The 142,809-nt window shown below is 41.2% G+C and overlaps 4 protein-coding genes and 1 long non-coding RNA gene across 26 annotated transcripts; 4 read left to right on the top strand and 1 right to left on the bottom strand.

The window, feature by feature from the left end:
• Positions 1-21,954: 21,954 nt before the first annotated feature.
• On the top strand, positions 21,955-103,235 carry OTUD7B (OTU deubiquitinase 7B). 17 transcript variants are annotated; one of them, XM_074188679.1, is made up of 14 exons: positions 22,564-22,715; positions 31,969-32,120; positions 40,995-41,110; positions 66,425-66,575; positions 75,946-76,134; positions 77,564-77,791; positions 78,863-78,964; positions 79,954-80,081; positions 87,890-88,002; positions 98,809-98,936; positions 99,203-99,352; positions 99,861-99,975; positions 100,814-100,898; positions 101,388-103,235. In XM_074188679.1, the coding sequence occupies exons 4-14, from the start codon at positions 66,491-66,493 to the stop codon at positions 102,603-102,605; spliced, it is 2,541 nt and encodes an 846-aa protein (XP_074044780.1). In that variant the 5' UTR covers positions 22,564-22,715; positions 31,969-32,120; positions 40,995-41,110; positions 66,425-66,490; the 3' UTR covers positions 102,606-103,235. The 17 variants fall into 17 exon arrangements, with proteins under 17 accessions (XP_074044791.1, XP_074044783.1, XP_074044780.1 ...); XM_074188684.1 differs by lacking the exon at positions 22,564-22,715 and adding an exon at positions 42,297-42,379 and having other exon boundaries at positions 28,239-32,120; XM_074188683.1 differs by lacking the exon at positions 22,564-22,715 and adding an exon at positions 42,297-42,390 and having other exon boundaries at positions 28,239-32,120.
• A 3,150-nt stretch (positions 103,236-106,385) lies between these two features.
• MTMR11 (myotubularin related protein 11) lies at positions 106,386-117,081 on the top strand. 3 transcript variants are annotated; one of them, XM_074188673.1, is made up of 18 exons: positions 106,388-106,808; positions 107,172-107,262; positions 107,389-107,447; positions 107,640-107,761; positions 108,005-108,065; positions 108,258-108,400; positions 109,390-109,468; positions 109,636-109,771; positions 109,997-110,084; positions 110,175-110,263; positions 110,366-110,490; positions 110,764-110,824; positions 111,102-111,172; positions 111,801-111,967; positions 112,244-112,417; positions 112,715-112,897; positions 113,187-113,480; positions 113,849-117,081. In XM_074188673.1, the coding sequence occupies exons 3-18, from the start codon at positions 107,435-107,437 to the stop codon at positions 113,966-113,968; spliced, it is 1,926 nt and encodes a 641-aa protein (XP_074044774.1). In that variant the 5' UTR covers positions 106,388-106,808; positions 107,172-107,262; positions 107,389-107,434; the 3' UTR covers positions 113,969-117,081. The 3 variants fall into 3 exon arrangements, with proteins under 3 accessions (XP_074044775.1, XP_074044774.1, XP_074044773.1); XM_074188674.1 differs by lacking the exon at positions 107,389-107,447 and having other exon boundaries at positions 106,386-106,808; positions 113,401-113,480; positions 113,849-113,934; XM_074188672.1 differs by lacking the exon at positions 107,389-107,447 and having other exon boundaries at positions 106,389-106,808.
• Positions 117,082-117,117: 36 nt separating this feature from the next.
• Positions 117,118-120,771, top strand: SF3B4 (splicing factor 3b subunit 4). Of its 2 annotated transcripts, none has more exons than XM_074188676.1 (6): positions 117,118-117,242; positions 117,319-117,447; positions 118,006-118,548; positions 118,800-118,988; positions 119,416-119,589; positions 120,370-120,771. In XM_074188676.1, exons 1-6 carry the CDS (start codon positions 117,209-117,211, stop codon positions 120,555-120,557), a joined length of 1,257 nt encoding a protein of 418 aa, XP_074044777.1. In that variant the 5' UTR covers positions 117,118-117,208; the 3' UTR covers positions 120,558-120,771. The 2 variants fall into 2 exon arrangements, with proteins under 2 accessions (XP_074044777.1, XP_074044776.1); XM_074188675.1 differs by having other exon boundaries at positions 117,119-117,242; positions 118,800-119,006.
• Positions 120,772-124,190: 3,419 nt separating this feature from the next.
• On the bottom strand, positions 124,191-129,135 carry LOC141488554 (uncharacterized). The gene is made up of 2 exons (XR_012468727.1): positions 128,979-129,135; positions 124,191-124,657 (listed from the first exon to the last, which is right to left on the bottom strand). It is a non-coding gene; the product is annotated as an uncharacterized LOC141488554 (long non-coding RNA).
• SV2A (synaptic vesicle glycoprotein 2A) lies at positions 125,967-141,097 on the top strand. 3 transcript variants are annotated; one of them, XM_074188669.1, is made up of 14 exons: positions 125,967-126,055; positions 127,672-127,743; positions 129,566-130,587; positions 131,832-132,012; positions 132,665-132,816; positions 133,033-133,166; positions 136,342-136,431; positions 136,917-137,027; positions 137,185-137,273; positions 138,276-138,440; positions 138,850-138,983; positions 139,242-139,448; positions 140,157-140,316; positions 140,812-141,097. In XM_074188669.1, the coding sequence occupies exons 3-14, from the start codon at positions 129,966-129,968 to the stop codon at positions 140,993-140,995; spliced, it is 2,229 nt and encodes a 742-aa protein (XP_074044770.1). In that variant the 5' UTR covers positions 125,967-126,055; positions 127,672-127,743; positions 129,566-129,965; the 3' UTR covers positions 140,996-141,097. The 3 variants fall into 3 exon arrangements, with proteins under 3 accessions (XP_074044770.1, XP_074044771.1, XP_074044772.1); XM_074188670.1 differs by lacking the exon at positions 127,672-127,743; XM_074188671.1 differs by lacking the exons at positions 125,967-126,055; positions 127,672-127,743 and adding an exon at positions 127,757-127,923.
• Positions 141,098-142,809: the final 1,712 nt, after the last annotated feature.

Raw genomic sequence — 142,809 nt, 5'->3', positions numbered from 1 at the left:
GTTGGTAGCAGGGCAGTCTCAGTATAAGGTCTCCTTACAGAAAACAGCAAATAGTGGTGGTGGGGTTGGGGTATGATAATCTATGTTCCAGTCAAAATCTCTCAGGGCTCTAAATTATATAGAATTTTAGACAAAGGGTGGTATGATAGCAATGGAGGAGTGTCCTGTAATCCATAGGACAATAATGTGAGATTATTTTTATAAAATAACTGCTCAGGAGGGAAGAATGAGGGATAAGGACATAGACAATTTAACCTTAATTATACCGATCTAGCAAAAGGCTGAAGGGAGTTAATATCCAATCTTAGCTTATTGGCCTTGGCACACCTGCATCCTGGGGGCTTGGATGCCTACTAGTCAAACCAGTTTTCCCTGGTTAAAGTTACTTATCTAGCATAGTGGTAGCCAAGTACTTTGCTAAGGCCATTGAGGCTGCCCCTGTCCTTTACCTACCTGAAAGGTTTTCCCAAATTCAGTTTAGGAATTTGACCACTCAGAGAATTAGGCTTACATTCTGAAGTTTTTTAATCCCCACCCCTACACATAAGAGTCTACTCCACACAATGCTCCCCACTACTCTCATTACCCCATATGCTTCCTTCAAGAACCTGTGCCTCCATCCCTGGAACCACTTTAGAATATGGTGGTCAATACCAGATAGGCATTTTCTGGGCAAGACTGCTTCCAATGCTATTACTGCTTACTGCTCTGGTGGTCACTACCTTGTTGCTTAGGTGACCAGGAAGGGGACAATACCATCCACCTTTCAAGTTTCGAAAGGCCTTGTTTCAAAAAGAAAGAAGACACAGATAGGAGGAGTATTTTCATTCCAAGAATAGATTTTTCCTAGGAGGTCATAAGCTCATAGTTTAAGAGTGAGTAAATAACCCAAAGAGAGAGAAAGAGTTAGTAGTCATGTCAAATGTCTTAGCTTCTATAAGGCCACAGATACAAGTATGAAAGAACACAATTCACACACAGAAACACACACACACACACACACACACACACACACACCCAGTCTCAACTATGTCCATATATTTTATGTGTGTAAGTATATATATATATATATATATATATATATATATATATATATATACCTTTCTCTCTCATATAAAAATGCCAACATAATTTTACTAGTAAAGAGTAAGAGAGGAGCTAACTATCCTGTTTGGAGTTCAAGTCATGAGGCTCCTATGAACAACAGTGTCAGAGAATTGAAAGAACTGGGCCACTGACATGTGATCTTTGAAAGAATAAGTCCAGTATTGCAGTGTCAAGTTAGCTGAAACTTGAAGAATTCAGAAAATGGAGGAGTATAGCTGTCTAGCTGAATCCATGAGTAGGAGCTTCCTGGGGTAGAAGGGGAGGTTTCAGACTTACCCCTGCCCACCCATTCTCCCCTAACCCCTCCATCTTTCTGGCTAAATGAGAATCTTGGCAATCTTTGAAGGGTCTGCTGAGTTTTGCATTTCCCTTTTTCTCATCAGCACTCTAGTGGTAGCTGGTGACTGTTTGCATTAGCAGCCGATGACAAATAGATAGAAATTCGTGAGGTATAAGGGGGAACTTCTTGAGCACCCTCTGAATGAGAAAAAAGAATTTCTGGCAGCTAGGACCTGTGAATTAACCTTACAGGTGCTTTCTAATCTTGAAGTCATTTCCCCCTGGATTCTGTAGTACTCATAGGAGAGTCTCACAGACTTGTGGTAGAATGTTGTGTAACTGTTGCTGATACCATACTAATTTTGTAAATGCCCCTTCTTAAAGATGTATAAAATTGGTTTACTAAAGTGATTCTCAGTTAATAATCTGTAGAAACAAATTTTATGGTGCCTGTAAATTAGGCTATTTTCTGATTAAAATGTATCCCAGGGGTGACTAGGTGGCACAGTGGATAGAGCACCAGCCCTGGAGTCAGGAGTACCTGAGTTCAAATTCAGCCTCAGACACTTAATAATTGCCTAGCTGTGTGGCCTTGGGCAAGCCACTTAACTCCATTGCCTTGCAAAAAAACCTAAAAAAAAAGTATCCTGTATTTCTATTCTTTTGTCAGTCAGATTTTTAAAATAATTGGCTGGCAATACTGATCAGCAATTTAATTGTCTGTGAAAGTGTAGTTACCAATATGGGGGAGTGTCCTGTAATCCCTAAAACCAATGATGTGAGATTATTTCATAAAATACCTGCTCAGGAGGGAAGAGAAAAGAAAATCATGTCAGAAGAGACTACTTACCACGGTTGGTTTGCAGTTAAACATTGTTAAAAAAAAATCATGATGATATCTCCAAGCAATCAGTACAAGGTACTAGTCTATAGTCATCTCACATCATCAAAGGTCTTTCAAAGACAGTTTAAGCCTAAAACCTGTGATTCAAATTGGTTGGTTGAATATCTTGTCTTTTACAGAAAGAGGGGTGAGGTAATTTGCTTATGTAACTATAAATCCTACCTACCCTGATTGATGGGTTGTCCTTTGTGCTCAAAGAAGACCAAAATGACATCACTGTGTTGGGGTCAAGGTACAGTGTGTCCCACTGTTGCTGATCAGAACAATATGAGCTTGGAAGGCTCTACCATAAGTTGGGCACAAATAGTCCATATAAACATTCAGAATGATATCTCTAAATTTGCACATCTCATGTTTCTTTTAGCTATTGCAATTTTGCTTTGCTCATAGAGCACAGCACCTTCTTTGATGTTGTATGCCTATGTAGTACACCAGCACCATGCCAGAAAACCTCTCACTGATACTATATAGGTATATTTAAGGGAGCAGTCATTGAAAATCCAAGATCTAAACAAATAAAAGAAGCCAACAATGAGGAGAAATGTTCATCAACTGGCTGATGAGAACACAATTCTAATTTTATCATGAACTTAAAAGATGTGGTTTTAGCATGGGGACCTGGGACAAATGAAGTACAGATAGAAACAACTGCCATGAAGAAAAAATTGACAACACTGGGAATAAGGCTACTTGGACTGATGGAGCATGAGGTATGTCAGAACAGAACTTAGGTTGCTGAAATGCTCTACACTGAGATCTCAGAGTGATAATCCTGAATATCCTTTCTCTCTTTAGTTCCTGGAAACTGAAGTCTTGTTTCATGGACATGAAGTAAGTCTGTAGAGCTTTCAATATTTCAAATGTTTCCTTTGTCTTTAAAAAGAATTGATCACTGTAAGTACCAACTATGTTATTGGGAATATAGTTAGAAAGGCTCAGTTGAGGGAGGAAATATCCTCACAGAACAGATAGAGATAGATGCAACACAATTGTTCTGTTATAAAAGCATGTCTGGCTGGGGGCCTGGAATTTCAAAATGATAAAGAAAATGATCCTTTGCTATTACCTCCCCAAGTGGAAGAAAAACATTCATAACTGGAAAGTCTATTAAGAGTCAATAAGGTCAGAGGAAAATAGGAGTCATTGAAAAACTTCATCATACTATCTACTTTATCCTGCTTTGTACATATCTTTATGGCCTGGCCAGATTATAAACCACTCAAGGGCAGGGACTGTTTTTTTTTTTGTCTTTGTATTCCCAGTATCCATTACTATGCTTAACACATAGTAGGTACTTAATAAATGTTCATCAACTGATTGGCTGATGAGAACACAATTCTAATTTTATCATGAACATCAATGTAAAAATAGATTTGATTTGTTTTACTAAAATTTACTCAACATAATATTCCATCATTTGGAGTCTCTGTACCCACACACATTTATATATACATATATATAAATGTGTGTGTGTGTGTGTATACATATATATGTATACATATATATATATATATTCCCCCCCATGGGAGTAAATGAATGATTACCACTATTTCCTTCTACTAATTTAGACCCTTATTTCCAAGCAACTTTTTGTTGGTCCTCTGAAAGATCAACTGTATCCTTTGATACAGACTAAGCTAAAAGAACTTTGAAATTATTCACTCTTAACAAAACACTCAAGAATTGTTTCTCTGACTTGCATGACTTTCCTAAGAAAAGCAGACAAACTTCTTCAACCCTTCTTAGCCTCCTGCATGTACACCATCTGTTCTTAGTCCTTATCTCTTTGTACTATAATCCCTTATCCTCTTAATTACACTATTATTATTTATTCTAATGTCCCCAAATAGATCCTCTAGTTCTCCAGAGGCCAGAGATAAGATGCATTTGGGTAAACCCTGCCCCCCCAAAACTGTTAACTTGTCATTTCTATCTTTGTGGCCTAATTTTTAAAGAACAAATGTCAATAGAGAAATATTTTTGAAAGGCCTTAGGTAACACAAAGTATCATCCAAAATAGTAAGTAGGATCCTATAAATCTACATTAAGGGCTATATTTAACTTGCTATTTTGTACATCTCAGTCAATACTGCATTGTTAAAGCAAATTAAACATTAAATGCTTAATAAATACTTTTGATGATGAAGAGAAGCATGAATATGCATAATTGGTTCTCTAAGAATAGGAACCTGCCCTTCTTGGCATTAATCATTCTGTTAATGTTAAAGAGAATACTGAAAGAAATAGTATTGCTCTAGGTTAAAAATTATCTACTATAATCACTTGTCACTATATTTTGTGAATGTTATGACCCAGAGGAGGAACTAGGAAATATTGATGTCATCATGTGATTTTGTTCCACTTGTGCATATGAAATCATCACTTCCTGAATCTTTCCCCCAGAGCATAATCAGGTAAAGGGAGTTTCCCTGACCTTATGGCACCCTAGTCTACCCTCTTGGTCCATTTGGTATACTACTTATTAAAAGTGTAGCAAAAATCAGCAAAGTCCTATTAGACTCTATAACTCAAAACAGATAGTGATAATGATGAAGATAAACTGGATCTCCTATAGTCTATGAAGGTGACATTGCCATATGTGCTGTAGGGCACATTGATTTTTTTCCCCTTAATTACCTTAAAAATACATGCCTGTGGGGTGGCTAGGTAATGCAGTGGATAGAGCACTGGCCCTGGAGTCAGGATGACCTGAGTTTAAATCCAGCCTCAGACACTTAATAATCACCTAGCTGTGTGACCTTGGGCAAGTCACTTAACACTCTTACCTTATAAAAACCAAAAAAAAAACCCAAACACATGCCTGTATATCAAAAGGTAAGAGAAAATCAGTGTTCATAAAGGATATAGGTTATGGGGAAAGGAAGTGAACCAGTGTACTGAAAACAAGAGATGACAGATAATAGGCACAGCAGGTACTCCAAAAAAATGTAAAAAAAGACTTAGAAGAAAACTCTTATGTGTTGGGTAGATTTATGGGAGAACATGAACAAAAATGGCTCAAATAAATTATGATTTGCAATGATGGAATGAGTATCCATATTAACAGAATCATAGTTTTGTTGAAGTATGAATTCTAGAATTATTATGGAACAAATAGAGATTAACTCCTAACTGATTCACGTGGAAGATATATTCTACTCTGTTATTAGTGATTTGCTAAAGCCTGCCTAGAGGCATTATGATGGACTGCTTTTAGTGAGTTATTTAGGACCTTTCTGAACCTTCATTCTGCAGCCCAAGGCATAAGGGAAGACAAATGCAAACTCTGAATCATTATGCATTTCTACTGTATGTTATAAAGCATTAGAGTTGGAGAGAAGGTAAACAAATATAAGTGTAAGATTCTGTAGCATTTACCCTGCAAAAATGAGAAAGATTTTTATTCTTCTGACACTCTCTTAGATAGTATTCTATTAATGACAAGAAGACCCAATATGGTCATTAAACGTATCTAGACATCACTGATAAATGTTTTTTTACATATTCATAGACATATCTTTCCAGCCTTCTCATCTCCTTTTTTTTGAGAGTTAGCTCAGTAAAACACACAGTTTAGAAAACTTTGTGTTTCCCCATTCATCTATTGCAGTACTGGGTGCATAGTGAATGCTCAGCAAATGCTGACTGCCTGCCTGCCTGGCTTCATCATTTCATAATTGGAGTAGTATTTATTGGGCATTTGGATATGGCCCACCTTGTCCTAGCTTCTATTTAGCCTCTTTCTAGCAAGAGGCAATCCTTGTACTCACAAAAATTATATGTGCTATTTAAATCAGTTATGGAGAGCATTTTGGCCACTTACCTAAGGGAAAAAAATTCAGCCTAGAATTATATATGTTAACAGCTCCCAGAATTCCCACAAGTTGAGATGGGTTTGATTATTTGCTTGTTATTGGTGCTGTTTTTAGAGAAATAAAGCTCGAAGACTTGAGTCCAAACCATGAATCATTATACATTTCTACTGAATGTTATAAAACACCTGATATTAGTCTGGAGATTGAGTTATATAATGAAAATCTAGATGGTGATAGTGGTATTTTTTTTCCCCACAATTTCCCCCATTAGATCTCTCTATTCTTTTGCAAGTCATGCAATAGGTCATGGTGATTGGGGAAAATTGCTTGCTGAACAAGCAAAGAATTATAAACATCTGCTTTTCTCTCAGCATAATTTCTGATTGGGAGCCTGAAAAGGAGAGACAAAGGTGGGTGGCAACACATCTTGGGAGAGCACAAATTTTGTATTTAATTATGAAGACCCTTCAAAATGCGATTTATGTTTTCTTACAGGGTACTACAAATCATGCATCACTGGTAGGAGAAGGGCATCGCTAGCATTCATCTTAGCAAATAAGATAAATTGTTTGCTGACCCAGAAAAGGAAGTACAAGAAACATGTGATTGACTAGACTTCTTTTTTTTGTACTTAAAGATTTTATTTATTTTGAGTTTTACAATTTCCCCCCCAGTCTTACTTCCCTCCCCCCCCCCACAGAAGGCAATTTGCCAGTCTTTACATTGTTTCCATGGTATACATTGTTCCAAATTGAATGGGATAAGACAGAAATCATATTCTTAAGGAAGAAACATAAAGTATAAGAGATAACAAGACCTGACAATAAGATAATCAGTTTCTTTATTAAAGATTTTATTTGTTTTACAATTTTTCCCTAATCTTATTTCTCTCCCCCCACCCCCCCCCCCAAGGAAAGCAATCTGTCAGTCATTACTTTGTTTCCATGTTGTACATCGATCCAAATTGAGTGTGATGAGAGAGAAATCATATCCTTAAGGAAGAATCAGGTTTTTTTTTCTAAATTAAAGGTAATAGTCCTTGGTCTTTGTTCAAACTCCACAGTTCTTTCTCTGGATACAGATGGTATTCTCCATTGCAGATGCCCCAAATTGTTCCTGATTGTTGCACTGATGGAATGAGCGAGTCCATCAAGGTTGAACATCACCTCCATGTTGCTGTTAGGGTGTACAATGTTCTTCTGGTTCAGCTCCTCTCACTCAGCATCAGTTCATGCAAATCCCACCAGGCTTCCCTGAATGATTGACTAGACTTCTGAGTAAACTTCATATAAGGAAAAGAGAGTGGAAGACAACTACTATTATCCTCATCATATAAATATTTATTGCAAATCTATTTTGCATTAGACACCACATATAGGGCAAGGAGTATACAAAAGAGTATACAAAAAGTATTTTCGTTGCTTAGTGATCTAAGGCAACTATTCCAAATCCATCTTGCACTGAGGAGGTAAGGTGTCCAGAGTACCTCTGGAATCTAAGGGTAGCTCTGACATGTAGGAAGTTGTCTTTTTAATGCTATAATAGCTCATGAACCCCCACTAATGTGTTTCCATCCATGATTATCCTTTATCGATGAGAATCATTTAATCATCCAGACTTGAAATAGCTTTTAAGAAGGGATATTTAAGGATAAGTTTAACCCTAGTTGGTTCAAAAACACTCTACCAAAGTCTGTAATATGCTCTTCCACAGTAGAGTACAAGGGAAAATGGACTTTTGGAACTCAAAGATTTAAAAATGAATGTTAAAAATTATTTTTATTTGTAACTGTGGAAAAATAAAATACTAAATAAAACTAAAAGAAAAAAGAAATTCTGTGACACATAGAAATAATATAATATACTGTTGTGTCCTTTTATTCATGATATACAACGATGTACATTTCCTGGGCCTTATGTGATCATACACAAAATATCTATGGGTGGAGAGACAGGACAATTTTGACCTTCCCACATTTGTCTTTCTAGACTTCCTTCTTAGGTAATATCTCTGCTCCTCACTTTTCAGTTTCTCTTTTGGGCTTCTCAGTTAGTGGGAGGCAAGTTGGGTGGGGAAGAAGATGTATTCTTGCTTCTTGCTGCTCTATCTTAACAGGGCTGTTAATTGGTCATGCATGGCCTTCCTTGTAGAATGGCCTCTTGCTATATAGCTCTGACTCACATAGCCTTGGAAAAAAAGCTTGTCTGATACAGCATGAGGTCATCGTAGAAACAGATCAGGAATACTAGCAAGCAACTGAAAGCTTTACAGATAGATAAACATATGGAAGTGTTTATAAGAATCTTAAAAGGTTGGAAATAGTTGCTTTAGTGGGGTACTCACCTAGAGGTCTAGGTGAGCTTTTCGAATTTTTCGTGGCCTAGGAACAATCTAATTGTTATCTTTTGGGCCTTAACTATTCATCTCTATACACTGATCCAACAAAGTAATTGAATCTTCTCACTTATTCAGAGATGTGCACACATTTTAGTATTATCACTGTCTTTTTAAGGACCTCAGAATCACTCTCTAGCTTTAAAAATATATATCCATAATAAAAAAATTCAGTTTATTCTATTTTACCTTTCCATTTATATTTTTGATGTTGAGTTGTTTCTGTCATTTATGGCTCTTTGCAACCCTATTTGGGGTTTTCTTGGTAAAGACACTAGAGAGGTTTGCCATTTCTTTCTTTGGTTCATTTTGTAAATGGGGAAACTGAGGTAAACAGTGTTAAATGACTGACCCAGGGTCAAAAAGCTAGTAAGTGAGGCTGGAGGTTAAACTCCAGAAGATGTCTTCCAGAAGGCCAGCCCAGTGCTTTATTCACTGCTCCAACTAAATGCCCTTCTCTTATATATTTAGTTATATTAATCTATTTTTATTATACTCTTTTGGATTATGCAAAACAATTCACCTTCCTTTTAGAACAAGTTACATTGTGAAAGGTTTTCAGATCCTTTATAGCTCTCTTCTTCAGAGTAAATAATACCTGCCCCAATAGTCATTTTTTTCTTGAGTTTTATTTTCTATACTTAAGACTGGTTTTTCATTTTTTTTCATAAAATTATCAACATTGTTTTTTTTTTTTTTAGGTTTTTGTAAGGCAAATGGGGTTAAGTAGCTTGCCCAAGGCCACACAGCTAGGTAATTATTAAGTGTCTGAAACTGGATTTGAACCCAGGTACTCCTGACTCCAGGACTGGTGCTTTATCCACTGTGCCACCTAGCCACCCTTAATGATCAACATTCTTAAAACTTAAGTTATGGAAGTACAAATTAGATTTTATAGTCTAATAACAACATTGCTGGATAATAGATTTAGAGTCTGGATTTAGAGTCTCAGGGGAACTGAATTCAAATCTTGGCTTTGTTACTTATTCTCTGGATATCTTTGGGTAAATTACCTGACTTTACCTGGAAAAAGGAGAGGTTAATAAAATAAATATCATCATATAATTGAACAATATAATATTGTATTATATAATACAACAATGTCATTTAATTTTTTTCCCCTTCATATGAGAAAAACTGTGAAGATGAGCTGTGATTTCTTTGATATTCCTCAGAGTTTGGAACCCACACTTTCTCATTCTGAGTTTCCTATCATGTCCCCTTTACCATACTGCATTTTTGAGTTGTGATCATTCATGTTTAGGGGGAAAAACCAGTCCTAAACCCAAACCACTGGTGTGGGGATGCTTGCTGATGCATCTTGGTTCTCAAATATAGTAAATATAAATGTCCAATGCCTGATGATTTTCACAGGGAAGAGTCCCAGTTGCTTAGTTAGTGACCCCGCCTTGTGTCTGGAAGGGTTGAGGTTAAAAGAGTGGGTTCTCTGCTCTCCAGCTCTCTTGTCCCAGAGCTGTTTACTTCAAAAAGGTCCTGGAAATGCTATTCATCTAGAGAAAGGAGGAGGGGAGGAGGAGTCCAAAGATCAAAAGAGAAACTTTGTAGGAAGTAAGAAGGGCATGACAGAATGTACTGTATGTACGGTAAGAATCAGCCCTTTCAGTTCCTTTCAAGAATCAGTGTCCAGAGTCAAAGGCAGCATTGTTTTTGCCTGGCCTTGGTCATCTTTCCTCCAGTGTCCTGGGTGAGGTGGAGGGCATGTGTTGAATAGAGCAATCAGAGACTTTGAGGTATTGATACTTAGCCTAAATTTGTAGTTCCAGAATACAGGATTAAAACTTAAGAGTCCTGGGTTCAAATTCTACCTTTATTACTCATATAACTTAGCCAAATTGCAACTTCTCTGGGCCTCTGTTCTTCATAAAATGAGACATTTGGACTGGACGATCTCTCCAATCCTTTTCCTGCTCTAAAGCTTTGATCTTATGATCTACTTTCCTGGACCTCTGTTGCTCATGAGGTGGGGCACAGGTTTGGAGGTGAAATCATGTCAATTGTTCCTGTTTGTGGGAATGCAAAAAGGCCCAGAGAAAAAGCAGAATAGCACTGCTTGGGGGATACCCAAGGGATATTGCGAGCCACTTTAGGAACTGTGGCAGGGTGTGTTTAACTGATTGAGGCTGTAACCTCTTTCTATCTGTTCTCATTATTAGAGCTTTCATTTTCTCTTCTCACCCCTCCCATCTTATCTATTTATTTTCAAAAAATTTTTCAATTTTTGCACATTTGTTTTCAGATTGTCCCCAAGACGACTTTACTACCCCGCCCCTTCCCTGTCCCTGACCATCTTTAATCGATGTTTTCTGGCCTCAGGGACCTTACTTGCACAATGGAGGTCACCTACTTAAGAAAAATGTTATCTAACTCTGGATTTGTTCTCAAACTAAAAAAAAGGGGGGGGGTTGCTATTTTATTCGTTTTTTTCTTTGGTTGCTGACATCTCTAAACATTCTCTGGGAGCATGTGACATATGTGTTTTGGGGATGTACATCTATCCTGTCAAGTGGAAAGCACCGGCCAGAGGACACATCACAAAGAAGATGTATGGGGGTCAGGCGGCAGCAAGTATTTATGTTCCAGAGATCAATTGCAAGACTAACAATAATAGCATTTTTATATTATTAGAAGGCTTGCCAAAGGTTTTATGTGTACTATCTCATTTGATCCTAGGACCATAGTATTTAGACATTGTAGGGACCTTAGAGATCTATTAGTTTGAGCCTTCATTGTACAGAAGAGGAAACTGAGACCCAAAGAGATGAAATTCAATTGAAATTGAAGTTGAAATTCAAAGTCAAGGCCACTGACTCCAAATCCAGGGCCTTGGTCTGTGTCTCTTGTCCCACAAATGCCCGACTTGTTAGTCTGGGCCTGCTGGGCACTGCCTACCCCTTCCAGTGTTCTGTGGATTTTGGTTGTTTTCCAACACTTGCCCTTGTTTATTCAGCTGACAGTGTAACTTACCCATCCCAGTCCCCGGCTCCTCCCATTCTGCTTTGGCCTATGTGTTGGCAAGGTTAATGACTTGTTTCCTCTGGGCCTTGGGATGAATCATAACATTGCTTAGGTATCTCCCAACATTCCAGTCAAGTTAGTCTCTGCTCTCCTCTCTGTTCGGGGGACTGACTTCTGGCTCTGATTTGTTTGGTTCCTAGGCCTGAGAATCCTGTCTGGACAATTCCTGTATGTGTGAGTTGTTTTTCAGGAGTGAAATACTTCCCATCTAGCCAAAAACCTACCTTAAAAATTAGTCCTTTAGTTAAGTTCTCCAAAACAAATGTTTTGGGCCACAGCCAAAGGTTGAAACTAGCACATATGATCTTATGGTATTCCACCCAGGATTTCCTTCTGGGTGTTTATAGACAAGTAAGAGGGAAAAAGATAGACAAGGCAAGACAGATGTTTTTAGCATTTCTGCTAGCAGATACAGGATTAGATTAGTATCACTGGGCAGTTTTCTTCTTTGCTGTTTCAATGATGACCATGTTTTTCTAATGGTCCAAAGACCCCCTCCCCACAAGGGCCTATTTCTTTATATTTACATGGAGCCTGGATTCATCTTGAGGAAGGAAATTAGTCCCAAAGAGGGCAGTTGAATTTTGCTCATATCTCTAGCTAGTTGCTCACATTTCAGAGTTCTGGATAAATTTCTTTAATAAAAACCTAAATGTGGCTCATGTCTAAGGGTTCTCCATTCATCTTCTTGACATAAGTTCCTATGTGCTGTTGCTTACTCAGGAACATGGAGTTTTGTCATCTACCCTGCCGCTATAGCCTTTGAATCACAGACCAAGCTCTGGGGGGACTTAATGCTTTCATCTTTTGAACTATAGAATGTAGTGTGTATGTAATGTGAGTGCATTACACAGCCCACTCTAACAGACCCCATTCATGCTTCACATTCCTTTCCCAGTCCCTCCTTATTGCCACCTCCCTTGCTTCCTCTCCACCCATATGCATATCTCCCCATAAAAATCTCTATAGCAAACCTCCTCAACATGGTCAAGGCTTCCCTCCCATTCCTTTATTATCTCAGGGTTAACAGTGTAACAGTCAGTCTGTCTATTTGTTGATTTGCATTCTTACTGCATGACTGGCCCATGTTTTTTGTCTATACATATCCTTGATAATACCTTTTAAATCTTTTTCAGTATTAGTAACATGCTAAAATCAGAGTAATCCAATCCAGCAAATATTTATTACATGCTAATTACATGCAAGGCATCATACTAGGTTTTGAAGATTCAGAGACAAAATATGAAAAAGCTCCTGCCCTCAAGGATCTTACATTATAAGGAGGATTGAATAAAAAAAAGCTTTTATCAAATGCTTACTATATGCTACACATTGTGCTAAGTGCTAGAGACAAAAATACAAAAGGTAGCTTTTGCCTTCAAGGAGCTTATATTCTAAAAAGTACATATATTTGTATATATACGTATATATATGTATTTTATTTGACTATAATGGGGTCTCATCATCATCACAAGATGGTTCCAGATCAGGAGTTTCAAAGCTTAGGGAGATCTTTGGAGATCTCTCAAGATCTTTGGAGGGTAAAGTTAAAAAAAACACCAGGAAGATGGTCCAGGGTGAGGCATGGTTGTGACTAATCAATATGTACTGTATCTAGGGAGATGTGACATAACAAGACAAATATGAATGTAAACTTGGATTAAAATTCAACTAGGGATACCATAGTCCCCAAAGTGCTGAGCCTGGAGTCAGGAAGACCTGAATTCAAATGCTGTCTCTGACACATATCAGCTAGGTGACCCTGGGCAAGTCACTTAACCTGTGTTTGCCCTAGTTTCCTCAACTAAAAAATAGGGACAATAATAAAACTTACCTCTTAGGAGATGTTGCAAGGATCAACTAAGATGAGATAGTATTTATAAAGAACTTAGCACAGTGTCTGCTAAAGAGTTGGGACTTAAGAAATATTTGTTCCCTTCCTGCCTTCCCAAGCTCCCTACCTAGATAATAGTGTTGCTATGGAGATGAAATTCTCAATTAGTACCTGCTCCTCTCTTACACTCTAGCCCAAGAGATGCGTCTCCTATCTTTCTAAAGGGATCAAAACCTTTTTTGCAAATTTTTTTTTCCTGTGGCAGCATTAATCATACGAGACAAGATTTAGCTTGTCACCAGTTTTCTTTGTTTATAATCATACAGATGATACATGAAAATACAAATAGGGCAGGGAAACCAGAAGAGGAAGTAAACAATCTATAGAATTGTGGGTCATTTTGAGTGAGGGAGGGAGGAGGAAGATTACTCTATTTCTTCTTCATCTAGTTGAATAGGATATAAAGTAGGGCCCATTGCAATCAATCTCATTAATTATGAATCTTCTGCCACCATCCAGGTACCCATATCCAGTCAGGGTCATGATGAGAATGGGGTGATGAGCAGGGGAGCTGGTATTTAAAAATTAGACATTGCTAGTAGCATATTTCTGCCTGAATGGACTAAGATGGACTTTCTAATTAATCTCTTCTAGCTTCTCCCTCCTCCCAGAGATCTCCAAAGCCAAGTTCAAAGAAATGTCATCAAGTGGGTAAAGTCTAGGATAGTATATCCTTGAATTTCTTATTTCCTTAGCAATACCATTGGGGTGAAGAGCCTAAGGACCCAGGGTTGTATATAAATAATGGTTTAAGGGGGCAGCTAGGTGGCGAGGTGGATAGAGCACTGACTCTGGAATCAGGAGTACCTGAGTTCAAATCTGATCTCAAACACTTAATACTTACCTAGCTGTGTGGCCTTGGGCAAGTCACTTAACCCCACTGCTTTGCAAAACAAAAATAAAAACAAACAAATAAATAAATAACAGCTTTAGGAAGAAAAGTACTAACAACATAGGGGGTGGACCATGAATTGAATGCTGAAGGGAACTAGGGACTTTAACAGTCTAAGGTAAAGAGTGAACTCTAGTCTGTGGATCTTGAGATTTTAGGGAACAGTATGTAGGCCAGTTTGGCTATGAAGCAGTGTGAGTAAAGGGAAGTCATGTGAAATAAGCTTGGAAGGTAGGTTTGAAGACATTACGTGTCCAATATAAGGACTGTATTTTCTCCTAGGTGTAATAGGGAACCTCAAGAGGTTCCTCAGCAAGGAAGTGGCCTGGTAATATTTGTATATCAGAAATATTATTTTGGTAACTATGTAGAAAACAGTTTAGAGACAAAGAGACTAAGTGGTGGGAACCTAATTAGGAGGATGTTTCAATAGTCTAGGCAAAAAGCAATAAGGGACTAAAAGAAAATGCCCTGGCTATATCAGTTGGGCTGAAGTTTGTAAAATGTGGAAAAAGAACTGATAAGACTAGATGATTTATTGGATAGGTGGGGTGTGAAGAGGAGAAGGGAAGTCCCAAGGATGACTAAGATTGTATAGCTGGGTGGTTATTAGGCTTGTGGTCTCAATAGAAATAGGAAAGTCTGGAGGAGGGAATGCAAATTTTTTTCAGGTTTTTGCAAGACATTGGGGTTAAGTGGCTTGCCCAAGGCCACACAGCTAGGTAATTATTAAGTGTTTGAGGCCAGATTTGAACTCAGGTACTCCTGACTCCAGGGCTGGTGTTCTATCCACTGCACCACCTAGCTTCCCCAAGGGATGCCATTTTGAACATTAAGTTTATGATGCCTACAGTACATGCCCCAGGTGGAGGTTTCCCCCTTGATAATGCAAGACAAGGGCTCAAGAGAGAAATTAGAGTTGGATATATGAATCTGGGAGTCATCTGCATAGAGAAAATAATTTAATGTATTAGATGATGATGATGAAGATGATGATGATGATGATTGGAATTAATTAGATTGCTAAAGGAAAGACTGTAAAAATGAAAAGAAAGGGGCCTAGACAACTTTTGGAAATGGTTGTTTGGTTGTTGTCTTCTGGTATTGAAGAAAACCAAAATGACATCACTATGTTTGAGACAAATTGCAGTGTGTCTGTCTGTGGCTGATCAGACCAATATAAACTCGGAATGCTTTGCCATAGGTTGGGCACAAATAGTCCATGTGAATACCTGGGGTGCTTACTCTAAACTTATGCCATATTTCTTTTGAGTTGCTTCACTTCTGCCTTCCTCATAGAATGCAACCCCCTCACTAATATGGACATATGCTGGACTGTCCTGTGCCAGTGTCTCCCATGCTGTGAAATCAGTTCTAAAGCTCTTGAGACTTTCAGGGAGTCCCAGTATTGCTCCTTCTGACCCCTTGTGAATGCTTACCCTGTGTGAGTTCCCCATAGAATAGTTTTTTTGACAAACCTACTTCTGGCATTCTAACAATGTACTCAGCCATTGTAGTTGTACTCTCTGTAGTAATATTAGAATGCTTGAATGACCAAGAGGTGATATGCTCAGTTTACAAATTGAGACTTTTTTTGAGACATGATCAATGTAGGAATTTGTTTTGTATATCCATTATAAGAGGTTTTTTTTTTTTGTTTTATTCAAAGGGAAAGGGAGATAGGAAAGTGTGTGTGTGAGAGAGAGAAGATAGATTTTTGTTAATTAAAAAATGATATTGTTTCCTAAAAAACAGTATAGGTATGAAAGCATCTAAGTTTAAAAAATAATCTTTACATCAAGATACCATTTCTAAGATATTTGAAGAACTGTTTAAAATTTAAAATGATAAAAGCTACTTCTCAATTTATAAATCGTTAAAAGATATGAAGAAATCCGAGTTATGAATAATCATGTGAAAAAATGTTCCAAATTTGGAACTTTGCCCAAAGGACTATAAAACTGTGCATACCTTTTGATCTAGCAATACCACTATTAGGTCTGCATTGCAAAGAGATCATAAAAAAGGTTAAAAGGCCCACATGGTACAAAATTACTTATATCAACTCCTTTTGTAGTGGCAAAGAACTGGAAACTGAGGGAGGATGCCCAACAATTGGGGTATGGCTAACAAATTGTAGTATATGAATGTGATGGAATACTATTTGTTCATGAAATTATGAGCAGGTGAATTTCAGAAAAACCTGGAAAGACTTGTATGAACTGATGTAAATGAAGTGAGCAGAACCTGGAGAACATTATACATATTAACAGCAACATTGTGTGATGCTCAACTATGATAGACTTAGCTCTAAAAGATTTGTGATAGAAAATGTTATCTACATCCAGAAAAATAACTATGAAGTCTGAATGCAAACCAAAGCATACTATTTTCACTTTTAAAAATTTGTTTTGTGTTTTTTCTTTCTTGGGGTTTTTTCTTTGTTCTGTTTCTTCTTTCACATTATGACCAATATGGAAATATGCTAAACATGGTTGTACATATATATCAGATTGCCTGCTGTCAAGAGGGGGTGAGGGAGGGCAAGGAGGGAGGCAGAGAAATGTGGAAATCAAAATCTAATCAAAATGAATGTTAAAACTATCTTTACATGTAAACGGAAAAAATAAAAGAAAAAATGCTCAAAGTTAATATAATTAGAAAAATTCAAATTTACAAAAAAGATGTTCTACCCTATACTCATGGCAAAGTTGACCCCTCAAAAAAGGAAAATGATAAATGTTTGCAGGGTTGTAGGGAAACAGGCACATTAATGCACTGTTAGTAGAGTTATAAATTGATCTAGTTATTGTGGAAGAAATTTGGAATTATGCCTCAAAATGACTTAAAGGCACATATAGCCTTTGACACAGTATTAGTACTAGTAGGCTTAAACTCCAAAGAGATCAAAGAAAGAGGAAAAAAAAACCTCTATAGACTAAATTATTTAGAGTGGCTCTGTAGCATCAAAGAACTGAAAACAAAGACTTTGCCAATTAGTTAATGGCTGAACAAATGATGTCATATGAATGTATTGTAACATTGAAGCATAAGAAATCATGAAAAGGATGGTTTCAGAGAAATCTTGCAAGAAATGATAAAGTGGGCAGAACCAGGAGAGTAACAATCTATGCAGTAACAACATTGTAAAGACAAAGAATGCAAGTGGAAGGAAAGAGAAAATAAATGCTTGTGAATTGAAAAAAAATTAAACAAAACAAAGCTTTTTCATAATCTACTCCTGTCCTACCTTTTCAATCTTCTTACACTTAAATCTCACTTTATTATTCTATGATCCAGTGATTCTGGCCTCTTTGTTTCTTCTAAAAGGCACTCTGTTTCGAAATTCTACACATTTTCACTAACTTTTCTCCATGCCTGGAATTCTCTGACTCCTCATTTGCCTTGGTCTTTCCCTTTTTTCCTCAAGTCTTAGCTAAAATTCTACTATCTGCTTAAGAAGTCTTTCCGGATCACTTTTTTATTTTTTTGCAAGGCAATGGGGTTAAGTGGCTTGCTCAAGGCCACACAACTAGGTAATTATTAAGTGTCTGAGGCTGGATATGAACTCGGGTCCTCCTGACTCCAGGGCCAGTGCTCTATCCACTGTGCAATTTAGCCACCCCCTCTGGATTACTCTTGATACCTTCCCTGGAAATTATCTCCAGCTTATCCTGAATGTATCTTATTGGTACATAGTTGTTTTTTTTTAAATAGTCTTCTTTAGACTATGAGCTCCTTGAGAGCAGGGACAAATAGTCCAAAAATAGGTGAAAACAGGCTAAAATATGGCCTTTTTAAATCTTGTATCTCAAATCCTTAGCATAGTTTCTGATATATAGCAGGCACTTAATATTTGTCCACTTTAAATCCTTGAGCACCCCACTAAACTATGTATTTCCTTCACTACTATGACAATGATTTGTAGCAATGTACATGGATAAATGGGTGTGCTGGGAAATGTTTATCAACTGGCTCTTTAAATGATGTATCTACAATGAGTTTCATCTGCATTGTTGGTGCCTTATCTAGCACTTTCTTAAGTTTGGATAATTAACAAAACACTAAACTGAGTCCTGATTTGGGCATTTCCCAATTTCACCACTGAAAGTTTAGAACACTGGATTCTCTCAAGTTAGTTTGAGCTGGTTCCTTTTGGTCATAAATGGACTATAGCTATACATGTTGAAAAAAGAATGCCAAGAGGAAGAGATCATTTTTATCATGGGTGGTTAGGAAAGCTTCGAGCAGGTGGTGAGAGACACAATTCTGACAGATTCAAAGGAATTGTAGCAAAGTAGATGATTGCCAAATTTTATGATGTGCTTGTGTAAAAAGGAAAATTGAGTTGAATTTTGAGAAGAGTTAAACCATGTGTCTGATCAGAAGAGAAAATTATAAGATGGCTTTTCAAAGCTAGGAAAAGAGGTTTGGGTTTTATTCTGTAGGTAATTGTGAATGATTAAACATTTGTGAAGAATAGAGTAATATGATGAAAATAGCATCTTAGATAAAACTGTATAGGATAAAATGGAAGGGAAAGAGACGAGTTAGGAGTAACAGTAAGGTTGCTATAGTAACAATCTAGGTAGTAAATAATAGGAGCCCAATTTTGGAAGAGGAAAGCAAATTAAGTTTGAATTATCCCCATGGAAAGGCACAAAAATTCTTGGGTATTAACAGAATTCTCTCCAGTTGTCTGGCATCCGCCTTTCCTTTACTGCCTCTTCTATGCCTCAGCTTGAAGAATGATGCTCAGGTTTTCCAGTAAAATACAAAGCCCTACTTTTGGACTTTTCTCTGGGTTCTTTGGAAGCACAGAATGTTTCTGTACTTTCCAAAGGGAGTCCTTGGTGTTTTTTTATAATGAATCATCAAGAAGAGTCTCTCTTGGAGAGAGGCAGAGGCTTTTGTGCCACATAGCAAAAAAGGTGTGTGACCTTAAGAATCTAGTAGCATTTCCCTGATGTCTTTATAGTCTTTCCTTGCTCTTTTCCTGTCTGGGAGAAAAAAAAAACTATTCACCTGTTGTGTTCTCTTATGTTTGAATAGCAGGTGTCTGGACATAGAGTCTGTGGACTGCATGCACATCCCTACAATAGGCTTTTTCCTACTTTGGTTCTAAAGGGAAACTGAGACTGCAGAATGAGAAGAGACTCACTCACTGCATTAAGAAGTGAGTTGGGACTAGAACCCAGGTGGCTTGGCTGGAAGCCTATTTGACCACACTGCTGTCCACATAGCCTGGGTCAACCAACAACAAGCAATTCATTGAGCAACTGCACAAATAACAATGAGTGATCATAGTGTTGTCGATTTTTAGAGATTTAGAGATTGAAGACAAGATTTAAGGCCACTGAAAAAGCAAGGGATTAGCAGTTTTCTGGAATGTTACAACTGCTCAGGATTTTATTATGGCAAAATGTTGTTAAAAAGTATATTGGCCAAAATTAGTAAGAAAAGTAGTAAGCACCCTGAGGACAGACCAGGTGGAGTGAGAGAGAGAGAGAGAGAGAGAAGGGTAGGTAGACATGAGGCTTGGTTTAAGCAGGCCATATGGTGAGGCCCACCATACTTCGAGGGGATTAAGGAAGAGTCAGAGAAAGCCCCATCCTTCTGGATGGGAGGCTGGAAGAAGCAAGAGAACTTGAAGATGGAGCTTCCTATTAAATGCCCCTTTATGGTAGGTGGTGTTTGGGAACTGGTTTTACACCTTTGGACCAGGTCTCTGAATGGCAAGCCAGGTACTGGTCCTTCCTGTCTCAAGGTGCTCCATCTCCAAGTTCAGTATGTCATTTCTTGCCTCACCTGTCCAGGGCAGGGGTAGATGAAAGAGGACAAGATACAAACAACAGTGTCCAGGGAGGCAGGATCTCAAGAGCAGGGAACCTCCACTCATTTAAGAAGATTTAACAGCATCTAAGATAACAGATTCTGTTTCTGCTACATTCATAATTCTGTACATTATTTCCCCACATCAGTAGGAAGAAATAATCACAAAGCAATCACAATCCTCATCCTTCCCTAACCTCCAGATTGCCAAGGAATCTTCTGAAAGTGTGACATCTCCAAAGTGTTTCACTGGAAGCTTGATCTAGTTTTAAGTCTGGGTCAGCATACCTTTTGGACACATGTTCCCCAATCTGGGCATACATTGGCACACCAAGATCCATCAGGATTCCGGGGGAAATCCTGCAGATTCCCGAAGTTTCTGCTATACTTAGGAGTCTTAATCTGCTTGCTCCTTAATGATTATCAGCTTGATTTAATTGACTTTTAGAAAGGGTATTTACTAAGAAAGTGTAACCAGGGCATTTGTGATAGTAGCATTCCCCAAACCGGGGTACATCCTCTTGAGTCCCTCTATATGGGAGATGTGTTTATCAGATCCTGCAAAATATATCCCATGCCAACCACTGGCAGCCACCCAATTACCATTATCTATGCATGGATCAATAATCAATTAAGAAACATTAAATGCCTACTATATGCCAGGCACCATTCCAAGCACCAGAGTCATGGAATAACACCGACATATGTGATATCTCAGTTTCTAAGTTTTTACATCAGTCTGCTTTTTGGAGTTATCTGCCTCCCTGTTTCCCAGTCTTGCTTGGAATTCTTACCATTTTCACTGGTAAGGAACCAATGTATTATTTGTTGTCTCTAGTTCTCAGATCCTTGCCTTGGATCTTTGAAGATGAGCAGATGAAGAAGGGAATAAAGGACATGGTAAGAACATGCTTATTATATATTGCTCAGGGTGGGTGGGTGGGTCGGGGCAGGCTGCTGCTGCTTGCATGTCCAGGAAGTCCAGTGTCCCAACGACCTAGACTCCTTTGGAGTGATGGCAAACCGCTCATAGTTTAGAAATATAAAGAGGGATCAGCGGCTTCCCCCTCCCCACTGCACTCCCAACCCAAGAGGCTCAGTCAGTTTCTTAACTCTCGAGCCAGTCTCCAAATTTTCAACCTGAACTTATCAAGCAGTGAATGTGCTCAGAGCGTTACCAATGTCATGTTATTGGAGCCTCACAAAACCCTAGGAGGTAGGTGCTGTTTCACAGTCGAGGACCCGGAGGCAGACCGCTGTGCTACACAGCCAGTTTGCCCGGGGATGTCTCCAGCCACTGGAATGCTTTGCATCGTAAGGCACCGAAGGAAGCTGGAACAAAGTGCCTGTGTGACTCCTGCAGACTAGCGAGGCCCCCTAGGAAGCGGCCCGGGACCTGGGAGGTGGCCTCCCCGAGTCCTGGCTCCTCCTTCGGAAGGAGGCCCCCCCAGGCAGGTTTAAGGTTTCCTAGTCTGACCTGGCTCCCCAGTGTGTCCCGACACCTTTACTGCCCCGTAAAAAGCGAGAGGCACAATAAATGCTTGGGGACTGGCTGCGGACGGGACCGGGGGCCTCCGGGGGTGCAGGGCGCACGGGTGCATGCGGGCTCACTCCAACACCGGGCAGGCCAGCCGACAGGAGCTCAGCGTAAAACGCCGATGCCAGCAAGTTGGCACCCCGGGACGGCCTTGGCATTCCCTCCGGCGCGAGGCGTCACCACAAAGTCTTCCTGAGATGGCCGTCGGGGCGCTGCCCCCCGGGGGTCCCAGCCCACGCCCCCCACGCTGCGGGAGCTAACTCCCGGACCGGGCCTCGCTTCCTTCGGTGCGTGGGACCAGGAAAGGCTTGGGGGGGGGGGGTCCCGGCCCTGGAGGCTGGCACGGAGAACCGGACGGGGCGCTTGTCGAGCCCCCCGAGCTCCGGCGCGGGCTGGCCCCGAGGGGACAAACGGGCACCGAGGGGTCACCCCACTCGCGAGAAACGGGGTCACGGGCGGGTGAAGAGCGAGGCGGGGCCGCGGCGGAGAACGCGGGGCGGGGCGGGGCCGCGGGCGGGGCGGGGCGGCTCCGGCCGCGGCCGCGGCGGCCTCCGCGGCTGGAGGTGTCGCTCCCAACCCGCTCCGGCCGGAAACAGGCGCCAGTTTCCGGCCGGACGGGTGAGGAGCGGCCGCTCCGGGGCAGCGGCTGGAGGCCGAGCGGGTACCGGGCGCGGAGCGCGCGGGGCGGAGCGGGCAGCGCGAGCCGGGCCGGCCCGGGAGGGGCCCGCGCCGGGGGGAGGGGACGGGCCGAGCCGAGGCGGCCTCGGGTCGCGGAGCCCCCGCCCCGTCCCTCGTGCGCCCCGCGGACCCCTTGGTGGGGGCGGCTTCCGGGGGTCCGCCCCGACCTTCGCCGGGGCCCGAGCCCCCCGTTTGCGGAGCGCCCCCCGCCGCGGCGGACCCCCGCCCGGCGCTCCTGGCAACCAGCGGCCGGCGCGGGGACACCCGGCGCGGCGGCCGCGGGCCCCGGGGCCGCCCCGGACTGAGGGCGAAGTTGCGGGAGGAGGCGAGAAACTTGAGCGGCGCGGGTGAGTGAGGAGCGGCGGGCCCGGCCCGGCCCGGCCCGGCCCGGCCCGGCGTGTCTGCCGGCCCGCGGTATTTGTAGCCCGGCCCGGCCCGGCCCGCCGCGCCGCTCCCCCTCCGCCGAAGCCCGGCGCCGGCGGCGGCTCGCCCGAGCCGCGGAAGGGCGGCTGCCCCGCGCGTCTTTCTGGGGAGCTTGTCCGCAGCCCGGGGCCGGGCCGGGCCGGGCCGGCGGCCTCTCCGAGGCTGGGAGAGCCCGAACCGCGGCCTGACAGCCCTCCACCCAGGGCAGCTGGGGTCTAGACGAGTCCGGATGTTAACTCTCGATTTGTTGCTTTTTGTTTGGGAACTTTGTAGATTTTCTTTCCTAACGTTATGCTTCGTTTTAATGAGAAAGTGCATGTTTCATTATTGATTAAAGGCTCAAATATTGATGAAGCTGGGAAAGAAGGCAACTGGGGTGGCTGCAGAGAGCGTGCCCGCGGCTTCAACATGTCCCTGGGCATAAAGCCATACTTTTAACACCAACAAATTACTGAGTTAACCCGTGCGTCCTCCTGGTTCTCCAGTAGCTGCTAACCCAAGTTCAGGAGCCACTTTCCCTCTGGCTTTGTTTGTTATGTCCAGTGGAGGACTGAGAGCAACAAAGTCACTCAGTCTGATGAGTGGTAACAGCAGAACTAAAATTGACAGGGAAACGAGACAGTCCTAGGGCTATCGCAACTGTTTATCTTGCCTCTTGGTCCCCTCCCCGCCTAATGAAACAATTGATACGTTATTATTTGTACTCACAATGAAAAGAGAAAGATCGAAAATAACACTATTTTACCATTCCGGACTATCTCGCCCAATAACATTATTTACCATTCGGGACTATCTCGCCCTTCATTAGTCTGAATGTTCCAGAGTTGACTATTCTGACTGATTTAGGGGCTACTCCGAGCTGGAGTGGCAAAGGATATATCAGACTGTTCCAGAGATGCATTTGTTACTCACGTTTCTGCCCAATTAAGCCTGTCCCTTTGGTTTAATGCTCTGAGAAAACGTAGATTCTAATGCTTTTTCCACTATTACATATTGTCACTCAGTCCTTTCCTGTCTCTGAAAATTAATCCCTCAGACCCAGAACATTTGGGCACTGGTCTGTTTCAAATCCTGGAATTAAAGTACACAGTGAATGAAAGCTTTAGAAAACGCTTCCCTACCCTCTTAACAGAATTATGGCTTAGGGTAATCATTGTTGAGTTTAGTTGGATTTTGGAGGTGTGATCTGTTGTAGTCATAGGTGTTATTTGGGTGAGGTTAGAGTGCACGGACATCCTAAAAATTATTCTGAAAACTCCATTTTTTTCTCTCTTATTTCTCTAACGATGTTTTGAGAAACATAATATGGGAAGTGGAATCTGATTTTTTTTGAGGTCCCAAAAGGATTAGTAGTAGTACACTCAGATGCCTCATTTTTGTCTGCGTGTTAAGAGTTAGCTCAATGATTACTGACATGCTCCATGACCTATTTATAATTGTGGCAGGAACAAATCCCCTGGTTGAAATGCCTGTAGTTTGAGTAAACCTCAAAGGACCAGGGAAAGAATTGGGATGAGGCTGGACATATTTGTTATGAAGCTAATTCTGAGGCATATTGTTGAATTCTTCAGAATCCAAACACAATAGAAAGGAATACCTACCCTCATCAGCCCTTTGGGTTATTTGAAAAGAGAGTATGACTCAATACTTATGAAACAGCATATGAACTTGATTCAGTTTAATGCAGTGGAAAGTGCTGTGTGAAACTTAGAATCTAGGAGCAATGAGAAGCGGTTAACTTCTTGGATAAGATAGATTTTTACCTGGGTTTTGGAAGACAACAGAAATTGATAAAGACATTCCAGGTGAGGAAATGGTATGTGTAAAATTGGTGTGGGTGGGAATGAGCAAGGCTATGGGAGGAATGGGGGAAAAAGTGAGATTGACTAGAATGAAGAGTCCTATAGTATAGGTCATGGTAAGTGATGATGAAATAGAGTTGTGAGGAGAGGGGGGGTTTGGAAGCCAGACTGAGTGGAAGAATGATGTACTAAGAATTTTGGTTCAGAGAGAAGGGATGCAGATCTTTTTCTCTCCTGAACCAGTTTAAATGCAGAGAGTCTTGGCTGGAGCTTCAGTTTCCACTGTGGAAGAAGTTCTGTTTCAAACAGCCTAATTTTACAAAGATCTCTCTATACTCCCCTCAAGAGTGGTTTAGTATATGGGAGGATCCCAAAATCTGTAACTAAAAGTTATCTACTTTCTTGTGGTAAGCCAAAAAAAAGGGGGGGGGGGCATCCATTCAATGCTCAGTCGTCTGTTAAGATTGTAGGGGATCAGTGGTATAGGCAATCCAGAAATGAACAGTGCAAAATTTGATTTGGAAACCAACATAATTAAAAACCCTAACAAGTTTATCCTTTGTTTATGTTGCTATTAAAATTTGAATTAAATGAACATTATCTAATATTGGGATCTGTCTTTGCATCACCACCTAGAGGAATTACTTTTCTCTACCAGTCTATGTCTTCTAGAACCCTGGCTAAAGTTTATCTTATTCAGAAAATCATCCTTTTCTATTGCTCCTTAAAAATCCTCTTAACATGGAATGTGCTATATAGCCGCATAGAGGCAACCTATGGTTATAATGGTATAAAATAAACAACCTAACTTGTGGATAATTGAAATTTAACTATACTAAGAATGTTGGTGAGAGACATGTCTTTTTAAATTTTATTTCTGGTCTGTCCTATTCTTTGTGGCTCTTATTTGAGTATTCTTGGCAAAGATACTGGAATTGTTTGCCATTTTTTCTATGTTTATTTTACAGATGAGGAAACTGAGGCAAACAGGGTTAAATGACTTGCTCAGGATCACACAGCTAGTAAGTTCTCTGAGGTCACATTTGAACTTAGGAAGATGAGTCTGCCTCCAGGCCTAGCACTGTGTACCATCTAACTGCCCCATATGTCTTGTGGTAAACCCTTTTGGGGCTATACTGGCCTCCTAGCCCTTCCCACATGTCTTGTAGCAAACCCTTTTAGGGGCTATACTGACCTCCTAGCTAGCCCTTTAGGCCTGTGAGTTTTTCATGTATATAACTAGAGAGTGAGTTAATCACAAGATCTCCTGAATTGTGCATTAATATGAGGAGAATTGAACTATTTTTCTCCCCCTCAAAGATTAGTAACTAAAAGACAGAATTAGAACTAACCATATTCAATCAAAATTTATCAAGACCTTTCCTCCTGAAGTAAATTTATTTCAAAATTTGACCAATTTTTTTAAAAGGGAAAATTAACCCCTTAAAGTTAATTACCCCTCTTTCACATACAGTAGTTGATCTGAATTCACCTGACCTCATAATTGTTACCAAAGCTTTGTGCTTCTGATGTCATTGGTAAAAGATTATGATTTAACTCTAGGATGAGAAGATTGTCATTTCCTTTGGACTCTGGAAATCAGAGATTGAAAAAGACTGGGTTCTAGTCCTACAACCTACTCAGGATCATTCTTAACAGTGTGTGTTCTAGGGTTCTGTCTCATCCCTTTATTTTCTCTAGGAAATATCGGTGCTAATGGTGGAGAACAATCAATCAACAAATATTAAGGACCTGCTATGCACTCCTTAAGTGGTGGGATAGGAAAACAAGTAGAGGAAACTTGTAAAAGATAAAGTCCCTAATTTCAAAGAACTTGATATCGAGTTAGGGAGACAAGACAAATATACAAGAAACTATCAAATATAGCAAAAGTATACAATTAAGTGTTTGTTTGGCATACACTATAAGTATTGGAGGAGTTTAGAGAGGGGAGAAATCAGTGAAAGCTTCCTGAAGAAAGTGATATTTGAGCTAGACCCTGAAGAATAAATAGAATTTGGATTCCAAGAAGGGTGAGCGAAGTGGATAATTTAGAGATAAGGAGTTTATAAGATGACAGAGACTATGAAGGGAATATGTGGAAGCAGAAATTTGCCTTGTACTTAAAGAAATTGACACCAACTTAGGCTTTCATTTGGAGAACTTAGAGAAATAAATTTGACTAACTGTATTGGGACTTTATTATTGGTAGGGGTTGGTGAATGATGAGAAGGCTGAAAGCCAGGCAGAAATTTAAGACTCTTATGATAGGAAAGAGGAGAGCTTGTGTAGGAGGGAAATCAGATCAGTTTTGAATGTGTTGAGTTTGAAATAAAAGTATGAAACTTACAGGGAAATGTCAGTGGTTGGAAATCTATGACTGAACTAACAAAGTACAGAGCCGTTCTTTTGAGGTGTTGGTTGAAGCCATGAAAATAGAAAGAGGATAATCTTAAGCATTGTGTTGATTTTGTGATGCATTTTGTGCTTTTTAAAAAATAGGTAATTGTTTTCATAGAAAATTTCCTTCTAATATTTGGCTCAGACTAATACCACCTAAGATTTGTTAAGCACTTATATACCAGGAGCTGTGCTGGTCTTGGGATACAAAATAATAAAGTATGTTTGCATTTTAGCACATGCTAAGTGTTTTAGTGGTCTGGGGCAACATTAGGATTACCAGGGAGGGATCAAAGTTTGGCAACAATTGAATGTTTGTTGATAAAGAGTTGGAAACTTTTTTCAGTGTGGCTTCACTTTCAGGACTAATAGTCCATGATTCCTCTGGGGTTTTGCAGGCCCTAATCATCTTTTGTATAGACAATTATAATCAGTTTTTAATTGGTCTTCTGCTCCCAGTCTCTTCCCTCTCCTAAGTAATAAGCTTAGGCACTAGTATGACTGACCAAGTTGCTTCCCTGCTCAATAACCATCTGTGGCTTCCTCTTGCCTCAGGGACATGATACAAATCCCTCAGCCTGGCATTTAAGGGCCTATAAAATTTGATTCCTGTTTACCTTTCCACCCTTATTCTGTACTATTTCTCTTTATGCATTGTACTTATTAGTCAAACTGAACTCCTAGCTGTTCCTGAACTAGACTTGCCATCTCTAGCCTGGTTCTTTTATGCAAACTCTTCACCATTCCCAGAAAACACTCTCACTTCATTCTAGCTTCCCAAATCTTAATTCCCAAGGACTGTGTCCTGCACAGAACCTTCCTAGAACCTTTTGGTTGAGAGTGCCCTCTTCCTTTTCTGATGATCTTGTGTGATTTCTCTGTGTATTTCTATTCCCCAGTAGAATGTGAGGTCTTTGAAGACAGGGGTGGTTTTGTTTGTCATTGTATTCCTAGGGCCTAAAACAGTTCCTCAAGTAGAATAATAATTGAATTTTCTGTGCCAGTTTAAATCAGTCTCCCCATCCTTCTTTATGAAAACAACCTTAAAAATGCTTTTATTTGGGAATAATCTTCCCATCTATTTTAGGTGAACCAATAGAGGGTAATGAGTTACTCCTAATTTGGTTTAAAATTCAATTCAGCAAATGTCTGAATGCCTTATGTGTGCAGTAATAACTCACTTATACAGCATTTTCAGGGTAACAAAGCATATATATATATATATATATATATATATATATATATATATATATATATGTCCTGTGAGGTAGGTGGTGTAAGAATTCTTACAATCTTACAGGAGGCACTGAGAAGTTAAGTGATTTGTTAGTGTTCATGTGGCTAAAAAAGTGACTGACTTGGGAATCAAACTTTGGTTTTATGCCTCTAAATTGAATGCTCTTTCCACAATGCCAGTGCTGCCTCTTCACAGAACTCTGTCCTCTACCCAGATGAACTAGACGGAAATATGCTCTTAAAGTACCTGTTTTCTAATAGGTGAGATAATAAATGAATTGGTAATCAGAACTGCTGAATGTGATGATGGAGCTAGAGATGTCCAAGTGAAAGTACTTTGGAAGTAGAGGAGGGAGAGATGACTTCCTTCTGGAGGAATCCAGGATGGTTTCAATGGATGAAGTGTCATTCAAGCTGAGCCTTGAATGCTGGTTAAGATATTAGTAATAAGTATAGGGCAGGATGCTGGAGAGGGTGGAGAATGTTGAACTATTCCAGACACAGTAGAGATGTGTCTGGGATCAGTAAAGGCCCAGAGTACAGAACTACAAGGGATGTTTGGGGAACAACTTATTTTGGTTTTGCTGGAGCAGAGGGCCCTTAAAAAGGGAAAGTTGAGAGAGAAAACTAACTTGGGTGCAGAACCTTTTGGGGCTATCTGTCTAAGAAATTTAGACCTTATTATGTAGGTAATAAATAAGGCATGGAATGTTTTTGAGAAGGTAAATAATAAAATCAGTGGTTTTCTTGAGGATGAGTATTCTGACAGTTGTATCCAGACTGGATTAAAGTCGGGAGTTCTATTACGAGACAACTGTCATAGTCCTCAAGGTAGAAATTCATTAATTTATTAAGCCCTTGCTCTGTACTAGAATATGAGTTCTTACAAGTAAATACCACATTTGGTTAAGAACTCCCCAAGACCCAATTGCAGCTAATCATAATAGAATATTAAATCGGTGCTTTAGGGGCCTACAGAAGGGGAAGGAGACCTTGGGAAGGTGGGGATAATAATTGACATGACAATTTAAGAGTCGAAAAGTGTTTTACATACATGCCCATGAAGTCATTTCCATGACTTCAATACCCATTTATGTATGGATGACTCCCAAATCTTTTATCTCCAGCCCTGACCTCTTTATCTGAGCTTTCATCTCTAATCACTTAGATTGATGTTTTCACTCTTATTTCTCACCAGTGGGCCCCTCCCCCCATTTTGGATATCTAATCAATGTCCATTCACCATTTGTCCCACATTAGAAATCTTGGAATGAATGTTGACTCTTCTCTCTTCTTTTTCTTATATATCTAATTTGTTATCAAGTTTTCTTAGGTTCACTTTCACAATATTGTTTCCACCTTTTCTGTTCCCATTGACACTCTCTAGTACTGCAGTAGTTTCTTTTCAGGAATTACAGGTATCAACCCATCGTTTGTACTGCTGTCAGATGAATCTTCTTTAGGTAGGCATTTCTTGATTCTGTTCCATGATCTTCAGTCATTCTGTATTATTTACCACCATTTTGCCTTTCCTATTTCATCTCATTTATATAAGATTATCAAAGAGAGCAGAGAGGAAACAGTCTGATACAGACTCTTGGGGAGCACACATGTTAAGTTGTCAGGAAGAGGATGAACAGCTAGAGAGAACACCCGGAAGGGTAGTTTGAGAAGTAGGAAAATCACTAGTAAAGTGGTGTCTCAGAACACAAGTGCAGAGGAGAGTGATTAGTAGGGTCACATATGATAGAGGGGCAAGTAATAAGAAAAAAAAGTCAAATATAGGATTGGATGATTGCCAACCCAATATGAGTGGCCTTTGAGAGATCAAGTTTGTCATGATGGTGGAAGCTAGAAATTGATAAGAGTACATTGAAAGACAGACCTTGTTCATAAACAATTTTTGAGAGGTATAGATAGCAGTGAAGGTTTTAGGAGAGATAGAATGATAGCTGGAAGAGGTGGAAGGGTCTGGGAAAGGTCTTTTGGTATAGGAGAGACCTTGAATATACTTGGAGGGAGAAAAAAGGAGCCATTGGGGGGATACTGGAAAGGGAATTGACATGGAATTAAGGTCCTGAAATAATAGCCTTCATTTTTGTGGAATTTTAATGTTTCTAAAGTGCTTTTATATATATATATAAAATTTGATCCTCACAATCACAATGTTAGGCGCTATTTCCTCATTCTACAGATGAGGAAAGTGAAGCATGGAAAGGATAAGTGATTTACCCAGGATCACATAGCTAGTAAGTAGTTGGGATTTCAATGCTGACTCTCAGACCAACACTTTGTCTATCAGACCATGTTATCCTTGAAAAGGAATCAAAAATCTAGACAGAGTGTCAATAGTGAGGATCTAGGGGCAGTTAGGTGGTACAGTAGATAGAGCACCAACCCTGGAATCAGGAGGACCTCCCCCCAAAAAAAGTCAGGCGTCCAGGAATTCCTCTTCTTCTGGAGCCAGAGAAAAGGAAGAGAGAGTGGGAGTGTGGTGTTATTGAAAAACTTTTGGGAATAGTGGAAGGCAGTTAAGGAAGCTCAAATTTGATGGACTTAATCTCATAGTAAGTTAGAAGGCTAGGTAGGTAATCTGTTGTGAATGTACATGGACTCATGATTTAGGGCTTGAAATGAGAAAAAAACAATTTGAAACAGATTATTTGGGGAATGAGATAAAGGTGAAGAGGGTTTAATAAACTTGCTTGGGAATTGAAAGGTGAAGATCAAATTGAGAGATATTTAAGAGTTTGCTATTTGCCTTCTCATTAACCCTAAATACTCAAATAAATTTCCCTTATGTGGCCTTGTCAATATAGGGAATAGGTGCTATTCTGAAGCTTTATGACTGATTGGTGCTTGGGGCTGGGCAAGAGGGTAGGGAGAGTTCTAAAGTTAAAGTCAGTTTGGCTTAAATGTTTTGTTAAGTGATAGAACTGATCATAGACTGACAGCTTACACCTTTCATCTGTTTGTTTTTGGAGAATATTTTTGGAGTTGACCTGGTTCATCTTACAGTAAAAGAAACTGGGCATAATAAATTGGACTGTGAATAAAAAGATTTGTTTATGTTTGCCTAGAAACAATGTCTGCCTCAGTACCCAGTCTGCATTTCACTTCCCTGAGGTTGGAAGTTTCATTAATTTATATGTTGGGAAGGACAGTTTTGATTTTGATGTGCTGGTTGAATTGCAAGTATATGTTTGGATTATATGCCTCAATTTCTGACACTTGAAGTGCAGAATAATGGAGTTCATGTCTTTAGGCTTCTTTGGAAAGACTTGGTCACATCTAATAGCGTGGGAGGGTTGATGCCTTGTATATACATCTTTTAGAAGAATATCATTCTTAGTGGCATATACCTAAGCTCTGATTAATGTTTCTTCTGGAGTCTGTTAAAATTCTCCTTGGAGAAGGGCTTTATTTTGGAAACCATTCCTTTTGGCTGAGCTACCAAATCCTAATTCTTTCTTAAGTGGGCAAGGGTACATTTTGTTTTTGAATGTGTATATGTATGTGTGGGGGTGGGGGGGAGTGGGTTCCAGGGAATGGAGAATAATTACTCATAATGAGTCATTCTTATTTCTAGAAGGTTAGACATCATGGTCTTTGTTTTTGAGTACCCTGTCTATATCTCCTGATACATAGAAATGACAATGTGCATTCTGCTGAGATCTGAGTTGAGGTGGAAACTGGAATTCCTATATTTTCATTTTGGTCACTCTCCTCTTCTGTATAGATATGTATACTGGATATTAGGGAAATTCAGAGGAAAGAGGAAGAAAGACATGGTTTCTGCCTCAGAATTCACAGACTAATAAAGGAAGTCACAGCCCCTACTCTTGAGGAGATGCATGCCATCAAGAAAAAGAATACTGGAAAAGCAACACAGTAAGTGCAAGTGATTGTAGGAGAGTTATGTATCTGAGCTGAAGAAGTACTGAATAAAGGTGTGATCAAGGAAAACTTCCTGGAGGAGGTGAGACCAAACATTTCTTGGGGGGGGGGGGATGAGTGAAAGAAGCAAGACTGGTAATGGAATTAGCAAGTGAAGCTGATAGTTGACATTCCATTTTAAGGTAAGAAGAACAGTCTCAGAATCCAGGTTATCTAGAAAATGATTGGCTACATATTTCTGCCTGCTTTTTTTTCATTAGGGAATTATTTAGGTTGTCACTCAGCAAAGGAATTATGAGGATTTAAATTCTGGTGTATTGTGTCCCTAATATTGCTTCATGTTTTAGGGAACCTTTTGGAAGAATATCTCTCGAAGCTGTCCTGGAGAAAGTAGAATTAGATGACTCATTCGAAAGACCAGAGGGGAATAATATGATCATTTTTTTTTTTTATAATTTTATTTAGTCTTTCCTTGATGATTTGTATTTTTAGGTTTTTGCAAGGCAAATGGGGTTAAGTGGCTTGCCCAAGGCCACACAGCTAGGTAATTATTAAGTGTCTGAGACAGGATTTGAACCCAGGTACTCCTGACTCCAAGGCCGGTGCTTTATCCATTGTACCACCTAGCCGCCCCGATAATTTTTTAAAAAGCAAACAGTCTCAATTTCATTTATACTTACAATTTGGATATATCTTATTAAAAAAACAGTAAATTTCCTTTTCTAATTGGTCAAAACTACTAAAATTGGGTTATTTGTTAACCATGTATGGACTGATAGTTTGGGTGTAATATGTAGACCTAGGTAGTATCCCATTTTATACTGAGTTGGCAGGGGAAAGTAAATATGGGATTGAACATGTATTGAGAGTTAATACTCAACAGAAGTTAAGAACTGACTAATGATTTTTCAGTTTCTAATGAACTGACTTGCCTGTTTTCTCATACCAACCTTTACTCTCCTCCCTACTATTGATAGGCTAAGGTTATACAAATCATAAAGAATCTTGAGTTTCTGGTAACTTTTTGGAGGGAGTATCTCAGGAAAGAGAGCCTAGGAGTCTTCACTCCTTGTCCTGGACTAGAGATTTTGGGGGTAGTCTCCAAATCTGATTTGAAATCCTATAATCACAGTCAGAGTGAGAAGACAGGGATCAGAGACTGAAGGGACTGAAGAGGAGAAGGGAGGTTTTGGTGGGGGGGAGAAAGATATTTGGAGGGGAGTATTGATGGGTGGAGGGCCTGGGTGTGGAGTTGGGTCATGCTTTGAGTAGATTTAGCATAAGAATGAAAGAGTTTCATGCAGGCTAGTTAATCCTGCTTTCCAAAATTGACAAGTTCTACTTTGATTCTGTAGCCCCTCTTTATGGTCGCACCAAGTCACTTGTGAAATCTATCGGACAGAATCCTGATTCTTTTATAAAAGAATCTTTGCTTTGGAATGATGGGGTTCTCTTGGGGGGAAAAGTGCTACCCCTGACTGGGACAATTTATACTGATAATTAACTATTTACAGAAGAGGCCACATTGAGTGCTTAAAAGCTAAGGGGTTAGCAACCTTTGCCAGTTTGAAGGACTGTGCCATATATAATCCTTCTAAAAGCTTTCCTGTCCTGTTCAGAGCAACTTTTCTCCTTTTCTTCCTGAAAGTACTTGACCACAAAGCTATCACATTCATCTAACCTGCTGAACTTTTGTTCTTGGCCTACTGTATGCAAAGTATTGTGGGGTAGGGTCTAAGAATAAAAACCAAATTAAATGATAGTTCCTTCCCTTAAGGGGTGTAAAATATATTGTGCAATGGTTAACGAGTTGATGAAGCTGTGTGCCAACTCTGTGATAAGAACAAAGAATGAAACAATCCCTGTTAATAGATGTGTATATTCAGGATAGAGAGAGTACAGATGTGAGAAAGTTAGTCAATTCAGCTGTGGGGAGGTGGGTGATAGAACATCATATTTGAGGAATAGCTAGTCAGCTTAATGGATGGGACACAGGGTGTATATGTGTGGGAGTGGGGGATGAAATAAATCATAAGTAGTAGACTGGAGTTGGGTGGTGAAGGACTTTAAATGCCAGACAGAGGAGTTTGTATTGGATCCCAAAGAATATGGATGCTAGTTAAGGCTCTTGATCAGGGGTGTGACAGTCACCCCTGTGCTTTTGTAGGAAGATTATTTTGGCAGCTTGTGTGGAGGGTAGTTTAGAGAGGGGAAGGCCTGGAAATTGAAAATTATGTTGGGATGTTGCAGTTAAGTTTAGGTGGGGGGTGATTAGGACATTAATTGGGGTGAAGGTGAAGTGAGTGGGGGAAAAGGGGATAGATATGAAGTTGTATTGCAGAGATAGAAATGATGTGTGTGCTAGATCTTCCTTTCTATTTCTGGACATTGTGTGGCTGGCAGTAAGGAGCACCTGGGGAGATAACTCTTTCCCCTTATCTAGTCCTCTTGTCACTATAATGATACCATTTCCACTATTTCTCTCATAGAAATCTTTTTTACTCATTCCTTTCATATGCCTCCACTGTCCTTTGAGTGACTTAAAACTCTTTATTTCTTCAGGGAATGGGATGTGGGGAACTCAGCGTCATAGGAAAATTTTAGAGAGATGGGTCTTTGTTTCAGGGAGAACTTTGTGGGGCATGGGGGGTTGGGGGAAGGAGGCAAGCCAGTCTACTCTCCTATTAAGTTCTAGGTACTTGCATGCACATTCATGCATGCATACAAACACACACACACAGACATACACAAACACACATAATCTGTGTCCAATTGAGATTCAATAGTTTGATAAGGTTTGACTTCTTGAGGTTTTTAAGGGCCTTCTGTGATGGGGCTACTCACAAAAAAGAAAACTAGCCCCTCTCCTTAAGGACTTGAACATTGTTTTAGATGGGGATGTTATATAAAGGGCTAAATATTTTAGTTTATGATTATTTGTAGAAAGGTCCTAACAAATACTTTTGTGTTCTTTCCTTTCTTTGGCAATCTAGTGAAGTCTACTCTCTCTTAAAATAATATTTTTAAATACATAAGATTACAAAGGAAACCAATGTTGTAATTATGGTTACCTCTTTATCTATATCTATTTGTCTGTCTTTCTGTCTATCTAATCCATGGCTATCTCCACTATTCCTAATTCCTATATGGCCAATTTTGTGAGATTTATTGTAGCTGCTGATTTGTTTCTTGGGTTCAGTTCTGCCCCGCAAAGAATTGTGACTCAGACTCAGGAATGAAGGTTTTGGAAAGAGAATAGAGATTTATTAAAGGAAGTTGCAGCATAATAAGAAAGGGATAGAAAAGCTAGAAAAAGAAGACCATGAGGATCGATGATTGAATTGGCCAGGCCAATTGGCCAGGGTTCAGCAGGAGAATGGAAGGTCAAAAGGCTCGAGCCCCTCCCTCCTCCCAGAGTCCATGGGAGGAGGTGGTGACCTGAGAATGACCCAAGTCCCTCATTGGAGATTTTGCCTTTTGTGGAGGGGTCTCTTTTGGGTGGTCTTCCAGGACCTGTGCTCCCTGGAGCACCCAAACCCACCCAAAACCCACCCACCCCACCCAAAAAACAATGCAATCCAAATCAGGTTGAAGGTCAGGCACTTAGGTGTGGAAGGACAAGAAAGATTCCCTTTACAATGCAAACAAAAGATTTACAGAGTTTGTCTCCAACTGATCTCATCACTCCCATGCCCAGTTTTCTTGGCATCATATTATCACAGCCCCGCCCCCATCCAGTTCTTGTGTTTGTCATGTCATCACCTCCCTTAACATTATGATCTTCTTCAAGAAGGAAGAATAAGGGCGGCTAGGTGGCATAGTGGATAAAGCACTGGCCCTGGAGTCAGGAGTACCTGGGTTCAAATCCGGTCTCAGACACTTGATAATTACCTAGCTGTGTGGCCTTGGGCAAGCCACTTAACACTTAATTTATTTTGCTTGCTGATTACACAGAATGCAAAAATATAAATATATGAAAACAAAAAAGAAACATTTTCTCTATATCTTTAAACATACACGAATTAGATTTTACGTAGAAACTAGCAAATATTAGAACTCAAAATTTGCAGATAGAATGAAACTTTTTATTTCAACTTTTTTTTTAAAAAAACAGATTAAGAAATTGACCTTTTCCATGCCCTTCCTATTTACTTATTATCTTTAGGGTTTTAAAAAATGATATTTTTTGTTTTCTATTAATAAACATTTATTTCTTTTCCTCATTTAAACAATTGAAGAGGAAAAATCCTTAAAAAATATTCAGTTAAATAAATTTCAACATTAGCCATGTCGAAAAATACATGTTTTATTCTGAATCCTTAGTCTATTACTTTTCTGTCAGATGATAGGTATTCTTTGTTGCTGGTCTTAAGTAGTGATTGGCCATTAAATTCATAAAATAGAAGTCCTAAATCTTTCAGAGTTGTTTGTTTTTACCATATAAAAATTTTTGTTCTTTCTAGTTTTGACCACTTTGTTCTGTATCATTTCTTTTTTTTTTTTTTTAATTTTTTTGCAAGACAGTAGGGTTAACTGGCTTGCCCAAGGCCACACGGCTAAGTGTCTGAGGTCGGATTTGAATTCAGGTTCTCCTGACTCCAAGGCCAGTGCTCTATCTACTGCACCACCTAGCCACCCCTTCTGTATTATTTCTTGCAAATTTTAATCACTCTTCTCTAAAACCATTCCTTTCGTCATTTCTTAAAGTACAATAATATTCCATCACAGTCATATGCCACAATTTGTTCAGCCATTCTCTAGATACCCGCTTAGTTTCCAGTTCTTTGCCACTATGAAAAGCATTTCTATCATTGGTTTTGTATAGAGGGTCCTTTTATTCTTTCTTTGATCTCTTTGGGGTATAGGCCTGCTAGTAGTAAACTGTGTGCAGTTTAGTAACTTTTGGGCATGGTTCCAAATTTCTTTCTTGTATGCAAGGACTAATTCCTAGTTCTACTAGCAGTGCATTGGTGTGTCTGTTTTCCAAAGCCACTCCAACATTTGTCATTTTCCTTTTTGTTAACTTTGCCCAATCCAGATGTCAGTTGAATCTTAGAGATGTTTTAATTTGTGTTTCTTCAATTATTATTAGAATATTTTTTCATATGAGGAACAATATTATTGTGTTTCACTTAAAATCAAAGGACGTTAAAGCTATAAACAATATCTCCTTTTGTTGGTGCTTACCTTCCCTAAAGCATTGTGCTAGGTGCTGGGAGGTATAAGAAGCTTGTAACCTATTTAAGAAAACATGGAACATATTAGTGTGTTTGTGTGTGTGTGTGTGTGTGTATGTGTGTATACAAAGATAATGCATTTTATTTGTATTAAATGAATACCCCATTGACAGTAATGTCATAACAGTTCAGGGAAGGAAAGGTTTTGTAGAGGGTGATTCATTTTTGTTAAAAATTGACATTACTAATGGGTAAGAGACCAGTGGAACCCTTGGGATTAGTCACAAATAGAGATTATAAATTCCTTGAGGGTAGGGGCAATTTCTTATACTTTCTTGCCTAATATAGTGTTCTGCACACACTAAGTATCATATGTTATAGTAACCTTGAAAAGGTAAAACTGGAATATATGCCCCCCACACATCAAGAACTAGATTTGACATAAAATAATTACTTGTGCATAATATAGGATTTTTTAAGAGCCAGGGAATTTTAGAGATTGTCAAATTTTATTCTTCCATATAATATAGAAATCCTACTTATAGGATGTTAATATCTTTTGAATGGTAGCATTATTGTCTGAAATGAGAGAAATACTTAGAGGGAAAGATAAATTCAATCTAGTTAATCTGGTTTTGAGATTACTGCCTTTTGGGGCATATCAAGGTTGGAGAGGTAATACAACTACTCAGTGGGAGAGTCCAGACAAGAACTAGAACATCTTATACCAAGACCAATATATTTTCAGCTCTACTATGTTGACAGTAACATGAGTCAAAAACTCAATACAGCTGAAGAGAAAGATGTGTACTTACTGCTAAGAGTAAAGAAGTAAGCACATCAATTTAGAAAATAAATTGAGAAGACCACCACATTGTTGTTTCCAAGGTATTACTACCTCTCATAAGCTTCCCCCCCACCATTTTACTGTTTTTCTATATACTTAGATGATATCTATATTTATGTCTATTTTTTAATATAAAAAAAAAAGCCTGGTAAGAAGAATAGTTGTTCAGCAGGACACTTTTTTTAGTTCCTAAGGGTGTTCTCTCTCAGAGTTTCACTTCTAGAAATAGTTAGCTCCCTTGTAACTACATGTTTTTGCATTGTCCTTCTCTTCCGGATCTTTTATCTCTCCCCTGTCCCCCTTCCAATTCTGGGGCACAACACTATTTTTTTCCTTTCTCTGTATAGTTTTCTTTCAGTTAAGTTATTAAAGTTGTTACTGGCAGCAGGAATCCCTTTAAAGCTTGGTAAAAGCATTTCAGACATGAATGACTATTGGAAATTAAAAGGAAGGTTGCTTATTTGACTGTTCATACCTCTTCCACTGTTCTTATTAAGCCTTGGAAGATGGGATGTCCCTCACATTTACTTTCAACAGCACAGCAAACTAACAACTGTTTGCACCAACCTACTTTTTTCAGCCTTCTTTGACTATCCTTATTCATATATTCTAATATGACTATTGGCCATTAAACATGACCCTGGTTTCCTGTCTTCATGTCAGTGCTTTGACTGAAATGCCTTTTTCCTACCAGCTCCACTGGCGTTTTCCTAGCCTTTATTCTCATCTTTTTTTTGGGGGGGGGGCGATAGATGACATTTATTAAGCATGCCCTTTTTTTTCCCTTGAAAATTTATTTTCCTTTGACTTTCATGGTACTTTAACCAAGAAGGAGACTGAAATTAAAAGATCCTTGTTCCTGGAAGGAAAGTATGAAAAATTGAAATCTAAGGATAACTTACTAAAAAGCAGAGAAATCATTTTGCTGACAAAGGTCCGCATAAGTCTAAGCTTTTCAGCGACAATGTATGGTTGTCAGAATTAGACTGTAAGGAAAGAATTGACACTTAAGAATTGTAGTACTAGAGAGGACTTTTGAGAGTCCCACGGATGGGAAGGGGGTCAAAATTTCTTAAAGAAATTAATTCAGACTATTCACAGGAAGGTTAACTACTTTGAAGCTTTAAATACTTTGACTATGTGATGAGAAAATGGGACTCATTAGAAAAGACTGACATTGGGAAAGTGAAGACAAAAGGAAAAGGGAATGACAGAAGATAAAATGGAGAGGTAGTAATGCCTCAGAAACAACAAACATGAACTTGGACAGACTTTGAGAGATAGTGGAGGATAGAAGGACCTGGTGTCCATGGTGTAACAAAGATGCAGACACAATTGAGTGACTGAACAACAAACAATAAATAATCTTAGCCACATTTCCTGCTATTGTCTTTCACACATCTTACCTACATTCTCAGAGCATGTATCATACTTTCCAACCTCTGTAATTTTGTTCTCGCTTTTATTTGTCTATAATGTCCTCTTTGTGCCTTCACAGCATTATTGATACAATTCCTACCACTTGGATTCCACTTCCTTTGTAAAATTTTTTCTTAATTCTCCTCAGTCATAAGAATAATTCTCCTTCTTTAAAAAATTTATTTATTTATTTTGAATTTTACAATTTTCCCCCAATTTCACTTCCCTCCCCCACCCTCCACAGAAGGTAGTCTGTTAGTCTTTACATTGTTTCCATGGTATACACTGATCTAAGTTGAATGTGATGAGAGAGAAATCATATTCTTATGGGAAAAAAAGTATAAGAGATATCAAAATTACATAATAAGATAACTTTTTTTTATATTAAAGGTAATAGTCTTTGGTCTTTGTTCAAACTCCACAATTCTTTCTCTGGATACAGATGGTATTCTCAATTGCAGATAGACCAAAATTGTCCCTGGTTGTTGCACTGATGGAATGAGCAAGTCCATCAAGGTTGATCATCACTGCCATCTTGCTGTTAGGGTATACAGTGTTTTTCTGGTTCTGCTCATCTCACTCAGCATCAGTTCATGCAAATCCCTCCAGGCCATACTGTGTTAGACTATATATAATAATTTACACTTAACAGATGAGAAAATGGAGGTATGTAACATGTCGTTATTAGAGGCAGTACTCAAATCCAGGCCTTCTCGTTACCTAGTTCTGAATTCTTTCCTTTATTCTAACTTCACTTTCTGGGAAATATGATGACTTTGCCATGTGGTGACACAGCTTTTAGTAACACAAAAGTTATTTGTGTTTGACTTTGAAATAGTTAGGCTCCCACGGGAATTATTGATCTAGGCCCTAATGGCTCTCAGCAGTTTGGACAGTGGAAGGAAGGAGGCTTCAAATAATTTACAATGCTGATAATCCACTCACAGATATATCCTAATTTTGGTTTTTATTGTTCAGTTGTGTCTGATTTTTTTTTTTTTGACCCCATGGCCTTTTATCTTTTACTATGTCTTGAAATCTGTTTAAGGTCATGTTTATTGTTTCCATGTTGCTGTCCATCCAGCTTATCCTCTACCATCTCCTTTTCCTTTTGCCTTTAGTCTTTGAACCCACATCCATACAGATTCATCTACACCTATACCACATGCACACATACACATACACTCATAGCCTACACTCCCACACTCGTACTTGTACACAGTTAGGATGATCAACTTTGGCACATCAATGACTTTGTGTTTATAGAGCAAAGAGACTTTTATTTTTTCTTTGACTTCCTGAGCCTTCCTTGCCCACTTGCAAGTTGTTTGGGGTAGGGCATTGGTGACTAATATGTGTCATTAACACTGTAAATATTATGATGCCAATTGAAGTATTTCATTTTGCTCTTTCTTTTCCCCTTAGTTCTCTCTGTTTTGATTGTGAGCATATGTGTGGCCTCTGACCAGATATACTGGCTTATTGCTGCTCATCCAGATCAAGGTGGATGGCTCAGTCTCCTCCTGGTATTCTGTATTCAGGTAAATGGATAATAATTTCAGGGACTAGAGCAGGGGTGGAGAACCTTTTTTTCTGTTGAAGGCCATTTGGATAGTCATGAGATCATTCGCGGATTATACAAAATTATTGTTATTGTTTCAAAGTTGCCATTTTTATAAATTAGCTTGTGGGAACCAAGAGAGAAGGTGCTTGTTAGGACTGTGCTGAAGGAAGCAGGACCTCTGTGGTTATGGGTGCCAGCCCCTGCAGGGAGAGTCTTTGAATGTGTGCAAGACCCACTTATTTACCTTGTAGAAAGCATTTTGCATTAGCCAAGTTCAATAGTGGGGGATGTGGCAACTTAGGAGTCTTACATTGTCTTACTCATAGCCTTTGGATGTTGTCATTGGATTTCCTTAGGACAGTCTTTTTAAAGTTATATGACAAATATTTACTAATAACTTATTATGTATAAGGTACTACTATAGGTGCTATGGGAATAAAAAAAAAAACCAAAACATGGTTTAGAACTAGAGTATCACTTTAACCTGTTGAGCTAATCTAGCCTAACCCTCATACTCTGAGAATAGACTACTTTTAGAAAGAATCTGTGATTTTTGTTTTGCTAGAATGAATTTCCTTCCCATCACTTTGATAAGATCAAATTCTTGATCTCTACTGGTAATGATGGCTCAGCCTGCCTATAACTTCTGCTCAATCAAATTGCCCTTACTTTCTGACCCTCAGGTAGCATAAAATAGCCTAGTGATCTGGGTAAATAGGAATTTTCAGTGTATGTTTTGTTGCATTATTTATGTTAGAAAATTTGAAAACCATCATATTTTTTCCCTTGGAAGCTCAGTGTTTTAAATTAAAAATACCTGTCTGGGGTGTTAGTTTGTGTGATATCATTTTAATCTCTTGGGAGGAAATAGCCCCTTCTAGTCTGTTGTCTAGATCTGTAAATATCTAATATGAAGGAGTAGAATCTTAGACTGTTAGATTTTGAAGGACCTTAAAAAATCTAATTCTGCTCCTTATTTTATATTTGAAGAACCTGAGAACCCAGGAAGGCTTCCAAGAAAACGTAACTTAGTGGGGTCAGAACCGGTAGAGTACATCTTATAACTAGAATGCTACACCTGCAGGTACAGGCTTTGCCCAGCGATAAAGCAACAATGCACCATCTATAACCCTGTTTGCTCCATTTTCTCATGCAATATACAGGAAAAGAGTGTGATTGAACTGTGTGACTAGGCTGCAGATCTAATTTCATCAGAACCCCTTATTCCTGATTACCATTCAGCACAGTGAGTAACAGGTACATAGTAACCTGCATAGGGTGCTTAATAACTGCTTTTCTTCTCTCCTCTCCCTTCCCTCTTCTCTCCCCTTCTGTTCTCTTCTCTTCCCTGTCCTGCCCTTTCTTTTGCCTGCCCTCCCTTTCTCACTCTCCCTCATGGAAGAGAACTAATAACATGTTTTAAAAGTCTTGAATTAATTAAAAAAATACATTAGACAAGAACTTTCATCCCTACAGAGTTTGATCCCAGTGGTGTGTTTTCTCTAATTCCTCCTTAGGGGTAAACAGAATTCTGCTATAGGTCCTTCTCTAGAAGTTGTAGATTTGGTATTAACAGAATATTCACGGGAAGGAAAGCTGTATCTAGGTCATTGTAACCTTGTATTTGGGTTGTAAGTTTCCTTTGGGTAAAGGAAATAAGGGCTTAGTAAACCTTAAAGTACCATGTACTTGTGAGTTGTTTAATGTTTATAGTTGCTCTCCATTCCAGTAAACAGATTCTGGGAATGTGGTGGCAAAAACATTTGCCCCTTCAGAGTCTTGGTCATTATTTTGATCAAGAAGAAATACATTTTTTTTTTTTTTTGGCAAGGCAAATGGGGTTAAGTGGCTTGCTTAAGGCCACACAGCTAGGTAATTATTATTAAGTGTCTGAGACCAGATTTGAACCCAGGTACTCCTGACTCCAGGGCTGGTGCTTTATCCACTGCACCACCTAGCCACCCCCAAGAAATACATTTTTAAAGTTGGTATTTCCTTTCAATTTTTTCTGTATAGCATATAGTGAATTTGATGGTGATTTGAAAGTGCTAGTAGAAAAGAAAAATTTAAAATTGACTAATATATCTTGTAGTTTTGTTCAACTTTCTCTACTTAAAAACAAGAAAGCACACAAATTTCACATCACTTGTCTTTGGGAATACATTTAATAATTTTTCTTGGCAACAGATTTTCCTTCATATACCTTGTTACTGCTGTTAAAATGGATTTCATTTGTTTCAAATACATTAACTGATATCCATGAAAGAAACTGATAAGTTTTGAGGTGGGGGAAGAAAAGTCAAACTGAGATTAGAAATGACACATAGACTATAGGGAAAAGAATGCTGGCATCCATATCTAGAGAAAAAAAAAACTATGGAGTCTGAATGCAGAGCAAAGCATATTATGTTCACTTTTGAAAACTTCTTTTAAGGGGCAGCTAGGTGGTGCAGCCGATAGAGTACTGGCTCTGGAATTGGGAGCACCTGAGTTCAAATCCGGCCTCAGACAGTTAATAGTTACCTAGCTGTGTGACCCTGGGCAAGTCACTTAATCTCATTACTTTGCAAAAACCAAAAAAAAAAACCCCAGCTTCTTTTATTTTTCTTTCTTATGGGTTCCCCCCCAGTTCTAAATCTTCTTTCACATTTTGATGAATATGGAAACATGTTAAACATGGTTGTCTATGTTAAACATGATTGTCTTTATTCAACTTTTACCAAATTGTTTATCACTATGGGGATGAGGGAAGGGAGAGTGGTAGAAAATTATGGAACTCAAACTTGCAAATGGATGAATGTAATTGGAAAAATAAAGTAAAATTATAGTAAAATAAGGGGAAAAAAAGAGAAGAATGCTGAACTAAGACTTGGGAGTTTTGGCTTTGCTCCTCACAAGAGATGTTAGAGTTTTGTCCTATTACTTAATTTTGGGGGATCTTGGTTTTTCCTTTGTTAAATTGAAAGGTACAAAACTATTAGGATCAACAACCTTTTAAGAAAGAAAATCTATTTTTTGATAATATAGTCTTAGAATGTAATTTTTTTGCAGCTAAGTTATATACACACAACTCCTTTTAATTGATGTGAGAGGCAACCACTAAAGGAGAGAAAGAGCAAATGAATTAGCCTAATTAGGACTCTCTCTGTATCTTAGTATTAAAGGCAAGATGAGACAAGAAATATGAGAGATCTAGGCTAGTCCCTTATTCCCTGCAGATTAACATTCAGGTACAAATTAATTGATTTCCATGGACTAAAAGAAACCAGAGTATAAATGTAGTTACTGAGCCTTTTGCAGCTGAGGATTTCCAGGATCTCTCCAGCTCTTTGGGGCAGCTAGGGACTTCCACAGTGTTGGGAAGGCTGGAGCTCAAACCCTGCCTCACATACTTATTATCTGTGTGACCCTGAGCAAGTCACTTGACCTCTTTCTGCCTCAGTTTCTTTCTCTGTAAAATAGGGTTAATGACTACTTCCAGGCTTGTGAGGAGCAGAGTGCTGAGACACAGTACCTGATGCATGGTATGAGTGCTGCAGAAATATATTTGTCCCCTTCTTCTTTCCCAATTGTGGAGACCTGCATTATGTGATATTTTTAGGACACCTTGCTGTTACAAAATTCTCTGCTTCCTGGACAGACTGACTTCCTGCTAGGGTCTGGAACATGGTAGGCATTTCATAAATGCTTGCTGATTAATTCATTTTCCACAATTCTGTCACATAAATAATGATACACTGTTCATTTTTATTGTTCTTTATAATTTCACAAGTCCTATTGTTTTCACTGTTGATGAACCAGTAAACATTTATTTTTATTTATTTTTTTTTATTTTTGCAAAGCTTTGGGGATAAGTGACTTGCCTAAGGTTACACAGCTAAGTTAATAAGTGTCTGAGGTCGAATTTGAACTCAGGTCCTCCTGCCTCCAGGGCTGATGCTCTATCCACTGTGCCATCTAATTGCCCTCCCAGTAAGCATTTATTAAACTTCTCATTAGGTCCTGCTCTCAGTCTCACAAAGTACTTGGAAAGAGCTTAGATTCTAATAGGAGTGGCAACAAGTACATATGTAAATATATACAATAGAAATAGAAAATGGGTGCAACTATGTACAGAGTGGTTACATAACCTGGTATCTCATACCAACCTTGGGAGGAGATAGGACTGACATTAAGATTTAGGTGACTGCTTATAATTTGGTGAGTGTCATAATTACCACCCAACTCAATTGTCTTCTTCTGGTGCCTCTTAGTATTGTTAAACTGGGAAGGATATCTAATGAATCTGTACAAATAAGAGCATTTTTTAAAAAGTCTAGCATGTTATTGGGTAGGAACTTTCTGCCTATCTATCGCAACCTAAGAAAAGGGGAAAGGTGAAGGCAATAAGAATAGATCTTTTTTTTCATTGAAATTTTTTTTTATTAAAATATTTTAACAAAATGGCACACTTTTTTATGGCACACTTCTTAAGACGGGAGAGAGGGGCAGGGAAGTCCTCAAATGCAAGATCTTTTATGCAGTTTGAAAGGCTTTGTTCCTGCCCCTTCATGCCAATCATAGGCTGGGGTCACAATTTAATTGCTTCTCATATGGTTCCCCTAACCTGCTCATTATACTCATAAGCAAGAACAGCTAGATCTCCATGAGCATGTGCAAAGGACAAGGTCAAGATTCTAGGTTAACTTAAAAACAGGTGGGGAAATTTTTGATCAAATGGAAGCTAAATCTTTTATCTTATACATAGTTCTTTTAAAAAGAAATTTGGGGGCAGTTGGGGGGGGGCGGCTAGGTGGTGCAGTGGATAGAGCACTGGCCCTGGAGTCAGGAGGACCTGAGTTTGAATCTGACCTCAGACACTTAATAATTACCTAGCTATGTGGCCTTGGGCAAGCCACTTAACCCAATTGTCTTGCCCCCCCAAAAAAAACCCCAAAAAGAAATTTGGGATTCCTGAAGGGGCTGACTTGATTGTGCTAAATGATATCCAGTTCACCTTGATTATTCATACTGGTTGGGCTAATTGAGAGTAAGTGAAGCCCACAAATAGCCTATAAACTGTTTCTGATATAATCTCTTGTTATTCTCATCATGGAAAGACAACAACATAATGAGTACATATTTGTGAGGACTTTAGGGACTTAGGTGTGGTCCCTTTTTCCTGCTCTCAAGTAGCTGATAATTTAATTGGAAAAGATTTAATACTCATAGGATGACAGCTATCAGTAATTCTGAGTAATAATTGATCAATTCTAACAGTTCAGAGGATGGAGCATTCAACTGAGATTACAGACTCATAAATTCAGGGCTAGAAGAGACCCTAGAGATCATGTACTCTAACTTTCTTATTTTATAGATTGTGAAACTGAGGCCCAGAGAAGTAAGTGGGTTTTCCAAGGTTTCACAGTTTACAAGAGGGAGAACTATGATTTGGATCCAAGCCCTTGGATTTAAGATCCAGTCTTTCCAATGTTTTGTGCTGATGATTGGAGAAAGTAAGAAAAAAATAATAGAACTTGAACAATGAATAAGAAAATAAATAAATAAATATATATATATATATATATATATATGTGTGTGTGTGTGTGTATGTATGTATATTTGGTTTTGAATTGCATTAGAGAATTTTTGTGGAATATGTACCTCTTTATTTTAGACTGCTGTGAAAATTGGTTTATATCCTTTGATTATATCAGCCATCAATGTGGGGTAATAGTGAGGAGGAAATGGTTTAGATGTTTGTTAGATGTTTGTAGGGATTTGATCTTCAAGAGATGAGAAGAAAATGATCACAGAAGACATATAATAAGCATATATAGATAGTGAAGAGTTGATCACCAGTTGATTTCAATCAGTCAAATAGAACATAAGCTCTCTGAGGATGAGGGCTGTCCATCTCCCTAGCACCCAGTATGGTGCCTAATGCATGTTTGTTGTTTTGAATTGAATTTCTCCTCCATCCTTCTTTTCATCCTTTATGGTGATGTGGTGTTGGAATGTCCCAAAGAATAGGGACTGTGGAGATAGAAGAGAATCAGGGGAACTAGATAATCTTGTGATTGAATTTTAATTCCCTGAATTAAGTTATTATATGGCAATAGTAGGTTTATTAGAAGTTAGTTCAGCATTTATTGAGCACCTAATATCTCAAAGACATTGCACCAGTGGCTAGTATAAAAACCCCAGTTCACTTTTCGAAGCTCATAGTCTACTTGGTGTATATGGCATGTTCACAATATAATACAAAATGTAATAAGTTGTCAAGGGACTTAATGAACTCTAGGGAAATTTGAGTAGAAACCATATTCAGCTATAGCTTCAAGGAAGGTCTCCAGAAGAAAGTGTCACCTGATCTGTGTCTTGAAAGAAGAAGTAGATTTCCATAAGCATTGATGAAGAAGGATGACCTGCCATTTTCAGATGATAAAATACACTTTAGCTTTATTTATGTAGTGTTTAATAGCATACAAAGGTTTTTTGGGTTTTTTTTTTTTTGCAAGGCAATGGGATTAAGTGGCTTGCCCAAGGCCACACCTAGGTAATTATTAAGTGTCTAATGCTGGATTTGAACTCAGGTCCTCCTGACTCCAGGGCTGATGCTCTATCCACTGCGCCACCTAGCCACCCCCATACAAAATCTTTTTAAGAACATTATTTCATTTGAGGGATAGCTAAGTGTCATAGTGAATAGAGCCCTGGCCCTGGAGTCAGAAGGAAGTTCAAATTTGATCTTGGACACTTACTAGTTGGATGACCCTAGGTAAGTCACTTAACCCCAATTGTCTCTCAGAACAAAACAAAACAAAAATATTATTTCATTTGATCTCTTCAATACCACTGTGAGTTTTTGTGGGGGATAGTGTGATGTTATTCCCATTTTACAGGTGAGACTGAGATACTTTAGTGATAGAACTAGAATTTGAACTCTGATTTTCAGGCTCAGAAGTTCTTTCTAGCCTATCTATCTGGTAGTCCTGTTCCCTGAGGAAAAGAGAATAAAAATGTATTGTATCTGATAAGCTGGCACATTGGGCTAGACCCCAAAATAAACATTAATCCAATATCTGTTTCTATCCAGTATATTGTTGTGCCAACACCATAATAACAAACTTTCCCTCTGGCTTCCACCACACTGAAACTTCTGAAGGTCAAACCCATTGTGCAACCCATCCAAATTATTAAAATTTCCCAAATAACTGTAATCCAAGGAACCTTCTATCAGCAGTTTTGAAAACACAGTTGCCAGTACAAAGAGCTTTCTGTCTCCCACTCCCTTTCCCATTCACCACCCCCAGACCTCTTGTATTCACTTTAGACTCTTGATGACAAATGGATATTTGCCATTTATGGAGCTGAAATAAGCCTAGAAACTCTTAAAAAACACTACCTCTTTCCCTCCCTTTATTTGTTTAATCAATGTAGTACTAATGGAATATTGAGTATAATTAAGAGACTCACAGAACTTGAGAATTAAAAGGGACCCCAGCAACCATCTAGGCTAACCCAGGTTTTGGGATAAGGTTAGAAATATATAGGGTTGTCTGTATATCCAATCTAAAAGACAAATCAGCTTCCCATTGACTCTCTTCTTGCTTTTTCAGTGACCTTCTTTTTGATGAGGCTAGGTGGTCCAGTGGATAGTTCCAGGCCTGGAGTCAGGAAGACTTGAATTCAGATCTGGCCTCAGACACTTACTAGCTCAGGTGAACCTGGGCAAATCACTCTACTCTGTTTGTCTCTGTGTCTTCATCTGTAAAATGAGTTGGGGAAGGAAATGACAAACAATCCAGTATTTTTGCCAAGGAAGCCCTAATTTACAGGACTAAAATGAGCGACCACTGCCATAAAAGAATGTTATTTCATTTGAGGGACAGCTAAGTGACATAGTGGATAGAACCCTGGCCCTGGAGTCAGAAGGAAGTTCAAATTTGATCTTGGAGACTTAGTAGTTGGTTAGTGTTAGTGTTGTCATTACCCTCACTCTCCAAATGAGGAAACAGGTTAAGTTGTTCTCGGGGTTCCATACCTACTTAGTGTCACAATCAGGATTTGAACCTACTATGTCTTCTGACTCCTAGCCCAGAACTTTCTGGACCATCTCATGTTATCACTCATCTTCCTGGGAAAAAAATGACTTTGTTGCTCTTCCTTGATGATGTTTTATTTTGTTTCTATGATTTATAAGGTCTGGATAGATGTGTTTCCTACTCACTTGCAAGTAGATGAAGCATAGTTTGAAATCTCCTAGAGCTCCTCCATCTCCCTTGTCACTCCCAGCATGGATGTTGTGGCTTTGGCTTCTGGTGCCAGAGTTCCTGAGCTTTGGGAGAGTCTTCCCTGAGTTCTTGAGGGCAGCTCAGCAAGCATAAATACAGTATGTCTGAATCAAGGGAAGTCAAGGGTTGATGGCAAGTGTGGAAGGCACACAGCACAGGGGGTTTCCGTGCTTGTTGCATTTGATAAAGTTGGTTCAAAATGACCAACATTGTGAACTGTTCATAATTATTTTTAAATCTCAACTCGTCTTTGTGCACTCATTGTTTACAGAGTGATTTTATTATTAGTTAGAGTCCTTCCAGAGGTGGCTTTGCCATTGTTTAATGTTTGTTAATGGGAATGGGCAGAGTACTCTGAGCAAAGTTTAGTAGTAGGTACTCTGGGTTAAGCTGGGCATACAGAAGGAAAAGTAGCCCCTGCCCTTAAATCAGCACAGCCCAGGTAGCCCAGGTTGCTCCATTGTTCCATTGAGGCTTTTTCAGGGTCTGGTGGGATCTTGAGTAGTTGTTAAACTTGTTGGTCCTTTTTGCTAGTATTAAGTGAGAGTGGAAGCTCAGAAGCATTAACTAATTTGTTCATAATCTAGCTGTAAGGATAGCTCTCATATACATGGAAAAGGTCCTTGCAGTATATCATTAATTATAACTAGATTCAGATAGTAGGAGAGGGATTGTGACTTAGGTCAGTAGAAAACTGTCAGACTCTCTCTGAGATGTTGGATAAACAAAATAGAAACTCTGCCAAAGGCCAGGCCAGAGCTCTCATTGTATCTGCTTGGTTCTGGGGGATACAAAGAAAGACCAAAAAGCATCCATATTCCAGTGGGGGAGAAAACATACAAACCACTCTAGCAAGCACAATGATACAGGATCAATTGGAAGTAATCTCAGTAGGGCTATGGAGATCTGGGAAAGGTTTTGTGCAAAAGGTGGAATTTTAGCTTGGACATGAAGAAAGTCAAGGAGTCCCAGGTGAAGAGGGAGAGCATTTCAACCATGGAGGATGACCATGTCAGGAGGGAGGAGGACTTTGTTCAAAGAACAGCAAGAAGGGCAGTGTCACAGGCTGGTAGAGTACTTCATGGGGGAGGGGGGGGTGGACTTCATTGGAGAGGTAGAAAAGGGGTCAGGGCATGAAGAGATTTAAAAGCCAGAGAGGATTTGATATTTGGTCATGAGGTAATAGGGAGCCACTGGAGATTATTTCAGAGTGGGAGTTACAATTTTAGATTTGTACTATAGGAAAATCACTTTGATAGCTGACTGGAAAGCATAGGTCAGAGAGATTGGGAGATAGCCAGAAAACACTTGGAGTGTGAGGTGATGAGGGTGGTACCAGTGTCAAGAGGTGAAAAGGGAGCATATATGGGAGAGATGCTGTGATGAGGCAGCAGCTTGAATGAGAGAGTGTTGAGAATGTGAACCTGGGCGATTGGGAGGATGGTGATAGTAATCAGGATGTCACTATGCATGGAGTGGAGAGGTTAGGGAGAAATAGAAGTTCTATTATGAAAGTTGAGTTTAAGATCTCTGAGTCATCCTGTTTGAGCTGTTTGGTGTAGGCCCTAAGAGATGTGAGATCATATTAAAGAGAAGAGAAATGGGCCTAAGACAGAGCCAGGCCTAGTTAAAGAAGACAGAGAAAGAGCTGGCAGGTAGGAGAACCAGGAAAGAGCAGCTTCAAGAAAACTTGAGAAGACAGTTTTAAGGAGGTGATCAACAGTGTAAAAAACCACAAAGGGATCAATTGAGATGGGGATCAAGAAAAGATTTGGCAGTTGAGAGATCAGTGGTAACTTCAGAGAAAGCAGTTTCAGTTGAATGGTGAAGACAGAAAAGAGACGGTCCAGAGTTGAGAAGAAAATGACAGGTAAGAATGGAAAGAAACTGATTGTTTGATTCCTTGAGAAAGCTGCTACTACAAAGGAGACATTTCCTGGCAGCACACACCATTTAAAAAGGATTCTGCATGTTAGAGCCATTTGGATTTTTAGGGTCTAAAGTAACAATGTTTTCTGAATTGATTAGAATTCTTTATAAGAAATAATACTGTGAAATACTTCCTCTGGTTATTGTCCAGGTTTTTTTCAACAATAGCATCTCTAGGCTGAATGCTATTTGGACATGGGAGGAACTATAGGAAGAAATTGATTTTCCTAGGTTTTATTCTTGCAAGAAGTAGTGATTTCATTTCATTTCCCTTCATTATGCTGATCCACAAATAACCAATAACTTTCATCACAAAAACAAAAACTAAATTCACTATTTCTTCCCCTCTAATAACCCACAAAATTTCACATGACTAGAAGAAGGAAAGCGTAACAGTGATAAAAATATATGATTGTGGTGTCGGCTACTATACTTTAAAAATTTTATGATTAAGAAACACTTGGCTGTGCTATGGATTATGTGTTAAAAGGGATTTTACCATCATTAGTTTAGGCCATTAGAAGGCCCTTCTCCCTTCTTTTAACATGGGGAACATTTGAGATCTCTCTTGAATACAGTAATGATATGTTTTAGATAATTGATTATGGGGAGATTTTCTATACCATATTTGACAAGTGAGGTCAACCAACCTTGCTTTTTTTTTTCCTTAATTTTATTTAAAACAATGCATTAAGACTTGCCCAAGGTCACACACTAGGCAGTTATTAAGTGTCTGAAGTCAGATTTGAATTCAGGTCCTCCTGACTGCAGAGCTAGTGCTCTATCCACTGTACCACCTAGCTGCCCCAATCTTTGCTTAGCAATCTCTCAATTCACAGTGTCCACATTGCTTCTCCTTGTTCAATATATCCTTCCAGTGTGCCAAGTAAATTTTTCATTACTATTGAAGAACCTCCTAGAGTTTTTTTTTTTTGTTCTGATTCAGAACCTGTCCAGAATCAAGAGAAACTTATGAGGCTGTAGCAATAATCTAGAGGAAAGGTGATTATGTCCCAAACTAAAGTCATATGGAGATTGAGTGAAGAATAGAAATCCTATTTGCAAAGTGTTGTGAAGATAGAAGATTTAGCAATTGGTTGGCTCAGTGGAGTGAGAAAGAGTGGGGAATTGAAGCTAATGACAAGATTATGAATCTAAGGCCCTGAAAGGATGTAAGTGTTCTTCAAATGAATTATGGAAATTTGGGGTGGGGGGAGAAAATAAATTCAGTTTTAGACATATTGAGTTTAAAATGTTTGTGACAGCCACTTTGAAATGTCCATATCAGTAATAAGACACTGAAGCTCAAGCTTTGGCAGTTACCTATGTAGAGCTAGATATTAGTAAAACTAATGGGAGCTGATTAGATTACCAAGAGAATATAGACAGAGAATAGTTAAATTTGAGATCTTTTTGTTTTCCCTTCTAAATTTTGTCCAACTTGTTAATGCTCTTTTAAAAATGTAGAACCGAAGGGGCAGCTAGATGATGCAGTGGATAGAGCACCAGCCCTGGACTCAGGAGGACCTGAGTTCAAATACAGCCTCAGACACTTATTTGCCTATCTGTATGACCTTGAGCAAGTCACTCAAATCCCATTGCCTTAAATAAAAAAAATTATTTTAAAAGTGACACCCAACTCTAAAAACAATACTGGAGATGTGGTCTGAGTAGGAGATAGCAAACTATAGGACTTAATTTTTATATCTTTTTTAATTAACCTAACCATGCTTTCCTGTCTTATACTTGTGAACTTGATTTTAATCCTAATGGATGATTCTGTCTGAGAGAGACCACAATTATGATATTCATCATTATTAAATTTTACCTAATTAGAGAAACACCAGTTTTCTGTCCTTTCAGAATGTTTTCATACTATTGTCATTTGTTGTGTTAGTTAATTTGAGGGAGACCTATTAATAAGGAGGATATATCTGTAGTCCAGGTAAGAATTGATGAGTGCCTCAGCTAGGGAAGAGGTTGGTTGAGGGAGGAAAAGGGGACAGATATGAAAGATATTGTTGAGGAAGAATCAACAAGACTTGGACACTAAGAATATAAGTGGTGAGGGCTAGTTCAGTGGATAGAGCACCAGCCCTGGAGTCAGGAGGACCCCAGTTCAAATTTGACTTCAGACACTTAATACTTACTTAGCTGTGTGATCTTGGGCAAGTTACTTGCAAAAATAAAAAAAAAGAATATAAGTGGTGAGGGAGAGGGAAGAATCAGTGACTTTGAAGTTGTGAAGCTGGATTACTGAAGAGATACTAATGCCATCAGCAAAAAATAGAGAAGTGAGGGGATGTTCTATATAGTCAAATAGTAGTATGGGACTGAAGTTCACAAGAGTATAAGACTGAACTTATATGTGGGAAAGGTATCTGCGTAGAAGGATAATTAAACCACTTTCTTTTCTAGAGGCTGTCAGACAGTCCCTTTAATGTCATATTTAGTCATTTTCTCAGGACTGGGAAGTGTGAAACTCTCTGACCCTTGGGCAGACTTTTACTATATACACCATTCCCTTTTTCTTTTTTAAAAAACATGGTCAGCATTTGTTTTTGTCAAGTGCTCTGGTACTTCTCCCATTTTTAACAGTCTTTGAAAAATCACTGATAGTAACACAGTTGTCACATTAGTCAATTATTTCAGTACCCTGGAATCTAGTTCATTTGGGTCTGGTACTTTGAATCAGTGGGTAGCACTTTTATTCTCTTGATATATAGCTGAAAAGCTAGCATTATCTCTAATTCTCCATAGAGGCATCCGAGATTTAATAAATGTAAATTCTATACTTTGGCCCCAAGTCCAAAAATACATATAAAGATGGAGATATGTGGCTATAGTTCTTGGGGAAGAAACCTGGACTCTGAGGTAGAGCCAATATAGTGGAGTGGAATGACAGCGCTGCAATGAACTTTCTTCTACAGCTTTTCCAAACATTTAGAAAATCCAAACAAAATCCTGTTGAGAAAATACAGAAAAAGTCACATTGAGTCATTTGTCCAGCCCAATCCAGCACAGGGAGATATAAGTCTGCAGACATTGGAGACAGAATCAGGAGCATATGGAGAGAGGCTGAGGGAGACCACAGACCTATAACAGATTCAGGTGAAAACTAACAACTTTGTTGCACACGGACTAGCCAGCAGCAGCAGTTACGTGGGTCACACCTCAGGCTTAGAGCGGATCTCACTTCTAGCATCTTGCCCAGCCTGCAGGAATAACCAAGGCAGGAATCCCAGACCAACAGAATAGTCTGTTCTTGCTCAGAGCCAAAGTTGGGTCAGGAACTTGGAGAACTCAAACTGGCAGCAAACAGCTATACCTTGGGATCAGATCTCTTTGGGAGCACTGAAAACTTGTAAACTGCCCCCCCCCCCCATCCTGTCCTTAAGATTTAGAAATAGCACAATAAGAGCGGGGGGTGGGGGGAGGGGATGGCAACAAGAGAGGATCCTGTCTTAGGTGCTCTCTCATAAAACTTCTAAACTAAGGACTCTAACTAAACTTTCGAGAGACAGAACCCACAGAGGGACCCAGGGAGGCAGTTCTCCTACTCAATGTAACCTGGAAAAGAGCAGAAAGGCTCTGCTCCCCAGGGTCGGAGGGGCGGCCTGCCAGAGCGGAAGAACTTCATCCTTCCAGAGGCAGTCCCAGAGTGCTGGGAGCCACAGCTCACAGCAGCGGGGGAGTTTCCTGACCTATGTACTGGGGAGTACCAGGCACAAATTGGGGGAACAGCAGGGGGACCTCTGCCTGAGTGAGCACATGAAGCCCAGCCCTCAGGGCACACAGTGAGCAACTGGCCAAAGCAGTCCAGATCCAGGAAACAGAAGCAGGTGGCCCCCAGGGCATGAGCCCATCGAACCTAGGGAGGAAAGTAAAGAGAGAGACTGCTGAGCTTTGTCCTCTGCCCCTGGAACAGGACTCTGGGGTTCTCACCACATTCAGATCCTGATTGCAGTCTAGGCCCCAACCCCCATAGACTAGCAGGGGCCCCTCCACCTCAGCCCTGTGGCATTCACAGACCAGGAGGGAGGACAGAGCCTCACACACTGAGACCCTTGTGGGAGTGCCCCAAAAGCTCAGGAAGCACCCCCAAAACAGGTTAAGGCTGGGAAAAATGAGCAAGCAGAGAAAAAAGAGGAACACCATTGAGAAATATTTTGCATATGAGCCCAAGAAGGATCAAAGCACTCAGTCTGAAGATGAGGAAGCACAAGCTCCTGCATCTAAAGACTCCAAGAAAAACAGAAATTGGGCTCAGGCTATGACAGAGCTCAAAAAAGACTTTGAAAATTAAATGAGGGAGTTAGAAGAAAAACTGGGAAAAGAAATAAGAGAGATGCAGGAAAAACATGAAAATGAAGTCAGCAGCTTAGTCAAGGAAATCCAAAAAAATGCTGAAGAAAATAGCATGCTAAAAACCAGCTTAGGTCAAATGGATAGAATAGTTCAAAAAGTTATTGAGGAGAAGAATGCTTTAAAAAGAAGAATTGGCCAGATGGAAGAAGAGATAAGAAAGCTCTCTGAGGAGAACAAATCCTTCAGACAAAGAATAGAATTCAGGGAGATTGAATTTACCAGAAATCAGGAATCAATACTTCAAAACCAAAAAAATGAAAAATTAGAAGAAAATGTGAAACATCTCATTGAAAAAACAACTGATATGGAAAACAGATTTAGGAAAGATAATTTAAAAATTATTGGAGTACCTGAAAGTCATGATCAGGAAAAGAGCCTTGACATAATTTTCAAAGAATTACTACAGGAAAATTGCCCTGATATCCTAGAAGCAGAGGGCAAAATAGAAATGGAGAGGATACACTGATCCCCCCCAAGAAAGAGATCCCAAAAAATCAACCCCTAGGAATATTATAGCCACGTTCCAGAACTCCCAAGTCAAAGAGGAAAATGTTACAAGCAGCCAGAAGAACACAATTCAAATACTGTGGAGCTGCAATCAGGATCTCACAGGACTTTGCAGCAACTACATTAAAAGCTCGTAGGGTTTGGAATATAATATACCGGAAGGCAAAAGAGCTTAGAATGCAACCGAGAATCAACTACCCAGCAAAACTGAATGTCCTCTTCCAGGGAAAAAGATGGACTTTCAATGAACCAGGGGAATTTCAAATGTTCCTGTTGGAATGGCCAGAGCTGAACAGAAGGTTTGATCTTCAAATACAGGATTCAGGAGAAGCATAGAGATTGGAGGAGAAGAGGAAAATATGAGGGACTTAATGATGATGAACTGCATGTATTCCTGCATAGAAAAATGACACTGAAAATACTCATATGAACCTTCTCGGTTAATAGAGCAGGTAGAAGGAGCTTTTATAGATGAAGCACAGGAGAAAGCTGAATTTGAAGATAAAATATGGTGTAAAAATGGAGTCAATAGAAAAAAGGGAAATGTAATAGGAGAATGAAAAAGGAGAGGGGGGGATAGGGCAAAATATTTCATATAATAAGATTTTTCTTTATTATAATGAGCTATTGCAATGATATGGAAGGGGGCAGGCAAGGGGGGAATGAGAGAATCTTCGCTCTCATCAGAGGTGGCTAGGAGAGGAAACAGCATATGTACTCAATGGGGTATAGGCATCTGGAGTAAGAAGTGGGGGCAGGGGGAAGGGGTGGGGATGTGAATGAAGGAGGAGAGGATGGGCCATGGGGGTAGAGTGGTAAGATATAATACATTTTCTTTTTTACTTCTTGCAAGGGGCTGGGATTGGAAGGCCTGTCTGGGACCACAGGGCCAGGTGGATGCTGGGCCTAAGGGGTGGTATAGGGGCTCAGGGCCTCTTGGCCCCAGAGCCAGGGATCTGTCTGCTGCGCCACTCAGATACCCTACAGCAGAGTCAGAGTGAAAGGAGAGAGAAAATATAGTACGTGGTAGTGCAGAAATACGAAAGGAGGGAGTTGTGATCAACATTGGCAATGGTGGAAAAATATGGAAGTAACTTTTGCGATGAACTTATAAAGAATGTGATCCACCCGTGACAGAGTTGTTGGTGTTGGAACAAAGACAGAAGCGCATTTTTTATTATTATTATTTTTGGGGGTACAGGGCAAATGGGGCTGGGTGGCCTGCCTGGGGCCACATAGCAGGGTGATCATTGGGTGTCTGAGGCCGGATTCGGACCCGGGTGCTCCTGGCTCAAGGGCCAGTGCTCTGTCTGCTACCCAGCCACCCCTACCATTATTACTATTTTATTTTATTTTATTTTAGGTCTTTTTTTTCCTTTTTTTTTGGTTTTTGCAGGGCAGTGGGGTTGGGGTGGCTTGTATGTCACACAGCTGGGTGATTGTTGGGTGTATGGAGCCGGATATGGGCTTGCGTGCTCCTAGCTCCAGGGCTGGTGCTCCATCCACTGTGCCACCTGGCCATACCTACAATTATTACTATTATTTTTTTAATTTTAATTTTTTTCTCTCCCCTTTACTTTATTGCTTAAGTGAGTCTATATTTTTTTGGGGGGAGAGGGTGTTTTGTTTACTCTTAAACAAGAATATTTTATTAATGTATAAAAAAACATTGTACAAAATGAGAATAAATATTAAATAAAACAAAAAAACTCAAAATAAAAAAGAAATAGCACAATAATCAATTATCTAAGGAAACAATAAGACCAGACCAGCTCTTCTCTTTCTCTAGAAGGTACCACAGAGCCTAATCTTAATATCAAATAGGAAGTCAAGAAGGAGGCTAGAAGAATGGACAAACAAAAAACCTTCAACCACACTATAATGAGCTATTATGGTGGGACACATAAAACAAATGGAAAAGAAGAGAATGATTCCAAAATATCTTCAAGCAAAGCCTCAGAGCAAAATAGAGTTTGGGCTCAAATTGAACTAGAGTTCTTAGAAGTGAAGCAAGAAGGGCAATTAGGTGGTGCAGTGGATAGAGCACCGTCCCCGGAGTCAGGACCTGAATTCAAATCTGGTCTCAGACACTTAATAATTACCTAGTTGTGTGGCCTTGGCCAAGCCACTTAACCCCATTGCCTTGCAAAAACCTAAGAAAAAAATTAGTTTAAAAAGCAAGTTAAAAATGTTTTGTTGTAAATGATGAAAGCATTTAAGGAAAAAGTTGGGGGAAAATGAGAGCTATGCAAGAAAGAACTGGAAAGGAAATTAGAAACTTGGCACAAGAGAAATAAAACCTTGCCCAAGCACCAAACTCTGGGAAATTAGAAAGGACCAGTTAGAAGCCATGAGGCAACAAAAAATATTAAAACAAAATCAAAAAGTTCAGAAAAGGGAAGAAAATGTAAGGTTATCTCATAACAAAAACAATTGGAAAACACTGAGGAGAAAAATTTAAGAATCACTGGATTATCTGAATTCTATGACCTAGGCATCATATTTTAAGAAATCTTAAAAAAAAATTGCTTGCATCCCTTAGGACCAGAGGGCAAAGTGGAAATCAGAAGAATTCATTGGTCACCTCTTGAAAGAAAACCTTAAATGAAAACTCTCAGGGATTGCTTCAAACAGCCACAAACAAGTCAAGGACTAAGAGTCATAGTCATGAATTACATATGATTTAGCTACAGGGTGACTCTGGGCAAATCACTTGATCCTGTTTGTCTTAGTTTCCTGACTTGTCTAATAAACCTGAGAAAAAGATGGCAAATCACTTCATTTTCTTTGCCAAGAAAATTTCAAATGGGACTGAAACAATTGGATAGCAACAATTATTTAGTGTTAGTGGAAACACAAAATTGGGCCAAGATATTGAGTAGTTACTGATCTAATCCACCCTCCATTCTAATAAAGTGGAGGTAAACACACTTGTAGATGATTCCAGTACGTGATCTCAGCCTAGCTCAAGTGTAACTAGATGTGGCACAGAACAAAATAGTATGTGAAGTCTTAATGAGAAAATTATCCCTTCAAATTAAATTTGAATTTTGTCATTCTGAAAGCTGATGTTTATCAATCAGTAAATAGCTTTTAAAGAGTGCCTTTTGTGTATAGTATTAGATATTTTATTAACTAAAAATCAATACTGACAGTTTTATATGCAAGGCAGATTCCAGATGAGATTGTTGCTTCAACTAGTATCTTAGTCATTGAATTAGAAATTGCTCTTTGGAATTTGAGAAGTTCTGACCAGGTGTTGTGGTGATGTAATAAGAGCTGCCGTTTATTTTCACCTGTTGAGTGGGATGGGGGTTGGGGTGTGATTCTTAATATATAACTATAGCTGAGGGTTAGGGAGGGGAAGAGACACACACACAGATTTGGGTCTTAGAATATGTACTAATTTGTGTCTTCTGCCCTGTGGTGATGAAAAAGTTCTAGCAAGAAGTGGAGTCTGGAAATTAACTGGGTGGGTGGAGGGGGAGCAGGAAAGGTATTGACGTGCCTGTGGAGATGGTCGAGTACATGAGCCCTCTTCTTAACTGATTCTTATATGCCATACCAGGCTGTTACCTATAGGGTTTTAAATTTTTTTTTTTTATTTCTAATATGGGGGGAAGCTAGATGGTGCAGTGGATAGAGCACTGACCCTAGAGTCAAGAGAGTTCAAATTTGACCTCAGACACCTGATATTTACTTAGCTGCATGATCTTGGACCAGTCACTTAACCCCCAAAAATAAAACAAAGAAAATGGAAAATAACCAGAAGACTGAACTAGCAATTAAAGATGATCAAAAGCAGATTTAGGCTTGAAGTAAGGAAAATCTTTCTAATGGACAACTATGTCAAAGTTGAATAAGGTTACCTCTGAATATCATCCTCTCCCTGACAGCCATAAAGCAAATTCGAGGTGATCCCTTATTGGACTTGTGGTTAGGGGCCTCCTTGGATTACATATAGGGTCAGATTGACATCCAAGGACCTTTCCATGTAGAAACTGATTCTGAGTGGTGATATTTAGTCAATTAAAATCTCTGATGTTATTACAATATGTTTTCTGTTTGGCTGACTGCTAGTTTTTATGAGCAATAGCTAGTTGATGGATTATCTAACCTTACTCTAACCTTCCCCTAGTTTCTTCCCCACCTTTTTGCTGCTTAATTTATGACTTTACCAGAGGAAAGAAAATAGTGAATTTCTTTTTTCAGTGAGATGAAAAACTCAGTTTTTAATTACCTATGCATTTCATTTTATCTTTGCAACTTCCATCTCTTATGGCAGGAATAATTGGAGAGTTCTGGTTTAGTTTTTCTTTAGCTAGCTTTCTAAGAAAAGCTTGAAGGGTGGCTAGGTGGCATAGTGGACAGAGCATCAGCCCTGGAGTCAGGAGTACCTGAGTTCAAATCCGACCTCAGACACAATAATTTCCTAGCTGTGTGGCCTTGGGCAAGCCACATAACCCCATTTGCCTTGCAAAAATGTTAAAAATACAAACAAACAAACAAGCAAAGCTTGAACTTAAAAGAATTGAGAGTAAGGTTCAAATTCAGCTTACATAATTTGAAACTTTAAATTTAAGGATTTTTAAATTTAAGCTACATTTTGCATTGTTTACTTTTTCAGATTATTAAAACAAACATTTAGTAGGCACCTCCAGTATGCCAGTCAGGTCTGACTCTTCATGGCCCCAATTAGGCTTTTCTTGGCAAAGATACTGGACTGAGGTTTACCATTTCTTTCTCCAGCTGATTTTACAGATGAGATACTGAGGCAATTAAGGTAGTGACTTGCCCACAGTCACATAGCTGGTAAGGGGCCCAGGCCAGATTTGTACTCTGACTCCAGGCTGAGCTTGCCCACGAAGTGTCAGGTACCTCCTAACAAGTGTGATATTGTAACTGACATTATAAATATCCACTTGGAAGTAGAGCTTTATCATAATTATTATTTTTTTTTTAGGTTTTTGCAAGGCAAATGGGGTTGAGTGGCTTGCCCAAGGCCACACAGCTAGGTAATTATTAAGTATCTGAGACCGGATTTGAACCCAGGTACTCCTGACTCCAGGGCCAGTGCTTTATCCACTGTGCCACCTAGCTGCCCCATCATAATTATTTTTAAGATGAAAAGAACCATGTTATCTAATTCTTCATCCCCCTCCCCTCCCAATTTTATAGATAAGGGAACAGACTTGGTGAGGGTTGAATAAGGTGGTTAATATCAAAGGGTGAATTTTTTTACCTTTGTATTTTGCTATCGTTTGCATTCCTTTTTTATCACTGCTCAGTAAACTATCTGGCATATAATAAACACTTAATAAATGTTTGTTAGTTTGATTCTAGATGTAGTTGAGACTAGGGCAGGTTAATGGAATCTGGCCAACATTTATGGGACTCCTGGAGTTTGTAATCTGCTTTTTTAGAGCCTAGACTGGTTTTGTTTGGTTACCAGATTGTTAAGAAAGCCACAGGATCCTCTACTGAATTTGTATTTATGTGCATGGTTACAAAGAATCTATTTTTGTTTATTGAAATAGAAAATAGATGTTGTGCTGTAGTTAGGCATTAGCTTTGTTAACTGTATCTTTTGAATTGATTATATCAGTAATAACTCTGATCTGGACTGGCTGAAAAAAAGACATGCCCTAAGCAGGCATTTCATAGTGGAAGTTACCTGGACATCAGGTTAGAAATAATGAGTTTTTTGGTCTAACACTATGATCTTGGATAAATCGGTTTCATTTCCTTATCCTTGAAATTGAAGGGCCTGGGCTAGATAAGTTCCTTCCAGCTCTGACATACAAGTCTAAACTGAAAAAAGTTCTGAAAGGACTTTAAAAGAAGTGGAGAGTTTACTTGAAGGCTACCACTTATAAATATAACACTGCTATTTTTGCTGCAATGCCCAGGATTCCCTAAAGCCAGTCACCACCATGTTTCCAAACTAATCTTTAGGCTATATCATGAATTGATTTATAAGTATGTGTATATGAATATATACATATACACATACCATTGTAAACAGCATCTTTTGGCAATTTACTAGAATGGGATTATTCCACATGCATTTTCAGTTCAGAAAAATTTGCAGGAATGGATGGAGAGGGGGAAGGAATGGTATCTAGCCATTCTTATGTAACTATCTTTGTTTTTAACATGATCCTTTCTCCTCTCTGTTACATCTGGTACATTACTGCCCCTTCTCTAGAAGTCCCTGAATATGTGGTATCTTCCTTGTAAACTTCCAACTCCCTACTAATTGACACTCACCCTTAATATCTTCTAATCAGATCTGAACAAGACCCTGCCTTTCCCTATATAATACCTGACCTTTTTCCACATTAGGAAGTGATATAGTTGTGTGGGAGAGAACCTAGGCATGCCCAACCACATTTAGAGGAGCAGAGGAAGCTTGGCATAACCTCCATGTTAGCTTAAATTAAGAGGATCATCTCTCACATGGTCATTGATCTCTTTAGATGATCTCATCTAGGCCTGGATTCCCCCTTCATGCCGCAGATATATGATACTCCTCTAGAAAACTAATTGTGAATGTAATCCACAAGTGTCCTTTCTTTCCATAGTTGTCTCAAATTAAGTGCCTCCCTTGGGTGAATGAAAATGCGCCACATAAAGGACTGTTGACCAGTCTGCTGTTGCTTTTGAAATCCTGAAGTCCTAGAAAAGCAGCTGTAGCAGAACTGAATCACCATATTTATGGAGGGAATGCATAAACTAATGTAGTTATATTAAAAAAACACATCTCCAAGAAATTGAGAAGTGGTTGGTTGGAAAGGAGGCAGCAAGTACATTCTAGTTAGGATAGTAGTGAGTACAAAATAGAAGAGACGTAAACTAAGAAATAAAGGTAGGAAGATAAGGAAAGTACTAGAACTTGATGCTAGAGGTGACTGGAGTCATTAGGCTGTCTCTTGTGATCAGTATTGTGGGTAGTAAAGCTGGGGGAAACTGGGCTCACTGACGATTCTGCAGACCTTCCAAGCTAAGACTTAGGAATTAAAGCAACAAGCCTTTTAGGATGATATACCCATGGCTCCTAATTGCCTTTGACTTTGATTTTATTTATTTATTTATTTATTTATTCTTTTGGTTTTTGCAAGGCAGTAGGGTTAAATGACTTGCCCAAGGTCACACAGCTAGGTAATTATTAAGTATCTGAGGCCAGATTTGAACTCAGGTTGTTCTGACTCCAGGGCAGTTGCCCCACCTTTGACTTTTAATAGAAATTATATTTGTATTCTTTCCTTTCTCCTTCCCCCACACCCTCCCCATTGAAAAAGCAAAACAAAATCCCAAAACATGTTGGTTGTGAACATGTATAGTCAAGTAAAACAAATTCCTGTATTTACCATGTCCAAAAAAAAATTCACTGAGTATATATTAGTAGAAAAACTATTTCATCATGAATCTTTCCAGAATTGTACTTGATTATTGTGTTGATCAAAGTTCCTAAGTCTTTCAAAATTTGCTTTATAATGTTATTGTCACATAAATTGTTCTTTTGGTTCTGCTCACTTCACTTTGATTCATTTTTAGAGACCTTTCCAGATTTCTCTGAAGCTATCTTCTTGATTATAGTTAGTATTCCTTCACATTCATTTACCATAACTTGTTTAGTCATTCTCCACCTGATGAGTAACCCCTCACTTTCTAGTTCTTTATCACCATAGAAAAGCTACTCTGTATTTTTGTTCATATGGATCCTTTCCCTCTTTTTTTGGTCTTTTTTATAAGAGTTTTGGCTTAGTAGTGTGGTATCTCTGGGTCAGAGGTTATATGCAGTTTAATAGCTTTTTGGAGCTTAATTCCAAATTGCTTTGCAGAAAGACTGAACTGATTGACAGTTCTATCAGCAATATGTTTAAGCACCTTATTTTTCCACAACCTCTCCAACATCTGTCATTTTCCTTGTCAATTTTGGCAATCTGATGGATATGAATTGTTTTAATTTGCATGGCTCCTCCTCCCCTCATTCTCTCAGCTGAGAACTTGCCTCATATTTTACAGAAAAAAATTGAGGTCATTTATTGTGAACTTCCTCTTTTCCCCCCTCTTCTTTGTTACCTATCACTCAGCACTGGGTTCCATGTATTGGCTTGCAGCAGAACCTGGTCTTTTAACTATCAGTAACTTCTGAAGTAAACATATGTCTTTTCTTTTTAATTTCCTTAAAAAAAATTTATTCTTTAAAACTACTGGAAATCCTTTAAGAAGAGGTGCATTTTAAGAGGAAAGTTAGAAAGTAATATAATTCTTTTCACTTAGACCTGGTTTTCCATGCAAATGAGCAGAGAAAAGGAGATGGTTATTTCATATATTGTCCTCTCTCTTGATCAGATTCAACCATTATGCAATCCAATACTACATGCTCTCATTTACTGTTTAAGCCTCTTCCTTGGTGGTCTCATCAGCTACTTTTCTTGGCCTTCCTGTTCCTAATAGATCTGGAGTATTAGGAATATCCTAGACTTAGTTATCAGTAATTATCTTTCATTTGCTCATCATGCTCATCATCTCCAGCTTTAGGTCTCTACATGTCTCAGGTGTGTGGGAAGCATAATCGGAGAGGAAGGAGATTATTTTAAAAATAACAGGTCATATAATAAACAATATAAAATATTAATCTACAATATATAATTGTAAACACCTTAACCTTCCTCTGTTAATTAGGAGGAGATAAAATTGTCACAAAATGACTTTTAGATTTTCTTTTTTTTGAAATTCTAGTAGCGCAATTTATTTCCCCTCTGTTGGTATGGATCCTCCAGAGTTGCTTTAATTAGCATTGGGAATGGGAAAATCATGCCAAAGCATGTGGTTAAATGGAAATCTCTTTAATTGGAATTCAGCCTTTTGGGTTCCTATCTCCTATCTTTTATTTACAGGACTATCGTAATTGGTCTTCTCTTCCCCCCCCCCCAATGTTTGATAACCAAGTGATCAAACCCCTCCTTTGAAAAAAGCAGTTGTATTCCATTGACCTGTCTTTGCCATACATTTGACCTCATATTCCTCAGAAGAGAAGAAATGTGAAACAATAGCTAGCAAGATGACCTAGGAATCAGGAAGACCTGAATTCAAGTCCTCTTCTGACCACATACTATCTTTGCAACTTTGAGCAGGTCATGTTACAGAGCAGGTACTGAAATGTGTTGGTAGAAGTTTCTCACCAGATGCTTACCCTATACTGATGAAATCACAGGAATGTGGAAATTCAAGATTTTAGGGCAGAGTCCTAAACAGGCAGCAAGGGGGTAGGAAGAATGGTAGAGTGGTAACAAGGAAGCTGCCCATGGAAAGGATTAGTTCCAAGTCAATGCACTTCTGTCCTCCAGGGATTCTGAGATGTGGGACGTGTTTTTCTGAAAGGAGTCTCACCTTTTACCTTTGAGGATTTTTATTTTGACTTTCTCCAAACAGGAGATGAGGGTCACCCTCAATCTCCATCTCCTGTTTGGAGAAAGTCAAAATAAAAATGAGCTAGGTACCTTCTACAAAGCCATTGGCAAAGATGCTAGAGGTGATAGGAGTGGATCTTGGCTTCTTACTGAAGTACTGTTGCCTTCATGGGACAGCTATTAACCTTGAAGGAATGTTGGATTGAAGCCAGAAGCCAGGTCAGAGACAATAGTTTTTACAGAAAACTGGTCTGTTATAAAAGGAATCTTTTCAGGTGAATTTATTTGAATGAACAGTGTAGAAATTACTTTCACAGAGTAACTAATAGACTGAAGCCCTTTTATCATAAACATTTTGACTCCTTACCATCAGCTTTGTAAAGGTGCTCATTAAGTTTTCTTTAAGTAATTTAAAAATCAATTCTTCATATCCTTTGCTTTCATTAAACCTAAAGACTAATGAAGACCTGCTTTTAGAGGTAGAACTAAGATCTGTCTATCTCTCAAGTTTTCTAGGATTGTGCCATCATATATTTTGTGCCAATGTGTCACTTCCTTAACTCAAGAATTGTCAGAATAAGTTTTGATGGAAATAAAAGACAAAGTATTTTTCATATATTAAAGATGAGTTAGCAAAATTTATATTATAAATTAAATTTTAAACTTTTACTTTTGAAGTCTATGGGTTGTGAATGAATGGGCTGTGGTAGTTTTCCCATTTGCAAAATTTCTTAGATTGGGCTAATTGTCTTAAAGTGAAATTTGAAATATATGCTTTTATTTCTTTGTTAGGTAGAAGCCTGAGTTTTGATCTATGTTCCACCTTTATCCAACTGCCTGAGAGGATTTCATGATCACATGACCCTGGATATGGACGCTGTCTTGTCAGATTTTGTCCGTTCCACAGGAGCAGAACCAGGGCTGGCCCGTGATCTTTTGGAAGGTAAGGAATTGGGAAAGTATTTTTTTATTGCTGTACTGGTTTATGAAATTTGAAGATGGCAGGATTGGCATATTATAGTTTAATGTTAATAAGATCATCTTCAAATTCTTCCTATTGATTATGAACCATTATTTTAAAAAGAAAAGTTGCTTTCCCAGTATTACTACTGCTTCAAGTCACTATGTGTTCAGAGACTGCAAACTAACTTTCATTTTAGCTTGAGACTAACAATTAAAGAAGGCATATCTGAGAAAAATGGATTTACTAGTATCTTGAAATATAATTTTTTTTATTCCTTCTTTGGCATTTTTCATGCCATTATGCCTCACTTTCCTCCTCTGTCTTAATTAGTTTGGATAATTGTTGAATGTGGTGGCTTATAGTTTTTATTTTGTTGTCTGTATGCCCATGTGACTGTACGCAATTATAAGATCCTGTGGGGCAGAAATCATGATGTTCTTTATTCTAGTCCCTACATTACACTCACACAGCTACTATTTTAGTCTGAACTGCTTAATACTTCTTGTTTGGACTAGTTCAAGATCTTCCTAATTGGTCTCCTTGTTGAAAGTCTCTTCCCTTTCCAGTCCTTTTCTACAAAACTGCCACAGTAATTTTCCTGACGTACATACACTTCTGATTATGGTAGCCCTCTACTCAAGGAGCCCCAGTGACTTTCTTTTGCATTCAGAATCCAAATAGAAATTCCTTGGTTTAGTCCTTCACAACTTGTCCTCAGGCAGCCTTTCCAACTTCCTTCACCCTCGAACCCGGCCAAACTGGGCTCCTTGCCATTCCTCACATACATTTCCCTATCTCTTATTTGTGAGTATTTGCACTGGCACTCCAGGATGTCTGAAGTGTTCACTGCCCCTTGGAGACCCTTGTGTCCTGCAGAACTTTGCTCAAAGGATACCTAATCATAGCCTTTCTTGATTTAGCTGCCAGTGTTCTCTTCAACCCTTTAAAAAAATCTTGTATTTTTTTTGTTTAGACTTATTAATAAACATGTATCTTCCAGTGGACTCCAAACTCCTTGAGGCTAAGAGCTGTTTCATTTTTGTCTTTATATTTGCAGCATCTAGTACAGTGCTTGGCACATAATCAGGTGCCTGTGTAATTGCTTGGTCGTTGATTTATGACTAGAGAGTTCTTTGTGTGATTCTCTGATTTGCAAAATAAATGCCTTTTGATGATCATGGTGAGACATAAAAAAGCAAAACAGTTGAAGAGTATCTGAAGCAGAACTCATTATTTTTTTCCCAACTTTTCTCTTTTTCTCTAACTTCCCTATTTGAGAAATTCCTAGTACTTTTTTACTGACTTAAGTCTTTGATTTGATTAGAATTTTAGATTTTTGCTGGAGTAGGCATGGAAAAACTAGGCAACCTGTCTGTACAGGCAGCTGTATTGGGCAAAAAATTTTTATTAACAGATTATTCCATAACAATTTACTAGATCACTAAGAAGGATAGGATTAGCTCCATGAGACAATTTAATATTTGTCCAGTGACCTCTGAGAGAAGTTATTTGTTGAGTTCCAAAGAGAGGCTTAGGTATAGGATTTTCCATAGGTTAATCTCTACCTGTTTCAGTCTCCTCAGCTCAGTCAAAAGAATAAGAAAAAGGTGAGCTAGCCAAAGGCACATTCACCCCTCCTGAATTTAATTTTGTATTGCCGTTCTTTGACATTCCTTTAGCTTTGGTGGACCTACCTAGTGACTCATACTTGAATGGAGAATGTGTCCTGTATCTCCCAAATAGCTTTGGGGTGTACCATTGAGAATCCTTTTCCCACCTGGTCTACTAAGGTACTCTGAGGGATAGAGTTCATTTGTGGGAATTCATTAAGAACTTTCTTTGAAGGTATTTTTCCATATCCTAGGGCCTTTGAATTTGTTTGACCTTCAATTCTATTATATTTGTTTGAAATCAAATTATAGATTAATATAGTCTATGTTAGAGAGACTATAAATTGTGGTCCCTTCTTAGCCATTATGGAGTGGTCTCTTTTTTTTTAACCTTTACCTTTCTGCAAGGAACCTGTAGGTACTTTGGGCTGCCGGACAAAGCCTGACTATGACCAAATCAGGTACCAGCAGGTTTGAATAACTTATAAGGATAAAGGACTTTTCTTGCTGAGAAACTCAGAATACTCTTTAGTCTGATGAGCAATAAGCTTTGCAGGTACTCGAACTGATCCATGCCCACATGAACACAGCATCACTTCATTTTAGGGCAGTTAAATCTTTTAGCAATGATGCATGCCTTATTCTAAAGTACCTCAGTTTCTAAAAAATGAATTTCGGTACATTTTGTCCAAAATCCTATCAACTTTCCTTGCTCTTGTGGCAAAGTAAGCAATGAAAGATCTTTCCCAAGATAAAGGACCATAGATTTTATGGATCACATCAATTATTTTGGTGATGGACTTTGAAATTATTTTCAGTTTTATGCCCCATTTTCATTCTTTCCAGTCCTTGGCTGTTATCAGATACTATTCTGTATGATAACTCTTGTCACTGTTTCCTTCTCTGTGCTCACAAGACTATCTCCTAGTTTCATGCTCTGTTTCTTGAAGTAAGTGGATGCTGTAATAGCCTCCTAATTAGCTTCTTGTCTTCAGTCTTTCCTTCTACTTATTCTCCATTGCTACCAAAAATGATACTCCTTTATAAATTTTTTTTAAATAGCATTTTGTTCTCCCTCCAATTCACCCCCAAAACAATTTTTAACATCCTTGTTTTTTAAAGTTTGAGTTCCAAATACTATTCTTTCCTTCCTCTTGTCTCCCTCCTGAGATAATGAATAATCTGATACAGGTTATATATGTGCAATCATGTATAACATATTTCTGTACTGTCATTTTGTAGAAGAAAACTCTAACCAAAAAAAAAATGAAAGAAGAAAGAGGAAAATAGAATGTCATTTTGTTCAGATGTCATCAGTTCTTTCTCTGGAAGCAGATAATATATTTCATCATGTGTCCTTTAGAAAGGTCTTATATTGCTGAGAATAGCTAAATCACTAACACTTCTTCATCAAACAATATTGCTATTTACTGTGTACAGTGCTTTCCTGATTCTGCTCATTTCACTCTGCATCAGTTCATGCAAGTTTTTCTGAAAGCATCCTATGAGAAAAAGAACTGCTATAAATATTTTTGAACGAATAAATCATTTTCTCTCTCTTTTTTAAAATCTCTTTGAGACACAGACATCGTAGTGATATTACTAAATCCAAAACCAAGACACATCCCCACCAAATTGTAGTCTGAAATGGTTAGATCACTTCACAGTTTTACCAGCACTACATTAGGGTACCGTTTTCCTCTTCCTCTCCAAAATTAATCATTTTTCTTTTCTGTCATATTAGCTAATCTGATAGGTGTGAAGTGGTACCTCAGAGTTATTTGAATTTGTATTTCTCTAATCAATAGTGATTCAGAGCACCAAACTTAATATTCCTGTCATGTTACATCCCTGCTCAAAAAACTTCAGTGACTTTGTTTTCTCTAGGATTTCTCAGACACTTAATGATTACCTAGCTGTGTGGCCTTGGGCAAGCCACTTAACCCCATTTGCCTTGCAAAAAAAAAACAAACCTAAAAAAAAAGACTACTGAGAAGTTTGAGATCATTGTGTAAGTACTTGGTGAGTTGTTGACTTATTGATTATGTAAATGGAAAGAATAACAACCACAAAGCAAATTAAACCCTTCCAATGTAATGACCAACTTTGGGCCAAGGAAGAGCTTAATGGAAAATACTTCTCACTTCTTTGTAGGTGTGAAACTCTTCATGTAATTTCAGACTTTTTTTGATGTATTCTTTAGTTTTGCTGAACTGTTTTTGAAAATCTTTTTTCTTCTTAGTCCTTTAGTGACAATCTCTCCCTTGTTATTGCCCTTCCCCAAATTACTTTGATATTACTGGTGTGTTACAGAGCTATGTAAGTAGATCTAGAAAACTCACTGAAGACCAAATAGGAAATTCAAGGGAAAAAAAAAAAATCACAGTGAGTTATTTTTCTTAACCAGATCAGCAAAGACAGACAGTTAGGTTTGTGAGCACTGGGAATAGGGTTTGGCCTTCAGTACTCAGTACAGAACATTCCACTACAGAGAGAGGCTGTACCCCAATCAAGAAGATGTTCCTTTCTAATATAGAGGGTCTTAAACTTAAGGTTCAGGAATAGGTACCAACTGAAAACTTTATTGCAAACTACCCAGTTCTAGGTCATGGATCCAGGGGACTTGAGCCCAAGAATAGTGTTTCAAGGTGAGGAGCAGTAGTAGGCCAAAGGCTGTGCACCCACTATGGAGCAGGTGAAGAAGCAAGTCAGAGCTGGGTGGCTTGGCCCTTGTAGAGGCTAGAGGCCTCAGAGCAGCTTCTAGCCCAAGTTGAAGCCTCTCTAGGAGGGACTTCAACTGGAACCTTGGATTAACAGAGCTTTCTGATAGGCTGGCTAATGAAATCCCCAGGAGGGCAGCCCATAGGCCTACTGGGAAGTTCAGAGCAGGGATCAAGGATTGGACTGTATCCTGGATCGGAACATTTGGGCAACACTGAACATGGAAGCTTGCCTTCTCAGCCCAATAAGTATTCTTGAGATCCTGAAATTAGATAGTCTCGTAAGAAAGCCACAATAGGAACAACTCAGACATTTCCTCCAGGAAGGTTAAGAGCCTTTAATAGCTGTCTGAAGGCAGGAAGCAGCCTCTGTTATTGTGGCAAAAATGCTTAAGACACAAATCCTAATGAAGAGAATGACTTCAAAAACTTAACCTACAAGCAAGGCCTTTAAACACAACTTGAGTACAAATTTAAATAGAATTCCTGGAAGAGAATTTTTTTAGTAATTAAAATATTTTTATTAATTAAATAAGAAGTTTGTAAACTATATAGAGAATTGAGTTAAATTTATAGGAATACAAACCATTCCCCAAATGATAAATGGTCATAGGATATGAACAGGCGGTTTTGAGATGAAGAAATTTAAAAAACTATAGTCACATGAAAAAATGCTCTTAAGTCACTGTTAATTAGGGAAATGCAAATTAAAACAACTCTGAAGTACCCCTCCCACCAGTCATGGCTAATATAATAGCAAAGGGAAAGGATAGATATTAGAGGGGATGTGGGAAAACTGGGACACCAATACACTGTTGTTGGAATTGTAAACTGATCCAATCATTCTGGAGAGCAATTTGGAACTATGTCCAAAGGGCAACAAAACTGTTCATAGCTTTTGACACAGCAATACCATTACTAGGTCTGTATCCCAAAGAGATCATAAAAATGGGGGGGGGGGGACACTCACATGTCCTTAATATTCATAGCAGTTCTTTTTTAAAAGTCTTGTGTTGGAAAATGCCATCCACATCCAGAGAAAGAACTATAGTGTTTGAATGCATCCTCACGTTTTTAATTTTTTTTGCTATTATCCTCTCGTGGTTTTTATCTTTTTACTTTGATTTATGAATCACAATGATTGTACATGTATACATCAGTTTGGGAAGGAGAATATAACAATTGAGTGTTGGAAATTAACTTTACAAATAAATTTAAAAATAAGTGGGGGGGCAGCTAGGTGGTACAGCAAATAGAGCACCAGCCCTGGAGTCAGGAGGACTCGAGTTCAAATCGAGACTTGGACACTGCATACTTACTTAGCTGCGTGACCTTAGGCAAGTCACTTAACCCCACTGCCTTACCAAAAAAAAATAACCCTAAAAAATTAAAAAAAATGCATGAGAGGACTAGAGTTAAAAATGGAAAGGAAAGTTAAGAAAGAAAGAATTGGAAAGGAAATCTATAGCTTGGTTCAAGAAGTTCAACAACCTGTCCAGGCAATGAAACATCTAAAAATTTGAATGGTCAAAATAGAAGCTAATGATACCATGAGAAAAAAGGAAATATTTAAAACAAAGTCAAAAGACAGAGGAAAAATAAAAGAAAATGTCATCCATTGCAAAAAAAAAAATACTGGCATGTAAAACAGATTGAGAAGATGTAATTTAAAAATTATTGAACTCCCTGAAAGCTATGCCCCTCCCCAAAAGACCCTAGATATATTTTAAGCAATGACTAAAGAAAAGTGCCTAGGGGCAGCTAGTTGATATTTATTGGCTGTGTGATCTTGGGCTAGTCACTTAATCTCATTGCTTCACAAAAACAAAAAAAAAAAAAGGAAAAAAATAAAAGAAAACTGCCTAGATTTCTTAGAACCACAGGGCGAAATGGAAATAGGAAAAAATCCTATGGTTACCTCATGAAAGAAACCTTAAAGAACTTTCAGGTTAAAGCTTTCTGGTTAAATAAAAAATACAACTAGTAATCTGGAAGACAGAATTATCAAGGAGCTGTAATCAGGAGCATATGAGATTTAGCAGCCATCACTATATAGGAACAGAAAGTTTGGAATGAATTTTCCAGAAAGCAAAGAACATAGTAGACTTATGTAAGAATAATTTGCCCACAGAAAGCTCAGTATGATCCTAGGGGGTGGGGAGTGGAGTGATCCTTTGATGAAATAAAGGACTTATGAGCATTTCAGAGGAACAAAATAGAAGGTCTAGAAACTTTGAAGGACAATCACAGGAGACGGGATGAACACAAAAAGGTAAACAGTCCAAAGTGACCAAATAAGAATAAACTGATTACATTCTAATATGAGATGATCCCTACCATCATCAAGAGGCATCCAGGGAGTGAAGGCCAAAGAATGGTTCCCTTTATTTGTCAACTGACTGTACTTTTGTAACTTCTCTGACTGATTTCTCCATCACACTCCCATGTAGAAGATCTTCCCCCCCCTTCCCCCTTTTGAGTTTTTTTTTATGTATTATTTCCTCCATTAAATAGTAAGCAGAGTGACTTGTACATAGTAGGAGCTTAATTCATCTTTATTGGCTGTCTTCTGTCTTGATGATGTTAAAAAGAATGGAAAGAGAAGGAAAGACAAGGTAGGGTGAGGAGAGGCAAGTTAAGAAAAAGGATTGATTGGAATTGGGCCCCACTGTTCTAGCCTGTCTCTCTAGATGATCTACTCAGCCCTTGAGTCCAGGTATTCTCTCTTTGTGGATGCTTTTCTGGCCTTTATATGCAGCCCTGGTCTCTTTTCATTTCACCCATGGGGGCCTCTTGGACACTGTAAACTGGACTTTCTACAGACATCTCAAACTCAGTTTGTCTCAAACACTCTTTCCTCCCAAGCCCCATCCTTTCTACACTTCCCTAATCCTAGTAGTCAGCATTTAATCCCTGCTTGCCTGTGCCAACACTGTGTTGAGTGTCAGGAGTCCCTGGCATTCTGATGGAGGGAGGTGACCGTTAGAGGATATAGTGGCTAATTTGGTATATTCCCCAAAATGGAGGTTCTAGGGAGACCTCCCCAAGGGGACAAAGACCCCCCCCTCCTCTGAGCCACTTGGGCTGCTCTCCCCATCTCTACCTTCATGGAGTCACCCCCCTACTTAAGACCCTGGATTATTGGAATATCTTTCAGAGTGGGTTTTCTTTGAGTTTCTTCCTTTTTTGGCCACCTTCTAGGCAGCTGTCAAAATTATGCTTCAGAATCCCAGGTCTGACCAGGAGAGAGGAGCTCCAGAGAAACAGCCTCCTCTGGTTGACACCTGGCTCCCTCTTCCTCTGCAGTCCTGCTCCCCTCGCCTTCTGGCAGGTTCTCAGATAGAAACTGATCTCCCACTCCTGTGCCTTTGCCCTAGTGGGTACCTGGACCTGGAATGCTCTGTGTTACCTTACCTCTTACCTCTGAGTTAACCCAACTTTTTCACAAACCTTTCCTATCTTGGCCAGTAGCTAGTGACCCTACTTTGGTTAGATATATTTGTGCCTACCTATTTCTATATTATTTCTCCCTTTAGAATGTGAACTTAGGGGGCAGCTAGGTGGTGCAGTGGATAGAGCACTGGCCCTGGAGTCAGAAGTACCTGAGTTCAAATCTGACCTCAGACACTTAATGATTACCTAGCTTTGGCAAGCCACCTAACCCCATTGCCTTGAAAAAAACCTAAAAAAAATAGAATGTGAACTTAGGACAGGAACTAAACGTGTGTGTGTGTGTGTGTGTGTGTATAGTTATGCCTCTCTTTGTAATCCCATTTTTAAGCCCAGAAGTTAGCTCACAGTGAGCACTTAATAAATGCTTATTGACTGACTCTAGTTTTTTTTTATTAAAGTACAAAGTGAGTTCCTCAGTTGAGAAGGAATAAGGAACATATGATATACAATGTTGAGAAGAAGAAGGAAGGTTTGGAATAGCTTCTATGGGTAGTATAATAGAAAGCCAAGTAAAAAAAGACTGAGCCCTTTATTTTGCCATATTAGTTAAGATTAAGTAACCTAAGTTTATTTTGCCTTCATATGATGTGGTTGCATTCCTTTCTCCAGTAACATTAGGATTATGGGCCTAGCAGTAGAGAAGATGGTGAAGGTGATCCAGGGTTTGGGAAGTCAGATTTAAGGGTAGTTGATCTTAATGTATGGGGTGATGGTATTGTCAAGACTCCAAAGGGAGGATATTATAAGCTAGAGGAGAGGTGAGGAACTGGGAAAACAGGGATGGATGTTGGTTAGGATAAAAAAAACAGACTTAGGAGGAGTGAAGCAGACAGAAGGATCGGAGATTGTTAATGGAAAAAGGAATCTCAGAATTTCAGAACATACATATATATAAAGTATATGGCTGAGGTATTAAGAGGAAAGTATTGGTACTTAGGAGGTTAATAAATTTGTGGTGGGGAATGGCCTAGAAAGTGGGAATAGTATGTTTGAGAGGACATCAGCTTTTGAGGTCTCTTAAATATGAGGGCAGGAAGGGTGGAGAAGGGAAGCTATGACCCAGGTATGGGACCTCATGATAAAGGAAGAACAACAGCATGAAAGTAGATATCTGACTTTGACAAGACATGATAAAGGTGGATGGAGGAACCCAGGAGGAAGAGAAGTTGCTGAGTAGCAAAGGGACAATCTGAAAACGAGAGCAAGGAGTAAGAGAGGGGTGTGTGATTGTGTATCTGTGTCTGTGTGTCTGTGTGTGTGTGTGTGTGTGTGTGTGTGTGTGTCTGTGTCTGGGTACTCTTCTAGACCCAGTGTTTTATGAGTCATTGCAGGAGCCACTTATTTCCAGATAATATAAACTCTGTAAAGTTATGATTTATATAATATTTGTGAAATATAACAATATATGCAACTGGAGTCTTGCAAAATGTGTGCATTAATGCTAATAAACATTCTAAGCTCTTTCATCCCTGTATATGTTGATTTTTAGCACTTTCTTTCCTGCCTTTCTCCTGTTTAATTGATTCCCAGGTGATCAGTTTTCCCTCTGTGTTATCTCTTGACCAGGAAAAAATTGGGATGTAAGTGCAGCTCTCAGTGATTTTGAACAGCTTCGTCAGGTCCATGCTGGGAACCTGCCCCCACCCTTCAGTGAGGGTCGTGGTGGCCCTAGACCCCCTGAAAAGGGACCTCCTGAAAGGGAGCCCACTCGTCCCCCCCGGCCCACCCTTCATCGTCAGGATGACATTATCCAAGGTACAGGGATGTTCAGAAGGAGTATGGGAGGGGAAGGGAGGAATTGGAAACAGATATAGATGGAATTTAGTAATATCTTTTGCATTTTGCCAGTAGCCAGCAGAGTCCTCTGGATGTCATCCTCTGTCTTCTAAGCAAGAAAACCTCAATACATTCAACTTGTAATATCTTTCAGTCACAGTCAGTGCATTCCAACCATTTTAGGTGATGCCTGTATTTGGGGCCCTGTTTGGAGCTTTATGGGAGAGTAGAGAAGGAAGAAATATAATGTCTGAACTTTATTTAGAACTCTTTGAGCTAATGGTCAAGTTAGGATTCACCAATAAAAACCAAACAATTTCAACAGCTTTAAGGTACTGTATGTGACCATAGTCAACTCATGACTATATTTTGCATATTATTTTTGGCAAATTTTTGACAAAAGCCTTTTTTTCCTTGCCACTCATCACAGGTCTAGTTTACATTGGCTTTCTGCTTATATTTGTTCAGGGGTGAAAATTAATTTTAATAGTATGTAATTAAGCAAATCTATTGAACTAAAACAACCATATAATTTATATTAAAGTCACATCATTATTTTTTGAATTATACATAAATTGCTTTCCTGCATCAAAATGTATAATCAAGAGTTGATGTGACAGCTAGGTGGCACAGTGGATAGTACACTGGCCTTGGAGTCAGGTGTACCTGAGTTCAAATTTGACCTCAGACATTTAATAACTACCGAGCTGTGTGACCTTGGGCAAGTCACTTAACCCCACTGCCTTGCAGAAACCAAAAAAAAAAGTTGACTATGTACATAAATGCTGTTAGAAATAGGGATCAGGGAAAAGTGAGGTGAATGAATTGAACAAAGTAAAGTAAGCTAGGGGTCATCAGGCAAGTTTCTGAATAGGGCTCTCAATTATTTTCTTTCCCTAAATGAAAATTCTTCTCTTAATTATTCTCAAGACCTTGATAAGTGTCAGGGAGAATCTTTGCCTAAATAATCTTCTGTCTAAATCAAATTCCAAATTCCCTATTGAACTGCAAAGGCTTTATTCTATCTAAACCTTGGAAGAGCTTGTGACCTTGTTAGTGGTGAGTGGAAGTGGGAAGGAAAGACCTAGGCAAGTTCTGATCTGAAGGGAAAGAGTGAATATTTGGTCATCTTCTTGATGTTAGCTTTAAGGCTCTGGTACCTGGGGTATCATTCCTATTTTGTGAGGGGGGTGCACGTTAGTCTACATCTTCCCGTCCCACCCCCCCCCCATCCTTTTTGTTCTATGGGAGGGGGATTTTTGGAAGTCCAATATAAATCTATGAGAATAACAGTTTCTTTTTGATTGGAATCTCAATGGAAAGACTGCCATTTCTGATAGCATTTGTACTTTTTAATGGTTAGGGTGCAAGGTTTTATGTTCTAAAGGTGATCCATTTCTCATTGCAGAGAAACGCTTGTCCCGGGGCATCTCTCATGCCAGCTCCAGCATTGTTTCCCTTGCCCGTTCCCAAGTCTCCTCTAGTGGTGGGAGTGGGGGGAGCAGTGAACATCCCCTGGAGATGCCCATCTGTGCCTTCCAGCTCCCAGATCTCACTGTATTCACCGAAGACTTCCGCAGCTTCATCGAGAGGGATCTCATCGAACAGTCCATGTTGGTGGCCCTGGAACAAGCAGGTCAGTGGGGGATGGGGGTGGGGGATGGGGGAGTATCTTCATCTATGTTGTTCCTTTCCCTCTTTCTGACAAATAGGACTGATGTGTTGCTTCTAGATGAGGCCCCATGTTGAACCTCCAGGTTCAGTGCAGTTGAATCACATTCAGAGTTTACAGGCAGCCAGACAGTCTTATACCCTCTGTAGTATACAGAGTCCAGTCCTGAATGTTTTGGAATGACTAGAGGAGGGTAGAGACAGACCTCATACCTGTCCTCCAGATGCCTTTAGTCACTTCACCAAGGAGAGGCATGTTCAATTCTCAGTTAGGTGGCAGATGCCTCTGGAAGAGAAAGTGTTACAGATGGCTCCTAGGATCCTCCAACCTTTTTAAATAGGAAGGGCTTGGGTTCTTGTGAAAATTAGCTTTGTATGGTGGGGAGAGGCACTAGCAGTGGGTTGGTTTGGGGGGGGGGAAGAAAGGGTGAATTAGATAGAAAGCCATGAGGCTGCTATTATGGAAATAGAATCTGGATGATACTAGATGCTGGAGAGGTCACGTGGGAGAATGGTGTCCGGGAGGGGCTAGGGCTGTGGGACACTGCCTATTTAAGGTGGACTTGATGAACATATTGGCTGGACTTTTTGTTCATCTTCTAGTTTGGGGGAGTGGAGAAAGGGATGTATTAGGGCATGAAGATGATGTGAAAACAAAAGATAGTAATAAAAAAATTTTTGCTATTGACATTAGGATTTTATGCTATTGACATTATGCTATGGACATTAGGATGATGATTTATCTTGTAGTCAAAAGTATCTATGTGCCAGGTAGCCAAGTAAAGTAAAGATGCTTTCACTCTGGCAGCATAATATCAAGACAGGGAGAGCTCACATAGACTTAGAACTTGTGGCCTCAGACTTATTAGCATTTCTCTAATCATTTGAACTTTGTTGCTTCAGATTGACTCCTGATGAACTTATTCACATTTAATTGAAGTTGGTTTTATCAGGGCTAAACTGAGGACAGGGCTTGGTGGAAACAATGATTATTTAACTTTTTTCCATTTTTTCGCCATCCTTAATGTTTTTTTAGGGCGTCTAAATTGGTGGGTAAGTGTGGATCCTACCTGCCAAAGACTTCTGCCTCTAGCAACAACAGGAGATGGAAACTGTCTTCTGCATGCAGCCTCTCTTGGTGAGTCCTGGCCTGGTCTCTGACCTCTGCCACAATTTCTGTTTTTGAAAATAGGCAGGAAACCTGTAGAAGCCCAAGGACAGATAATACTTTACTTCTTGAATTTATTTGCTTATTTTGCAAGGCAATGGGGTTAAGTGATTTGCCAAAGGTCACAGCTATTCAGTGGATTTGAATGAATTTGAACTCAGGTCCTCTTGACTCCAGGGCCAGTGCTCTATCCATTATGCCACTGAACTGCTCTTCCCCCCCACCCAATAATAGTTTTATTGAAAAATGCAGCTGAATTTCTGAGATACAAAGGAAATCCATTTGAACAATTCTGGACTCCTCCATGAGAGAGAGGGATGCCATTGAGCTGGATCACCTGACTTTTGTTTTAGATGAGATGGTGCTAGGCCGGCCAGGGTGGGGAGCTAGAGCTGGTGACTGCTCTTCGGTGGGTGGGCACATGCCCCCGTGGGGAGCAGAGTGGCATTAAACTGTCACCCCCCCACCCCATATCTTAGTTGTTCAGAATACTCAGGATGTAAATTGTATTTGTCTTGTCTTCTTTTTTCATATACATAATCAATAGTCATCACTTCATTGTGAATCCTTAAAGATTATTTTCTGAGTTAAAATAGCAGTGATGACTTGCAGCTCTTAGGGTCTTCATCTGTCCAAAGAATTGTTCTCCTTCCCTCCCTCAGTCTCTTGGGTCAGCAGTCTGTAAAACTGTATATCTGTCTGTCCTTCTGCTGGTCCTGCTCAGAGTTCCCTGCTTGAGTGTCTTGGAACGTTTCCACACACCCAGCTCTCTGAAAGCCTCAACATTGGTCCTGCAGAACCCTTGTAGAGGTGACATGGACCCTGCCCTGGAGGGTCACTCTGTTCTGTGGCCCCTAAGCCAGAGACCTCAGCCCACTTTGCTTCATGCAGCTTGTCCTGCAAAATCAATCAGTGCTTGCCATTGCCTTTTTTCCTTCTCAAGTTCTCTCCTTCTATAGGGATGTGGGGTTTCCATGATCGGGACCTAATGCTTCGTAAGGCGCTTTACTCACTGATGGAGAAGGGAGTAGAGAAGGAGGCTCTGTGCCGGCGCTGGAGGTGGCAGCAGACCCAGCAGAATAAAGAGGTGGGAGAACATGTCCCCTTAGGGAGTGTTTTCTAGGAGGGCCTCCTCCAAAATTCAGGTGATCTCAGAGGAAGAAATGCTTGGAGCTGAGGGCCAGAGATGTAAACCACCATCTTTAAAGTATTTGCCCTTGTGCTCATTGTGCAGAATAGGTGGTTCTAAGATGCTTGTTGATGATGAAGGGTCCAACAATTAATATCATTTATACCTCTAGATGGAAAAGTTCCTACTGATAATGAAGCAAATTATTGATTTCATTCCATCAAAAAAGATAACCTTAATGGTGGGAAAATATGGAAGTAGCTTTTGTGATGGACTTATCATAAAGCCTGTGATCCACCCATGACATTATCATTATCGGGGTTGCAGCGTAAAATGGGTTTGGGTGACTCACCTGGGGCTGCACAGCTGGGTGATTATTGGATGTCTGAGGCCGGATTTGGACCCAGTTGCTCCTGGCTCCAGGGCCGGTGCTCTGTCTGCTGCACCACCTGGTTGCCCCTACTATCATTATTATTATTATTATTATTATTTTTTGTTTGTTTTTGCAGGGCAGGGGGTTGAAGTGGCTTGCCCAGGGTCACACAGCTGGGTGATTGTTTGGTGTCTGGGGCTGGATTTGGGCTCGGTTGCTCCTGGCTCCAGGGCTGGTGCTCTGTCCACTGTGCTACCTGGCTGCCATATTATTATTATTAATAATAATAATTTTTTCTCTTTATTTTATTGCTCCTACAGGTCTATATTTTTTTGGAGGGGGTATTACATTTACTCTTAAACAAGAATATTTTAGTAATGTATAAAAACTCATTTGTACAAAAATAAGAATAAATAAAAGTTAAAATGAATTGATAAAAAATAAAAAAAATTTAAAAAAGAGTCTTAGTAGTCTAAGAGCCACTTTTAGATCATCAAGAAACTTTAATATTGATGGAGGAACTAAATTATATCAATTTTGACTTTTTTATATATAAACAAAACCAGAAAAAATAATGAAACAGAATTTTAAAAAAGAAAAAAAAAGATAGCCTTTCCCTCTGTAAAATGAAACATGATAGTTTCTGCTTTTCAAAGAGATGATTAAGTAATGGGTTTTTTCCTATGAAAAATGAGAAATACTCATTCTTTCAAAACTTAATAAAACTTAATGAAAAAATAAGTTTGGAAATATTACTTAAAAATTTTTTCACATGGGGGAGCCAAAGCTGATTTCCTTTGTTTGGAGAACTCCCAATGAAAAACTTCCTGAACTTACGGAGGATTTTATTTTCTCAGAAAAGAACTTTTAGTACAGTGAATTAGAGTTATGCTTTTTTTGATCTTTGATAAATATGTAGCTAACCAGTAGGCTTATCAGATTGTGACTGTGTGTTATACCTCTCTCTCAAGTAGTAAATTTGTATAAACTTTTATTAAGCCTTTCTGTTTTTCTCTTCATCTATCTCTTTTCTTTCCATTCCTCATTTCCTGTCTATCTCTTTCACTCTGAGTCATTCTCTTTTGTGTTTCCAATTTATTTTTGATTCTTTTCCCTTCTCTTACCTTTCCAGCTTTCTCCTTTGACTATAATTTAAATCTGAAATATATTGCTAATTTATGTTTGTTGATTAGTTTTTTTGTTCTGTGTCCCTGTGACTTATATTTCCCCCCCCCCGGCCAAAAAAAAAATCCACTTGAAAGTATTATTTTTTTAACTTGGCATGTTTTTTAGTTGACCTATCCTGTAGATTTGAGGTTCTGAATTGATACAGGACTTTTCTGCTATAAAAATTGGATAGATAACTATAATTTTGGGACACCCCCTGGTGGCCAAGAATTATTTAGTGGTTGTTCAGTCTTATCAGTTGTGTTCATCTCTTTATTGACTCCATTTAGGGTTTTCTTGGAAGAAATACTGGAGTGGTTTTCCATTGCTCATTTGACAGATGAGGAACTGAGGCCCAGAGGCTGAATTTGAACTGGGGAAGAGGAGTCTCCTGACTCCAGGTCTGGGGCTCTGTGCTCTGTGGTGCCACCTAGCTGGCCTATGTAGAAGTTAAGGTAGAAGGTTTTCCTTAGTAATGCAGTCAACTACATATGCTTTTAAGTTTTTCTTCTTTATGCCAAGACTTATGATTTCATCAGTATTCTTCTTTGGATACTCCTTTTCTGTTGCAGAGAGGGTCTGTAACTTTTGATCTTAAAGAATTGCTTGGGGGACCCAGCTTGTGTATTTTAGGACAAAGTCATTGAAAGTGGGTCTTTCGGTCTCTAAAGAAGGCCTTCCATCCATTACCTAGTGTTACCTCTCAGTTTCCTTTTGCTTGTTTTTAATTGAAGAAAAGCTTGTCCCCATATCTGAGATGTTTCTGCAGTGATTTCTTCTCTCATCAGTCCATTCAATCCAGTAACATTTATCAGGTGCCTATCATGTGCTGGGCACCAATGCTAGTGCTGCTGCTGAAAGACAAGAAAAAGGTCAGCTTTGAAGGAAGCCTGAGTCCAAGGGTGTTGAGGTGAGGAAAGAGAACACTCTCAGTTTGGGGAGGGGGCTGGTGCAATAGACATAGAATGCTAGCCAGGCTTGAAGCATGCAATACCTGGGGGCAGATCCAACCTCAGACACTTCCTTCTGGATGACTCTGAGAAACTCACTTCACCTTCTATTTGCCCCAATTGGCTCATCTATAAAATGGGGATAACAGTCCTTCCTCCTGGGTTGTTGTGAAGATCAAATATGAAGTCCTATTGCACAGTGCCTGGCTCATACATAGCAAACATGATATAAATGTTAACAATGATTAACTGTTATTATTCTAGGTCTTGTTAGGTCCCAGAGGTGGAAAACAAAACATCATATTTAGGGACCATCTAATAGGTTGAAATATAAGGGGGCAGGGGATGGTGAAAAAATTGAAGAAGTAAGTTGGAGCCAGATTGTGAATGGTTCTAAATGTTGAAGAGAAGAGTTGGTATTTTATTCAAGAAGCATCAGGGAGCCATTAAAATATTTTAAACGGGAGAATAATGACATGGTTAGAATATCAAAGATATCATTTTGGTTGCTGTGTAGATGATGTGTAGAGAGACAGATTGGAAGATCAGTTAAAAGATTGTTGTAAAGTCTGGGTAAGAAATGATGAAGACCTGAATGAAGGTGATTTGGTGTGAGTGAAAAGAGGAGGACAGGTAAGAGACACTGTGGAGTTCAGATTGATGGGGATTGACAGCATTCTGAATAAGGGGAATGAGGGAAGGGAAGAACTCCTAGAATGCAAACTTGGATGACCAGAAGACTAGAGGTACCCTGGACAGAAGGAGGGAAGTTAGGGCAGTTAGGGGTAGGCCATTCTGGATTTGGAATCCTTGGAGCATCCAGATAGAAAGGTCCATTAGGCAGTTGTTGATTTAGGACTGGAGTTTTGGGTATCTGAATTTGGCAGTCTATTGTATAGGGATTATATTTGAGTGATTGGGAATTGCTGAGATCACTAAAAGAGGAAAATATGAATAAGGATGGGAAGAGGGGTCTGAATAAAGCCTTAATGGTATAACTATGAAAATGGAATAGATAAGGATGATGATTGAGCAAGGGAAATTGAATCAAAGGATTTGAACAAGCAGTTTTCAAACAAAGATATTAAAGCTATATATATAATCACATGAAAAAGTGCTCCAAATCATTAGTGATTAGAGAAATGCAATTTAAAACACCACTTCACACCTATCAGATTGGCTCAGATGACAAAAAGGGAAAAGAGTAAATGCTGGATATGTTGTGGAAGGACTGGGACATTAATGTACTGTTGCTGGAGTTGGGAACTAATCCAACCATGGAACTCATGCCCAAAGAGCAATAAAACTGATTATATCCTTTGAACCCAGCAATTCCAATACTAGGTCTAAATCCAGAAGAAATAAAAAATGAGAAAAGTCTCCCACGTTCCAAAATATTTGTAACAGCTCTTTTTGTTGTGTAAAGTCAATTGTGGAATGGCTGAACAAATTATGGTATATGAATGTTATGGAGTATGTTCTATAAGAAACTGTGAATTATTGGACACTAGAGAAGCATGGAATAAATTACAGGATCTTATGCTGATCAAAGGGAACAGAACCAAGAGAATAATGTAAATATTAACAACAGCATTGTGAGTTGATCAGCCTTGATGGATGTAACTCCTTTCAGCAGTTTAGAGAGCTTGGACAACCTTGGAAGACCTGTTATCCACATCCAGATGAAAAAAACAAGAAACCAAAAAACCATAGAATCTGAATGAACACTTGGAAAAAATTTTTCTTTTGTCTTTCCTTCCAATCCCATGGTTTTCTTTCTTTTCCTTTAGTCCTAATTCTTCTTACACAAAATGAATAATATGTAAATATGTTAAACACAAATGTACATGTACAACATTCACTAGATTATTTGACGCTGGGCAGGGGGAGGGTGGAAGAAGAGTTTGTAACATAAATATGCAAGTGGAAGAATGTTGAAAAATTTTCATATCATATATTTGGAACAATAAAATATCAATCAAAAAAGGGGGAAATTGAGAAGGAACTGTCAAACAGATAAAGCAAAGAACAGTATGGTGAAAATAGATTGAAGAGAGTATGTAGGAGGAGGGAGTGATCAGAAAAGAGGGAGCCTGAGGAAAGGTGGATCTTAGATAATTGGTATCCTTGGAGAGAGCCATCTTCAGGTGGATGGTAGAGTTACAAGCAGATTGGAATATGTAGAGGAGTGAGATGTGAGAAAGTGGAGGCAATAATTGTTGACAACTTTTTTTTTTTAGGAATTCAGAAATGAAAAAGGAGAAAAGATATGTGATCCTAACTTGAGAAGTCTGGAAAGATCAAATGGAGATTTTTTTTTTAAGACAAGATTAGCATGTTATTCCAGGGATAAAAGAGAGACTGGGGGTTAGAAAGAGAGGGGGATTTGGTAAAATGACAAAAAGGGAAAATGATCAATGTTGGGAGAGGGTGTGGGAAAACTGGGACAGTAATGCACTAATTTTGGGGTTGTGAACTGATTCTACCATTCTGGAGAGCAGTTTGGAACTATTTGAGCAATTTGCCCAAAGGGCAAAAAAACTGCTTATCCTTTAGGTCTACTACGTTTGTGTCCCAGAGAGTTCATAAAAAAGGGAGAAAGACTCAAATGTACAAAATTATTTATTATAGTGGCTCTTTTTGTAGTGGCAAAGAATTGGAAATTGAGGTGATGTCTTTAATTGGGGATTTACTGAAAAAAGCTATGACATATGAATGTGATGGAGTACTACTTACTGTTCTGTAAGAAATCTTGAGTGGGCCTAACATCAGAAAAACCTGGAAAGATTTGCTTGAACTGATGTTGAGTGAAGTGAGCAGAACCAGGAGAACAATGTACATACCAATAGCAACATTATGAGATGATCAGTGGTGATCACACAACTCCTCTCAGCAATTCAATGATCTCAGACAATCCTAGGAGATTTGTTAAGGAAAATGCTATCCATATCTAGAGAAAAAACTATGGATTCTGAGTGCAGAGCAAGAATACTATATTCACTTTTTAAAACTTAAAATTTTTATGTTTTTACTTTCTTTCTCATTTTTTTTCTAATTAGTTTTAATTTTTCTTTCCCAACATGACTAATGTGGAAATAACACAATGTGCATGTGCAACCTTAAAAAAAGGGGGGGGGGGCTAGGTGGTGTAGTGGATAAAGCACTGGCCTTGGAGTCAGGAGTACCTGGGTTCAAATCTGGTCTCAGACACTTAATAATTACCTAGCTGTGTGGCCTTGGGCAAGCCACTTAACCCCATTTGCCTTGTAAAAACCTAAAAATAAATAAATAAATTAATAAATTAAAAAAAAACAGAGGGGGAATGATCTTCACAGGGATCTTTGGAAGGGTACAAGTAGAGTGATTGGGTTTTGGCAAGAATGAAGACTTCTTTGAGACTGGAGAAAAAGAAATGAGAAGAGGGAATCATGAAATTTGAGAGGTGGAATTGGTGGGGAAAGAGGGAACCCAATACTAGATGGCCTTTATTTTCTCAGATATGAAGTAAGATTATTTGCTATGAGTTAGTACAGAAGTAGTGGAGGTTTTTTGAGAAAAGATATTTGGAATAAGCATTTTGAATTTGATTTAAATAATTGGGTTTTATGACTTTACTTTTTTGTTGGTGCTTATCATTTGAAAATAGCTAATCAAAATGTGGTATATGAATATCATGTATGATTTTTGTTCTATAAAAATGGTTAGGGTAGCCTATTCAGAGAAACTTGGAAAGATATGAATGATGAAAAAAAGATAAAAAAATTCTACCACTTACTAATAATAAGAGAAAAACTGCTTAAAACATCTCAGACCTATTGGCAAAGATGATGAAAAAAAGGAAAATGATAATAGTTGGAAGGACCATGATAAAGATATCCACACTAATGTGTTGGATTTGTGAACTGGTCTTGTCATTTCTGAAAGGAATTTGGAATTATGTCCAAAAAGTCACTGATCATGTATACCCTTTAATGGACCAATACCACTTCTAATTATTTTATTAGATAGAGGTAGAAGGAAAATTAAATATTTTTGTATATGTATACAAATATATTTATATTAGAATTTGTTACAGCAGAGAATTGGGAATAGTTAAGTACCTGTAAATTGGCCAGCTGAACAAATTATAGCATGTGAATATAATGTAATATTGGTTCTGAAAGAAATGATGAAAGGGCAGTTTTATGAAAAACGTTTTTTGAATTGATAAAGAATATAGTGAACAGAACCAAGAAAACAATTTATATAATGTAAAGAAAAAGAACTTTGAAAGATTTAACTCTGACTGTTACAGTAACTGTGATTCTAAAAGACCAGTGATGGATCATACCACCTCCATACAAAGAGGTGATAGATTTAGGTATAGAATGAGATTTACATCTTCAGATGTGGCCAGTGTGTAGATTATTTAGCTTGGTTATACTTATTTGTTATAAGGAAAGCTTAAAACTAATTGGTACACAATATGGATGTGTTGAGATGGGGCAAACAATAAGGACACAGGAAGAGAAAAGAGGCTCATTGAAGCGTTTTTCAAATGTACAGAAGAGAAACAGAATGAAGTTCAGAGGGACACAATAGGATAGATTTGAAATTAACCTGTTATGAATACTTTAAAAAAGGGGGAAACTGTACTTATTTGTAGTTTCATATACAATTCCTGTTCTTTTTATATTAAAAGGTTCACACTTGTGTTTGTCAGGTTCAGAAAAGTAAAAAAAATCCTATTATAATGAGGATTTCTTTCAGTTAAGCATTGGATTAGATGGTTGCTAAAGTCCCTTCCTTGACTGAATCAGGTACTGAACTTTTTTAGAAAGAAAGAGTAGGAGGAGAGGATGGGAAGGGGCTAGAAAACTGCTTTCTGAATCTGGATAGTAGGATAAATGTGTTTGGAGTATAGGTGGAAGGAGAAGAGGTTACTGAGTCATGTTGGAAGAGGAAGGTTTGAAGGTGCTTGGGAGCAAGAAATAGGTCATTTCTCCAGTAGATGTAAGCAAAGTTATTTAAATACTTTTCTAGTAAACCTCTTTCCGTAATCACATATGGAATCCCCAATCAGTAAGTAATATTTTTATATTTCAGTTTATTTTATTTTTAGCATGGTTTCCTTTGCCATTCACTTGAATAGTTGAGTTGAATTTTTAGTATAAATCACTTGTGATTGTGAATAAAAGGATATAGAATCATAAAGTAAGGGAGTTGAGTTTGGATATAGATGAAATGTGTATGGGAGCCAATACCCAATCACCACCCGTCTTCTCTTTTTCTCATAGTCTGGACTTGTGTATACAGAAGAAGAATGGCAGAAGGAATGGAATGAGCTCATCAAGCTTGCTTCCAGTGAACCCCGAATGCACATAGGTACCAACGGAGCCAGCTGTGGAGGGTATGTGTGGGGGGTGGAGATGATAGGAAAAAGTCAGTTCTCTGTTTTGTTTTGTTCCTGAGAGTTTCCTATTTGTGGAGTTCTCTGCTAAAGGGAGAGGGAGCCCTGGATCTTGTCTTAGGAATGTGCCATTCAGTGAAAACTGGACACAGTTTCCTTAAAACACTTAACAAACTAAAAAGAACAGGTTTTTTGGTGGTTATTTTTTTTAACATACAATTAATACAAGCTGTTTATATTAATGCAGCAGGTAATATAAAGTTAAGGTGAGGTTAATCTAGGTCAGCCTCCTGAAGGAGAGGTCTTTTTTGATCAGTGGGGAAAAGGCATGAATTCAAGAAAATGTAGGCCAGGAAAACATCCTGGGGGATCAGTTTGTATTGTTTCTTAACATTTAGATATTTCTGGCATCACAGATTGGGCCTTTGCTGACTATTGAACTAAATTAACCTTCATCTGTAGTATCTCTTTTTTTGATAGCAGATGTACTTGAACTGAGAATAGGTCTTTTCTTTATTAAGCTTACAGTAGAAAGAGACTAGAGGAAGAGTTGGCAGAATTAATATATTTTTTGTATTGAGTCAGTGATTGTAGTAGGAGTGGAAGAGGGGAAGAGATTGGAGAAATTATTAAATTAGTTGAATGTGAAGAGATGGTGATTCTCTCTGGTACTGATATCCCCGAAAGACTGCAAGTGATTCCTCTCCAGCCACTTTTTTTGATGCTTATGGTATGTATTACTGTGGGACAAATTCAAATACAGATATATTACAAGTTCTGGATCTTTTCTCTCAATCTCCATTCACACTAGGTCTTAAGACTGTGACTGCTCCATCTTCCTTAAGGTTTCTAGGACTGTCTTTGATAAGGTTAAGAGCTATAACTTATGAATTTCCACTGTTGTGCTTTCTCTCATGATTATCAATTGATATCAGTCAGCTAGATAAAACTAGTTCTTAGACCATGCTTTTACTAGAGTGGTATAGTTGATTTCTGTAACATCCCTTTAAAAGTCTATGATAGGGGCAGCTAGGTGGCATAGTGGATAAAGCACCAGCCCTGGAGTCAGGAGTACTTGGGTTCAAATCTGGTCTCAGACACTTAATAATTACCTAGCTGTGTGGCCTTGGGCAAGCCACTTAACCCCATTTGCCTTGCAAAAGCCTAAAAAAAAAAATCTATGATAACACTTTCACCAGTTCTGTGGGAAAGTAGAGTTGAATTTAGAGAGCACACGTAGCAAAAAAGGTGACAACTCCTGAGGGTTCTCACAGTTTCCCCTGAGGGGTTGTTGGGCTTTTTATTAGATTTTAAGTCTGTCTTTCTTCTTTGACTCTTTCTGTTCTTGGTTCCTGACGTAGACAATTATGATGGGGCGTCAGAGCCAACTTCTCTCCTATCCCCCCCTCAAATGGTCTTTTCTCAGGACCTTGGCACCTATGCTAACAGGTGGGATTTGAATCCCCAGTTGCAAGCTGGCTTCCTGGCTTTATGCCAGCCTCCTAGGAGTGGTCAAGACCCTCAGCCAATACTGATGTTGGTCCCTGGGGGCAGAACCCACCTTATTCATATCCAGTTCCCATCTCTTATTTATCCTCTCAGTGTATTTGAACCTGTGGTATCAGGGTTAAGGGAAGAGATTGAGTGACCAGGTCAAAGTTTCTGCCTTCCAAGGATTTCACAGTTTAGTAGGGGAGTTGAGTAAGTGGGAGAGAGACCCAGATAAATGAGAGACAGCCTGACTTGTGTTTATGGAGTACTTAGCAAAGCACTTAATAAATGGCTATTTATTTATCAGTAGTGGGAGAACTTAGCTACTCTAATTGTTAAATCTGTCAATCTCATGGATAGAGCTTTTCCCTTTAATAATATAGACCCACAGCCACACCTCCTTTTCTGATCATAATGTTTCTCTTAGATCATAAGGTATCTTTTATAAATCCTTGATTGTATGTAATAGACTGCTATTGATTTATATTCACTGGCACAGTTCTCCATTGCCTTTTGACTTTTTTTGGAGATGAGGGTATTCCATGGTTCACAGCCATATAACATCACCAATTGAATAAACACAGAGACTGATTTAGTGATTTTGTTAGTATCCCTGGAGCAATGCAAAATTGGTACCTCCTTGGGGGGAAAAATCCTTAAGAGAGATGCTGAGAGCATTTTGAGGTTGAGTAATTTACCATAAGACACAAAAAGTGTACATGCCAGAGATGGGCCTTGAACTTGGTCTTCCTGGCTCCAAGGCCATCTCTCTCTTTACCAGTCCATTTCCTCCAATACAGAGAGCAAAATGGATGTTGCTGTTTATAGTTGTTTCATTCATGTCTGATTCTTCATGACCCCATTTTCTTGGCAACGATATTGGAATGGATTTCCTTTCCTTCCTCATCTCTACAGATGAGGAAATAGAGGCAAACAGGGTTGCATGGATTACCCAGAATCACACAGCTAGTAAGTGGCCGAGGCCAGATTTGTATTTAGAGTTTTCTTAACTCTGGTCCAACTCTGTACTAATTAGTTTCATTATTCATTATCTAAATGGATAATGGTATGAAAAAGAGAGTGTTTTATAGTTTTCAAAACCGCATTTGGGCAGTGTTCTTTCTCCTCTTAAATTCTGGGTCCAGGATCTAGCCAAATCTATATACTGAGTGACCTACTTGAAAAGCTTTGCATTCAACTGTATTGCATAATCTGTAATTGTTATACTGTGTGGCACAGCAGCTCAATGGTGCCATGGATAGAGCACTGGTCTTGGGAGTTAGGAGGAGGGGCGTTTGAATCTGGCCTCAGACACTGAACACTCACTATCTGTGTGACCCTGGGCAAGTCACTCAGTCCTGACTGCCTTGCATCCAGGACCATCTTTGGTCGTCCTGATCCATATCTGACCCCTGGACCAGATGACTCTGGAGGAGAAAGTGAGGTTGGTGGCTTAGCACTCAAACCCAATGCTTGTCATGGCCTCACCTTCCTGATGTCATGAAAAATCATTAACACTGTGGATTATCTAATAAATTATCTAAATTTCCTTTAGAAGACTCTGTACTATTTCAGGGCTTGAAGCAGTCACCACCATGTCACCAGTTATATCTCCTGATCTTTTCAACTGCTGTAATGAGTTTAACTCCATTATTCAACTGCCAGTATTCCACTGTTAATCACCAGGTTCCATCTGCCTTCATCACTGGGAGCACAGGTTAAATAAAAGGGGAATCTGTATAATGTCATCCTCCTTCATCTCCTTTACTAGTGAGATGTTTTTGCCTGCCCTCTAGTATTATTCAGTGTTAAATCCTCGTGATGTTTCAAGCAACTCCATGCAGTGTTGTAGGCAATTCCAGGGTCTTCCATAGCTCTGCCCATAATAACTGGCATGGAGGCTACTGAAAGCCCCTAGATAGGTACTGATCCCCCAAAACTTTTAATATCCATAGCCATAATATGCACCTTTCCTCCTCCTCCTCTTCCTTTCAGCTATCACAAATCACAGCCCAAACAGGGAGCCTAATACTCATATCCATCCTAGCAAGGATATTCTTTCCCTTATGTTTTGTCCCTCAAAATCTCTAATAGAAATTGAACTATCCTTATGAATGTGATATAATTATAACCTGGCTATAGTATCAAACACCTTCTCTGATTAGGCTAATGTTTAGGACAGTATCTGGCACATACCAGGCAATTACTAAATGTTAATTAACTGGCTGAGCCAAAGACCTTAAAGAAGCTCCACCTCCTGAGGACACTGAGGTCTGCTATTAATGATGCCATGGCAACTGAGCCAGATGAGACTTTGGCTGTAGAAACTTTTGACTGGATGATGGCTCAAAGCAGAGACAAAAGAGTATGGAAAATCAATGTAAGGAAATTCAGCAGCCAACTTGTTCAGTTAAGTTTTTAGGGAGATTGTTTTTCGATTAGGGAGAAACTGATGATTCTGATTTATAGTTCAGAATAAGCTCCTGATACTTGCTTCTCCATAAATCAAGAAAGAAACTTAAAGACTTTATTGAACTCTTTGGCTTTTTAGAGAACCTACATCTGGGTATTTGTTTTTAATAGCTCCTATTTGTTGAATTATTATTGGATCTTTACCTGCCTTTTGCAAATAGATTACAGTAGTCATCCTCCACTAAGATAGAAGTGTCCTTTTTTTTAATCATAGAACCTTCTGACAGTTTGAAGCCTATGAATTCCTTCTTAGAAAAATGTTTTAAAATACATAAAATAGAACATATGAGATTACTAAGGAAACCTATTTTATCAAAATGCAGTTGTCAGGATCTTTTTGGAAAATTCTTCAAAGAAATTATAATAATGAGATAACATATCAAACTTGTGGAATGTAGTTAAAATAATTCTGAGCGGAAAATTGATAATCTGTAGAATTTCATCAACAAAAGAAAAAAGAACAAACCATTAGTCATGCAGTTTAAAAAACTTTAAAAACAATAAATCAAAAATCCCTAAGGAACACTAATTTCAAAAATTAAAGAACAGATAAATAAGATTAAAAGCAGGGCGGCTGGGTGGCATAGTGGATAAAGCACCGGCCCTGGAGTCAGGAGTACTTGGGTTCGGATCAGGTCTCAGACACTTAATAATTACCTAGCTGTGTGGCCTTGGGCAAGCCACTTAACCCCATTTGCCTTGCAAAACCCTAAAAAAAAAAAAAAAAAAAAAAAGATTAAAAGCAAAAAACCTATGAAATTAATAAAACTCTCTGGGGCTGTCTTTTATTTTGATTGGGGAAGAAGATAAATATTTTATAATTGTATAAACAATTATCTAACCTGATTTTTTTTTAAATAAAGGAAAGCCTCTTGTTTGGATCAAAAAATTGGAAAAAGTATTAACAATTTGAAGAGGAAATGAAAGATGTTATCAAAAGCTATGTCTTGTAATTACATGGTTATAAAATTGGCAACTTAGAGAAAATACATGAATAATTAAAAATTATATAATAAACAGATTATTAAAAGAAGAAATTCTTTAAATAACCTAATATCAGAACAAAAGAAATTTAAGGAGCCCTAAATATATTACCAAAGGGGAAAACAATTTTTAGGACCCTATGGTTTTACAAATGAATTTTATTAGACATTCAAAGAACAATTAATTGCAATACTTTATAATCTGTTTGCTAAAATAAAAAAGAAAGCATTTTCTATTATCTTTATATGATACAAATATGATTTTGATAACTTAATGAGGGAAAGACAAAACAGAGGAAGTAAATTACTAATGAATATTGACAATTTTAAAAACAAGATATAAGCAAATAGGCTACAGCAACATATTAGAAAGATTATACCTTATGATTGAGGTAGAGTAATACCAGGAATGTAGGGTTTATTCATTATAAGGAGATTAAAGATACTAAACAATGTTAATTATATTATATTATATTATATATTTGTGTATATATATATATATATATATATACATATATATAAAATAAAGACCAAATGACTATATCAATAAATGCTGAAAAGGTAACAACCTTTTTAAGAAGTATAGAAATCCTAGAAATAAATGGACTTTCTTGAGTATAGTAAATAAAATAAGGATGCCTGCTAATTACTACTACTATTTAACAGAGTTCTAGAAATGCTAGTACTTCAACAAAGTTACAGGATATACGATTAAAAAATAAAACATAACTCATCATTCCTTTATGTTATTAACAAAATCTAGCAGAAGCCAGAAATTCCATTTAAAATATATGGAAACTATAGAAACTATGAAATTTGAGGGGAGCATATCGACCAATATTCATCTTTATTTTTATTTTGTTTTTTGTTTTTTGTTTTTAGGTTTTTGCAAGGCAAATGGGGTTAAGTGGCTTGCCCAAGGCCACACAGCTAGGTAATTATTAAGTGTCTGAGACCTGATCCGAACCCAAGTACTCCTGACTCCAGGGCCGGTGCTTTATCCACTATGCCACCTAGCCGTCCCTACCAATATTCATCTTGAAAATGTTTGAATTCAACATTAAACAAATTTTGTAGAAACAAAAACATACCTAAATAATTGGGAAAATGTTAATTACTTGTGAGTAGGTTGATTTAGACTACCTATATGAGTTTATTTTTCCAGTCATACTTATCAAACTGCCAAAAATATTTTGTAAAACTAGAAAAAAGAATAATGAAATTCATATGGAGGAACAAAAAGTTAACAGTCTTAAAGATGACTTATGGAAAAAAGTAGAAAGGAAAAAAAAGGGTTTTAAGTCATCAGTATCATTGCTAAAAATCATCATTAAAGTGACTTAATTCTAGTTAAGAGAGAGAGAGCTAGAGAGAAAGAAAAAGAGGAGAGCACAGGAAAGGAAGAAATTTACAGAAGTAAAGAAACACACCTAGGGTTTTGTTTGATAAACTCAGAGGACCCTCCCCCCAATTACTTTGTTAAGTACCCTCTTTTGGACCAAAACAGCTGAGAAACTGAAAAGCACTCTGGCAGAACTTAATTTTAGAACATGTTACACTATATAACAAGGTAAACTCCAAATGGATACATGACCTAAACAAAAGATCATGTCATTTAAAATAAAAAAAGAAGACCAAAGTAAAACAAAATACCTTTCAGATCTCTGTATAAGGGGAAAATTCATGACTAAAAAAAAAAAATAGAATCCCAATAAAATGAACAATTTTACAAATTTTAATGCATAAAGGAATCAAGTCTGGGGAAAAAATCCTTGTGGGAAATTTCTTGGATAATGCATATTTCTCATATGCAAGATATATAAGAAAATGATTCAAATGATATATTCCCCGATATAAAAATGACCAAAGAAAGAATTTCAAACTTATAAGAAAATTCTCTTATATATTATTAATTAGAAAAATGCAAATTGAAACAACCCTGAGGTGCCACTTCACCAGTAAAATAGGCAGAGATGACAGAAGAGGTGAATGACAAATATTGGAGATACTGTGGAAAATGTGCTGCAGTGTGTTTTTTTTGGTAGTTTTGTCCATTCTGGAAAGCTATTTGGAACCATGCCCAGGAGGGAACATGCTTTGCATATCCTTTGTTCAAATTGCCCCTCTACCAGGCTATATTCCAAAGAAATTAAAGAGAGTAAAAAAGGATTTATATGAATGCCAAACCTATATAGCGAATTTTTTTTTTTTTGAGGTAGCCAGAATTGTAAACGAAGAACATGTCAGCTGGGAAACAACTAAACAAATTGGGGTATGTGAATATAATGGAATACTAATGTACCATAAAAAGTAATGAAATGGACAGTTTCAGAAGAACCTGGAAAGACTATGATGAACTGATACAGAGTGAAGTGAGCAGAACTAGGACAAGTACTATAATTATAACAACATCATAGAGGAAAAAATCACTTTGAAGAACTTTAGAACTCTGACCAATGCAGTTGAAATATTTCACTTACCTCCTGCCAGAGAGATCTTGAATTTGAAATGAGGGGAATTATATATTTTTGGATGTGGCCAATTTGGGATTTTTACTTTATTTTATTTTTTGCTAGGTTACAGATTTATGCATTAAGGGCTTTTAAAAAGATTTAAATTTGCTCCATTTGGGGAGGTAAGGGTGGAGAAGCAGCAAATTAATGAAAGAACAAAAACAAGTAGTTGAAAAAGAATTATGATGCCATCATCACATCCTGAGGTGGAAAAATCATGGATTCTGAATGCAGAGCAAAACATAGTATGCTCACTTGTTAAAACTTCTTTTCTGTTTTTTCTTTCTTTCTCATGAATTTTTTCTGCCTTTGTTCTAATTCTTCTTTCACAACATGACTAATATGGAAATATGTTCAAAGCAATTGTACATGTACAACCTGTATCAGATTGTCTGCCTCCATTGGGGAGGAAGGAGGGAAGGGATGGTGATAGAAAAATGTGGAACTCAAATTGCAAAAGGATTGAAGACTATCTTTGCATGTAAGTAGAAAAAAAAGGTTAAAGTACACATACACAATATCATAAGTATAGCCATACATATATGAATGTAATATGCGTATGTGCCAAAGAAGGTCTATACAACAAAAAAAGGAGTCCATTGTTTTCAATAGACTAATAAAGGATTGTAAAGGTATAAAATAAATATAAGGAAAAAGAATTATGAATAGCACTGTCATCTGACCTCATTTTTGGGGAAACTGCACCAAAAATCAAACCTGCCTTCCTCATTAAATTATTTTTATTTAAGTTATGAATAGCTGTACATGTAAACTTGGTTTGTATGTTAATAAAATAACCTTTTAAAAGTATAATTCCATGGACCCCAGATTGAATCCCTGTTAAGGACAGGTTAGTTCTCACATTAATTGACAGTTCTTCAAGCTAGGAGATTTCAGGGCCAGTGAACTTTGCTACAGCTGCAGGCACCATAAAGATCACTTCACTGATAATCCCAGTTTGGTGTCCTATATTCCAGGACAGACTGTGATAAATCAGTATTACTGTAAGAAGGGACAGAGTTCTTCACTCAAAGATTTCTTGGTTCTCTGATACAGAAGGATTTTACCCAAGTAGAATGGAATTTGGGGGGGTGGTACATTTCCAGTTGATCTTTAGTCTTTCCTTGGGGCTACTAAGTGGTACATTGAACATAGAGTACTGGGCCTGGATTTGGGAAGACCTGAGTTCAAATATAACTCAGACACTTACTAGCTGTGTGACCTAGGCCAAGTCTCTTAAACTCTGTTTGCCTTGGTTTCCTCATCTGGAAAATAGGGATAAATAATAGTGCCTTAAATTCAAGTGAGGATCAGATAAAATAATAAAAGTGCTGGCATATGGGAAGTGCCATATCAATGCTAACTATTATCATTATTAATGTCCTTTGACAGTATTTGCTTAAGCCTAGAGATGTTTGCCCTCATGGAAAGGCCTGTACAATCTGGGAATATTATTCAGCTCCTTTTTAATTTACAAATTACCTTTCCTTTGGGATCGTTTAAAGAGGAGTTGACTTTTATATCCTTTTTATTCTTGTAATGTGTTTGGGTTGGGGTTTTTTGGTTTGCTTTTTTGCAAGGCAATGGGGTGGCTTGCCCAAGACCACACAGCTAGGTAATTATTAAGTGTCTGAGGTCATATTTGAACTCAGGTCCTCCCAGCTCTAGGGCCTGTGCTCTAACTATGGTGCCACCTAGCTGCCCCTTGGAATGTTTATATTGATGATGTTTGTCCTTCATTCTTATTTTACATACATGTTCTATTAAGCATATTTACAAATTAGTAGTTTTTGGAATGAGGAATTAGGATTAAATGGTCAGGTTAGCATTTCACATAAATATTTTGCTAAACATATTTACAAATTAGTAGTTTTTGGTGTGAGGAATTAGGAGTTTGTCCTTCATTCTGGAAGAAGACAATCACATCAGGGAGGTGAGGCCATGATAAGCACATGAATTGGATTTGGGTGAGAAGTGGGGTAGTAAGGGGGCTGTGCTGTCAACAGCCTCATTTTCTCCTCCAGAGCCATCTGGGTCCAGTAGCCGGATAGGAATCAGGATGACTGGAGATGGCCCTTGAGGTGAGACTATCATGGTTAAGTGACTTGTTCAAGGTCACACAGCTAATGAGTGTCAAGTGTCTGAGATTGAATTTAAACTCCTGTCCTTCTGACTCCAATGCCAGTGCTCTATCTACTGTGCCACTTAGCTGAGCTTTTATTAAATTATTAAACTAATTAATTAGATTTAAAAATGCTTGGAGGGGGCCAAAAAGGTAGAAATAATTGTTGCAAGAGGATTTTGCTTTAGGGTGATATGGAGGAGATAAAATTTGCTTTTTATAATCATGGTGGCTGGGAATTTACGAATTGGAAAGATTTTTTTTTGTCCAGTTCAATGGTGATTTTTAAGTCCCTTAATAAGAGTGAAGGGGAGTCTTTAACTAATGAAAGAATAGGATAGACCCTCAAGTGTTTTAAAGAAGAAAAAATTTGGCATTATTTCCCCCTAATGCGGCTCCTAAATTTGAAAACCTGGTGGTGTGGGCTGAGTCCTGGTATGGGCTTAGGCGGAGTCCCAGGACTTGGTGGTTACCTTCCAGTTATCCTATGACATCTTAACTGTTTTAATCCACATGGTCTAGACTTGTGATGGATACTAGTGACAACAGTTAGATGTGGCATTCACTTCCTATTCCTCAGTGTCGCTCCTGGCCATCTCAATTACTTGATCTCAGAAAATGTTTGTCTCTGATGTAATTTCTCCCTTGTTTTAAATTGATTGTATTATTAAATATTTTATATTATTTGAGCTCCCCAGTTTTTAGCTTTGTTTAAAAGTAAGCCAGAAAAAGAAAGTTGAATTTTGTCTCTTGTGGCCTGGATGGTGGGGCTGAGAACCGGGGCAGGCTCTTTGGTTTGTCTTCAGGGAGCTTTCTTCTATGCTAACTATAGAAAGGGAGTATACTTTTATATATCCTTTTTCTTCATGTGTGTTTTTATTTTTCAATTATTAAAGTAATTAAGTTTAAATTTTTATGGTTCACTGGTATGTTTAAATGGGGAGGAAATAATCTTGAACCTATTGGATTAAGCTGCATTTAGACTTAGCCCATAATAGCCTGGGAATTTTAGAATCTAGAATTCTAGAATCCTAGAACATTAGGTGTAGAAGGGACCTTTGAGAGAGCATCCAGTCTGACCTTTGTTTCAGAGAGGAGCTTCCTGAAGGGACTCAACTCTGGTCACCCAGCTAGAGCTGTGTGATGAACCCCATTTGTTTGCTCTTCATCTCTTCTGAATGTCCTCAATCTTCATAGAGTTCTTTTTTGGCTCTTTTGACTTCAGGGTGGAGAGTTCTGAAGAACCTGTCTATGAGAGCCTGGAAGAGTTCCATGTCTTTGTTCTTGCACATGTGCTTAAGAGGCCAATTGTGGTGGTGGCAGACACCATGCTTAGAGACTCTGGTGGAGAAGGTGGGTCACCGAGTTAATCTATGCTCTACTCTGAGTTGCGTAGAGATCAGCCCTAAGCCATGGAGAGGGCAGGGGAGATGGGTGGTATAAATATACAAACATAAGACACAATGAGGAATAAAATAACATGCTAAGAAGATGCCATTCTGGAAAGGGAAGCAACTATCTTTGTTGGGGATACACAAGTGGTAAAAGGGAGGAAGTTATTTCCTAGCAAAGGGAATTAATAGGCTTAATGATTTTTCTCCTCTATGATTCTTCTGTAGCATTTGCCCCAATCCCCTTTGGGGGTATCTATCTGCCCTTGGAAGTCCCAGCCAGCCGGTGTCACCGATCACCTCTGGTGTTGGCCTACGATCAAGCTCATTTTTCTGCCCTGGTGTCTATGGAGCAGAAAGATAACTCCAAAGAGCAAGGTGATGATGGTGGTGTCTTTGTCTCTGATTTCTTTCTGTCTTCCTGCTTTTACAATACCCTGTTTTCCTCTTGTGGGTGGTGAAATGAGAGATTAAGGAAAAGCTTGAGCTAAAACCATTCTTGGCAGTAAAAGTGAATATTAGATCAAGCTTTAAAAGTCATCAGGACATGGGTGGATCCGGCATGTTATTGCAGCTGAATGTCTGTCTGTCATGAGCGGGACTCTGGGACACCCCAGGGTTAGAAGACTCTGTTAATTGGGTTTTGTTTATGTTCCAATGAGACTGCCTTACAGTCCAATCCAGAGGCACCAAGTAATGCCCCCTAAAGGAGAGCTCTGGAGGCTAGGTAGCAGGAAGAAGCTGACTCCACAGAACAGATAATTGAGTAGATTTCTATATCTAGTAGATATGGGAATTATTACCTTTTCCTTTCAGTGCAGGCTGGCCCTTGTCTGGTTGCTTCTTAATAACCTGTTCCTCTTCTTGCCTCCTCTCTCCTTCCCAGCAGTGATCCCACTCACAGACTCTGAGCACAAGCTTCTACCTTTGCACTTCGCAGTGGACCCTGGAAAGACCTGGGAATGGGGCAAGGATGAGAGCGACAATGTCAGGCTGGCCAGGTCAGGCCGAGGGACACCCTGCTTTTGACATCATCATACATAAATCTGCTAGCTTTTCACACCTCTGCAACAAGTCTTTAATCCAGAAGGGATCTAGGGTACCAGTGGCAATGTCCCAGATCTCTCTGGGGAATGGTGGACTGGACATCAGCTAATACAAAAATTGTGGCCTTGCATAGTTGCTTTTACAGTTGGGGATGAGGTTGGAGGGTAGAACAGAAAACAAATTTTTTGTTCTCTTCTTTTAATGGAATAGATAGAGATGATAGTACTGTCTTAATTTTACTGACTCAGTAAAAACAATAAAATAAAACATGACTCAGAGGGTTAGGCAGAGCTATCAAATCATTGCTGGATTTGTCCATCCTAACAAGGAGATAAATGATGGTGGGTTTAAAAGAGACAAAATTGTCTGCTGTGGGTCTGTAACCTTGTGGAATTTAAATAAGAGAAGCAAACTTCCAGATCTCGGGTATCTAGTTTCTCTAGTCCTCTCTACAAATTTCGAGAATACATGAATAAAATAGAGAAAGAATAAAATGGCTTTTCTAGTTCTCCAACACCACCCTAACCCTGAATCCAAGAAACCTGGAGAATAAATACATTTAGAACAGTTCTCAAATCTTTTCCCCTATTCCCTTTCTTAATGTTTCCCATATGAGTGATGACCTAGTTTACTTGACCTAGTACAATTCCTAGTATGTACAGACTTGACTTTCACCATTTTTTTCAAATTTTCATCTTTTTATTGTTATGAACTTAATACTGACAGACTATAGTTTCATTCACCTCCTTTGAAGCCTTTGAGTTTTGATTCCTTTTTTTCCCTTTCCTGCAGTGTGACCCTGTCCCTGGAAGCAAAATTACACCTGCTCCATAGCTACATGAATGTGAAATGGATCTCGTTACCTTCTGATGCACAGGTGAACTTCTCTGCCCTCACAGGCTCATCTTTCACTAGTGGGGGGGGACCCATTATTGTGGGGAAAACTTAGGCTAGGTGTAAGAAAGGTTAGCTCTGGGTGGACCACATAAGGCACATTGGACAGAGTGGAGGGAAGGAGACATTTGTAAACTCAACCCTTTTGGTGCTTATACACAGATAAGCTAGGGGTTTCTTAGAATCTCCCAGGAATATGGTGCACTAGTGTGAGACTGAGCTACTTCAGGAAGTCCAGGTGTGGTGGGTAGGATGGATGGTGGGGCAACTCCTTAACTGGGGCCACTCCTTAACTGGGGCCACTCCTTAACTGTCACAGCAGACACATTTCCCCAGTGGTTAATTAAAGAGAACAAACCAATCCTCTCCACTCCATTCCAGAAAGTTGTTGAATAAATTGGGGGATAGGAATGGGAAGGAGGTAGGTGAAAATATGTAAGATAATCTTTAATGATACTTTTGTCTTTCCCAGGCTCCCTTGGCCCAGCCTGAGTCCCCTACAGCCTTGGCTGGGGATGAACCCCGCTCTACCCCAGAATCAGGGGAATCTGACAAGGAATCAATTGGCAGCAACTCCACCAGCAATGGGGGAAGTGGGCGAAAAGAGAAGTCAAAGCAAGATCGGGAGAAGGATAAGAAGAGAGCAGATTCTGTTGCCAACAAGTTGGGCAGCTTTGGCAAGACTTTGGGCAGTAAACTCAAGAAGAACATGGGGGGCCTAATGCATGGCAAGGGTACCAAGCCTGTTGGGATTGGGGTGGGGTCTGGAGTACAACCCAGTGGCAGTGAGATACTGGACAAGAAAAAGAAAGGATCCATCAAGGGCTGGAAGGGCAGCAAGGAGGATGCATCTGGGGATATTAATGTGTCTGAAAAACCCACACCTGAATCTCCAGGTGATGGAGGGAGCAAGTATAGCCAGGATGTAAGGCTGAGCTTGAGCATTATGAGAATTGCAATGCAGGGGGAACGGAAGTTTATTTTTGCTGGAAACCTGAAGATGAGTCACCGACACCAGTATCAGGAGGAGATGATCCAGCGTTACCTGGCAGATGCTGAGGAGAGATTCCAGGCTGAGCAGAAGCAGAAAGAGGCAGAAAGAAAAATGAATGGAGGGGGTGGAAGTGGGCCCCCCCCAGCAAAGAAACCAGAGCCAGATGGGGGAGAAGAGCTCCTGAACCCTTCCCCACCAGAGCCCAAAGCTGCACACTCTGCCAGCCACCCGGGGGGCTTCACTATGCCCAGGCCAGCTGGGGGTGGCCCCCACTGCCAAGACTCTGGGAGGCAGTTGGCGGGGGGTCCCTGTGGAGGAGGACTCCCCTCATATGCTACCTTTCCTAGACAGTGCTCCTCAGGGCGGCCCTACCCCCATCAGGATCCAGTTCCTTTGGAGAGAGACAGTCATTCTATGGATGGAAACCCAGGGGAATTGTTACCCTCTACCTTCCGTGTGGCAGACAGCTACAGTAATGGCTACAGGGAGCCCCCAGAGCCAGATGGTGCTGGTGGATGGGGTGGAGGGACAGTGGAAGACTTGGGGCTTCCCTTGACCCAGACCAAGTGCAAACAACCTAACTGCAGCTTCTATGGACACCCCGAAACCAGCAACTTTTGCTCCTGCTGCTATCGAGAAGAACTGAGGCGGAGGGAGCAGGAAAGGGGTGGGGAGTTGTTGGTACACAGATTCTGAATAGGGGTGGAAGCTGGGAGGGTAAGGGGGCAAAACAAAGAGAGGTAAGCGCAACTGATTGGCTCATCATGACCCAACCCACTGTGGGTGGGCTAATGCAATAACTTATTTGGGATCCAACCCAGGCTTCAAGATGTTGGGGGAATGGGTAGCCAAAGCTGCTTGGAGCTGGCCAGGGCTGGGGAGAGGGACCGAGGAAGGGACCTCACAAACAGTAGCATTCCCCCAAGGAGCTGAGTTTGTCGAGATAGGAGAAACTAAAGGGAACATTGTTGGGGTTTGACTCACTAACCCATCTTTCCCTATCTTGGGGGTGCTAATGGATAGTTGGCTATCAGGACACCCTAAGGCTAGTGGAGAAAATAAGCTTGAGGTTGGTGGAATAAAAGACCAAAGTTCTTTGCAGGTTGGAAAAGTAGGTGATAGGAAGTTAAAATAAACATTACTGGCTTGGATTCAGGTAGGGGGGTGGGATTCTCCCTGGAAGAAACTAGCAAGACAGTGCAAATGACTGGTTGGGGGTGGATAAAGAGGGCAGTATATAGTTTAAATCTCAAAGTTTATTTCCTAGGTGGAAGGAAATAATTTTTTTATGGTTCTGTTTCCTCCTTTTAAAAAAAAATTTAAGAAGTCTGTGTCGTTTATTCCAGTTGGGGGGGTGGGGAAGATTGTTGCTTGTTCTTTACTATCCTTTTTTTCAAGGGTCACAGTGCAGCTGGGTTGAGGTAGCTGCCCATTGATGGGGTTCTGATTTATTTTTAATTTTAATTATCTTAGTTTTAAAGCATTTTGTGGAGGGATAGAGGCAGAAGAACAACTCCTGTGTGGTGTTTTGTTTTATTTTTCTGGATGGATTTTGCAGAGAATAGCTTATAGAGATCAAGATTTTTGGCCATATCAATAACTAAATGGGGGTTTGGGTAGGACAAGGGCTTGGCTTGGTGGGTGGGAGATAACTGGCAAGACTGTTAAAAACAATCCCTAAACCTACTATACCCATCCAATACTGCTGCTTTAAAGTAGAATGAAAAATTATTTTATGAACTAATTTGTTTGAAAAAGAAAAACACAAAAATTTCTTTTTCTACTTGTGTGACCATTCTCCTTCCTCTTTACTTCTGGGGAGTGAACTTAACATCTAGGCTTCTTTTGTTGAGCCATAGCTGACCTTAGATTTGTGGGTAGTTTATTTTAAAATGAAAATAAGTAATTTACAGGAAGATATTTTTGATATTAGAACTGGAGACATTTATTGGTGGAGGTAATTTATACAAGAAGTGGAGAATTAGTGAAATGTGACATTTTGGAGATATACCCACAGACTTTACTCCCAGTGAGCTGATTGATTAATCCTTAGATTAATCCCTTTTTCTGACCGCCCAGCTCCCTTTCCTTGGGAATGGGGGGAGGGGGTCCCTTAGCAGTTTGCACAAGCACAAGCCGGGACAGTCAGTTCTGGCCTGGACCACTTCTAAAAGCTTTCAATAGAGGACCTTTCTCGGTCCCATCTTCTCTTTCTCTCTTGACTTTTCATCAAGGTGTCCACTATGCAATTGTATCCATGCCTGGATTTGTTGAGAGAAGGAGAATATGTACCCCTAACTTCTGGAGGACTGTTTGAGACTTAATATTTCTCTATTTGGAGCTTCCTGAGACCCGTTCTAGCCTCACCTGCTCCAAAATGTAGTGTTCCCTATTTTTAATTTGTTTTCCCTCTGATCCCTAGGAGACACAGAGAAGGGCCTGCTGCTGCTGGCAGATGTAGCTGGAGAATTTTCATTAAGTCTAGTGAGAGTGGTTGGGGGGAGAGAATGTAAAACTGCTACATGGCAGAGTCATATATAACTAGATTCTTCCTCTGTTTTCCATTTCTCAGCCGCAAAATCCCTTGTCAGGCTGATGCTGTTTTCTGAAATTTTAGTGCCTCTGGCTCTTCTGTCTTGGACTCTCTTGGGGAAAAAAATGATCATTTGGTTTTAAAGAAGCAAAAATACCCAAAGACAAATGGGGCGTTTTTTCCTGGGCTGAGGGTGGAGAAGCTGACCTAGGAATTTCCATGCTCCCCACTCCCTTTTTACACCAATGCTTTTTCCCCCATTGTTCATGTGACATCTACCTAAGCTCACACTATGGGCTTGTCCTAGAAGGATGGAGGCAGATTCCAAGAGAAAAACAATAAGGAAATTTCAAACCCCTTCTCAAAAAATACAAAAACAAACCCCAAACCACTCTTTTGAGTTTGAGCTCTAGTAAGGTTCTAGTTTGACATCTTCTTGTTTTTAAATTTGAGGTGATAAATGAAATTACAAAATATTTTCATGGTATTTTTTTCTTCCAATAAAGATGTCATTTTAACTCTACTTCCTTTCCTCACCCCCTTAAAAAAAAGAAGTCTCAATTTCCTGAGGATGGGTTGGGTCTCGTTCAAGCCCTGTGAATTTTTCTTAAAAAATAAATTATTTTTCTAAATGGACAAAGTATTTATCGAGGCATTGACACACACACCCTTCTCAATGTGTGCAGGGGTCCTCAGTTTAATAGCAGCTATTTTTCTACAGAGGAAGATGTGTGAAAGATTTAGGGGGGAGGAGGGAATCGCTGCATCCATGATAGTGCTTGAGTTTTTGTCCTTTTATCTAGCAGGAAGGTCTTTAGAAGGTGGGGGAGAGCTCACCTGAGTTGGACAGGTGTCTGGAGGGGAGGCGGGAATCCTTTGACCAAGACTAGAGATCTCCCCTCTCTTAGTCTTACAAGTGCACTTATACTCTTGCAGAATGGGGCTTCAGGGGTTCCGAGGAGGAGCTTTTCAAAAGGTTTTGAAATTTTCCTTTCCCTTCACCCCAAGACCTTTGCTGTTGGCCCTCCATCGGGCCCTCTCGTTTCTTGGACCTCCAGTGATTGTAGAATGCCTCCTGTTATCTTCTAGGTTTTAAAATGACCTCGTTGCCCTGCTGATTGTGCTTGGGAGTTGTAGGAGATTTAATCCAGACCCCCCCCCCCCCATGGTTTAGCTTTTCATTGGCACAAATCTATAAAAGGAGTTCAGAATTCACCGGGGGGCTGGGTAGAGGTCTCACATCTCTGCTATTCAACTTACTGCTGTAAAAGAGCCAGAGGTGAAAGGGGCGGGTGGGGGGCAGGTGCTACCTTCGCTCCCCCTTCCCGATGCCTCCTCGTTTATGCAAAACCCTAGAGCTCAGACCAATAAAAACGTGAAAAGCAAAATGGCTTCGGATCGTGTGTTGGGAGACGCGGCGGCGCTGCCTCGGCCCCCGGGGGTCCTCGGAGTTAAGACCGGAGGCCGGGCGGGGGCGGGCCGGGCCGGGCGCAGTCCGGAGCGGGGCCCAGACAGTCCATCCCCCCACTCTAATAGGCTGGGGGTGCTGCCCGCGCTCCAGGGCTCTGAGTCATGGGGAGCCCCGCCCCGCACGCGGCCCGGGGTGGGGGCCCGGCGGAGGCAGCGGGGGCGGGCCCGGCCCCCCACTAGACGCCCCGTCCCGTGCGCCCCGCCTCTGATCTAGCCCGAACTCCGGGCCCGGCCCCGCCCCGCCCCGCCCGGGGCCGGCCCCGGGAGGTTCCCTGGCCCCGGGCCGCGCTGCCGGGCCATGAATCATGGATGGCGGATCCAGTGTCCGGGGGGGCGCCCCAGGCTGCGCCCCTTCCCGATTGGCTGCGGGGCCGGGGGGAAGGCCCGGCCCCGGCCCCTCGGGCCCCCGCCGCCCCGCCGCCGCCCCGGGCCTCCGAGGGCCCCCGGGCTGAGCCGCTGCGGCAGCCCCCAGCCCCGCCGGGGACAGGCCGCCCCCCGCAGCACGAGGCCGCCGAAGGGCCCCGGGCCGGGCTGGCCGCGCGGCGCGGAGAAGCCGGAGAAGCCGGGGGACCGCGCGAGCCTGAACGCTGCCGGCCCCGCCCGCGCGCCCGCCCCGCCGCAGACCGCCTCCAGTGCGTGTGTTCCCCTTTAAGGGGAGGGCACCTCGTTCCCCCCTCCGCAGTAGCCCGAAGTTTGCAGAGGACCCCGAGTCGCCCCCAACCAGCCCCCCCGTCTCCTCTTCCCAGGACGCCACCCCCTCAAAGTGGGGCTGAGACTTCCCCGAGCCTCCATCACCCCCCATCCCTCAGTTGCCCTGAATGGAGCCAGGGAGATGTGGTGGGGGGGGCCGGGGCCGGAGTTTCAACATCCCCCCCCAGAAGGAGCCCGACATGGGGGTAAGAGGGGCGCTTGGGGGTGGCGGGGCGCTGGGGTGGGGGCTGTGCCCGGGAGGTAGGGCGGCCTCCGGGCCCCGCCCGGGCTACCTGTTGCAGGGCTTCTCTGCGGCCCCGGCTTTCCCGGGTTCCTGAGTCTCAAGTTCATTCTTTCATTGCTCATTAACCAGCGCGCCCCGCCCTGGACCTTCCCTCCCGCTCCTGTCCAGACCTCAGTTTCCCTTGACTTGTGGCTCGGAATAGGGCCGGCGCCCCTTCATCCCAGATTGGGGGCGTCCTGCCCCAGCTGGGAGCCGGGGGAGCCCGGGGAGCCCGGGCTGGGATGGGGGTAAGGCCGACAGTTAACGGCCAATGAACTTTTTGCAGCTCTTACGCCCCAAGTCCACGCAGGTGAGTGGAATGGAAGAGTCAAGGAGCCCACAGACTAGCAGCTGCCCGGCTGTTCCGTGTCTCCCAGGTACTGAGGATCCGTCTATACCCCTGACTCTGGGTCCTGTCATCAAACTACAGTCCTCCCTGGCCTTCCTCCCTTCGGGGTCACTGCCACCCCCCAGCATAGACCTTCCTCCTCTTCTCTCTTCAGGGTTAACTGTAAGCTTGGACTTCCTGTTCTCTCACTGACCTAAAAGATGGTGGACCTGGGTAATGTCCACCTTTTCTCTCACTCCGTGTCCATCCCCCCATCCCCCAAGAGCTCAGCATCCTTTTTATTCTTGTGGAGGGAGGAAGACTGAGAAGGTTGTATTTAGGGAAGACGGGAGAAGGTTTGGTGGAGAAAGGACCCTTTCCCCCCCCACAAGACTCATTTCCCCCCTCTCTTTTCTTCCTGACAAGGGGAAAAGATCTTGGCCTGGGCACCAGGAGTGAGAAAGGGGCTAGAACCCGAATTGCCTGGGACCCTCATATGCACCAATCTGAGAGTACTGTTCCGCCCCCAAGGCTGGCAAGGGAGGCAGGTGAGGTGGAAAGGAAATTGAAGGAGAAGGTTGGGATAAAGAAGGAAGGGAAGGAAGAAGGGTTGGAAAGGGTGAGGTAGGAGGCCCCTCTTACTGGGGGCTAACTTTCAGAGTCTGTGGGAAGGACCAGGGATGCCCTGGGTCTCTGAGGAAAACTACAGTCATAGATTTAGAGTTAGAAGGGGAATCAGAAGTCAGAAAAATGTCTTTTTGCAGCTCCTCTACTTTATTATTTGCCCCTAGGACTCTGTACTGAGCAGTGACTATGACTTTGCTCTCAGCAACATTGGACGGTTGGAAGCTGGTAATTGAAAAGAGTGAACCCTTTTTAGAAGCTGGGTGAGAGGGTGCAAAGAGAGGTGTAGGAGAGCCCCACTCTCCAGGCTCCCAGGGAATGGGTAGGCTGGACGGTTTGGAAGAGTTCTCCCGGGGTAGGGAGGGAGGATGGCTTGTTTCTATGATAGACTATTTTCTGACCCTTAATCCTTGACCTCAGTAAGTGGCTTAGGCAGGCCCCAGATCCTTCGTCCAGGGACTCTGCTCAAGTTCATGCCTGATGAAATCCTAATTCATGGACGAGACTTCCGGCTTCTGAGAGTTGGATTTGGAGAAGGGGGACTGGAGCCCCTTGCCTTTAGGGTAAGATTACCCCTATCCCTTAAAGGACCCACATGACCCATTCTTTCCCTCTTACTCCCTTTGGAGATATATTCCCTTTACTAGGCGTTATCCTTTGGGATAATAATTGTTTATTATGAATATTATAAAAAATAGTTAGCATTTACCTAGTGTTTTATGGTTTGCAAAGCATTGTAGCTGTTATTCCATCTGATTCCCTAATAGGGATCGCTCTTAACTATACTGCAAACCAGCATGTTTTGTTTTTTTTTTAGTTTTTTTGCAAGGCAATGGGCTTAAGTGGCTTGCCCAAGGCCACACAGCTAGGTAATTATTAAGCGTCTGAGGTTACATTTGAACTCAGGTACTCCTGACTCCAGGGCCAGTGCTCTATCCACTGCGCCACCTAGCTGCCCCCAAAGCAGCTTTTCTTAACCTTTTTTATGTGTTGATTGGAGTTTTTTGGCAAACTGGTAAAACCCAATGGATCCCTTTTCAGATAAGTTTTTTTTTTTCCTTTTAAATTCATAATTGAAGTAAATAAAGACTTTCAATTAGAGGTTAGTGAAAATTAAAATATAACTTTTCCCTTTCAGGTTCATGAATCCCCTGAAATATGTGGGGGGCCATGACCCCAGGATAAGAACCTGTATACCTTAGATCTCTGACCTTTTTTTTTATTTTTTTTAAATTTTTTTAGGTTTTTTTTTTTTTGCAAGGCAATGGGGTTAAGTGGCTTGCCCAGGGCCACACAGCTAGGTAATCATTAAGTGTCTGAGGCCAGATTTGAACTCAGGTACTCCTGACTCCAGGGCTGGTTCTCTATCCACTGTACCACCTAGCCATCCCCTGATCTTTCTTTCTAACCCTTCTTTCTATGACTTAGCAGTTCACAGTTTCACAGAGACAGTCCTTTATTCTGATCAGAAGTGGGGAGAAACCTAAATCTATTCCCTTCTACTCACCTTTCTGTCTGAACCAAAGAGGTGGGATGGTTATTTCTTACACAGGTGGCCATGGCAATTCTCCAGGCTAGAGCCCAAAACAGTCAAGCCCAACAGTATGAAGGAATGACTCTGAACAAAGCTTGTGAGTGGAAGACTTTTTTTTCCAGAGAGGGAGATATATGGAGAGGGATATGGGGTGGAACAATAGGAAGTTGAAGGAAGCAGGCAGGTAGAGGCCAGAGTTGGGGTCTAGTATGACTGGAGAAAAAGGGTGAACTGACTGGTACTTCTCTTTCTTCCTTTCTCTAGCCTGTGGGCTGGGTCCTAGTGAGCCACCTGTTCCCCTCTTAGAGACCCTTGATGACTGGGAGGCTGAACGGAGGAAGCATGGAGCCAGAGGCTGGAGGGTCAGCACAGTAAATGAGAGGTTCGATGTATCTACCAGGTGAGTCCAACATTCTCACATCTCCTTTTCCTAGAAGCAGGCATGTTCAGCCAGTCCTTCCAACCAAAGGCTAGACATTCAGCCTGCCTCCTAGAAATACCTGCATGGTAGCCTCCTGACCCATTCGTCCCTTAAACCCAAGATTTACCTTCCCCTCAAATTATAACATCATTACTATACTATAGATTATTGAGGTAAGCAGTAACATCACCTTCAACTCCACAGTCTCCCTCGATACTTCTGGGTCCCTAGACGGACGCTGGACAACGAAGTCAGAAAAGCATTTGGTCACTTCCATCAGGGCCGTGGACCGGTCAGTGTGGGAATTACAGGAAAGGGTAGAGAGTTTGGAGCCTCTCTTTCCTGAATGACTTGTCTGAGAACTGCCCCCCCCTATTTGCAGCGTCTATCCTGGCATCACCCTGGAGGCAGTGATCTTCTCCGTTCTGGTGGCTTTTATGAAGCCAGTGATCCTAATAAGGAGGATATCAGGTAAAGGAGAGGTTGGAGGAGGAGAATTCAGGGTTGGGAGTCAAGGGATAGCCAAGGTTTCTTAAGCTTCTTCCTTCCCCACCCTCTTCTTTACACCCACAGGGCAGTGGAGTTACTACTCCAGGCCGGGCATTCAGATATTGTCCTGGTGGATACCGTGGATGACTTACCCAGCCTTGCAGATATCCAGCTTGCCCACTTGAGACTTCGGGCCCTCTGCCTGCCTGGTGAGTTGACTTCTCATCTACAACCCCTAGACCTACTGATTCTTTTGCCTTCTCTGCATAAAGTGACTATTGTCCCCCTAATTTATTGACCTTTTATCCTATTAAAAGGATGGACTCCCTTCAATGAGATCCTGAAGATGCACTTATTCTTTCTGACGCTTTTTGACCACTGATTCAGTTCTTTTTAACACTTTGGACCTCATTTCCTGAGTCTTGACATTGGAATCCTCAATTTTCCTGATCCTCTTTATTCCTCTAACTCTTCTCAACCAGATGCAGCTGAGGAAAAATGGCTTTCAGGTCTGGAGGGAACAAGATGGCTGGACCATGTCAGGTGATCATCCCCTTCCTTTAATCTGCCAACCTGCACACCTTGCTCCAGTCTTCCATTAACCTGGAGCCCTTCCATGTTCTTCCATGAGCTCCTCCAGACTCTCTCCAGACTTTGCTACTTGGTTCTTCCTGGAAGCGGCTACATTTAATTTTCATGGCAGGAAAAGATGGCAAGATGCTAAAGTCAGTTTTCCACCTTTCCCTGATGATCAGGAGATGACTTTTCTAACCTCTAGACCTACTGTTATTTACTCTTTCCTCCAACCTCTTTTTATCAGATCCTGTCTGCGAAAGGCCAGCGACATCTCTGTGCTTGTGACTTCTAGGGTCCGGTCTGTAGTTCTTCAAGGTAAGTTGCCAGATTATCCCTGCATTTCCCCTGCTTCTGTGTCTCTGGCTCACAAAACTGGCATCTTTGTAGGGAAGATCAGTCCATTTGTTCTCTCTCAGGTCCAATTTTCTTCTGTCCAACAACCTAGATCTTGGGATCTCTTAGCCCTTCTGCAGCAATCTCAGTTGGACATGAAGAAAGACAACTGGAAAGCAGGAAGAATTGAAATTCTCTCTTAAGGGGTGGCTAGGTGGCATAGTGGATAAAGCACCGGCCTTGGAGTCAGGAGTACCTGGGTTCAAATCCGGTCTCAGACACTTAATAATTACCTAGCTGTGTGGCCTTGGGCAAGCCACTTAACCCCATTTGCCTTGCAAAAATCTAAAAAAACAAACAAACCCCCCCCAAAAAAAGAAAATCTCTCTTAAGCTCTCTCAATCGTTACTCACTCTTCACCTCACCTTTCCCATGTCTCTCTCTTCTCTTAACCCTGATTTAGTTTTCTTCTGTCTTCATCTTCACCCTTTCCACTTGCATCCATTCCCTTTCAACTTTATCAGGCCTTTCTATTGTATCTAACCTGGCTTCTTGATCCCCAAACTTCACTAAATCTATCATTTTGACACATTTTTTTTTTACCTCCCAGAACAAGGTGATCGTGACCTCAATGGCCTCCTCTCTTCACTTGTCCAGCTGCTCTCAGCCCCTGGAGCTCGGACTTTGCATGGCCTCCAGACCATTGTCCAGCAGGAGTGGGTGGCAGCTGGACACCCTTTCCTGACCCGTCTGGGAGGATCTGGGGGAAGTGAGGAGGTGAGGGAATTGGATGATACTGAGAAGGTGAGGGGATGGTGAAGTTGATTTGGATCATCTGGATCAATGGAATGGGTATGGAGGGCCTTGGAAGAGTGTTAAACAGGTAAGAACGGGGCTAGAGTCTCAGAATCCTTCAATTCATCCTATTTCCAATTGTCCCAAACCTTTCCTTCCTTGAAATGTCTGTCCTCTTCTATTCCTAATGCCCTTGACTTTAAAATCCTTATGAACAGGCACTAATGATGCCCTTTAACTTTCAAACCCCCACTCCAGGCCCCAGTCTTCCTTCTTTTCCTTGACTGCCTCTGGCAGCTGGTTCATCAGTTTCCAGCCGAGTTTGAATTCTCTGAATTCTTCCTCCTGGCCCTTCATGATAGCGTCAGGGTTCCTGACACTCCTACCTTCCTGAAAGACACGCCCTGGGAACGGGCAAAGCAGAACGGGCAGGTTAGTGATTCTCTCTCTTGTTGCTTTTCCTTGGCTGTTCTTTTTTCCATCATGAGTTTTGTGGGAGGAGAATAAGAAGTAAGGGAAGATGCCTGTCAGTGACTACGTGATCCTTGTCAGAATCCTCTAGTCACTGAGCTTCCAGGACTTTTGATTTTGGGGGGAGAAGGTGGTGGTAGTGGTATGAGGAGGGGAGTGCTTCAGTGGGTCGATGTTGATTTATAATACAACCCCTTTGATCCAGTCGGAGGTGGAAAGCTTTTGAGTCTAGTCATGTTTTTTCCTTCCTCTTCCCAGTTCAGCTCCTATAACCAGGTCCATACATCAGGATCCCCTCAGTCTCCAGTTGGAAACCTTGTTCCCAGACCACTGACAGTCTGGGACTGGGGTCTTCGATATAGCCATAAGGAGATACTTCAGTTCTATAACCCCTATTATGAACCACATCACTGCTCAGATTCCTATCCTCTTAAAGAACAGGTAAACCTCATTTTCCAGGGAGAGAGAATTAGGAAGGTGGGGATGGTATACTATCCGTAGTTTTTGCCCCTGACTCTCATGTACCCAAGCGTCCCCCAAGGGATGAAAGGCAGTTTCTTTGTCTTCTTCCTTCTTCTCAAGTTTCTTCCCACACTGCCTGGAAGAAACCCCCCACCCCACCCCTGAATTCAATATTACCTCCATTTCTCCGTGTGAAGTCTTATCCATGGGAAGTGTAGATGAGGCCACAGAGAGATGCTGTTAGTGAGCTGTCCCCACTTCCTTGCAGCCAACTCCAGTGTCTCCTGGCCCTCCACGATCTATACTACACTTTTCTCGAGGAACACTCACCCCGCTGACCCAGCTCTGTCCTTGGCGGGATGGTTTTTCCTCTCTGTTATCCTCATCACGATGGCTCCTCCGACACAATGCATCCTCGGACAGTTTGGCTGACCAGGAGTGGGGACTCCCTCCTCACTGGGGACCTTCCCCTTTGCCTCCAGGACTTCTGTTGCCTGGATTCTTGGGACCCCAGATCAAACTCTGGAGACGCTGCTACCTAAGGGGGCGACCTGAGTTCCAGGTAGGGCTGGCAAACCAGGTAGGAACATGGGGTGGCAAGTGGAGGCCAAAGGAAGGGAATCTGGTAGAGCTGGGGGTTAAGACATCAAGAAACAACAACAACAATAATAATAAATAGGCATCAACAAACATTTATATTAAGTGCCTTTTATGTGCTAGGCTTAGGGGGAAAAAGGCAAAAAATGAAACATCCTTTCAAGGAGCTTTTTCAGAGAAGCAAACAGTGAAGATAAGATATTTATTATAATGCTGAAACAGTCTGGTGAAATGTAGAAGCACAGAAACAATGAAGGCCTTGATTGGGTGGGTGGGATGGCCAGATTTATATTTGGTGACATCTTTTTTTTTAATCCTCTTTTTCTTTTTCAGATGGGACTGTCAGCCCCAACAGTCTCTGGACTTTTGGATGAGCTGGCCCAACTCCAGGAGCTGCTGAGGGCTCATTTGAAGACCAAAGACCCAGAAACCCCCCTGTCTCCCTCCCGATGAGACATCTGGCCCTCTTTAGAACTGTAGGTTTCTTAGATCTGCCAGATCTTCCCTTTGCCTTCCTTCCATTCTCCTAACCGCCCCCTCCCCACTCCCCAACCAAATAAGCTTAATAGAATTTAACCTTCTGTTCCAGCCCTTCCCCCAGCCCATAAACACAGGATCAGATTTTGATCTTAAGGGACCTTAGAGATCTAGTCTTATTCTAAAATGGGCTAGCTGACTGTTTGGTGCATTGGGAAGAGTATAGAACTGGGGCTCAAGAGAGCTGGGTATTCTTGGCATGGCTCTGACTCAGTGTGACCTTGAGCAAATCACTTTTCTTAACCTCATTTTCTTAATCTGTAAAATAATATATGTACAGGGTGTCCCAAAAGTCTGATTTAAATTTAACAGCTTAAAGCTGCTCTAAGACATTTGGGATTTTGTGTGTGTGTGTGTGTGTGTGTGTATGTGTCTGTCTGTCTGTCTGTCTGTATACTAGAATATGTTTGTGACTATTTCCAGGTCTGAAATACTTTGATTCTAGTCAACCCCAACATTGTCACCTGCTCCTCTGTCCAATTCCCCAGAGACTGTTTTGTACCTGAAAATTGTTTTTCTTGCAATTATCTTATTATTTAGGGGAATTAACATTCTTTTCTAGGCCCATCCTTTGTGGGTTTACAGTAGTATAGTATTTGAAGCATCTGTTGGTTGTGACACCCACCAACATGGTCCCACAGACCTACTCCTCATCTTCCTTCTGACTGCCTCTCAAATTCTTAATTTCTAGTTTGCCTTACAGTTTTCCATGGAAATAGAATGGAGAAGGGAGAGAAAAAAGGGAGTAGTTCTTAATATGTGCTAGATAAGGGGCGCCTAGGTGGTACAGTGGATAGAGCACTGGCTCTGGAGTCAGGAGTACCTGGGTTCAAGTCCGGTCTCAGACACTTAATAATTACCTAGCTGTGTGGCCTTGGGCAGGCCACTTAACCCCATTTGCCTTGCAAAAACCTAAAACAAAATGTGCTAGATATTGAGCTAAGCACTTTTTACAAATACAATCACAGTTGATCTCATAACAACCTGCAGAATAGATGTTTTTATTCTAATTTTACAGTTAAAGAGAATTTAAATGACTTAGCCAGGGTCATGCAGTTAGTAAGAATTTGAGGTCAGATTTGAAATCGAGGTCCTTCATACTCTAGGTCTAGCCCTCTATTGCTTCTGAGTGAGAATGGGAGACACTCTGCCACCTCCATATGAAGAGATTTTTGTAGTGATGTTTTACAGAAACCATCAATGAACAGTATTTATATAAGCTATTGAGTTCTGCTCCTTGGAAGAGAAATGTGGGAATAAGTGCTAGGACAAAGTTGGGAAAATGGGAACAGAACATTTTGTACTGTGGAACGATATGTAGGTTATAGGCATTTTCATCCAACTGGCTGATCATTCAGTACCCAACATCCAATATCAATTTCAGGGAAAGTAAGGCAATGAGAAGAGAATTATGGTGGGACCCACATATAGATGGGATATGTACAAATTTAGTATGTGGTCTAGATTATAAAGACTTCTGCGATTCTTCAGGGAGTAATGTGGAAGAGTTAACCAAACTGTGTGAAATAAGCTAAGATCGGAATTCTTGGAGGATCCCCTTAGGCCTCCTGAAAGATTCAGTAGTTCATGAAAAGTAGTAATATGGGACCAAATCTTTAATTGAGTTTAACAAATAGAATAGGGATGGTTCTGGATTGGATAACAAGAAGGAGAAGTTTATTCCTTAAATCCCAGTTTGTAGTTACTTGCTTTGCTATAGACGTAGTTTGATGTGAATGTTAAACACACTTGGGAATCAAACCAGATTTCTAATGAAATAGTTTAATATTTTGAGTTTAAAGTCAGCTAATGTCCCTCCTTGCTCAAGACATTTTCCTCAGTTATTAATCTTAGTGCCTTCCTTCTGAGACTTCCCCAGCTTATCTGTATATAATTTGCTTATCCATAGCTGTTGGCCTGTTGTCTCCCTGTTAGAGCAGGAACTCCTGGAGAGCAGGGGCTGTCCTCTGCCTTTCTTTGTATCAGCTCAGTAGTCTTCATAAATATTAGTTGATTTTTTTTAGGTCATATACAGGAAATGAATATACCAATATATGCAATAGGCACATGATGTTCATAGTCTCCCAATTCAGAGAAGGGAACAAGCACGCGCCACCCGCCATGTGCTAGACTTTACAGGTATTAACTCATTCTGATGCACAGCAACTCTGTGAAGTAGGGGCTGTCATTCTCATTTTACAGTTGGGGAAACAGTCACAGAGGTTAATTGACAGGCCCGAAAGTCCCACAGGTGTCTGAGGCTGGATTTGGGCTCAGTTCTTGACACTGCTCTACCTAAGACAACCTCAGGGCCCCGAGGGACCCTTGTAGGGTCCCCTTTATGAGCTGGACCCCAACGTGGAGGCCAAGGCTTGGATCTCAGGACTTTGAAGGGTGGCCCCAGCCTGGCATTGCAGGGAGTGCCCAGCAGGGCATCGGGGTAAGGGCTGGAGGATGCCTCTGGTCCAGGGCCCCCTTGGGTGGGAGCAGATGGGGCGTCGGGCTCATAACAGCAGGTGGGGGTCGGGTATGGAAGGATTGGCAGCCGGGCCCCGTCCAGGCGGTCCCCCTGGCACCCCGGCCAGCTCCCGGCCCCCCACTGCTCTGTGAGTCTTTCCTATACACGCAGGGCCGGGGGCGGGGAAGGCCCGGTCGCCATGGCAACGTTTGGGCGCCATCGCTGGGAGGAAGGCCAGGAAGCGCTTCTCCGGCGCCTACTGACATTTGGCCTGGATGGGGGGGGTCAACGTCTTAGCTCTCTTGGGGTGAGGAGAGGGAGACCAGATGACGCGGAGGTCAAGGTCAAGATCATGTGATTCGTTATTTTGAAAAATAAAGCTTTATTCCGTTCAGATTTCTGTTCTTCCTGGCGGGGGCTGGAAGTGGGGGAAGGGAGCCGTCCTTGAGCCCCCTCCCAGGTCACGTGAGGGAGGCCCCAGGCTGGGCCTCCGCGCCACGTGACCCACGCCCAGCGCCCCCTCGGGCGGCCCGGCCCCGCGCGGCCAACATGGCGCCTGACGCCCGCCGCCCCCAAGATGGCCGCCGCCGCGTCCGCCGCCTCTGCTCGTCCGGCGGCCCCGACCCCGCCGCTGCCCCGGAAGCGGAAGTGCGCCGAGTGCGGAGCCGCTGCTTGGAGACGGCGGGAGCACCTCCAGTATGGCGGCGGGGCCCATCTCCGAGAGGAACCAGGGTGAGTGGAGCCGGGGCGGGGGGCGGGAAGGGAGGGCCCCCCCCGGCCGCGCCCCGCTGACCCCCGTGCCCCGCAGATGCCACCGTGTACGTGGGGGGCCTGGACGAGAAGGTCAGCGAGCCGCTGCTCTGGGAGCTGTTCCTGCAGGCCGGGCCCGTGGTCAACACGCACATGCCCAAGGACAGGGTCACGGGCCAGCATCAAGGTGAGGGGGGGAGGGGGGCGCGGGCCTGGGGGAGGGGGCCCTGGGGGCGGGGCCCCGGGGGGAGGGGGCCCTGGGGGGCGCGCCTGGGGGAGGGGGCTTCGGAGGGGGGGAGGGGGCCTCGGGGGGCGGGCCGGGGGGAGGGGCCTCCGGGGGTCGGAGGGGGGAGGGGCCCCGGGGGGAGGGGGCCTCGGGGGGCGGGCCTCGGGGGGCGGGCCTGGGGGAGGGGGCCCCGGGGGCGGGCCTGGGGGAGGGGGCCCCCGGGGGGAGGGGGCCTCGGGGGGCGGGCCTGGGGGAGGGGGCCCCGGGGGCCGGGCCTGGGGGAGGGGGCTTCGGAGGGGGAGGGGGCCTCGGGGGGCGGGCCGGGGGGAGGGGCCTCCGGGGGTCGGAGGGGGGAGGGGCCCCGGGGGGAGGGGGCCCCGGGGGGAGGGGGCCTCGGGGGGGCGGGCCTGGGGGAGGGGGCCCCGGGGGCTGGGCCTGGGGGAGGGGGCCTCGGGGGTCGGAGGGGGGAGGGGCCCCGGGTGGGGGGCTCCCCGGCCCTGAGCAGCCCCCCGCCCCCAGGCTACGGCTTCGTGGAGTTCCTGAGCGAGGAGGACGCCGACTACGCCATCAAGATCATGAACATGATCAAGCTGTACGGGAAGCCCATCCGCGTGAACAAGGCCTCGGCGCACAACAAGAACCTGGACGTGGGCGCCAACATCTTCATCGGGAACCTGGACCCCGAGATCGACGAGAAGCTGCTCTACGACACCTTCAGCGCCTTCGGGGTGATCTTGCAGACCCCCAAGATCATGCGGGACCCCGACACCGGCAACTCCAAAGGCTACGCCTTCATCAATTTTGCTTCCTTCGACGCCTCGGACGCGGCCATCGAGGCCATGAACGGGCAGTACCTGTGCAACCGGCCCATCACCGTCTCGTACGCCTTCAAGAAGGACTCTAAGGGGGAGCGCCACGGCTCGGCCGCCGAGCGGCTCCTGGCCGCCCAGAACCCCCTGTCACAGGCCGATCGGCCGCACCAGCTCTTTGCCGACGCCCCACCCCCACCCTCTGCCCCCAACCCTGTGGTGTCTTCCTTGGGATCTGGGCTTCCTCCACCAGGTAAAGTGTGAGCTGGGAATGGGGGGGGGGGTGACCAAGACCCTCCCTTTATAATGCCAAAGTAGAGAAAGGGTTCGGGAGGTGGGAGCATCGTAAAGGTTGATGCTGTAGAGGTTTCATTTATTTAAACTGCCTCTTATTGGATATGTGTCTTGTGGAGAGGAAGGGTCATTTCTCTTAAGTGGCAGGTGCCGTTTTTTTGGGGGGACATGACTGTTCTCTCATTTAGACTTCTCTTCGTTTCCTTTTAGGCATGCCCCCACCAGGCTCATTCCCACCTCCAGTGCCACCTCCTGGAGCTCTTCCTCCAGGAATACCCCCAGCTATGCCTCCCCCACCTATGCCTCCTGGGGCAGGAACCCATGGCCCTCCATCAGCAGGAACCCCTGGGGCTGGACATCCTGGACATGGACACTCACATCCTCATCCATTCCCACCAGGTGGGATGCCTCATCCGGGTAGGTTTTCTGTGCTGGAAATGAGAGGAACAAATAAGGAGGGAGTAGGGGGATTATGTCTTAACTCACTCTCCTCTTTATCTCTTCTTTTTGTATTTTATGCCCTTGACTCCCCCTCTGTTCCTCCTATCCTTTCAAGCTCCCTACCCATTCCTGATTCTTTTTCTGGAATGATACATGAAACTCTAGGGAGAACTTTTGAGAGTAGGAAATGGTATTTATGCTTTAACCAAATCTTATATTTCTTTTTGAGAAGATGAGTTTTATTCTCCACATGAATTTCCCTCTCCTTTTCTCTTCTGCCTCTTTTTCTTTCAGATTCCTGACTTTTGGTTCCTCTTTTCCTTTTTATAATCTTCACTTCTCCTTTCCTCTTTCAATTTTATTCTTACGGTTTTTTTTTGTCTAGGTATGTCTCAGATGCAGCTCGCCCACCATGGTCCCCATGGCTTGGGACACCCCCATGCAGGACCCCCAGGTTCAGGGGGACAGCCTCCTCCACGACCACCACCAGGAATGCCACATCCTGGCCCCCCTCCAATGGGAATGCCACCCCGAGGACCCCCTTTTGGATCTCCCATGGGTGAGTAGATCTCTACTCATATATCATACTTTCTCCTTTCTTAAGTTCTTTACTCCCCAATTACTGCTCTCCCTTTTCTGTATCTCTTATCTTTCTCCAAAATACTTCTGCATTTGTTTTTCATGCTGATATGTCCTGTTTCTTTTTTTTTTCTTTGGCTCTTCATAGTGCTGCTATATTTTTTAAACATGGTAGATATCTAATTCTTAGCCAATTATATGTTTCTTTTAAATTAAAGATTTAATTTATTTTTACTTTTATAATTTTTCCCCCAATCTTACTTCCCTCTCCCACCCCCCACAGAAAGCAATTTGTCAGTCTTTTCTTTGTTTTCATGTTGTACATTGATCCAAATTGAGTGTGATGAGAGAGAATCACATCCTTAAAGAAGAAACATGAAGTATAAGAGATTGCAAGATCAGACTAGGATATCAGGTTTTTTTCCTAAATTAAAGGGAATAGTCCTTGAACTTTTTGTTCAAACTCCACGGTTCTTTATCTGGATACAGATGGTACTCTCCTTTGCAGACAGCCCCAAATTGTCCCCAATTGTTGCACTGATGGAAAGAGCAAGTCCATCAGGGTTGGTCATCACCCCCCATGTTGCTGTTTGGGTATATAGTATTTCTCTGGTTTGGCTCTTCTCATTCAGCATCAGTTCATGCAAATCCCTCCAGGCTTCCCTGAATTCCTGTCCCTCCTGGTTTATTATAGAACAAGAGTGTTCCATGGATATGTCCTGTTTCTTGATCATCTAATTTCTTTCTTTTTCCCACTTAGGTCACCCAGGTCCTATGCCTCCCCATGGTATGCGAGGACCTCCTCCGTTAATGCCTCCCCATGGATACAGCGGTCCCCCTCGACCTCCACCCTATGGCTACCAAAGAGGACCTCTTCCTCCGCCTCGGCCTTCTCCACGTCCCCCAGTTCCCCCTCGTGGTCCACTTCGGGGTCCTCTTCCTCAATAGAGCCAAATTTTTCCATGACCTATTGCATTCCTCTGAGACTTTCCCTGTCTTTTGGACCAGTCAGAGGAACTGTTGCCCCCCGAGGCTCCCCTTTCGTCCTCAGATTTGTCCTTTTTTCCAGTGTGATTTTTTTTCCCTCACTGGACTTTTTTCTATGTTGGGCTCCACTTCTTCCCCAAATATTGACAGTGAATAAAGCTGGATCCCTTGTTTATCTTGTATGATAATATTCTTGTTTAAGTAACACCCCCCTTCTTCCAGGAAGAAGTTATGTGGTGGTGGGATGGGGGTGAAGGAGATGATTAATCTAGCAAGTGTGCATATACTGTTTGACTTTGTTGATTCTTTTCAGTATTATTTATTCTTTCTCTTTAATTCACCTAGCACTCATTAATCGTCTCAAGCTGTGTTTAAGATAGGGTACAAGGACAGAAATGAAAGCAGCCCTTTTCCTTAAGAGTTTACATATTCTGGAGGGAAATAATGTGCACTGATGAGCAGTTATAATATCTATACGGCATAATTTGGAAGAATAGTAGCTATTAGCAACCATTAGTACAAATGAGGGAAAGCTGTTTTGTATGAGGTGGCATGAACTGAGGCAGCTAAGAGATCCAAGAAGCAGAAATGGGAAAAGGAATATTATGTACAGGAAACAGCCCATAGGCCAGTTTGGAAATGTGTGTCTGTGTTAAATGTCAAAGGAGGTTATGATTTATCGTAAAAATACCCACTGATGCTTGAAGCAGTCCAGGCTGAAGGTGAAGAGGACCTGAATTGGTGTGAATTTAGAAGGGGACAGATGGGAAAGGAATACAAGTACCTTCAATTGACTTGGTAACTCAATATGGGGAGGATGGCTGAGGAATAGGGCATTGATCCCTAGGTTGTCAGTGTGGATGCCTGGAAGGATGATAGCACCCTGGACAGAAATGGAAATAGGGAAATTTTATGGTGGAAGATTGTATTTTAGACATGCTCAATTTGAGATGTGAATGGCACATCCAAGTGGAGATGAATTCTAAATATAGATTTGGGAATTATCTTCGTAAGATATAAAGGACAATAAGTTTCTTTTAGAAGTACTTTATACCCGCTACTTTTATTTTCTTAGTATTCGGTTGTATCTGACTGACCTTTTTTTTTGGCAAAGATTCCAGAATAGTTTGCCATTTCCTTCCCCAGCTCATTTTATAAAAGAGGAGATTTAGGCAAACAGGGTTAAGTGATTTGCCCAGGGCCACTCAGCTAGTAAATTTCTGAGGCTGGATTTGAACCCAGGTCTTCTTAATTCCAGACTTGGTACTCAATCTACTTTGACAACTAACTGCTTGTGTTTTCTTATCACCACTTCTTTACATAATCTGGCTTTTTTGTTGCCCATTATTCTCAAAAATCACCAATGCTCACCTTGACTGATCTTTTCTCAAGAAGACTGCCCTAAACCTGGAAGAATCACTCCTAAGGCATACACTGCACATTTCCAGCTCATCATTTTTTGGTCTCCTTTACTGACTCCCTTTGCCTTTTTTACCTAAACACTAGGTAACCAGAAAGACTCTTCACTGTTGTATGCTTTCCCCTACCTTCAAACTGATTCTAATGATTTCAACTAGTCCTTTCTAACTTGACCTTTTATCCAATCTCTAGTTCCATATATATAAAAGATACTGCCAATTATGCATTTTTTTAATTGAATTAAATGATTTGTCCAAGGTCATACAACTAGGCAATTAAGTGCTTGAGGCTGGGTTTGAAACTCAGGTCCTCCTGACTCCAGGGCCAATGTTTCATGCACTGTGCTACCTAGCTGCCCCCAATTATGCATTTCTTAAAACACTTGGCAATGTGCTAGGCTCTGCCCTCAAGGAACTTTCATTCCCCCCATGCAAGTACTGTTGATAACTTCAAACTCAATGTGTCCAATTTGCCTTCCTTTCCTGACCTCTATTTCTGTCATCAGTACAACCATCCTTCCTGGTTCTTCAGATTCAAAATCATGTAGTCAAAATCACTTTCCTTATTTACACCTATTCAATTACTCATAAGTTGATTATACCTGTCTTCTGTAATACCCATCTTGATGTTATTTGTCTGGTTTCTATCCATTCTGTCTCCTACTTGGTCCTTTAATGCATTGGCTACACAACTCCTAGTTAACTGGTCTTGCTTTAGTTTCTTCATTTGTAAAATGAGACATTAGGACTATTTCAGGTCAAACTCTGTGATTCCGTGAATTTCATTACTTCGCAGAAGTAAAAAGGGCAGCTTAAGCACCATCCTTTCTGGGTAGTTTTTACTAATTTTATCAATTTGTCCCATCTCAGACTGATCTCTCCCTACTGGGATCTCGGGATTTCTTCTGTACTTTTGTTTTTGTTTTTTTTAGGTTTTTGCAAAGCAAAGGGGGTTCAGTGGCTTGCCCAAGGCCACACAGCTAGGTAATTATTAAGTGTCTGAGACTGGATTTGAACCCAGGTACTCCTGACTCCAAGGCCGGTGCTTTATCCACTACACCACCTTAGCCACCCCTTTTTTTTGCTTTGTTTTTGTTTTTTAGGTTTTTGCAAGGCAAACGGGGTTAAGTGGCTTGCCCTCTTCTGTACTTTCATCCTGCTTGCATTATATTTATGTTCATGTTTTATTCCAGTGCACTGGATTATAACTTCCTAAAGATTAGATCATAGCCAGTTTTATTAATTTCCCTTCAGTTCATGGTTTTCTCTCATAGTGTCTTGCATTTATCTGACACTCAAATGTTGAAATTTAGTTTTTATTGAATATTGCCTTACATTGTTGCTTAACCTAGGTTTCATGTGTTTTCTAGGGACCAACTTTATTTCTCTTTCATCAGGGACTTAATGAACTTTGGGTATATTGTCCCTTTTAATATTGCCTTCCATTTAACCTCAACTTTGCTCCCCCTTCTTCCTATTGGCAGAACCTTGTGTAATTGATCTGTATTGGTGAATGGCCTGTACTGTAGAGTACACTGGCTGCCATACATATATTTCCTCCCATTTCTGGGTTGTGGTTTTCATTTACAACACAAGCCAAGTAAGAAAGGCAGGAGATATATTAATGATAATTTACTTGTATGGCACTTTGTCATTACAAAATACTTAATAGGCATCTAATTTGATTTCAAAACATTTTTGTGAAGTAGAATAGATTTTTTTTTACATTTTACATTTTACAAATAAGGAAAGATTCAAAATGATGCAGTGAGTGGAAGACTTCAGAAGTAATCTTGGATCGTTTCCTACTCCATTTTAAAACTTCCTTGGATCAAATGTCTGTAAAAGTTCCTTCCACTTTTCAATTCTCTTACTTGACCACAGTCATACAGCAACAGAAAAGAAAGGACTGAGATTGGAACTCAGATGTTCTTATTCTAACTGCAGTGCTTTATCCCTGATACTATGTCTCCCTGAGAAAAGCTAGGTTAGGAGAGATGGTCTGTGTTGGGAGAGGGGTTACTGGGGGATGAGTGAGGGGAATTATGCCTATTCTAGCTCTCACAATCACTATTTAAACTGAGAAGCAGCTTTGAGGTGATAAAATGTAAGCAATTGGAGATCTAAGGGGGTGGGGTATAGAAGAGATTAGGACCAATCACCAGCAGTCTTGGAATTCAGATATTCTAAAAGTTTATTAATGTTAATCATTAACATTTGTGCATGCTTGCATGGTTCTCAATCTGAGGAAGTTGGAGAGCATGCTGGGGGGGGGGTGCCTCATTGTTTGCATGGGCCAAAGAAATGAAGGTTAAAAATGTTAATTTCTGAGTTTCTAATACAAAGTTCAAAGGGTTTACACAAAACTTTGCAAATTATTTCTTTGTTTATCAATGTTTTCTTTTATGATCTGTTGCCTGTGGTGCTTGAGTCTTGGTTCAGTGTATCTTCTTTAATTATCAGTCCAAGGTCCAGATGTAAAATGCCTGGATCCATCTGCTCTGATTTGAATGTCTTTAATGGACTGTAATCTCCAGTAAAATTTCTTTCACCCCCTTTTTCTCTTGGTAAATTTCCACACTACTTTCACCCAATTTGATGCTCTTTCAGCCATTCACTGGTAAGTCTGTATTCCAGCTCTTCCTGATTGATTTAATAAAATGAATTGAAATTATAATTTACTATTATGACTACTAATTAATGCATTAGTATAATATCTATTTTAGCTCAATACTAGAACTCTTAACCCCTAAGTCCTTTTGTCCTTTTTCTGGAAAGTGAGGTCCCTCAGTCTTAGGTACTGACTAGCTAGTATAGTTCTACCTATTTCAGCATATAGACCTAGGTTAAGACTTGAAGAGAAGGGATGAAGCCCCTTTTTTTTATTTTAGATTTGTAGAGTGAAACAAATGACTTGCCCAAGGTCAAAAAGGAAGACCAGAGAATAGAGACAATGCAGGTGCCTTGATTTCTGGTCCAGTGCTTTTTCTAATAGAACTGCTTTTCTATTCCTTAGCCCTCCTCTGGAGAGGGAACAGCATGGTGACTGGGAGTCAAGGCTCATGGGTTTAGTCACTGGGTTGTGTGTTTTGGGAGGATTAGATGGGGGTTGGGAAGGAGGAAAAATCTGACGTTGGAGATCTCTTGGCCTAGGGTGAAGAATGGAGGTTTTGGGGAGGGAGGAGGAGGAGGAGGAGGAGGAGAGAGGGTAAAATGTGAGGGAGTTGTTTGATTTTTATTCCTTTACCCATTATATGATCATTGAAATTGGAGACGTTCAGTTAATGCCCTTCCCTCTTGTGTATTGGTTTCTGCAACTGGTAGTGGGGTAAATGCGGGTGAAGATCTTGCAATAAATAACCAGAAATGCCGATGGCTGGGAGGGGTGTGGATCCACCTACCATCCTTCCTATATGAGGAATGCTGGAGTCCAAACCCACCATTCAAACCAGACCCTATTCACCCTGTTTTCGCTAACTGGGCAAGCGGGTACCACCAAGTGGCTAATTGAAGGGGGGGGGATGAGGGGGGGCTGGATGCTTTATGGGGAGGGTTCCGGGATTTGAGGCTCCAAGCTATCCTGAAATTGTTCAGGGTGGGCGCCAAGAGGGGTGGCTGTCAGGCTCTTTGGGAAGCTGCGGCCAGACCCCTGCCTCTCTCCTCCTTTGGGCCTGATATTTCCTTCCTTGCCTGTAGCTTTCGATTTCTGTCTCCCAGACAGTCCCCGTTTTCCTCCTCCTTTATGGGGGCGAGGGTTGGTCTTTTCCCTTGCCCCTGATAAGTGGCCCCTCAACATCTCTTCATCCCTCCCTACATCTGGCTTGAGTCGATCCTTTCCATGCAGTCTCCCCAACCTCCCCCACCCCCGATGGTCTCTCCCGGTGCTCGGCTGCGCGAGTTGGGGGGAGGCGGAGCTGGGGTGTGGGGGGGCAGGTCTGCATTGCCGCTTCCCCTGGTACCCGGAGCAGCCGCTGCCGCTGCCTCCTCCCAGCGGCCCCGACATCCTCCTCGCCACTTCCTTGCCGTGGGGACCCTTCCCAGGTGAGACCCCCGACTCTCCATCCCTCCCCTCCAGGCGACCTTCTCTGCTCCTAGCCCCATCCGCTCTCTACATCTGGGGCATCCCCTTCAGATTGGAGCCATTTTTTGCTCCAGTGCTTTTTTTTTGAGAGGGGGGGTCCTCATCTTTAATCGGGAGGTGTTGTGGGGGATGGATGTTTATTTCCACCAAGATCTGTCTCTCTGTCTCTCTCTCCTCGTCTCTATCTCTCTTTCTCCCCCCGTCTCTATCTCTCTCTCTTTCTCTTCTACCCCCACTTCAAGATGGGGGGCTACTGGGGAATTAATCTGAATTATATCACTACCCAAATCCCCAAGCCCCCAAGCCCCCCTTCCCCTCGTCCTTCCTTCCCTTATTCTCTCCTACATCAGGACGGAGGAGAAATGACCTTGGCGGGGGGGGGGGAGTGGGGGGGTAGATTATGCTCCCCCTTTTTCCGGTTTGAGACTGGAGGTAAATAGATTGGGGGTGGGAAGGGGCTAGATGCTGAAGGGTGAAGGTAGACGGGGGTCATTGTACCTGTCAGGAGATCTGGGAGCGTTGGAGGCGCAGATTGGAGCCAGGGCTGAGACAGAGAGAGGGATGGCTACCTGGAGATGGAGCAACTGATAAAGGCGGGAAATCTTGTGTGTGGGGGGGTAATAATGGACCTCAGTCTATCATGAAGACTCGGGGGAAGTAGGAGTTGGGGGAAAGGGCTTAGAGAAACCAATTAGTGAATTTCGGGTGCCCTGGTGCCCTCCAGACCAGAAAAAATGGAAGGAGGGGACTCGGGGAAAAATAGCCCTGGTGAAGGCCTCTGTGCCTGCCTGTATGTCTTTGGGTTCCCTCTCTCCATATTCCTTTCCTTGCAGTCCCAGCTGTCACCTCCATTTTATCTTCACAGCAGTGGCCCTTTCCTCACGCATGCTTGGAGTGAAATGGGGGGGGGGGGTGCAAAGGGGGGAGGGGTTAGCACAGTTTTGCCTACCCTTAAGGGCAGGCACTGAGGTTCTGCTTATCCTTCTGTAAAAGGCACTGTGGACTGTAGGGCACCTCTTGGAACATTTTATCCCAAGGAGGATGGGGATTTGGATGCATTCAGTTTACCAATGACCTTGTCACTTGTGATGAGAGATGGAAAGCAAGAGATGGATTGGGTTTCATGTCTGAGGGCTTTTGAGGTATTGGGGTCCTCCTAAACCCCAAATCTCCATCTATGGTTGGCTTAGGGACACTGAAAACACCTGATTCCTTCCTTACATTTGCTCTACAGAATCCATAAGAGGAATGAATTCAGTCTTTATGGTCTAACGATGTTTATAACCAGATTGTCTCCATATCACACCCTCCTAGGCTCTTCCTACTCTCTAGCCCCTGTCTCTCCCTACATTCTTCATTGAGACTGAAGCTCAAAATAGCATTATTTCCTTTAACCTTAGCCAGCTCTTGGAATCTCTGACTCCCCTTCTCCCTCATCTGACCTGTCTGATTCCCTGTTACCTGGGGAAGAAGGAGGTTGAGTTGCTGCATGACTTCAGTTTCCATATCCCTGGGGCTAATGGAGTGACAGCCACAGGACATTATGACCTCAGACCCATTTTGCTTCCTCCTCCAGGACTCTTGGGAGAGACTCATTTTGGATTGGGGAGGGGATAACTAGATTTCAATTCATCTCTTTCTTCCTGAGGTGAGGAGTGTGTGTGTGTGTGTGTGTGTGTGTGTGTGTGTGTGTGTGTGTGTGTGTGTGTGTGCCACTGGAAAAGATCACAGGAATATGGATTTAGAATTGGGAGGGACCTTAGAAGACATTTAGTTCATCTCTTGTTTTTAATGGTGAACTGAGGACCAGAGGTACAAGGTCACACAGGTTAGTAAGTAGCAGAGATAAGATTCAAACCTTTGACTCCAAAACCAGTCCTTTTTCCTCTGTAGGGACCATTAATCTTGCTCAAGTTCATCATGGATTTAGACACTCAGGCTGAGAGAGATCTAGGCTTTGGTTTCTGTTCTTTATATCCTTACTTCCCCATCTCCTATCTGGGGTTCTCCTCAACCTCCCCAACCTAATCCCAACTATTTATAAGGGACCTCCTCTGATAAGACTTTACATAAGCCCCATAGGAATATATGTGCGCACCTCCCATCTTTTCCTTGAACTGTAGTTTTTTGGGGAACCCACATCCCCCCTTATTCTGCACCAATCTTTGACGCAATGCAGTGTCCCTGAAGTCCTTTTCCCCCAACCCAGAGAGGAGGGACAGAAAGGATTAAGTGAGGATTAGGAGGAGAAGTGCCCAGGGGGCAGGAGGGTGGGGGAGAAGACCTCTTAAGTGAAGCAGGAGTCAGGGGGTAAGTTTTACTTCTCTACATCTCTATCAGAGAAAGGAGATCCAACTGTTGTCCCTGGAGGAAACTGCTAGTCACATTTTCTCAGACACCCCTCTTAGTCAAATCTTGGTCTTTATTCTTCATTTGCATCTCTTGTATGATCTGGTCAGGTCAGTGGGGCATGAATGGTAGAGTAGGTTGGGCACATCCAGGGGGATCTTAGAAGTCCTTGAGAAGACATTTAGTTAACTCCCTAGCCCATGACCTACTTCTTTTTTTCTTCATTCCTTCTCTTTCCCTAGCCAATATTGCCTCCCCCTTAGATTGTGCCCAGAGATGGCCCTCATTTGTTTTTGTATTTTGTAGAATGTGAACCTTTGCTCTGGCTGAATTGTTTATGTCAATCTCTGTGAGATCTGCCATAGGAAAGGGAGACACTGTGATGTAGTGGAAAGAGAGCTGACTTTGAAGTCAGAGACCTAAGGGCATGCCTTAGGCAAGTTACTTAAATTGTCTGGGTCCCAATCCTGTTACCTATGAAATTTGAACTCAGTGGCATCTAAGTTCTTTTCGATGAGCCCAGGATTTACTGACCTTGATGGGATGCTATCCATGACCCAATGGAGAGGCAAGAGGCATATATTCTGGTCTAAAAATGAAAGTATTGTCCTTGTAGCCCTTGGTTCATGAAGGTGTGATGATGGGCAGGATGTGGGAACCCCATCTTTCAAACCTGCCTCACTGCCTCTTATAGATTAGGATGAGGAGCAAGGTGACCAAACAATGAGACTAAACACCCTCTAACTATTGGACCAAAAATTTAAAAATAAAAAAAATAAAGTATCAAGCTTAAAGAAATTAGACAACAGTGCTTATATGTCTAGTTTTTAGTAAGGCAGTTTTTCTGAGCTTAATGGGAAAGGGTTAGAATAAACTGATGGACTAGGATTCTAGACAGACTCTAGGCACCAAGGCTAAGATGAGAGGATGCTATTGGGAGGGAAAGATGACCTCACAGTACTTCTTTCATCTCTAGTTAATCATACCACTCTGGGGTCATTTCCTCATTTTAAAATTTGGGTTGGGCATGATGTGGATTGGGATGGGAAAGGAACTACAATGTATTTGGATTGATTTCTTCTGATTCTCATTCTTTTTTTTTCTTTTCCTTTATCTTCCAGGACAATCAATGTTTCCTGCAGAGACCTGACTGCTCACCATTTGCTAGCCTGAACATTCCAATTCAACTCCAACCAACCTGATTCTCCTTTCCTTTCCCTACCCTCTCCCCCAACTCCCTACTTTTTGACTATGTTGAATAGATTGTAGATTTATGTTTTCAGTCAAATACCATCAAAGCCTTCCTCTCCTTTTCCTTACCCCTTGAATATATTCCCCTTTTTTGGTCCTACCTCCTCTTTCATTATATGCCCAAAGCTCTTTGGATGTACTTTACCCAGGGTAAAGTGTATATATTAGAGGGTCTTCTAAAATCTAGAGGTTTTTTGAAGGACAAAACAGGGAGGGAGAGAAGACAGAGGGGGGACCCCTAAGGGGTGTCCAAAGACTTCAATCACTGCCATGGATGAAGGCTTCCGTGACCGAACAGCCTTCATCCGTGGGGCTAAAGATATTGCAAAGGAGGTCAAAAAGCATGCAACCAAGAAGGTAGTCAAAGGACTTGACAGAGTTCAGGATGAATATTCGAGGAGATCCTATGCCCGATTTGAGGAGGAGGATGATGATGATGACTTCCCTGCCCCAGCTGATGGTTATTACCGTGGGGATGGAGTTAGGGAAGATGAAGAAGAAGGGGGTGCATCCAGTGATGCCACTGAAGGCCATGATGAGGATGAGGAGATATATGAGGGAGAATATCAGGGAATACCCCGGGGAGAATCAGGTGGAAAGGGAGAACATTTGGCAGATGGGACTCCCCTAGCTGGGATGAGGGGAGGCCTGGGTGATGGAGAAGGCCCTGGAATTGGAGGGGAAGCTCAGCGACGAAAGGAGAGGGAAGAGCTGGCCCAGCAATACGAAACCATCTTGAGGGAGTGTGGCCATGGACGGTTCCAATGGACCCTCTATTTTGTCCTGGGTCTGGCACTTATGGCTGATGGGGTTGAAGTCTTCGTGGTGGGGTTTGTGCTTCCCAGTGCTGAAAAGGACATGTGTCTGTCTGACTCCAACAAGGGCATGCTGGGTGAGAACCAGTCTTTCCTGTTCCTTTTCCATTTACCACCCCTTACTTCCTAGGTTGTCCCCTATTACGTTTCCATTCTTCTGGGTACTGAGTGGCACTCCAAAATATCTCCTAAGGACAATAGGGACGTTCCCCTGGTCCTCCTTCCCTTCCCAGTTCCCAAGATTTGGGTACCTTGTGGTCCTTCCCTAAGGAGTTGGACCACAGCTTGCAGAGAGTAGGGGAATGAGAATCTGTGGCTTCTTTAACTTCTGGTTTGGAGATTATGTAATTGTAATGAGCCTGATAATACTTTCCTCCTCTCATGACTTCCCACTCCCCTTAGGAGGTGGACTAGGGTCAAGGGAAATGGTTTATCTTCTTGGCATTTAATCTTTGTCACAATAGGAAGTCATTTTCTATTCATTGAGTCTTCCTTTGTGCTTTGCTGGGAAAGGGCTTATTCCTTTCCTTTAGAGGGAAGGGAATGGAAATCGAGAGGTTAGAATCCAAGTTTCTTTTGCTTAGGTGGGAGAGAGATGATTTGCCCCAGCTGACAATTCCTGATGGGGTTGTGTGGCTGAGGATGCTTAAGTTTCTGGGTCTAAAGGGGAGAACATTATAATCCAAAGATACTTGAGTGGCCCCTGGTAATGCCTAAATTACCAACTGCCCCAGGACAAAAGATGGGGAGGAGATCTCTTCTGGACCCTTCCCAGAGGAGGTGAACAGTTCTACAAACAGTGAAAGGAAAAGAGGTTATGAAAGAAGAGAGGGGTTGAGATTAGTGTTGGAAGGAAAAAAAAAGGTTAGCTCTAATGGGGAGATGGGGATTTCCTGACTGAGAGATTTATTAATTGGAGAGATGAATTATCTCCTTTACTAGAGAACACAAAAGAGATCTCTAACTGAAGCCTGTGGGGAGGACTGGTTTGGTTTTGAGAGGGTCCTGGGGAGAGGAGCTTTAGAGTGGATTAGATCTTACTTATTATTACTCTATTCCCATATCTGTTATTATTCAGGGTATTCTTCTCTAGGTTCTTGCCATATTGCTTTGTCCATTTCCTTGCCAAATGGGGGCCAAACACTCTGGTCTTTATTTCCTAACGCTAGATCTACTTAAGCAGTCAGATGTCCTTTCTCAGTTTTTAACCTTGATCATCTATCTTGCTGTAATTTTACCTCACTTTGTATTCCTTTGACTGGAGGAGGCATGACTGAGACTGACCTTCCTATTCTTTCCTTTCTAATGTTCGTTCTTCTAGGTCTCATTGTCTACTTGGGTATGATGGTTGGAGCCTTTCTCTGGGGAGGTCTGGCTGATAGACTGGGTCGGCGACAGTGTCTACTCATCTCACTCTCTGTCAACAGTGTCTTCGCATTTTTTTCGTCCTTCGTCCAGGGTTATGGCACATTCCTCCTCTGCCGCTTGCTCTCCGGAGTCGGGTGAGCAGCTACTCCAAAGATTCCTTTCTTCCCTTTCCTTCCCCACCCCAAACATTCTCCAAATCTACCTATAATTTCTGTTTCCATTCCCAGATGTATTTTCCTATTTCAAAGTCCTCAATTTTCTCAGAACTGGTTTTTTAAGGCTCTTTTGGTGGTCACCCTAAACCCTAAGTTTATATGGCTTCCAGAAGCTTTTTCATTCCCTAGTTTTCCAAATATTATGGAAACCCTGTACCTACCCATTCTCTTGGCATCCCTGGTATCTCTCTAAATTTCCTTCATTTCTCTAATCATCATTGACCTATATCTGCCCTACTCTATATCTAAGACCTTTTGAAGACCTTCCCCTTGGATTTCTCTTCCCATAAATTTCTCTTTCCAGAGCTTTCCCCATTTCTTTAACTTTCCTAATCTCCTCAACCATCTACCTATTCTTTAAGACTCTCTTAGAAGCTTACCTCTTGCCATAGCTTACTTTTCCCATCTTTTGAAGAAGAGGGGAGCTAGGGAATAGGTTTGATGGTAGGGGAATGTTTGGAAATCTACTCTGATTTGGTGGGAGGAGTTTAGATCTGGGGAATGGTGGTGGTATGGGAATCTGACACCTGATCAGCCTCTTTAACATCCTCTTCCTTGGAATTCCCAACAGTATTGGGGGATCTATCCCTATTGTCTTCTCCTATTTCTCTGAGTTCCTGGCCCAAGAGAAGCGAGGGGAGCATTTGAGTTGGCTCTGCATGTTCTGGATGATCGGTGGTGTATATGCAGCTGCTATGGCCTGGGCTATCATTCCTCACTATGGTAAGAGCCCTCCAAAGGACTCTCCCCCTCCTGGAGATCCACCTTTAGATTCCTCTCTGAGGCAGAAACTACCCTTAAATCTGTCATGATCCAACTGGAGTGAAAGTTTTAGAATCTCACCCCCCTCCAAAACGAGTATTCTTCCAGGGTGAATTTCTTTCTGGTTTCTGGTTTCTAGTGATGTCCCTTCATCTTTTTTTTTTCCCCTTAACCTAGGATGGAGTTTCCAAATGGGTTCTGCTTACCAGTTCCATAGCTGGCGGGTTTTTGTTCTGGTGTGTGCCTTTCCTTCTGTATTTGCCATTGGAGCCCTGACCACACAGCCGGAAAGCCCCCGATTTTTCCTTGAGGTAAAGGATGATAGAAATTGGGAAGAGAAACCTTTCGTTTGGGGATTTTTAGATGTTTGTTTTTTGCCTTTTATCTGCGGACCTCTTGGTTCACTTTTGCTTTTCCTTTGAGGTTGTTATGACTTAGAATTGGTTCCGTTTGACCCTGGTGCCTATTTTGGCTCACTAATTGCTTTTGTTTTGTGGGGGGAGGGGGGATTTTTCCCTCTTACCTTTACTTTTTTGTTTGTTTTTTGCAAGGCTATGGGATGAAGTGACTTGTCCAATGCCACACAGCTAGGTAATTATTACATGTCTTAGGTCAAATTTGAACTCAGGTCCTCCTGACTCCAGGGCTGGTACTCTATCCACTGCACCCCTAGCTGCCCCCTACCTTTATTCTTTATGGCATTGTGGGTATGGAATAGGAACACTTCAGTGTCTTCAGTGGTTCAATATGTTCCATATATTGTTTCATGCACTCATTCTGAAGAGATGGCCAGGATAATTTTTTTTCAGGGAGTCTTTAGTTCCAGAATTGAATTTAGTGATTTTCTCGTATGACTCTGCTTCCCTTGCCACATTATTCCTCCCACTAGGGGTCCTTTGGTCTGGGCAGCAAGAACTCTAATCACCTGGGTAACTTTGGACACATTATTTAAATTTCCTGATACTCAGTTTCTCATCTATATATGTTATGTGTCATAGGTCCTATTGTGGTGATAGGGACAGGGCTAGTTGCAATACTCCCTCTTTCTTGCCCCTCTTGTGGGTAGCAATACATTTGCCCCCTCCTGTACCTGTCTTCAGGCTGATTTTTTCTCTAGTCAAATCTCTCAGCTTTCCCCCTCAGGGGGAATGATTTTCCTTTCAAACCCAAGGGAGAAGACGGTAAGAAGTTCTTTCTTTGAGACAGCTACTTTAGCAATACTAGATCCCAGTTTGTTCACAGCCTGAAAGGCTGCTACACTTATTTGCATAGAAGTCAGTGTAGACCCTTTTTTTTTGTTGCTCAGAGCTTATTTGCAAAGTTCTCTTTATATCAATAATTCTCTTTTGAGTTGTAAAATTTCTCTGTTTTGGGGCAGCTAGGTGGCACAGTGGAGAGAGCACCAGCCCTGAAGTCAGGAAGACCTGAATTCAATTTCTGCTTTAGACATTTAACAGCTGTGTGACCCTGGAAAGGTCACTTAACAGCTATCTACCTCAACTATCAAATGGGATAAGAATATCACTACCTCTGAGGGTTGTTGTAAGGATCAAATAAGACAATATTTACATAAAGATGATATCTGGCACATAGTAGGTGTTTAATAAATACTTGTTTCCTTTCTTCCCGAGAGAGAGTTAGTAAATGAGTAGCTAGGTGGCACATTGGAAAGAGTACTGAAGTCAGGAGGACCTGAATTCAAATCCAGCCTCAGACATTTGATATGTATTAACTGTGTGACCTTGGGCAAATCACTTAACCCTGATTGCCTTTCATTCAGAGCCATCTCCAGTCATACCTGGCCATTGGACCTAGATGATGCTGGAGGAGAAAGTGAGATTTGTGACTTAGTAGAGCCCCCCCCACTCAAATCCAAATTCACATGCATGCCATGGCATCAGCTTCCTGATGACATGTTCTTCTTCAAGAACAAAGGACAAACAACAAGTGAATAGAAGCAAAAGGCAGGAAAGGGAGGCATCCCTAATTCTATTCTCAGCAATATAAAGAAACTGTTCAGGCCACTTGTCTGTTCTTTGTGGCCTCTGCCTTATCAGGTTATTTTGGTCCTTCTCTTAGAGTCTCAGCTTTTATTCTTCTGTCATTGCATTCATGCCAATTCCTAATTTATACTAACCTTCTTCCCTCCTCTCCTTCTATATTTTATTTTATTTATTTATTTTTTGCAAGGCAAATGGGGTTAAGTGGCTTGCCCAAGGCCACATGGCTAGGTAATTATTAAGTGTCTGAGACCGGATTTGAACCCAGGTACTCCTGACTCCAGGGCCGGTGCTTTATCCACTGCGTCATCTAGCTGCCCCCTCCTATATTTTCTTGAGGCTTTTTCTCCTCCTTCCTCACTTTTAAGAACAGGAGAGGGTTGGTTAATAAGCACAGAGAAAGACACCTGAATAAGCTATAAGCTACCCAGAGAAAGGAACTGAGGAAATTCTATCTGTTGGGACCCTTCAATGATCTGATATGATGAAAATGAGAAAGTGGGAATAGATTGAGGTTCCTTTCAACTTTAGATCTATGATTCCATGACTTCCTTACCTCCTTCAACTAAATGACATCCATCATTTTCCTTGTCCCTAAATTTCTCCCATGAGATGGTTAAGTAAGCATCTCTCCTTGGGTTTTCCCTCTGTTATTCTCCACCCCTACCTGCCCTCCACTGTACCACCTAGCTGCCCTCTCCACCCCAATATCCATTTGGATCCTATTGAACTGGACAAAAGCACAGTGGTGGAAGGAGCCCTGAAATGGGAGTCAGGAAGTCTTGGATCTGAAACTAATTCAGTGGGTGTGTGACCTTGATCAGGTTATTTCATGGGGTTCCAGATGCTTCTTCTGATAAATGATGGGATTGGACAAGATGGTATCTAAGGTCCTTTTCAACTCTGGACCACTGAGTCCACATCATTCCTGGGAAATTTAGAAGGTGTGCGTGTTTTGGGGGTAGGTGTGGTCGTGGGGTTGGTGGTATATTTCCGAGATATCATGGACCATAGACTTAGAACTGGAAGGGCCCTTAAATGTCCTTTAGTCCAACCTTCTCATTTTACAGCAGAAGAAGCTGAGAATCAGAGAATTAAATGATTTGCCCAAGGTCACATGGCTAATAACTGGCAGAGCCTTTTATTTCAACCCATACTCTTTAGGTGGGAGATAAACTCTTTTTTTTTTTTTTTTTTTTTTTTGCAAGGCAAACAGGGTTAAGTGGCTTGCCCAAGGCCACACAGCTAGGTAATTATTAAGTGTCTGAGACAGATTTGAACCCAGGTACTCCTGACTCCAGGGCTGGTGCTTTATCCACTACACCACCTAGCTGCCCTGGGAGATAAACTCTTGAACAGGAAAAAGAAGCCTGGTCTAGTTAGGGCTGGGGGTAGATGGAAATAAGGGTGGAACTAGACTTGAGAGAAACAGCTGGGATCTGAGGAGGTTGTGAGTTTTAACCTGCATCTCTATCTGTGGCTGCAGAATGGGAAACATGATGAAGCCTGGATGGTCCTGAAGCAAGTCCATGACACCAATATGAGGGCAAAGGGACATCCCGAGAGAGTGTTCTCAGTAAGTTACTTCCTACCAGCCAGGGTAGGGTTTTTTTCTCCTTTGGAACCTCTATAGACTTAGATACTGGAAGTGTTCTGAATAAATAGCTTAAATAAATAAATAAATGTTCGAATAAATAATAAATCCCCTTCTCCTGACACTCTTCTCTCAATTCCTCCTTCTCATGGGTTAAGTCACCTGATTATTTTTCCACCCCAATTTCCCTACAACCTTCTCCATGCTCTCAGGAGCTATCTCACGTTGAGTCAGATTTTTCTGTCTCTATTTTTGCTTCTGTTTCTAGGTATGTATGTGTGTGTGTGTCTCTCTCTCTTTGTGTCTCTTTCTCTGTCTCTGTCTCTCTATGTTTGACTCTCTGTCATCAAACTTGTCTCTATGCCCCATGACTTCCCAGTTTGCTATTGGAATGGAACTTGATGAGGTTGGGTGATGCCACTCCCATGGCCCTTGTGTGATGGCTGGACCTGTTTTTTTTCCTCCAGGTGACCCAGATTAAGACCATTCGTCAGGAGGATGAGTTGATTGAGATCCAGTCAGACACAGGGACCTGGTATCAGCGCTGGGGGGTCCGGGCCATGAGCCTGGGGGGCCAGGTAATAGAAGATTTTGCAGAGGAAGAAATGTAGCTGGTTGAATAGGAGAAAAGAAAGGGTATTGATCTTGGGGAATTCATAGATTAGGAGGTGGGAGGAGATATCTGGGTATGTGGATACATACCTCCTCCCCTTGACCATCTGCTCCCATCTCTAGGTTTGGGGAAACTTCCTTTCCTGTTTCAGCCCTGAATATCGACGAATCACTCTGATGATGATGGGTGTGTGGTTCACCATGTCATTTAGGTGAGGGGCTGCTGGGGTCGAATGGGTATCTGTGTCTGCTAGGGTGGGTGGGAGAAGAGTTGAAAGTTAATCAGCAAACATTTAAAATACTGCATACTGCAATTTAAAATCAGCATAAGTTTAAAATATGCGCTGGGGATACAATGAAACAGAAACTTAGTTCCTGCCCTCAAGGAGGGAGAAAGAAACAGGTATTATATGGTAACTTTGAACCACTAAAATGATTTTAGTGGGGAAGAAAACACACAAATAACTAGGTAGTTACTTTGTATAGTGGATAGACTGACTGACTTGGAATCAGAAGATCCAGATTCAAATTCTACTCAGATCCTTACTAGCCTGGTGATCCTGGGTTAGTCATTTAACTTCTGAGCCTCTCTGATTTCCTCACTTGTAGAAGGTGGTGGTGGGGGGTGGGTTTGAATTTAATGGCCTCTAAGTTTCCTTTCAACCTTAAATTCATGATCCTAAGATAGGTTCAGAGTAAATGGAAGGTAATCTCAGAAAGGAAGACATTAGCTAGCTGCCTGGTAGACCTGGAAAACCCTCTGGCTGAAGATGGTATTTGATCTGAGTCTTGTAGAAGCCAGGGATTGTAAAAGAAAGGTGAGGAGGGAGCAAAGCATAGTCAAAGGGTGGCTAGGTGGCGTAGTGGATAAAGCACCTGCTCTAGAGTCAGAAGTACCTGGGTTCAAATCCGGTCCCAGACACTTAATAATTACCTAGCTGTGTGGTCTTGGGCAAGCCACTTAATCCCATTGCTTAGCCTAAACCAAAAAACAAACAAAGCATAGTCAAATCTTTTTTTGGGGGGGCGGGGTGGAGGAGGGTAGCCAGTGGAAAGGTTTGGAGATGGGAGAGTAGGGAGAGGTGTTGCTGTGACACTCCCTGATCATTCCTCTTGTGGTCTTCCCCCTTTAATGGGTTCTTCACTTACTGTTATAGACTTGGGGGTTATGATGGATCCCTCACCTTTCACTTCAACCTCTAACTGTTCCCCAGCTACTACGGCTTAACTGTCTGGTTCCCTGACATGATACGTCACCTCCAGGCAGTTGACTATGCTGCTCGAACCAGGCTCTTTGCAGGGGAACGGGTGGAACACGTGACCTTCAACTTCACACTGGAGAACCAGATTCATCGTGGGGGCCAGTACTTCAATGACAAGTATGTGAGGGTATTTCCCATCTGCTCTGTTAGCTCCCCAGCCAAGGAATCTCCAACTGGGCAACAGAGAGCACTAGAGGAGAAGGTTCCTCTGGTTTCTCCTCTACTACTGTTATTGAGGGATCTAAGTTGGGGCAGGCAGGAACACATGTGGGGGGCCAAATATGAGGGTTATAGAGAAAAATGTCTCATTTCTCTCCCCTCCATCCTTTTAATAATGATGATGTAATAATAGCTAATATTTGAAATATTGTACTTTAATGTTTGCAAAACAATTTCCAAGATATTGCTTTTGAACCTCAAAACAATCTTGTAGTTGGTGGTTGTATTCTTATATTAAAGGTAAGGAAATTGAGGCTGAGAGGCTTTGATTTATGTAGTTCTCCACCCCTCTTCCTTGTCCTTCTAGGTTTATTGGCCTGAGACTGAAGTCGGTGTCTTTTGAGGACTCATTATTTGAGGAATGTTACTTTGAGGATGTCACATCCACTAACACGTTCTTTCGGAACTGCACATTTATCAACACAATATTCTACAACACAGGTAGGTACCAGTCTTTTGCTTCAGGAAAAAGCAAGGTGGGTGATGTCCAGAGAGGGAGACAGGATCTTCTGGCACTATAGACTGACTACTGGTCCACAATTAGCACCCTGCTCATTTCCCTTTAATCCTTTTTATTTTATCCCCTGCCCCTATCACACACACACACACACACACACACACACACACACACACACACACACACACCCCTACCTTTCTCATCAACTTTGTGTTTGTTTTTTTTTTTTTTCTGCTCTCCAGACCTGTTTGAGTACAAGTTTGTAGGCAGCAGGCTGATAAACAGCACATTCTTACATAGTAAGGAGGGCTGTCCACTGGACGTGACTGGGACAGGTGAAGGCGCTTACATGGTTTACTTCGTCAGCTTTCTGGGGACACTAGCTGTGCTACCTGGGAACATTGTGTCAGCCCTACTCATGGACAAGATTGGCCGGCTTCGAATGTTGGGTAATTGGGAGCAAATGGGGGAGGTGGGAAGAAAATAGTCTTAGTAATTAAGACAGGACCATGCGGCTCTATCCCAGAATATTTGAGATTTAGAGTGTCACTGAGGGCACATTCACCCCTTGGTTGTGTAGAAACAATTGGGTTTAGCACCTAATTAGCAGGCATAATTAACTAAAATAGGAAATTGCTAAAAAGTATATTTCTTTTGCCTCTTCCTCTTCCTCACCCTCAACTAGGATTGTTCACTGTCTGATAAGAACATCCTTGAGGAGTCCTAGAATTTCTACCTTCCTACTGCGCCCCCCCCCCAAGAATGAGTCATAAAAAATGTTTGAGAGCACTGATTTCTACTCCATTCCCTGGCCAATTGGCTCATTTTATGGCTGGTGCATCATTGATCCTGGGTGTCAAAATTGCTAGTTCTGACTTTCCTTGATACTACTTCCTAGACAACAAATATTTGGCAAGAATTTGGGCATTGCCCTAGGCAATCTTTGCCCTGTAAAAGAACTTCAAAGAAATGGTGAGGGTCCAGGATAGAAGTGTCTGACAGGAGGTAAAAATAATCAGGAAGACAAGGAAGAAGATACTCTTGTTGGTGATACTGAGGATCATGCCCTGCTCAACTAGATGGTTGGTTGGTTGATTTTGAGCATCGGCCTAGATAATGGTGGTTGATGCCCAGCTCTCCTTTCTTCCCCAACTCAGCGGGTTCCAGTGTGATGTCCTGCATCTCTTGCTTCTTCTTATCCTTTGGGAACAGTGAGTCTGCTATGATCGCTCTACTATGCCTCTTTGGTGGAGTCAGCATCGCGTCTTGGAACGCGCTGGATGTGCTGACTGTTGAGCTCTATCCTTCAGATAAGAGGTACCTATAATGGGAATTGGGAATGATAGAGGGAATGAAGGACTAAGGCACTGGAGGTGGGGAGAGATTATGGGGGATGGGGAGCTGAATGGAAGAAAATCACTATGTCCTCTGACTGGCAAGGTGGATTGACATAGAACCTTTTTCCATACTCTGTTTTCTCTCTAGAAGCTTTTTTACTTCTGTGCTCAAATACCCCTTGGGATGCCCACAACTAGCTTTGTTTTGGTGTCTTCTTTCTGTCGCTCTAATTTCTGTTGTTCTTATACTACTACCCACTCTTGTTTATAACCTCCACCCTCCTGTAAACCCTTGAATATTTTCTGCCTTTCTTTCTCCCCCATATTAAGTCTTTGAGTTCTTTCAGCTGCTCCATCACTAACATCACATCCACTGGTCTTTTCTCCTTAAATCTTGTGCCTCTCTTTACATCCTGCTCTGTCGTCATGTATCCCATTACATCTTCTTTTGACCCTTCTCTTCCTGCCTCCACAGGACCACAGCCTTTGGTTTCCTGAATGCTCTGTGTAAGCTGGCAGCTGTGCTGGGGATCAGCATCTTCACTTCTTTTGTGGGAGTCACGAAGGCCGTCCCCATTCTCTTTGCCTCAGCTGCCCTTGCCCTTGGCAGTTCCCTTGCTCTGAAACTTCCAGAGACCCGGGGGCAGGTGCTGCAGTGAGGGAGAGTTGGAGGACACGGGGGCAGTGCACTGTGAGACCAACAGCTCCTTCATCACCACCCTCCTCTGTCTGACCCAAGAACCTCCCATCACCCCTCTCTACCCTTCTTTGTGTTTGTCTTAGCTCTGTGTGAGTGGTGTGTGTGTGTGTGTGTGTGTGTGTGTGTGTGTGTGTGTGTGTGTGGTCCTTACGGGGCAACAGAGAAGAAAGTTCTTTCCCTCTAAGGTTCTGGAGAAGCGCCACTCCCTACCTCCAACTATCCTTAATATACAGAAGATTCTTCTTTCCCTTCTTACCAGATATTATGGTTAAGTCTCTGACCCCTTCAGGGGGTAAAGAGAAGGGCCTCATTCAATCTGTATGAACCTCACTTCTCTCCTGGAGCTAAGATTCAGGAGAAGAGAGGACTGGGGCAGAGTGAGGATGAGGTATTTCTTTTCCTCTTGGTTCTTCAGTATGTTCTTCAGGAGTAAGGGGAGTAGAAAGGCTGTAGACCAGAGGGTGTAGGATCTTGGGCAGAGAGAACTTCTGAAATGGAGGCTCATAGGGGGCCCTCCTATACCTCCTGTGGATGCTGGTAGGGATAGCAATAATCCTTAGTCCTCTGGCCTTCCTTTTCCTGTTCCCCAATTTGGGTTGCAAGTTTGAATCTCGAGTTTTATGAAGTTTGATTTCTTATTTTTATTTATTTATATTCAGTTCTGAGGCAGCTCAGCAGTTGTATGTATGTGTGTGTATGTATTGTGTGCATGTAGTGGGGAGGGGGATGTTGCTGTATTGTCTTGAGATTTTAAGCCAAGGGTAATTTTAATAGAAACACATGACTGTGGCCTCACCAACACAGTTCCTTCTTTGTCCTTCCTATGTCAAGCCTAGGAAGTGTAACCTCTGGGCTGGGAGGGCAATGGAAATATCTAGACTATGGGGACAAGTCTAGGTTAACCATGATCTAAGCACATTGCCCCCTCCCTCTCTCCCTCTGGAGAAGCACAGGCTGCCCTGCAGGTAGGGGTTCTAGAGCACAGGCCCTCACTCTCTCCCAAGGGCCCCCATTCAAGGAGTCATGGGGAGGTCGAAGAGACCTGGCACTTGGTCAAACCAGCAGACAGATCTAAAAGCACAAGGATCCCAGAGTGGGAAGACAGGGTCTCTTTCCCTGAGCCCCTCTAGCCAGGCTCCAGTTCCAGCCCAGGAGTCTCAGTTCCCCCATATAATCTCTTCCTCATGAAGTGGCCCCTGCCATTTAAACTGTAGCTGCTCCTTACCCTGTGTGACTGGTCTTTTTCTGGTGCCCCCCACTGTAGTTGTGATGTGCTGTAGTTTTTAGCTGTTTGTAAAATGTAAAAAAAAAATAAATTAAAATTTTAAAAAATAGGAAAAAAAGGGGAAAAGTATGAAAAACAAAAAGTAAAATCCAATTTCCTCTCCTCCATATTGCGTCTGGCCCCCCCAACCCTGTGGTCACTCCCCTCATTTTGTAACACTGACCAGGTGGTGACCGTTGAACTCTTTGTGCTCAGACCACCCCCTTCCCTTCTGGTGCCATGTGTTATGAGCCACAGCTCTGTCACTCCATCCTGCTGGACGCAACTCCTTCCCCTCCACCCCAGGAGGGGCCGTCCATCTTCCCACCCTCCTGGGAATGCTCCTCCCCTCCAGTCGATGTGAAAAAAATGAAATGAAAATAAGAGAAAAATAAAATTTTAAAAAATCCCTAAAACTGAAAGTGATGTTCTTTTATTTCTTCCATTCAAGTCCAAGTCAACTCCTGTCTATTTTGTCAGTCCTGGGGAGCTGGGATTAAAAATGGATT

This window comes from Macrotis lagotis, chromosome 5 (genome assembly GCF_037893015.1).
Source record: "Macrotis lagotis isolate mMagLag1 chromosome 5, bilby.v1.9.chrom.fasta, whole genome shotgun sequence".
Taxonomy (NCBI): domain Eukaryota; kingdom Metazoa; phylum Chordata; class Mammalia; order Peramelemorphia; family Peramelidae; genus Macrotis; species Macrotis lagotis.
This window is presented reverse-complemented; position numbering and strand designations above follow the sequence as displayed.

Coding starts and splice junctions, on each gene's coding strand:
- OTUD7B (XM_074188690.1), top strand. CDS start 66,491: ATGACCCTGGATATGGACGCTGTCTTGTCAGATTTTGTCCGTTCCACA. Junction 66,576..75,945: donor GGCCCGTGATCTTTTGGAAG/GTAAGGAATTGG, acceptor TCTCTTGACCAG/GAAAAAATTGGGATGTAAGT. Junction 77,792..78,862: donor GGTGGCCCTGGAACAAGCAG/GTCAGTGGGGGA, acceptor ATGTTTTTTTAG/GGCGTCTAAATTGGTGGGTA.
- SV2A (XM_074188670.1), top strand. CDS start 129,966: ATGGATGAAGGCTTCCGTGACCGAACAGCCTTCATCCGTGGGGCTAAA. Junction 138,441..138,849: donor GGCCAGTACTTCAATGACAA/GTATGTGAGGGT, acceptor TTGTCCTTCTAG/GTTTATTGGCCTGAGACTGA. Junction 139,449..140,156: donor TGGCCGGCTTCGAATGTTGG/GTAATTGGGAGC, acceptor TCCCCAACTCAG/CGGGTTCCAGTGTGATGTCC.
- SF3B4 (XM_074188675.1), top strand. CDS start 117,209: ATGGCGGCGGGGCCCATCTCCGAGAGGAACCAGG. Junction 117,243..117,318: donor CATCTCCGAGAGGAACCAGG/GTGAGTGGAGCC, acceptor CGTGCCCCGCAG/ATGCCACCGTGTACGTGGGG. Junction 117,448..118,005: donor GGTCACGGGCCAGCATCAAG/GTGAGGGGGGGA, acceptor CCCCGCCCCCAG/GCTACGGCTTCGTGGAGTTC.
- MTMR11 (XM_074188672.1), top strand. CDS start 106,731: ATGGAGCCAGGGAGATGTGGTGGGGGGGGCCGGGGCCGGAGTTTCAAC. Junction 109,469..109,635: donor AATGACTCTGAACAAAGCTT/GTGAGTGGAAGA, acceptor TCCTTTCTCTAG/CCTGTGGGCTGGGTCCTAGT. Junction 113,481..113,848: donor GGGGGCGACCTGAGTTCCAG/GTAGGGCTGGCA, acceptor TTTCTTTTTCAG/ATGGGACTGTCAGCCCCAAC.